At 40.3% G+C, this 115,968-nt stretch overlaps 11 protein-coding genes and 1 long non-coding RNA gene across 12 annotated transcripts; 5 read left to right on the forward strand and 7 right to left on the reverse strand.

The window, feature by feature from the left end:
• The first annotated feature begins 693 nt into the window (after window positions 1-693).
• On the forward strand, window positions 694-21,530 carry casq1b (calsequestrin 1b). Its single transcript, XM_069672189.1, has 11 exons — window positions 694-1,083; window positions 15,453-15,546; window positions 16,105-16,205; window positions 17,334-17,445; window positions 17,537-17,610; window positions 17,805-17,935; window positions 18,287-18,332; window positions 18,454-18,508; window positions 18,651-18,751; window positions 18,996-19,070; window positions 20,601-21,530. The coding sequence occupies exons 1-11, from the start codon at window positions 847-849 to the stop codon at window positions 20,928-20,930; spliced, it is 1,356 nt and encodes a 451-aa protein (XP_069528290.1). The 5' UTR covers window positions 694-846; the 3' UTR covers window positions 20,931-21,530.
• Window positions 21,531-23,927: 2,397 nt separating this feature from the next.
• On the forward strand, window positions 23,928-28,747 carry LOC138601199 (complement C1q-like protein 3). Its single transcript, XM_069672779.1, has 6 exons — window positions 23,928-24,086; window positions 24,783-24,845; window positions 26,047-26,161; window positions 26,246-26,374; window positions 27,968-28,034; window positions 28,537-28,747. The coding sequence occupies exons 3-6, from the start codon at window positions 26,065-26,067 to the stop codon at window positions 28,745-28,747; spliced, it is 504 nt and encodes a 167-aa protein (XP_069528880.1). The 5' UTR covers window positions 23,928-24,086; window positions 24,783-24,845; window positions 26,047-26,064.
• A 6,094-nt stretch (window positions 28,748-34,841) lies between these two features.
• Window positions 34,842-37,180, forward strand: LOC138601219 (complement C1q-like protein 3). Its single transcript, XM_069672798.1, has 3 exons — window positions 34,842-35,052; window positions 35,137-35,265; window positions 36,863-37,180. The coding sequence occupies exons 1-3, from the start codon at window positions 34,956-34,958 to the stop codon at window positions 37,138-37,140; spliced, it is 504 nt and encodes a 167-aa protein (XP_069528899.1). The 5' UTR covers window positions 34,842-34,955; the 3' UTR covers window positions 37,141-37,180.
• Window positions 37,181-38,486: 1,306 nt separating this feature from the next.
• On the forward strand, window positions 38,487-39,828 carry LOC138601200 (complement C1q-like protein 4). Its single transcript, XM_069672780.1, has 3 exons — window positions 38,487-38,592; window positions 38,738-38,866; window positions 39,548-39,828. The coding sequence occupies exons 1-3, from the start codon at window positions 38,487-38,489 to the stop codon at window positions 39,826-39,828; spliced, it is 516 nt and encodes a 171-aa protein (XP_069528881.1).
• Window positions 39,829-42,209: 2,381 nt separating this feature from the next.
• On the forward strand, window positions 42,210-44,724 carry LOC138601201 (complement C1q tumor necrosis factor-related protein 3-like). Its single transcript, XM_069672781.1, has 3 exons — window positions 42,210-42,432; window positions 42,540-42,671; window positions 44,429-44,724. Exons 1-3 carry the CDS (start codon window positions 42,210-42,212, stop codon window positions 44,722-44,724), a joined length of 651 nt encoding a protein of 216 aa, XP_069528882.1.
• Window positions 44,725-45,490: 766 nt separating this feature from the next.
• LOC138601093 (uncharacterized) lies at window positions 45,491-48,514 on the reverse strand. The gene is made up of 3 exons (XR_011308783.1): window positions 48,454-48,514; window positions 47,391-47,562; window positions 45,491-47,064 (listed from the first exon to the last, which is right to left on the reverse strand). It is a non-coding gene; the product is annotated as an uncharacterized lncRNA (long non-coding RNA).
• Window positions 48,515-51,757: 3,243 nt separating this feature from the next.
• On the reverse strand, window positions 51,758-61,619 carry LOC138600645 (E3 ubiquitin-protein ligase TRIM21-like). The gene is made up of 14 exons (XM_069672111.1): window positions 61,412-61,619; window positions 59,119-59,358; window positions 58,893-58,981; window positions 58,584-58,659; window positions 58,412-58,497; window positions 58,267-58,336; window positions 57,487-57,566; window positions 57,174-57,293; window positions 56,081-56,176; window positions 55,898-56,001; window positions 55,669-55,777; window positions 54,483-54,618; window positions 54,367-54,393; window positions 51,758-53,906 (listed from the first exon to the last, which is right to left on the reverse strand). Exons 2-14 carry the CDS (start codon window positions 59,339-59,341, stop codon window positions 53,362-53,364), a joined length of 1,761 nt encoding a protein of 586 aa, XP_069528212.1. The 5' UTR covers window positions 59,342-59,358; window positions 61,412-61,619; the 3' UTR covers window positions 51,758-53,361.
• A 406-nt stretch (window positions 61,620-62,025) lies between these two features.
• LOC138600648 (E3 ubiquitin-protein ligase TRIM39-like) lies at window positions 62,026-67,402 on the reverse strand. Its single transcript, XM_069672114.1, has 7 exons — window positions 67,289-67,402; window positions 65,115-65,695; window positions 64,904-64,999; window positions 64,271-64,504; window positions 63,633-63,780; window positions 63,526-63,552; window positions 62,026-63,430 (listed from the first exon to the last, which is right to left on the reverse strand). The coding sequence occupies exons 2-7, from the start codon at window positions 65,691-65,693 to the stop codon at window positions 62,865-62,867; spliced, it is 1,650 nt and encodes a 549-aa protein (XP_069528215.1). The 5' UTR covers window positions 65,694-65,695; window positions 67,289-67,402; the 3' UTR covers window positions 62,026-62,864.
• Window positions 67,403-69,160: 1,758 nt separating this feature from the next.
• On the reverse strand, window positions 69,161-74,066 carry LOC138600651 (E3 ubiquitin-protein ligase TRIM47-like). The gene is made up of 4 exons (XM_069672116.1): window positions 74,021-74,066; window positions 71,125-71,797; window positions 69,410-69,601; window positions 69,161-69,314 (listed from the first exon to the last, which is right to left on the reverse strand). Exons 2-4 carry the CDS (start codon window positions 71,707-71,709, stop codon window positions 69,288-69,290), a joined length of 804 nt encoding a protein of 267 aa, XP_069528217.1. The 5' UTR covers window positions 71,710-71,797; window positions 74,021-74,066; the 3' UTR covers window positions 69,161-69,287.
• A 2,000-nt stretch (window positions 74,067-76,066) lies between these two features.
• Window positions 76,067-79,142, reverse strand: LOC138600649 (E3 ubiquitin-protein ligase TRIM39-like). Its single transcript, XM_069672115.1, has 6 exons — window positions 78,564-79,142; window positions 78,377-78,472; window positions 78,054-78,287; window positions 76,833-76,980; window positions 76,723-76,749; window positions 76,067-76,647 (listed from the first exon to the last, which is right to left on the reverse strand). Exons 1-6 carry the CDS (start codon window positions 79,140-79,142, stop codon window positions 76,067-76,069), a joined length of 1,665 nt encoding a protein of 554 aa, XP_069528216.1.
• A 913-nt stretch (window positions 79,143-80,055) lies between these two features.
• On the reverse strand, window positions 80,056-84,981 carry LOC138600647 (E3 ubiquitin-protein ligase TRIM39-like). Its single transcript, XM_069672113.1, has 7 exons — window positions 84,742-84,981; window positions 84,031-84,447; window positions 82,869-82,964; window positions 82,562-82,792; window positions 82,139-82,286; window positions 81,980-82,006; window positions 80,056-81,088 (listed from the first exon to the last, which is right to left on the reverse strand). Exons 1-7 carry the CDS (start codon window positions 84,979-84,981, stop codon window positions 80,535-80,537), a joined length of 1,713 nt encoding a protein of 570 aa, XP_069528214.1. The 3' UTR covers window positions 80,056-80,534.
• A 2,081-nt stretch (window positions 84,982-87,062) lies between these two features.
• On the reverse strand, window positions 87,063-97,911 carry LOC138600646 (nuclear factor 7, brain-like). The gene is made up of 8 exons (XM_069672112.1): window positions 97,851-97,911; window positions 96,059-96,549; window positions 95,010-95,201; window positions 94,804-94,899; window positions 92,639-92,872; window positions 91,601-91,748; window positions 90,126-90,152; window positions 87,063-88,395 (listed from the first exon to the last, which is right to left on the reverse strand). The coding sequence occupies exons 1-8, from the start codon at window positions 97,855-97,857 to the stop codon at window positions 87,857-87,859; spliced, it is 1,734 nt and encodes a 577-aa protein (XP_069528213.1). The 5' UTR covers window positions 97,858-97,911; the 3' UTR covers window positions 87,063-87,856.
• Window positions 97,912-115,968: the final 18,057 nt, after the last annotated feature.

Below are 115,968 nucleotides of genomic sequence, written 5' to 3' on the forward strand. Positions count from 1 at the left end.
TCACACCATAATAAAAATGACCAACAGCATTTCCTATGATTATCAAAAGTCAAGCTAAGAGAAATTTTATGCACAAACAAGTGTGTATGACATCTCTTCCCATCCATCTGTGCCTACAGGGCACATCTACCCTCTAACCCTCTGTGCGGACGCCATCTTGTCCAGACCACTGTCCTGCCGAGGCCTTTATTTTTAGCGAGAGTCCGACTCCTCTGCAAAACTTAATATGGGAATGGCATCTTGGAGCTCTTCTTTCCTCAAGCTCTCATCGTACATCCATCCATACCCTCAGTCTTCAAGACACTGAGCTGGTATCTGTAGATCTCCAAACACCCAACACAACCGCTGTCCCTTTTCATAGCCATGGCTTCAAACAGGTGGCAGTATGACCTAAACTTGGCTCCTCCCGTGTTTCCACCCATTTGCTATTTTTCTCACCGCTGCTCAGCACCCCCAACCCCCCACCCTGCCTTCCCCTCAATGTCTGTCCTACTATTTTGGCAGCCCTTCTGACTTGTGCACAGTTCTTGGACAAGTGGGATCAGTTCCTCGCTTACTCGCGTACCAAATTGTCTCCCCAATAAGTGCCCCTCCCTGTTTCTGTGCCCAGTGGCGTCAGCAAAACCACGTGCATTGCTTTTTTAAAGGGAGGGTGCCACTGTCAGACCTGCTCTTCTCTAGCCGGTGGGGAAAGGAAGCAGACTTTGTTCCTAAGTCTTCCTGCTTGACACCAACTTGCGTTGGGAACAACATTAAACCTTTGTAGTGTATTTTTCTTCCTCTACCCACATCAACAGTTAAGGCTCTGAGAAGAGGCGTTCTCGCGACCACCAGGTGACGATAGCCATGAAGTGGGGCTGGGTGTTTTTGGGGGTCTTCCTCTCTTTGGGGACTCTGTCCTGGGGGGAGAAGGGCTTGGAGATCCCCGAGTACGATGGTAAAGACCGTGTCCATGACCTCGGCGCCAAGAACTACAAGTCCATCATGAAGAAGTACGACGTGATGGTGATCTACTATCACAAAAATGTGGATGGAAACCGTAGTGCCATGAAGCAGTTTCAGATTGAAGAGCTGGCTTTGGAGGTGGGTCTCCGCCAAAGCATGACAGTGGATAAACTGGGGTCGATGTAGGGAAAGGGTCATGGTGGGAAGAGGGGAAGGAAGGGAAGGGTTTCACATGGAGAGTTTGGCTCCGGTTTGGGATTCCTGTACGCAGTCGTGGCTTTTGCACTTAGCGTTTTGGGGAGTGGGTTTGTTGCCGTTGACAGGTGAGGAGGAAGGTAAACCGATCATGTGGAAATTATGGGGCGACGTCAAAGTGAGGGATTCATGGACTCTTCAAGTATGACTGGATAGGTGCTGACCTGAAGGAGGCAGGTTGGAGAATGTGGGGACATGAGGAACAGGATGAAGAGATACATATACTCCAGGAAGTATGCCAAGTGATGCGTGAACACATTCAATCATCTGCTGTCTGATTGTAAATTAAATTGTGATTGAGTCAGCTTGATGAACCCGTGGATCAAGAGAGCACAACCTTTCCAGAGTTTGAAAACATAAAAAATAATGGGATTATTAGTATTATTTATAATAATCTAAACATAGCTGGAAATTAATAGCTTCTGAAAACCCCTCCCCCTAAACCTTTCTGATATCAGGGTTTGGCAGTGGCTTTGTCTGACAATAATTGTACCTGGGCAGTGCTGGTTATTTGCCAAGCGCGTAGATTTGAGAAACCAGGCAGGAGTTGAACTTCCCTCTAAAGCTTGTTTTTTAATTTCTTTATTCTGCTACACTTTACCTCGTCCACTTTTCAAGTATAATAGATATTAAAACTCCAACGATGTTTTTACCATTTGAAAAAGCCATGAAAAGTTCTACCTTTAGATATAGAGACTTTGCACAACCGACTTTACTTGAAGCATTCCCCGCCCTTTGAGATATCAGGCTAGTAGGGTTAGCCCTATTTATATGGCTACTGTCTGCATGGTAAGGCCAACAATATGTTAGGCCACAAAGAACCTCCTACATCATTTCTACCATCATTAGACTCAAATGATGATATGTCTTTGCACACAGCTACATCAAACTTGCTTATCCATTTATGCCTGTGTGTTAGGTGTATCAGTTGTGCAAGTCTTCACCCATGGCCTTTAAGCAGTCTCTCTAAGTTGTCTAAAGTACCTTGCATGGATCTATTTTAGTTATTGGCAATTTGTTTTACACTAGTTCCATTTCTTTTCCTAGATGTTTTTATACAATTAAGTCAAGTACCCCCCTATCCATCGAGCTTGTGTACACTGTACAACCCCCCCCAGCAAAATAAAGTTGTCATGGACCAGAAACACTGTGTACGTCCATAATGTGTTGTTAGGTTGGCTGTAAAAGTGATGCATCACATTTGCCCAGATGCTTAATAGTAAAAGAGCAGTAAATCTGCAAGTCACTCTGGGGCAAGCGGATGATGTGGTGCCTTTGAGCCAGGCACTTATGTCTAAATTGCTTCTGTGATGCTGCTTATCAACTGGCAGTAGAAAAACAGAACACGTTCTGCACAATCTCATTAAATAAATCTAAGACTACCTGACCAGCCGGCCTAAAGTCGATGCACCTGGGCCTTACTGTCAGCCAGTGTATTCACCACAGCAATCCCCTGCTGTCAGAGCAGCAGTGTCTTCTTACAGACACACAGTGTACCTTACACGAGCCTCCATAAGTCACCTCTGCAAATAGCCCAGGACAGCCCTGCATGCTTAGCAAGAGGCTAAAACCCCTCCTGGGACGGGCAGAGAGTTTAGGGCCATATCTCACCTCAAATACTGCTTCCACTGCTCTGTCAGCTCTTCAAGCAACACTCTGTACTGTTTTGTATTACTACACACCCCTGTGGGTGCAGGCAGAAGTCCTAAACCATCATTTACACACCCAAGTCATTGGATCTGATCAATCTCCTCTTGTTGCTGCCAAGTTGTGCTTCTTGGCTTGAGAAAGAGGTGCTTACTGGAGCAGGTCCCTGTTGGACTGTTACTCTGTTACTGAGTTCCTGTCAGTTGGTTGTGACCATTCAGCCAGCCAATGAGGAAAGAGCACAAGAGGTGCTCAGAGGGGATGCTTAAAATAGCTGGTCATTACCACCTATGAATCAGGAAGTATGAATTATTGAAGTGCAGAGCTCAGGGGATCAAATCTAAACTGCCTTTGTTCAAAGCTTGGACCATACATGGATGACTGGACGTGTCATTCATGTATGCTTCTATTTTGAAACCCCATACTGTAATATTTATGTTGTGCATAGAGCATGATGTCAGAATTACATGTTACTTAATCTCACTTTCACCAAAACCGATGCGTGTTGTCAGTTTTTTTTCAAAAGTACTTCTTATGAGCTGATGATTTGAAGATATTGTCCCACTTATCACTTATATTTTCAGAAAGTAAATGATCTGTCTTTATCTGTCAAACCTCAGCTTTCTCTTTGATACCATAGAAACAGAATAGATTACAGTTTGCACATTAGTCTAGAGAACAATCCTGTTGGTGCTGTCACCAGTAGGCCATTGATGAGGATTGACAGTGCATGAAAGCCCTCAATGAAATGACGGATTGTTGCTATCATATGAAGATTTCTTTGTCCAGTATTTAACACTAGTTGCACATATTCAAACCACTTTGTCTTAAGCTTATTTTTTCGTACTTTCCAAGGAGTTTACTTTATGGCAATATGATGCAAGGAACAACATGGTATTATGGTAGCAATGGGTGAAATATGATCAGTGTCATCAGTGTAGACGATCATATTCCACAGCACAAATTCCACAGGACCACTCGGTAAGCCTTCTATCTCTAGATCAAAGCCACTTAAAGGAGCAGTTACCAGTAAAATGCAATATAGTTGTCTAACTACTAGTGACGTTTTATGTTTAAATACTCCATGCACATAATCAATTTTAAGACCTGACAGTTAGAACAAGTCACCTACAAACTCAGTATCTTCATCCGGTCACTCCTAAAATGTCCAACATGTCACCTTTAACCCCAGCTGGAATTTTTCTGAGTCTGTGAAAACTAATCCAGTGTATCCTCTCTGCCGTGAAAGGCTAGGGAGAGTTTAACTTTTGACTCGCATGTGTGGCGAGGGTGTTGGGAAAGCGTAATGAAAGGTCCTAAATGATGTCACCACACTGCATGCTGAGCAGAATAAATAGTAGTTAGAATGTTTTGCTTTGTGAGGAAATGTTTTGAACTAAAAATTGGAAAGTAGCGAGGACAGTCGGACCTTGAGTCAGAACAGATCTTGTCTGGGAGACCAAGTAATCAAAATTCAGTCAGTGACAGCAACGTCAAGGAACATACGCCTTGTCTGAAAAGGCTGAAAACAGGAACAAGGATTCTAATTCTACAGAAGAAAATATATAGTGCATAAGGTTGAGGCTGGGTTGGTTTACAGACAGCAGTAGCTAACAACTTTTGCATAAATGTATGATTAATTTAAAAAGCACTGTAACATTTGCAACATTAATACCATCAATTATGTGGAATTTAAGGTGAAAACATATTTTGAAAGCTGCTGATTACTTTTCTTTCTATCTCAAATTAATGAATCGACTACTCGTTGAAGCTATAAACCATGCAAAATCATGTGTACCAGTCACGTTTTCCAGGCCACTTGAATTCATCTTCTTCATCCTCAAAATGTGTTGATACAGAGATGGCAAAGTCATTCATGGAAGGCTACATTTTTGGCTTAGCAACAGGGTTTAACATAGCTCTCAGCATGCAATTTCTCAGTCCTATTTAATATCCAGCAGAGTGATCACAGGTGTCCAACATTCAATCAGTGCAAAGTGACAACAGCAATCTGTTAAATGAACTGGAGGCATATTCAGAAGGCACGAGATAGATTTGACAGCCCTGATGAGTCAGTCTCAAAATAAGCCACTACACCTGCAGCACTTAAGCCAAAAATATCTCTCATTATTGAAACTCAGGACGGATGTTGTTAGGCAGAACTCATCCCAAGAAATGATTAAAGACTCACAGACAGGGTGCAAAATTAGCAGCCATACGCCAGAGGCGAAGCTCCATTAATAGGTTCTACAATGTGTGCTGGTTCGAGTATTACATTTTAAAATTGAAAAATGTAGCCCCCCATCTAATGAATGCATTTAACTCTTTCTGGCTCGTCTGCCTGTTGCCTATTCACACATACACAATTATCTCTGTCAGTTTGAACTCTGACCTTTGGCACACTGCATACTGTAAATGCCCATACTCACCAATCCCTGTGCTCCACACAGCTCAGATTCCAGCCATCTTTTACTTGCTTACCAACACTCTACCCTCTTATAAACACACGTTGTTGTTCAGTTCAATTCCTTAATGTCATACTACTCTATCTACAGCACCCTTAGAGAAGACAAATACTATTTAGACAAAATGGTATAGGATTCTAACATTTACTATCAGGGACGAGGCATCGTATTTGATGCTAGCCAAGTAGTTATCTTTCATATGCAGTCCTCTTGCAAGTTGGTTAAACAGATAAAGTACAACTCTAGTTCAAACAACATGTTTAAAAGCAGGTGCGCGCTGCGGACGTATGTGAGGACAGCGGACGAGCAGCAGAGGAGCTGCCCCGCCTACTCCCGGAACAAAGTATCCAGAGCCGTATAGACAGAGAGTCGCGTCAGAGGTCCAATATGCTCCATGATCCGCCATTGCGATGCTGCAACTCTCTCTCTCTACGGCTCTGAAAGTACCGTCACTCACTCAGTTAGTCAGTCACATACAGACCCGTGTGTAGGAATAAGAAATAATGGCTGAAAACAACATTCATTCACAAAACAGACTCTGAGATTCTACCAGGGGTAAAACGTGTTAGCCAGGAAGTGGTTGAATGCTAACACAAGCTGTGTTTTAAGCTAACTAGTTTAAAATATGGTGTCCCACCAAATATAAATGCCTCCATGTTTTCACTACCAACTGTCTTCCAGTTGTTGATAAGTGTGGATATCGTGCAAAAATAACAAGACTACCTTTATTTATATGACTAACCTGGTACAACAAGGAAAATGGCCGCTGAATTGAAAACTCATCTCCAGGGTCTTTTGTAACCATGCCATGCTATGACCTGTGAACTTGACAGGCAGCCAGCTAAATATTATTGACTCTAATTTTAAGCAACAAACATTGACACCCCACCTGCAGAATGTATAAGTAGGACTGGATCTCGTTACCACAACTTATCTCAGCCAAGAGGCCGAGTCCCCACGGTACCTTTACCTCATGAACTTTGGTTCAGGCGCTTTAGCCAGAGAGCCACCTAATATCCTCCAGGATAAACTTTAATGCCATCCAATATCTTTATTCTCATTCAAGTAGCACAGCTGTCAATACTTAGCATTTCCCTCTATGAAGTGACACTGCTGTCAAGTTGTGTGAGAGCTACATCACATTTTAATAGATCTCGTCTTGCCTTCCTTGCACTACATCTCAACCCCCAATTAACAGTGTGAAAGAGAAACTAAATTAAGAACTCATTTGTCAGATGTGATGTCATTAAAAGTGACAGGAGTTATGTTTAGATCAAGTGTCCTTGATGTTTTTCTCAGCAGTGTGGTGTGTAGAGAGATTTGTTTGAATGGTGTTCAGCTTTTCCAATTTATTCTATGTCAAACGCCACTTGTTGTTTGTAGAGGGTTCTTAATAGAAGCTGCAGTCTATTGATTTTGAGGGCCACAGCTGTTAAAAAAAGATATATATTCTGCTGCCTGATGCACTCTCATTATTGAACACCTTAAAAGTTTTTTAACACAGACGGAAGTACAGTAGGTACAAATTCTCAAGTGGATTTTTCTACCAACACTACCAGGCATGAATCATCTCCTCATTATTTCTAAGGTGCATGAATTGATATATTTTGTATGATTTTGTAGAACGTCACAGTGGAAGCAGGCCCCCCTCTGCAGATGAAAAGGGTTGTGAATTGTCAAAAGCAGCCTCTACAGAACGCTTTGGCGCATCTGCAATCTCTTTCAGTAAAAACACTTATTATCATTTGTGCTCCAGCAAGCAGCTGCCGGATCGCACTGTGCCCCGTGGATCTGTATAGTGGCTGCAATAGAGAGGATCATATGAACTTACTCCCAAATGAGATTTTTCTCTTCAGTGCACCTTTTAGAAGTGTGTGCAGAAGAAAATCCATCCACCTTCTCTTTTATCTATATCAGGGAATCTTTCTATATCACTTATTTATGGGGAAAAAATGTCAAGAAAATCCTGCGTATTGAGATGCAACATGAAAAATGTATGTGAATTTTGTGTCGTTGAAAACCCGACTCACATCACATAAGGCCATTGACCCGAATAAAGATACAAGTACTTTACACCACTGTAAGTGAACACTGTAACTGTCGATTAACCATATTATTTTAAATAGAGTAGTCATTCAATCATCTTCTTACATTTATTCATGTATATCTTTCTCAATGAACAGCAACTTGAGAACAAAGCATAATGACTTCCATTCTTCATCGCTAAACATCTGTTGAGGTGTAGAAAGAGGCAGCGTTGTTTCAAAAACTCATATTGAGTTGAATTATTACACTTTAGTCCATTGGGGGGAAAGGAAGGTATCTACCAATTTTTTTGCCAATCCACAAAGTAGATGTCAAGATAGGTCAATCAAAACCAAAGCATGAACTCTGTTATATCAGTCAGCAGATCGCCAAGAGAATTGGGATTCATCCTCTGGGAGCCATGAATGTATAATGTAGGGGAGAAAATCATGATTAAATCTTATATTGATCTTTTGGACAATAGTACGATATCTGCTGATATCACTGTCTGCCACAATACAATTTTGGTTAGACTAAAATTTAGTTTCCCGAGATTGCTATGAGATGATATTGTTGGCACATGAAATACAGTCAGTCACATTTATATAAAGTCAGAAAATGATTATTTAAATACTGAACTCTTCCAGACATTAAAACAACCCTAAAACAATCAATTACAATATTTATAAAGGTTGGACAATATGTCGGTTGATGCATCTTAAAAGTGACAATATAAAGCAACATTTTTGCTTTGTATTGGTGATATAGCTGATATATTGATCCATGTATGTCTATGAATTGTTACAGCCCTGGTTTGAAGGCGTACTGTGCTATATGTAATGTCATTTTGGTCTTGATGAAAATGGTAAAAGTGGCACAGGGAAAAAGAGTCAACATGGGGTCTTTTGGGGTCATAAACATCCCACTTCTGATTGTTACCTTCAGAATCTCACTGTCTGACGCCTCCTATAAAATCTAAGTCACTTGTCCTCAGAAGAGTTCATAGCTAAAGCCTAAACACCTGCAGGCTATTATGTAACTCACAAAAACAAGCTCGACAAATGCAGGAGGGACTCTGAGTTTATTAGCAGGGGATTGTTTTGTGACATGTTTGTAATATGGCTTATTGCTGTCAAAGTGAGTAATTCACAGATGGTCCCAGACACTTCTGCCCTCACAGTTTGTTGTTGTGAATCAGCTTGTGTGCCTGTGAGATTTTTAAAAGCTTTCCATGCATTTCATCATGTCTCCCATGAAACCTTGTCGTGCCAGGAAAGAGAGGAGTAAACTACAAGTTAAATAATCAGAGGATGAGATTTGTTTAAAATCTGCCGTCACTAAAAACATCTTAAAGCCTTGTGTCTATGCATAATCCTGGACTGAATCGTGAAGTCACACTAGGTGGTGGGAAGTCAGGGTGTGTGTTTTATACAATATTGTATCTGAATCTTTCATGACCACCCCGGCGCAGTGTTATGTAACAGCCTGGTGTAGAACGTCCTGATGTGTTACAGCAGCCATTACTAATTCAAAATCTGGCTGTGGGGAAAAGCCGGCTGAACTTCTAATTTTGCACGGATCCCAGGACAGCTTCTTATACAGAAGGAAGGAATATATTGCTGCCTTAAAAACCTTTTAATCTTCCGTCTTTTATTTTTGGGGTTTCAGACTACATGTTATAGGAAATGTAAGATAGCTTATTTGTTGTGCTATTACCAACTTGTTTGTGCATGGCCTGTGAGCCAATACATTAAAGTATTGTAAAATATTTATCCCACCATTTTTCTTTTATATTGCAAAGCATAGGTTGTAATTATTTTCCTACAATGCAGCCATCCATTTGTAACATTTTAATTTCAGTGTGAAAAGTGAAAATTATTTTTTTCTGTATGTGTTTTGTTAAAATTACATTTTTTTTTTTTTTTAATAGATCTACACCTTATTTAATTTTTACTTTTTTTTAACATGCAACAATATCTTTGACAACCAAAAATACACATTGTAATTACTATATCAAACAGTTGCAGTCTCTGCATTTTTATACCCAATAAAAATGGATGATGTGGCCATGTAAACCAATGGCCTCCTGGGAGATGTAAAAAAACAAAAAAAAACAAAAATATGCATTTTTATAACAAAAATTAACATTATAAAATTTTTAGCTTAACTTATTATCTTGATTACTCAAAAAAGTTGAAAATGTGATATTAAAAAGGTCAATCAATTACAATATATAAACATTTCCAAAATAATGTTTTAACTGTAACATGCAATAAACAGTTCTTCTTGCAGAAGGATGTAACCATTTTGGTTGAAATTGGTTTAAAATTTAAACTTTATTTGTAATAAATGGTCTTAAACTTGTAATGTGCATTGGCCATTGGTTTACCATGCGCACTAGTAGGATCTGTACTTATGCAAACGTACTGTACATGCACTTTCCTTAACAGCTTTGAATATTTAGACCCCAGGCGTAAATATTAATGCAAGCAAAGCAAGTTTGTTTCTTCTTACTGAGGGACTTACATCATAAGGTGACGCACACATATGAATGTGTGACTCATCAGTTGCTCAGCTGTTCACTAAAGAAACACACAAGGACAACATGGGCACGACCAAACAACCCAGTCTCAGTCAGAAGTTCAGATTTTGACCCATGATAGAGAAGGGAACAGGCATGGCATGTTCTTTTGCATTGATGGTTTATTCAGCCCTTTAGGGGGTTACAGGGGTAAAGACGGACAGTGCTAGAAAGATGGATAAATAAATAAAGAAGCATCTCCAACAAGTTCTGCCACATGTAAAGGCATTTTTGCGCACACTAAAGCCATTAAAACCATAGACTGTGTAAATTTAGGATGTAGCCACCATAACAATATCCATCGGTTTGGAATTTTTTCTGGAGCAAGTGACAATATTTGAACAAGAGGGTGAAGTTGGACATTGGTGACGGGTTGGCAAGCAGCAAGTAACCAAAGCTTAACAGTCTGTGCCTGTGGCTCATTCCTTAGCTGGCAAATGAGCGAGTCAACCCTCGTGTTTGCCACAGAATGAGATTCTATTCGTGTCGGTAGCTGACCGCAGTTGTGTTTGTTATACTGCTAAAGAAGCTAAGAGAGCTTGTGGAATGTAGCAATCTCGCTGCTGGCTATATATACTAGGTAACTAAAAATAACCTTCTTCTCATTTGTAAAATGCTGACTCCGATGGACATGTGGCACAAATCAATCAATGTATGACAAACACTGAACAAGCTAAAAAGCCAGGTATGCGAGCGCAGACATGGATACCCGCTTATTTGTGCAAACATATCAATAAAATAAATGGAGGGTTGACTTCTTGTACGGACTGTTGGTATATTTAACAATGCAGACCATGTCATATTCAGGAAAAAATCAAGGCACAAACATGGCCAAAGGTTAGCCAGTGTAATGACTTAGCTTAAAGCCTTGATATAATCTAATCAGGCGCTGGAGAGAACTGTTTTTTTGTACCAGGCTGTAAACATGTTTTTTAATCTGCTGTAAAGTAGGCCCTTTTAACATGGAGCTCTATGGGGATTGACTCACTCTTGGAGCCAACCTCAAGTGGCCACTCTTGGAACTGCATTTTCTTACACTAGTGTTGGCTTTATTTCTCAGCCCTAGAAAGTTGCCTACTGATCGTCTCTTTCGAAATAGGCTATAAAGGAAGAAATATGTGAATGTTTGTTTTGTTTTTCTCTTGTTACTGTAGTTGTGTGGTTTACAATGAGATAATTAATTAGTATAGAAACCCAACAGATTCATAGGTGAAGAGGTGGTCTCAATTCTGTTAACACTGTTAACACCTATTTCCAAGCATGCTAAGCTCCAACTTGCTGAAAATGAAAAGAATCAAGCCGGTATCGAATCACACAGACAACAGTGGTAGCTGGTTGGAAAGCTGTTTAGTATGTATGGATGAATGACATGCAAATCACTGTAATTACAGCTCTGCTTTATCGTTTCTTTTCTTTCTTGTTGGAGAGGTTTTTTTTATATCTGATGTTGGGAATCCTGCTGATTTCCTGTGCCACTTTCTTCAGTATAGTTGAAAAAGCCAACTGTACACGAGGGAGGGGAAACTTTAGGGCCAAGAAGTTGACTCCTGATGTCCTGAAATCGTGTTGAAGGAATCATTGATCCAACCCAATCCAACACCTGCCTTTTAGATTAAGCTTAAACTTTTTACATTCGTGTCAGGATAATTTGCAGGACTGTTTCCTAAAATTAATCCCACATTTTGGTACATTGACACCAATGTTGTCCTTTGTGGTGTTGGAGTTTGTAACTTTTTGCACTTGTTCTAAGGGGCTTTTGAACTGGTCTTCTCAGTGGAACAACCACTGCCATTCATATCTTGTTACGCCAAAGGAACCAATATATTAGCCAACCCTGCGTTCAGCACCGTAGAGTAAGTATGTTGGCGGCCATATTACAAGACATTTGACCCCACCACTGCACTGAAAAGCAGGCACCCTCTCCTTGCTCATTTGGTGCCAAGTACAGGAGCGACCCAGGGAACGTTTTTGACAACTCACCGTGGCACTATGCCCTCATCTTGTGTCACCTGACAAGCTAACACTGACTGGGCATTGGGAGATGGAGCCAAGGGATTACACTGTTGACCTCTTACTTGGCTTTTTGCACTTAGACTTCTGGATGGGTTGGGTGAAAGCGAGGGGAACAGATGAGGAAGGGTGAAGGAGCGTCAGGAGTTATATGCAGTTGGACGCAAAAGACAGAAGATGATCCTGAGAAAAACACCAGAATGCAGAAACGCAAGATGTTTGGTTGAGGACTTGGGTTAAATGGCGTGTCAAGTGTCTTCATTCATCATCAGCCCTGCCTGCCTTCCCTCCTCCCCTTCCACACCCATTTCTATATGTAACAGATATTAGCCTTCTTTTCTGCTCTCAACATGCTTTCTTACACGGCCTTATATAGCTGCGGGACTCCCTGCTTTGCTTTCCACCCCACTGCAAGCACTGACAACCTCTTATAAATACCCCAGTGTTACTAATATGGCCATGCCCTGTGGTAACAGGGAGGGCAATACAGGGTGAGCTTTGGGGGATACGTTTTAGACAGACAAGTTCTGCTCTTGAAAAGACAACTTTTGTTTTGTTTTTGCCTTTCAGATACTTTCTTTAAAACCAATTCTGCTGTGGAACGACTGTTAATGTAAGAAAAGAAAAACCTTGACTCATGTGGGGGTTATTGCCTTTAGAAGAAAATGTAATAAAAACAAAGCTACATTGTGATTTAGTCCCAATTCAAAGCAGCATAATCAGAGGATGAAAAGCGCCATCTATTTAAGTCTGTTATTAAGTCGAATTTAATCCACACATTGCAGAATATGTTTTCAAAATGGTTGTGTTTCTCTGTAACTTAGCACTCTTCTGCTTCCTGGAAGTAATCAAGAAACATGTAATTATTCCATCCAGTGGTGCACAACACAAATACATAATATTCAATAATTGTTTTATATCTTGTATTAAACCCGATTCACGCTCAGAGAGCATTACCTTGGGCCCTAATGTGAACGTGAACGCTGTGTTAGCAATAACAACGTCTGCCTGATTAAAATTAACTGACCAAATCCCATTTTTTGGATAAAATGGAAATAAAATTTAAAATGTGTTTGACGTATTTTAGCAGACTAAATACTTCTAAATAAAATGGATAACTTTTTTGATTATCCAAGATAATCTGAAATTAAAAATGTGGGATACTTACAGCAGAAATGTCCACTTTGTGCCACGTTAAGTAAGACCGCTGCTCAGATAACATGTGGTCCTGAGGTAATGATCATATGGTAATACTTCACCTTAAGTCACATATCTAGCATTTATAGTCACTTTATAAACATTTGATAAAGGGTTAATAACCCATTATAATGTGGTTGTAATTAGGTGTGATATTTATGATCGTAATATTAAAGATAAGTTTTAATCACTGACAAATACTGTACAGCAATTAAACGCAGTGTATAACTATATTACAGTGTGTTATAGACCATTATTAAACCTTCTTATAGTGCTAATTAATGCTATATGGGGGTAAAAGTGAAGGGTTACAGATATTCCTGTGTGAATCGGGCTTTAATAATCAGAGTACAATTTCAGTGTTTAAGTTTGGACCTATTTTCTCTCCTGTGAAGGCCACTCCGATTTGTTGTAAACCTGGAGGCTGTGACTATTGTGCTTTGCCCTAAAGCGTTACCTCTTCTTGCAGCTGACAACAAGTCAAGCAGCACATATCTTTCAGGTATGTTAAGGTCTGCCTTTTGTGTCTGTAAAGCTCGGCTGCGAAACACAGATCCTCCTGCTGCTGCAGTATCTGCTGATTGTTCTCTTCCGATCCTTGACTGCAGTTTGGTTACAAAACAGATGAAATTACACGAAAGCAACGACCAGACAACACGGACCAATGGAGACTGAACTGCTTTCAAAGCGGCCTTGGCTTGGCCGGAGTCTATATTTTGATTGTACCTTTGTATGCCATGGCAAACAGATTTACTTGTGAAAGAAAGTGAATACTGTATGAAAAAGGCTGCCTTCTAACCTATTAATCAAGCTTTCACTTTGTACATCCATTCATCTTCCTGCCCTTTTAACCATGCAACCATCAATGATGCAAAAAGGTCACTTCGTAGTTACTTATGATGTCTGACCTTGCAGGTAGTTTTAAGTTTTATGCGCCAAAATTTGAGTACCCAAACTTTTTTCCATCCCTACCGTCCAACAGAAGTGAATTTAAATAAATTTATGACTAAAAAATACACTTTGAAGGCTGAAAACCAAAAAAAAACAAGTTTATTAGCAAGAACAAAAACGATTGGAAGCCAGCTCTGTGGAAATAGGCCGTTAGCTTAGTTTAGCTAACCGACTGAAAGCAGGGTGTGTTTGACGAGTATGTTATCGAACTGTAACTCCAAACATTGCCCGTTTTTTTGGTCCGTTTCTGTATTTAATTAGAAAAAAATTAAAAATCTCACTTTGGAAGTTCAAAATCAAGTAAACAGCTAATTTAAGTTAGCTTATCTTAGCATAGCTTTGCTGAAATTATTGCCTGCGCTTAACCTAGCATAGCTGTGTTTGCTTGGTCCATGTATTATTCAAATCTAAAACGATAGCTAAGCTAACTAGCTTCTAACATTAGCTTAAGTCAGACAATCTTCACTATATGAAATGTTTTCCCAAACACTGAACTAGCCTTTAAACCTTCAGCAGGTATCTGTAACTCGTTAGCTGTTACATGATGCTAATCAGTATTAAAACTGTCCCAACCCCGAGCTGATGTGTCTGCACTCTGTACACCAAAAGAATGGATGGCATTAAGAATTGCCTTTGAAGAGCAACGCAGCACACTACTATTAGTGCACAGATGCTTTGGAGCAGCTGGCTGCTTATGAATGTTATCATTTTTGCAATGCTGCTTCGCAAGCTGCTACATGATGCTGTTTACTCTCTTCATACAAACTGTAACATCGTATTTAAAGGGGCAGTCATACTTTTCACGCTCTGCAGGTGCTAAATTGATTAATAAAGCAGTAACAGTGGGAAACAGCTAGCATAAAAATGAAAAACAGTGGTGTACTTTTGTATTCAACTGGGGAGAAATTCAGTCGGTATTGTAAATATGTTTGCGCATGTATGCAGCGGCTTGTGAGCTCCTCGCCTTTCCACCACACCTGTTGCAGCGTCTCTTCCCCCTTGACATAGTTGGCTCAAGTTCTGCCCCTCTTGTTCTTCTGGAAACCCCGCTGTCCGTGCTCCTCTCAGGCCGGCTATGAGGGCTGTCAATTGTTGGCTTCAGTTTCACTCAGATTTAGAAAGTGCAAGGCAGCAATCCAAAGCTTTTGCTTTTAAGGCTTTGAAATTAATATGAAATGTCAAGGGGTTATGTGTGCAAATGAAACTGAAAGTATGTTTTCAATGGATTAGGACATTTCTATCATGGACGAGTGTGTTGCTTTGATCTGTCAGTGATGAAAGGATACTTAATACAACTTCCTCTGTATCTCCTTTACTCCAATTCTTTCCCCAACCCCCCCACCTCTCTCTCTCTTTCTCTGTGTCTATCCGTCCAGCTTGCAGCCCAAGTGCTGGCCGATCTTGATGACGAGGACATTGGATTTGGCCTGGTGGATGAAAAGAGGGACTCTGCTGTTGCCAAGAAGCTTGGTACGCATGCCAGTCACAGACAGGGACGTTGCTGGTGAAAACACAGCCTAACTGATACCAGCAGAGAGGAAAATCTTTGGCTTAGGTTGAATCATGTGTTTCAATCAAGTCTCACACTTTTCAATGTGTTTGCAATGGCTGTTGCTTAGTGCGGAGGACAAAATATTTGACGACAGTCTTAATTGAAACAGGGAAAAAATTAGCCTTTTAATTTGGCACCTGGTTATTGATTGGTCAGGTGTGAAAAAGGGTAAAAGCAAGTAATGCATGGACCAAAAACATAATGAGAAATGACACTTTCTAATCACGGGATCATTAGACATCAGGTTGATGTCTGAGGCCGACTGTAGTACAGAGAATAAATGTAACAACTCTGCCCCCAAGTGTTGACCAAAGATGTAACAGCAGCTCTGAACTGAAACACATAAAACCACAGACTTAAAGTGAAAACAGTCAGTAGTTAAAGGTATATTAAAAACAATCACTGCAATTTAACCTGATAAAATGAGTAATATAATGTTCCCAGTGTGCTAATGATGGAACCCATTTTATCACCAGGTCTGGATGAGGTGGAGAGCATCTACATCTTTGCCGACAATGAGATCATCGAGTACGATGGCGAGCTGGCCGCTGACACCCTGGTTGAGTTCCTCTATGATGTAAGTAATTTATAGGCAGTGAGGAGGGATGGGGCCATGAGTTGTGGGTTAAATTCAGACCACGGTTTGCTCCAGTGGAGGACTCTAAGGGTCAGGGGTTAGCAAAATAAAAAGGTGCAGAGAAAGTTAAGATGCAACAGTTCAAAATCTTGGTTCAGAAAAAACATATTCAGTGAATCAGATTGAAGGTGTAACGACTAAACCTCTTGGGGAAAAAACTATTACATTTCCACCCAAGAGGGCATACACTTTCACATATTCCAAAAGAGGAAAGAGGAACCCTAGAGCAGAGGAACCCTAGAGCAGGGTTTCCCAACCTTTTTGACTACACGGACCAGACAGTAGCAGTACCGATCCATCTGTATTTCTGCGCACAGTTAAAGTATAAACTTTGTGTTGACAGGCTGTCATAAGTTCATATATTTCACTGATAAACACATAGCTTTAGAGGGGCATCGGGCTTCTTGGGATGCAAAACCAGGGTTGCCAGGTCCGCGCTTTTTCCAGCTGAATTGGACGACTTTTGAAACGTCTTTAGAGGCGCGAGGCCCTGTGCGGTTGCACACTTCACACAGCCCATGCGACGGTTCTGACTCTGCGTATGTTTGGATTGTCACAGACACCTATTGGGTTTCGCGGCCCGGTACTAAACGACCCATGGCCCGGTACCGGTTCACAGACCGGGGTTTTGAACCCCTGCTCTAGAGGGCATACTTCTCCAGTGGACGGGCATCTTAAAGGAAACTTTATCCCATTTTGTCTACTGGGCAGGCATCCAAGAGGGCTCGTTTTCAGATTCTCTCCACTAGACAGGAAGCTTAGAGAACACATAATCACGACGTCTCCACTGGAAGGGCAACTTACAGGGCAGCAATCATGTTATCGTCAATGGTAGGGCACCTTGTAATGATTTCTACCTTCAAAGGACACTGTATAGGGCACTTTATCTCATGTAATCTCCAATGGATGGACCCGAGAAGGCACTGCGTCACATCTACTCCATTAAAAGGGCACCTTTATGGAGCATGTGGGTGGTCTACCTGATGTTTGTTCATATCTGCACATACGAGGTTTACTGTTTGTTCTTCAGTGGCAGTTTTGTCACACAGATATTCTGTCCCTTGTCAGGTGATTGAAGACCCTGTGGAGATCATCGACAACGAGCGCGAGTTGAAGGGTTTCCACAACATGGATGAGGTCATCAAGCTGGTCGGCTATTTCAAGAGCGAGAAATCTCCCCGTAGGTTCTGATCTGTAGACAGAGCAGATCATATTTATTTACAATAAGCTGTGTTAAGTTTTGATTACGTGTTTCACCTTATTTCCTCCAGACTATATTGAGTACGATGACGCTGCTGAGGAGTTCCACCCCTTCGTCAAGTTCTTCGCCACTTTCGACCCCAAGGTTTATATCGTTTATTTGAGCATTTGCATTGGTTTATTTTTCATACATGTACACAAAATGAATTGAAGCTAACAAGCTAGCAAATTATATATTTTGTAGCATGTTTTGACCCTGTGTTTGCTTCAATCGAAGAGTTAAAATGTTTTAAAACTCCGTATACCTGGTCTGATGAGGTTTTTGTCTTTTAATCCCAGATTGCCAAGAAGCTGAAGCTGAAGATAAATGAAGTTGATTTCTACGAGCCGTTCATGGAGGAACCCGTCAGCATTCCAGGAAAGCCCTACATCGAGTCTGAGCTGGTTGATTACATTGAACAGCACGACAGGTGAGACCCCGCGTGACACAAAAAATGCCGAGCAACAAATCCTTCTTTGGTCACCTGAAGACTTGAAGCATACGTCTTAGGTCCTTGTTAGTGTTTTTTTCAAATGGTCTTATGGGTTGTTTTGCAAGACAATTATTTATATCTTGACCACATAAACAAAGTCCAGTTGTGTTCCTGACCAGTCTTGTAATTAAATCCAGAGACCTCTTTGTCCGAGACCGAGACAAGGCCGAGTAAAACTATTGGACCGGAATTGAGACCATGAACAATCTCAAATTGTGGACAGTCAATGAAAGCTCTGAAGTCAAAGGAATATGACAGTGATTGATTTTTGGTGCTTTAATTTTCCAGGCCCACCCTGAGGAAGCTTGAGCCTCACAGCATGTACGAGATCTGGGTAAGACATTTGAAATGTCTCTTTATTTAAAGAAAAGAAACACTTACTGAACATAAAACCAACTCGTTTACCAATCTACAACTTAGAACAGCCTTGTCTCGTACCCTTTTTGTGTTCACAGGAGGATGATATTGACGGAGAGCACATTGTTGCCTTTGCTGAGGAAGATGACCCAGGTTAACTTCTACCTTAGTGCCTCTTTATTTACACTGCAGCATTATCTACATGTTGATTGGATTAGTTGGGAGATCAAATATCTAGCTAGGGCCGTAGGATACCTGGAACACTTCCGTGCCTGACATTTGAACTTGTCCTTAGACGGTTATGAATTCCTGGAAATCCTGAAGGAGGTGGCACGCGAGAACACCGACAACCCCAACCTCAGCATCATCTGGATCGACCCTGACAATTTCCCCCTGGTATGAAAACCACACAGTTAAACTGGGTGTCCGCTAACGGGCACATTTCATGTTATTGAATTCTTGTGTCAAGCCATATTGGCAGCAGGTTAGGTGAGGAACTGGCAATCTGAAATGAAAGAAGAAAACAGGAAAAAATGGCAAAATAATTCAACAGAACTTGGCATTGACCAAACCAGTTGCTCTGAACGTCATTAGAAATTGTATCATTAACCATGTCCTCTTCTTTGTCTGTCACTTCCAGCTGGTGCCCTACTGGGAGAAGACCTTCCATATCGACCTCGGTTCTCCTCAGATTGGTGTGGTTGATGTGGAGGACGTAAGCAACCTTTCCGATCCTTAGCAACAATCAACCTTGTTCTTAACCTAACCGAATAGTTTTGACTGTTATCACAAACAGAGGGTTAGGGTTAGGGTTTATTTTTGCTGACATGATAGCCAATGTTTGTTGAAGTTCTACCTGTTCCAACTGTTCCAAAGTGTTGATTGTGATAGATGTCTATGAACCTTCTGGTAAGTGCAGATGGCCCCTTCAAAGCCTTCTAATGTTAGTAGTAACAAGTGGCCATTTAATGGTTTCATGGTCCACCATTCACTATATTCTCACAGCGGCCATTTTCCTCTGACATCACGCTCAAGGGGAGGCTCAAATGCTGTTATAATGTCATACAGCTGTGTCCTAGGTTGCAAGTTATGTGTATTTTCGGTATGAGACAAATCATCAATATTTAACCACTTCCTGATTGATCAGCAACTGAAAATAGAATAAACATTGGAAAGCCGGAGGGAAATCCGTTAGCTACAGTCAGACAACAGCTAACGTTAGCTTTCATCACTTCCTAGCTTACATTCGGAAACGCAACACGTCCTAGCTAACATGTGTTAGTTAGCGTAATTAATTTACTTCCTAGCTGATTCTATGCTGTAATGCTGAATGCTAATATTAGCTTTACGCCACTTCCTAGCTTACATTAGCCAGGAAGTGTTACACAACAGAAAAAGAAAGCCACCTTTAACATTAACATATATTAAAGGGGCTATATGTAACCTTTAAAAAAATCCTCATTTCTAGTGACACAGTCGGTCGTTGAGAGAACTGCAGTCATCCTTCTTGTACGCGCTCGCACGTGTCTCAGTACTCACCGGCTCTGTTTACTTTTCACTGACGATTCGTGTTCATGTTGTCCAAAATCATCACTGTTTGTCATGTTAGCTGGCGAATTTGTCAAGCTAGACAACTTACATTCACACTCAGATGTGTAGTAGTCATAACGTTAGCTGCATGCTAAGGTTAGCCAACTTGAGCTAACAACAAGCTTACAACATGTAGCATGAAAGCCAGTTGTGGCTCTGTTTTGACCTCAAAAGCACTTTCACTTTATGCGTCCACTTTGTGTTGGTGTTGTTGCGGGTAGCATTATCTGCCTCCGTTTCACAGCTTGCGTTGTCTTGTGTTGAGCTCTTGGCAGAGGTACATCTACATGTACATCCTCTTCTCGAGTGCTTAACATAGAAGCTGTTAGAGGCAATGGAGGAAGTTGGGGAAGGTCTCAAATTTTCAGTTCCTGTACTATCCCTTTACACACTGGCAATAAAAAATTATATTTGATTGATGAATATATGTAAAATCTTACTTGTAGCCCCTTTGAATACTTTAGAAAACACAATAAGTCTCTTTGGCCTACTACACAAACACAGAAAAAAACGTTTGGAACAAAATTAAGATTTCCTTATTGTGCGTTTCGAAGAGTTTCTTCAGTCTTGATGAGTTTATAAGATGCCACAGACCTGGGCTTTGGAAATCTTTTAGTCCTCTTCTACATACTTGTGTACCTCCTGTCCTCTGCAGGCCGACAGCGTTTGGATGGAGATGGATGATGACGATGACATGCCCACAGCTGACGAGCTGGAGCAGTGGATCGAGGACGTTCTGTCGGGAAAGATCGACCCAGATGATGATGATGATGAGGATGACGACGACGACGACGACGATGATGATGATGATGATGATGATGATGATGACGATGATGATGACGATGATGATGATGATGACGACGACGATGATGATGATGACGACGAGGATGATGACGACGATGATGATGATGACGACGAGGATGATGATGATGATGACGATGACGACGACGATGATGACGACGACGATGACGATGATGACGAATAAATTCTAACAAACATCAGTTTTATTAAGCCAGAAATGGCAAAACCCAAAAGAAACACCATTTTTTATCATTTCTTACAGCAAACAACTTTGTGTCTGTTTGCTTTTCTGTACGGTTTCCTGTAAGGGACAAAAATAATGGACCTATGGGAACGTTTTCTGTCAGTCAGGGAAGAAGATTTTAATGAAGCAGAGCATGTGTTACTCTGTTGATGAACAGGGTTGCAGCTTTAAATGTCACTGCGTCATATGCCCTTTGTATTGTTATCAAAATATGCTGACTTCTCTCTTTTAAGTTTCACAATGAATGTGAGCCCAGAGGCTAACAGAGGCTAACTTCCCTGACTTTTTCTGCACAATGATTCAGACCGGGGCTCACCCCTCTCTCAGTTTCTCCAATTTACTGTAATCCTGTTTCAATGAAATGTTTTCTACTTGATGAAGAGAAGAAACAAACACTTTGTCGGACTATTTTTGAGGAAATTAACCTTAACTCACTGGACAGTCTTAAGATTATTACAATCTTGAAAACCTAAGTTACTGGATAAAAAATTACAACATAATTTGTTTCTGCTCTCATATTGAAAATAAAAGACAAAAATGTTTTAAAAACCAAAGCTGTGTGTTGTTATCACTGCTGTGAGTGTGAGTGTGTGTTGGTGTACAGTGTCAGAGTGACAAAGCTCATCTACTCATCCAACTCTCTGAGATTTGCTCATTATTTAAGCAAAGCTCTGAGTATCAGCTAAGACCAGTGAGAAGTTACGTTTTTCTACGTTGCAGTTTTAGTAATATAAGTGAATAACTTAAATGCTAAAAAACATTTTCTTAAATTGCAGTGTAACAGACAATATGATTTAGTTGTCCCATTTATTTAAAGTTTTATTTTTGGAATATTTAACAATTTCCGGAAATATTTGCTAAGAAATAAGAATGTTTAAAAACATGTTTTTAAGACTTGTTAGCTAGCATTTTTTTATGACTGAAAGTGTTATAGAATAAAGATATAAAGCAACACATTACACACTCACATCAAACACACACCTGTAGTATAAAGAACAAGTTTCCAATTTAGTTTGAAAGTGATTTCTAAAAAAAAAAACATTAAGATACCAATTTTCTCTTTGGTTACAAAGAAAACATTTAAACTGTGGAGTTTTCATACTGCCCCCTCCTGGTCATTTTAAGCACTAGCTTTGAGGAGTGAATTTCACTCAATACCATACCACATCAGTGTGGTCAAACTTTTTGGGGCCAGGGACCCCTTACAGGGGAGGACATTTTCCAAGGACCCCCTCATAATCGTAACACCAATTAAGCATATGCTTACTACCACTTGCTCTCTTAGATGCCACTGGAACTATTTGTATTGTAAAACTCTTAACCTCAATACTTCAGACCTGTTTCATAGTGATAAACAGAAAAATGTTTTAATTTGAATCATGCTAATACCACTTATATACTTTAAAACAGAGGCTCATTTTATTCAAATGTGGACTCAACTTAAAGTAAGCAGGTCCGTCGCTACCTGTGAGTGAGTTGAGTGATTCATGACAGATTGATTTGATGTGTCACAATCATATCACATTCTATTGGTCCAAAGCTAACGTGGGTGAGAGTAATGGACACAGTATGCTTGTTTCATATGTGCAAATGGTCCTCATCTGTAGACATGCAGTTTTTAATGATACAGAACAATTTTAGAATTTATTATTATTATTGTGTTTATTACAATACTGTTCCTATTTTGTTTCTTTAGTTTAAAAAATGTAAAGTGCCATTGAGTATCATGAAAAGCGCTATGTAATAAAGTATATTATTATTATTATAAATGTATGGTTATGGTTTGTGGGCCCCCACTTTGAGAACCACTGTGGTAGAGGACAGGCTGCTTCCGCTTCTCCTGCTGCATATTGAGCTCTACATTGTTGCCCATGAGTATTATGTTTTTGATTTCTTTGATGTAAATTAGATTTGATAACAGTTGAGTTAGTTATTGTGAAAGTAGTCATTTAGTAGGCAGAGCTGTAAGCTAGCAGTGTGACTCAACATTTTTATGAATATGTGTGGCCTTACATTGTGCCTTATTTGTAATCTTTTTTTATATTAATTAAGTATGCAATTTGTGTTTTGTTGCAGTTTTACAAAGTGTGAATTCTTCATTTAAATATAAAAAAAAAAGTCACGCCTTGTGCTTTAAAATGGCGGGGAAAAAAATATACTTCACTTTTTAGGAAGACTGGATAAGTTTGAAATATAATATGTATGTTATATATATATATATATATGTTTTTTCCCCCGCAAATGTTACCCAAACAGATATAAACAGTGATTTTGTTGACTTGGGTACCAAACCTAAGTACAATTGAGGATAAAATGTATTTCCATTCATGCAACTTCATTTCAATAGTTTAATTCTTCCAATTATCCAACATTTCACCACAAGAAGCCAATGTAAGATTGTAGCCACAAAAAAAAGACTAACCCCCCCCCAGTCTCCTCATGTGTGACTGAAACAAGTGTTCACTTCCTGTTTCGTTCCGTCAGCATTGGCTTCCCTCTGAGACCCACATCTGGACATGTCTGTTTTTGCATGTCTTTGTCTTTTGCCTCATTAAGTTGTCATTTTACAGTATCATCAAGTGACACACACCCCCAGAATCAGCACAACCTCAGCTAACTGTACATCACTCAATAGAGTTCATGTTAAGATTCGCCAGTTCCTTGCGTTTTCCCTGTGTTTTTTCCCTCCCTTGTGTGTGTTGTCTGTCTTGTCCGTGTTTTCAGGCTGGGCGTGGTTGACCTACTTTCACTCCACTCTCACACCTGCAGTTCATTCTCATCAAGCCATTCTCCACCTGCTGCAGTACTTAAGCCTGGTCAAGCTCTCTACTCTTCGCCAGTTCGTTCCGTCTTCTTCAAGTGGTAACTCGACACGGCCGATGCAGATTCGAAGTGAAACTACTGACTCTGTAAACCTGTTTTTGACCTTGTTTTTTTCCTCGCCGCAGATACCTGTCACACTATCCTCCGTCCTTCCGTGCCCAGCCTCACCTGTTCTCCGTCCTGAGCCCAAGGAGTTTTTGTTTTGTGCCCGAGTTATTCTGCTGCTTGTTACTTAAGTTCTTATTAAACTGGATTACCTGTATTCTACCTCCGGTGAGTGTGTCTGCTTTGGGATCCAGTTCTACTATTAAGCTTAACAGTTCACTACTCTATAATGACAGAAAAAAACAAACAAACCGGAACTTAATTTTTTGCATATTTTATTGAAGACCATATGATCGAGAGAAAAAAACACGACGCTGAAAATTGCTGACGTTTGTTAGGATTGTTCTAGAAGTGATTTGAAGCTTCTAGCTCCTACTGTTCATGAGTTAAGCCTTTTCTATTGGGCAGAGTCTTTGGGCGTTTTTCTTCCACATTTCTTCCGTCAAAACTCAAAGGCAAAGCCTCAGCTGTATTATACCTCTTGTTTGCCATTTCATATTTCTTTTTATATAAAAACTAAACTTCAGAAAACTTATCTCTTCTCTGTCTTCTCTCTTATCTCTCCCTGATATCTTGCTCTGCTCTGGTACTCCTCCGTTTTCGCTTCTGGATCATTGAAATAAAACACAGACTGATCGCACCCGCTGGAAAAAACAAGTCTCTCTGACAAACCATCGAAGAGTTATGACGCTCTAAAGATAGACACGGAATTTGGGCCAGTATACGGGCCGTGGGTCTAAGAGGGTTAAACTGTTACCATAACTTTTCTCTTACCTTAGGCCCATGGTTATTATTTTTATTATTCCCATAATGTTGAAAGTAAAATATCAAAAAATGCTTTTCCTTTTTTTTTACTTTCAGCAGCAGCAAAAAAATGAACACTCACAAAGCCAAGGCAACAGAAGAGCGGTTCAACACCAGAGAGAGGTGAAAGTCCCTGAGTAGGAAAGAGAGCAATAGTCATTGTAGTGGGAAGGTCAGCCTTCAATGAAACTTCACAATGTAATCCAACTCAGCTCAACATTTAAAAGGTGCTACATATGTAAAAACATGTATCTACATGGTAGATATAACCTTGCAGAATATTTTAAACTGTTGGAGTGTTATTGAGAAGTTTAACCTGCTATGGCATAGTTTTTTGCCGCTTTGGGTGCAGTGGAATAAATCCTGTATGCTGGCTTTTTCCACTTTTTAAGTTGCTTTGGAGAACTTGTCTTTTCAGCAGAGATAATTACTAGCTATAATGACAGAAACTATGTTTGAGAAAAATGTATTGGGCATGTATTTTGATTTTATAGTTTGACTCATGTCCCATCTGTTAACATGGAGGAGGCTGGCTTTATGGGCTATACTGCAGCCAGTCAGCAGGGGGCGATAGAGAGGGTTTGGCTTCACTTTTAGGGAGCTGTCACGTCATCATGCCATCTTTTTATAAAGTCTATGGTTAGACCCGATCTAAAAAGAAGTCGTCTATATTTTATTTTATTAAAGGAGAAACTGATAATGTTTTAATACCCTCTGAATGAAGGTCCTGCCACTTTCTTAATGGGTGCAAATGTAAATGTAAAAGTAGTTAACACTGCTACACATACAACCCCCCACAAAGGTACAAGGTAGTGTATCTGTTGGGCCCAGAAGAGGTCTCTTCAAGTCAAAAGAATCTTTTAAATTTCTTAAAAAACTGAATATAATTATGTAACTTATGAACTACCACTTAGAGGTCGGCATTTTGTGGACCAGAGGAAGTGAGCTAAAAGGTCATGTATGCTAGATGGGAACAGTAAACAGGAAATCCTTCGAACAGTGCAGGTTTCACTTCCTGTGAGAAAGTGAAAAAAAGGAATTCGCTGTTTATGGTTCCCTTCCTGCATTTAGTCAGGATAGATATAAGCACTTCTCTTTTTAGTTAAAACAAAAGCAGGCCTATAGATCGAGACAAAAGTGTCACAAGATGTGGAAAGTCAGAAGGTCATCATTCATCAAATCATATAAAAGTAGCCAGACGAACCCTGGGACATCGTGGGGAGGAGACTGAGCGCAGGTTCTGGTTGGTTTTGGTGCTCTGCTGTGTGACTTTGAGCACTCTGAACAAATACAACCTGTTATCTAAACTTCTCATCCATCACAGTCTCGCCACTATCCCAACATGTGTTGTGAGTTTGGTGAACTCAAAGCAAAGCTGGCAGCTCTAGAGAGCAGGCTGAACGAGAGTGAAAACCAGATCGTGGCACTGAGGAGCAAAGGTAGAGTCAATGTTCAATATGTAAAGCAAAATGTGATTTTTGATGTTATGTGGAAATGTGATGTGAAAGTGTTGCTTCACACAGAGAGACAGAAGGTGATATTCAGCGCGGAGGCAGGGCCGAGAGGAGCGATTGGACCTTTCGGCTCTGAGACGACTCTCGTCTACCAAAGGGTGATTACGAATGTTGGAAACGCTTACAGTGGATCCACAGGTGAGTGCATCGAGGAAGACAATCAATACTTAAATAAGATGCGATAATTCTTTATTGAAGAGGGGAAATTAAGGGGTGCTGGAGCAGCGCAAAGACAAATAACAAGTAAGTCAATGTAATCTAAAAATAAGAACAGATCAAATTAAATAAGAGGTTTTTACAGCTGTTATACAAGTAAGATTAAGTGACATGCACTGCAACGTTTTAGCAGTATGAGATAATACAGTATGAGGTATAAGATATAGTTTAATATAAGGTGCAATATAAAAGTGGCAATAAATACAGTATGGTATATGACAGTATAAGTATAAGTATTAGGGCTGTCAAAGACAGCTGTTTCTTTAGTACATTGCAATTTTTATATTAAATTTAAGTAATATATGAATGGTGAAGAAAAGGGAAAAAAAAGAATAAAGAAAGAAATATAGAACAACAAAAACGGGCAACACTATAAACAACAACAACAACAACAAAATACAAAAATACAAAAAATAAATTAATAAATTAATAAATAAATTTTTTTTTAAGAAGAAAAAAAATGTAAATAAATTAAATAAATAAAAAAAGGGGCTGTCAAAGTTAACGCAGTAAAAGCAAGATAACGCACATTCCCTTCAACGGCGTTCTATTATTTTGACCCTCTGCCCTTGAACTTGAAAAATATCTCTTTAAGGTACATTTACAACAGGTGAAAAATGTGCGGTCAGTTTGCGATTTTTGCGATTAAATCGCGATTCGATTGGCAGCCCTAATAAGTATATAATGTAGTCTGATATGGAACATTAAGTCAAAAGTAAAAATGTAATATAAAAGTACAATAGTATAATATACTGTACAGTGTGTGGTCACATTAATACTAATAATGTAATAATGTATAGTACAGCAGCAAAGACAGAATATCGGATGTAACATGGTGTTGTACGATACATTCTGTATACTGTAATATGAATATAAACATAGAGAATACAATAATATAATGTACTTTATAATATACTAATATAACAGTATTAGTAGTAATAAGAATAATATAATACAGTGCAGTATAATATGGAGGTAAGTAGTAAGTGCAGTATAAAGATATAACAGCACACACAGTGCAGTATGTGCTCTTCTGTAACCCAACACTTTAACACTTAGAACTATGAACAAAAGCTTCCCTGATCAAACAGTGGCCTCAGATAGTTCCTCACATGTTGCTGAACATATTAAAAATCCACAGGACTTCATTTTAAGTCAAGTACAGATACGTATGAAAAAAAAGAGTGAAGTGAAAGTGGAAAAGGCTCTAATAAAAGGCGCCCTCTGAAGGACATTTTTACCGGCTGTTACTGTGCAAAGCTAACTGAACCTCATGTCATATTGGGGGGGAGCTAGAAAGCCTTAATCATTGTGACCTAAAATCAAATAAAAAAACAATACTACAATACATCAACTTTGTAAAGATTACTCCCTAAAGTTTCAAAAAAAGGAATTGAACTGAGTTTTCTATCAATGTGTGTTAATGATCTAAAAGACATGCAGATTATTTTAACTACAGTCCTAAATGTGCGCCTGAGGCTTGGGTTGAAATATTTCACTGTCCTGTTCCCACAGGTGTCTTCACCGCACCTTTTGCTGGAGTTTATTACTTCACCATCTTCCACCACGCTGGAGGAACACCTGGGACAGAGACTTAGACTTAGACTTAGACTTAGACTCAACTTTATTGATCCCTTTGGGATGACTCCCTCTGGGAAATTCAGTCTCCAGCAGCTTATACAGTACAATACAATAGGAAAGAATCAGCACACAGAGGGTAAAAAATAAAGATCAAAATATATATATCTATCGATATATATATATATATATATATAAAAAAGTACAAAATTAGATAACAAAATATATAAAATATACACTCTTAGAAAATGTACAAGTAAACAGTGGGTAATAGTTCAATTAAACTAAATTAGGTTATTGCACTGTGGTATTAGGTTATTGCACTGTGGTGAGAGATTATTGCACATTGACAGATTTTTATTGCACATATGACCCTTTGAGAAATAAATAAATATTACTATTGAATAAAAGAAGTTAACTACTATTAACTTTGTGAGCTGAATTAGTGGCTACCGCTTGTGAGAGAGTCTGTCCCTGTTACCTCCTCCCCCTAAGTGAGGAGTTGTACAGCCAGAGCTGTTTCTCTACAGGAACAACGAGCGCGTGGTGCAGACGCAGGATCACCCTGCCGCCTATGAAACGGCTCACAACGGAGGGAACGCGGTGTTCCTGGAGCTGCAGCAAGGAGACCAGGTCTACGTGCGCATGGGTCCTGACTCGCATGTGTACGGCTCCAGCTACCACACAACCTTCAGTGGTTTCCTGGTCGAGGTGTGAGGTGTGAGAACAGATAGGAAGGCAGCTGCTCCTTTGATGCAGTCACAGAAGTTTTTAAAAGTCTACTGCTTTATGTCATGGTCATGTCTTTTTACAATTTTATGTCATTTGTTGAGTTTTGTTAAGAATAAATTTAAACTATACTAAAATTTGTAACTACATGAGCTGATAAAGTAGCCACACTGAAATGGAACAAGTACTGATTGATCAAATAAAGTGAGCAATATATGATGTACGTGTAATGTGTGTGTTGTGTGTCAAAGTTTAAACTATGGGGAGGTTTAAACTGGTTATGAAACAATCTCAATAAATACTGATGCCTCTAAAAGACCTACAAACGCAAACACAGCCATCAGCGAGATTTAATATTTATACTGTGTAATTTTGTGAGGCTAAACGCGGGCCCCATCGGTCACAATGCATCACAGTGTTCTGCCTGCTCGTCAGTTTGCGACGTGCCATTTAGTTTGAAATAATTTGAAAGAATGTCATAAACAAACATCATGAATGTTAGTGAGTTTTTCATATACGTGTTTCTGTGCGTTTACAACTTCAGCACCTCGGACAACCTCTACCGTTTTTTTTGTATAAATTGCCTTGTTTTCCTCATACATCACATCTTACGTCCTTTTATATCTTAATTGTGGGGAGGAGACTGAGCGCAGGTTCTGGTTGGTTTTGGTGCTCTGCTGTGTGACTTTGAGCACTCTGAACAAATACAACCTGTTATCTAAACTTCTCATCCATCACAGTCTCGCCACTATCCCAACATGTGTTGTGAGTTTGGTGAACTCAAAGCAAAGCTGGCAGCTCTAGAGAGCAGGCTGAACGAGAGTGAAAACCAGATCGTGGCACTGAGGAGCAAAGGTAGAGTCAAAGTTCAATATGTAAAGCAAAATGTGATTTTTGATGTTATGTGGAAATGTGATGTGAAAGTGTTGCTTCACACAGAGAGACAGAAGGTGATATTCAGCGCGGAGGCAGGGCCGAGAGGAGCGATTGGACCTTTCGGCTCTGAGACGACTCTCGTCTACCAAAGGGTGATTACGAATGTTGGAAACGCTTACAGTGGATCCACAGGTGAGTGCATCGAGGAAGACAATCAATACTTAAATAAGATGCGATAATTCTTTATTGAAGAGGGGAAATTAAGGGGTGCTGGAGCAGCGCAAAGACAAATAACAAGTAAGTCAATGTAATCTAAAAATAAGAACAGATCAAATTAAATAAGAGGTTTTTACAGCTGTTATACAAGTAAGATTAAGTGACATGCACTGCAACGTTTTAGCAGTATGAGATAATACAGTATGAGGTATAAGATATAGTTTAATATAAGGTGCAATATAAAAGTGGCAATAAATACAGTATGGTATATGACAGTATAAGTATAAGTATTAGGGCTGTCAAAGACAGCTGTTTCTTTAGTACATTGCAATTTTTATATTAAATTTAAGTAATATATGAATGGTGAAGAAAAGGGAAAAAAAAGAATAAAGAAAGAAATATAGAACAACAAAAACGGGCAACACTATAAACAACAACAACAACAACAAAATACAAAAATACAAAAAATAAATTAATAAATTAATAAATAAATTTTTTTTTAAGAAGAAAAAAAATGTAAATAAATTAAATAAATAAATAAATAAATAAAAAAAGGGGCTGTCAAAGTTAACGCAGTAAAAGCAAGATAACGCACATTCCCTTCAACGGCGTTCTATTATTTTGACCCTCTGCCCTTGAACTTGAAAAATATCTCTTTAAGGTACATTTACAACAGGTGAAAAATGTGCGGTCAGTTTGCGATTTTTGCGATTAAATCGCGATTCGATTGGCAGCCCTAATAAGTATATAATGTAGTCTGATATGGAACATTAAGTCAAAAGTAAAAATGTAATATAAAAGTACAATAGTATAATATACTGTACAGTGTGTGGTCACATTAATACTAATAATGTAATAATGTATAGTACAGCAGCAAAGACAGAATATCGGATGTAACATGGTGTTGTACGATACATTCTGTATACTGTAATATGAATATAAACATAGAGAATACAATAATATAATGTACTTTATAATATACTAATATAACAGTATTAGTAGTAATAAGAATAATATAATACAGTGCAGTATAATATGGAGGTAAGTAGTAAGTGCAGTATAAAGATATAACAGCACACACAGTGCAGTATGTGCTCTTCTGTAACCCAACACTTTAACACTTAGAACTATGAACAAAAGCTTCCCTGATCAAACAGTGGCCTCAGATAGTTCCTCACATGTTGCTGAACATATTAAAAATCCACAGGACTTCATTTTAAGTCAAGTACAGATACGTATGAAAAAAAAGAGTGAAGTGAAAGTGGAAAAGGCTCTAATAAAAGGCGCCCTCTGAAGGACATTTTTACCGGCTGTTACTGTGCAAAGCTAACTGAACCTCATGTCATATTGGGGGGGAGCTAGAAAGCCTTAATCATTGTGACCTAAAATCAAATAAAAAAACAATACTACAATACATCAACTTTGTAAAGATTACTCCCTAAAGTTTCAAAAAAAGGAATTGAACTGAGTTTTCTATCAATGTGTGTTAATGATCTAAAAGACATGCAGATTATTTTAACTACAGTCCTAAATGTGCGCCTGAGGCTTGGGTTGAAATATTTCACTGTCCTGTTCCCACAGGTGTCTTCACCGCACCTTTTGCTGGAGTTTATTACTTCACCATCTTCCACCACGCTGGAGGAACACCTGGGACAGAGACTTAGACTTAGACTTAGACTTAGACTCAACTTTATTGATCCCTTTGGGATGACTCCCTCTGGGAAATTCAGTCTCCAGCAGCTTATACAGTACAATACAATAGGAAAGAATCAGCACACAGAGGGTAAAAAATAAAGATCAAAATATATATATCTATCGATATATATATATATATATAAAAAAGTACAAAATTAGATAACAAAATATATAAAATATACACTCTTAGAAAATGTACAAGTAAACAGTGGGTAATAGTTCAATTAAACTAAATTAGGTTATTGCACTGTGGTATTAGGTTATTGCACTGTGGTGAGAGATTATGGCACATTGACAGATTTTTATTGCACATATGACCCTTTGAGAAATAAATAAATATTACTATTGAATAAAAGAAGTTAACTACTATTAACTTTGTGAGCTGAATTAGTGGCTACCGCTTGTGAGAGAGTCTGTCCCTGTTACCTCCTCCCCCTAAGTGAGGAGTTGTACAGCCAGAGCTGTTTCTCTACAGGAACAACAAGCGCGTGGTGCAGACGCAGGATCACCCTGCCGCCTATGAAACGGCTCACAACGGAGGGAACGCAGTGTTCCTGGAGCTGCAGCAAGGAGACCAGGTCTACGTGCGCATGGGTCCCGACTCGCACGTGTACGGCTCCAGCTACCACACAACCTTCAGTGGTTTCCTGGTCGAGATGTGAGGTGTGAGAACAGATAGGAAGGCAGTTGCTCCTTTGATAAAGTCACAGAAGTTTTTAAAAGTCTACTGCTTTATGTCATCGTCATGTTTTTTTACAATTTTATGTCATTTGTTGAGTTTTGTTAAGAATAAATTTAAACTATACTAAAATTTGAAACTACATGAGCTGATAAAGTAGCCACACTGAAATGGAACAAGTACTGATTGATCAAATAAAGTGAGCAATATTTGATGTAAGTGTAATGTGTTTGTTGTGTGTCAAAGTTTAAACTATGGGGAGGTTTAAACTGGTTATGAAACAATCTTAATAAATACTGATGCCTCTAAAAGACCTACAAACGCAAACACAGCCATCAGCGAGATTTACTATTTATACTGTTTAATTTTGTGAGGCTAAACGCGGGCCCCATCGGTCACAATGCATCACAGTGTTCTGCCTGCTCGTCAGTTTGCGACGTGCCATTTAGTTTGAAATAATTTGAAAGAATGTCATAAACACACATCATGAATGTTAGTGAGTTTTTCATATACGTGTTTCTGCGCGTTTACAACTTCAGCACCTCGGACAGCGCCTGAAAACGGTCCCGTCCTTAAGCTTTTTATTCATCAAGTAAATAAAGCAGGATTGATGCATAGATGAGCCATCAGTGGCCCTGTGCGCTGCTCACCAGCAGCTTGCTCAGTCTCATAGCATCACTGTCAGATGTAACATAACGTAATGTCAGCAACGAATGAAAGAAGTGTAAAAACGCAGCTTTAAAACAACATCCGATTCCTGGTCCTCCTCTGCTGTGGTCCCCTACACAGTTGCATTACCTGCATCAGTGGTAGCAGCGTTCCTGCACGTGCAGTAAGGAGACCAAATGTTTGATCCTTGTGTCTACAACCTCTACCGTTTTATTGTATCAATTGCCTTGTTTTTCTCATACATCTTATCTTACGTCCTTTTATATCTTAATTGTCACGGTGTTTAAAAGTGCTTTTATAACCTGACTTGCCTTGTGAGATCAATCTCTCAGCCCCAAAAGAACTATTGAACACGAGACGTGTTTTCCAGTGAATCTTTTATGATATCCTTATTGCTAACCCACTGACCTTCACTGAAAGAGTTTGATAACAGATTGCTTATAATAAGATAACAAATTCACGTGTATTCAAGTATTAAAAATTAACAGGTCGTCATTAAACAACATACACTGAACAAAAATATAAACACTTTTGTCTTTGCTCCCATTTTTAACACTTAAAAATGAATAGTCCACTCTGATCAAACAGTGGCCTCAGATAGTTCCTCACATGTTGCTGAACATATTAAAAATCCACAGGACTTCATTTTAAGTCAAGTACAGATACGTATGAAAAAAAAGAGTGAAGTGAAAGTGGAAAAGGCTCTAATAAAAGGCGCCCTCTGAAGGACATTTTTACCGGCTGTTACTGTGCAAAGCTAACTGAACCTCATGTCATATTGGGGGGGAGCTAGAAAGCCTTAATCATTGTGACCTAAAATCAAATAAAAAAACAATACTACAATACATCAACTTTGTAAAGATTACTCCCTAAAGTTTCAAAAAAAGGAATTGAACTGAGTTTTCTATCAATGTGTGTTAATGATCTAAAAGACATGCAGATTATTTTAACTACAGTCCTAAATGTGCGCCTGAGGCTTGGGTTAGAAATATTTCACTGTCCTGTTCCTACAGGTGTCTTCACCGCACCTTTTGCTGGAGTTTATTACTTCACCATCTTCCACCACGCTGGAGGAACACCTGGGACAGAGCTGTTTCTCTACAGGAACAACGAGCGCGTGGTGCAGACGCAGGATCACCCTGCCGCCTATGAAACGGCTCACAACGGAGGGAACGCGGTGTTCCTGGAGCTGCAGCAAGGAGACCAGGTCTACGTGCGCATGGGTCCTGACTCGCATGTGTACGGCTCCAGCTACCACACAACCTTCAGTGGTTTCCTGGTCGAGGTGTGAGGTGTGAGAACAGATAGGAAGGCAGTTGCTCCTTTGATGCAGTCACAGAAGTTTTTAAAAGTCTACTGCTTTATGTCATGGTCATGTCTTTTTACAATTTTATGTCATTTGTTGAGTTTTGTTAAGAATAAATTTAAACTATACTAAAATTTGAAACTACATGAGCTAATAAAGTAGCCACACTGAAATGGAACAAGTACTGATTGATCAAATAAAGTGAGCAATATATGATGTACGTGTAATGTGTGTGTTGTGTGTCAAAGTTTAAACTATGGGGAGGTTTAAACTGGTTATGAAACAATCTCAATAAATACTGATGCCTCTAAAAGACCTACAAACGCAAACACAGCCATCAGCGAGATTTAATATTTATACTGTGTAATTTTGTGAGGCTAAACGCGGGCCCCATCGGTCACAATGCATCACAGTGTTCTGCCTGCTCAGCAGTTTGCGACGTGCCATTTAGTTTGAAATAATTTGAAAGAATGTCATAAACAAACATCATGAATGTTAGCGAGTTTTTCATATACGTGTTTCTGTGCGTTTACAACTTCAGCACCTCGGACAACCTCTACCGTTTTTTTTGTATAAATTGCCTTGTTTTCCTCATACATCACATCTTACGTCCTTTTATATCTTAATTGTGGGGAGGAGACTGAGCGCAGGTTCTGGTTGGTTTTGGTGCTCTGCTGTGTGACTTTGAGCACTCTGAACAAATACAACCTGTTATCTAAACTTCTCATCCATCACAGTCTCGCCACTATCCCAACATGTGTTGTGAGTTTGGTGAACTCAAAGCAAAGCTGGCAGCTCTAGAGAGCAGGCTGAACGAGAGTGAAAACCAGATCGTGGCACTGAGGAGCAAAGGTAGAGTCAATGTTCAATATGTAAAGCAAAATGTGATTTTTGATTTTATGTGGAAATGTGATGTGAAAGTGTTGCTTCACACAGAGAGACAGAAGGTGATATTCAGCGCGGAGGCAGGGCCGAGAGGAGCGATCGGACCTTTCGGCTCTGAGACGACTCTCGTCTACCAAAGGGTGATTACGAATGTTGGAAACGCTTACAGTGGATCCACAGGTGAGTGCGTCGAGGAAGACAATCAATACTTAAATAAGATGCGATAATTCTTTATTGAGGAGGGGAAATTCAGGGGTGCTGGAGCAGCACAAAGACAAATAACAAGTAAGTCAATGTAACCTAAAAATAAGAACAGATCAAATTAAATAAGAGGTTTTTACAGCTGTTATACAAGTAAGATTAAGTGACATGCACTGCAAAATTTTAGCAGTATGAGATAATACAGTATGAGGTATAAGATATAGTTTAATATAAGGTGCGATATAAAAGTGGCAATAAATACAGTATGGTATATGACAGTATAAGTATAAGTATTAGGGCTGTCAAAGACAGCTGTTTCTTTAGTACATTGCAATTTTTATATTAAATTTAAGTAATATATGAATGGTGAAGAAAAGGGAAAAAAAAGAATAAAGAAAGAAATATAGAACAACAAAAACGGGCAACACTATAAACAACAACAACAACAACAAAATACAAAAATACAAAAAATAAATTAATAAATTAATAAATAATTTTTTTTTTAAGAAGAAAAAAAATGTAAATAAATTAAATAAATAAATAAAAAAATAAAAAAAGGGGCTGTCAAAGTTAACGCAGTAAAAGCAAGATAACGCACATTCCCTTCAACGGCGTTCTATTATTTTGACCCTCTGCCCTTGAACTTGGAAAATATCTCTTTAAGGTACATTTACAACAGGTGAAAAATGTGCGGTCAGTTTGCGATTTTTGCGATTAAATCGCAATTCGATTGGCAGCCCTAATAAGTATATAATGTAGTCTGATATGGAACATTAAGTCAAAAGTAAAAATGTAATATAAAAGTATAATAGTATAATATACTATACAGTGTGTGGTCACAATAATACTAATAATGTAATAAGCAGCAAAGACAGAATATTGGATGTAACATGGTGTTGTACGATACATTCTGTATACTGTAATATGAATATAAAGGTAGAGAATACAATAATATAATGTACTTTATAATATACTAATATAACAGTAGTAGTAGTAGTAATAATAATAATATGATACAGTGCAGTATAATATGGAGGTAAGTAGTAAGTGCAGTATAAAGATATAACAGCACACACAGTGCAGTATGTGCTCTTCTGTAACCCAACACTTTAACACTTAGAACTATGAACAAAAGCTTCTCTGATCAAACAGTGGCCTCAGATAGTTCCTCACATGTTGCTGAACATATTAAAAATCCACAGGACTTCATTTTAAGTCAAGTACAGATACGTATGAAAAAAAAGAGTGAAGTGAAAGTGGAAAAGGCTCTAATAAAAGGCGCCCTCTGAAGGACATTTTTACCGGCTGTTACTGTGCAAAGCTAACTGAACCTCATGTCATATTGGGGGGGAGCTAGAAAGCCTTAATCATTGTGACCTAAAATCAAATAAAAAAACAATACTACAATACATCAACTTTGTAAAGATTACTCCCTAAAGTTTCAAAAAAAGGAATTGAACTGAGTTTTCTATCAATGTGTGTTAATGATCTAAAAGACATGCAGATTATTTTAACTACAGTCCTAAATGTGCGCCTGAGGCTTGGGTTGAAATATTTCACTGTCCTGTTCCCACAGGTGTCTTCACCGCACCTTTTGCTGGAGTTTATTACTTCACCATCTTCCACCACGCTGGAGGAACACCTGGGACAGAGCTGTTTCTCTACAGGAACAACGAGCGCGTGGTGCAGACGCAGGATCACCCTGCCGTCTATGAAACGGCTCACAACGGAGGGAACGCGGTGTTCCTGGAGCTGCAGCAAGGAGACCAGGTCTACGTGCGCATGGGTCCCGACTCGCATGTGTACGGCTCCAGCTACCACACAACCTTCAGTGGTTTCCTGGTCGAGGTGTGAGGTGTGAGAACAGATAGGAAGGCAGTTGCTCCTTTGATAAAGTCACAGAAGTTTTTAAAAGTCTACTGCTTTATGTCATGGTCATGTCTTTTTACAATTTTATGTCATTTGTTGAGTTTTGTTAAGAATAAATTTAAACTATACTAAAATTTGTAACTACATGAGCTGATAAAGTAGCCACACTGAAATGGAACAAGTACTGATTGATCAAATAAAGTGAGCAATATATGATGTACGTGTAATGTGTTTGTTGTGTGTCAAAGTTTAAACTATGGGGAGGTTTAAACTGGTTATGAAACAATCTCAATAAATACTGATGCCTCTAAAAGACCTACAAACGCAAACACAGCCATCAGCGAGATTTACTATTTATACTGTGTAATTTTGTGAGGCTAAACGCGGCCCCTATCGGTCACAATGCATCACAGTGTTCTGCCTGCTCGTCAGTTTGCGACGTGCCATTTAGTTTGAAATAATTTGAAAGAATGTCATAAACACACATCATGAATTTTAGTGAGTTTTTCATATACGTGTTTCTGCGCGTTTACAACTTCAGCACCTCGGACAGCGCCTGAAAACGGTCCCGTCCTTAAGCTTTTTATTCATCAAGTAAATAAAGCAGGATTGATGCATAGATGAGCCATCAGTGGCCCTGTGCGCTGCTCACCAGCAGCTTGCTCAGTCTCATAGCATCACTGTCAGATGTAACATAACGTAATGTCAGCAACGAATGAAAGAAGTGTAAAAACGCAGCTTCATCCGATTCCTGGTCCTCGTCTGCTGTGGTCCCCTACACAGTTGCATTACCTGCATCAGTGGTAGCAGCGTTCCTGCACGTGCAGTAAGGAGACCAAATGTTTGATCCTTGTGTCTACAACCTCTACCGTTTTATTGTATCAATTGCCTTGTTTTTCTCATACATCTTATCTTACGTCCTTTTATATCTTAATTGTCACGGTGTTTAAAAGTGCTTTTATAACCTGACTTGCCTTGTGAGATCAATCTCTCAGCCCCACAAGAACTATTGAACACAAGACGTGTTTTCCAGTGAATCTTTTATGATATCCTTATTGCTAACCCACTGACCTTCACTGAAAGAGTTTGATAACAGATTCCTTATAAGATAACAAATTCACGTGTATTCACGTATTAAAAATTAACAGGTCGTCATTAAACAACATATAAAAAGAGAAGAAGAACCACATCAGTCAGAGTTGAGGTGACTGATTCTCGAATCAACGCTGAAGATGAATTTTCCAATTTTGGGGGTTTTGTTGCTGTTCTGTGGCGTGATTTCAGCCCAGAAGGAAGACAATGCTCCTGAAACAAAGTCATGCCTTCCTGACATGTGTGACCTTCTGAGAGAGTTCAGTGCCATGAGAGGAAAACTCAAAGCCATGGAAACCATGGTGAAGAACAGTGAAAACCAGATTCTGGAACTGAGGAACAAAGGTAAAGTATTTTGTGTATTGTGTTGGAAGACAGAGAAGTCGTAGCTCACATGGTTTCTTGAGTGCTTTATTTAGTATAACTTTTAATGTAAGGATTCTAGAAATACTTTAGTAGTAATACCATCATAATGTTTTGTTTGACACAGCGAGAACAAAGGTGATATTCAGTACAGTGGTAGGAGTGGATGGAACCATTGGACCTTTCAACACAGACATAACTTTAATCTTCAGAAGGGTGATAACAAACATCGGCAAAGCCTACAATAGAGCTACAGGTAATACTCACCATCACCTACGTGTTATCTGTTCGGCAGTATTATTTGGAATGTGTAAAAAGGGTCAATGAATTCAATGAACATTGTATGATGTTTGTATCATTACCACTTGACTTTACGCTGTGTGAAACTTGGGTATCTAGAGGAATCAAATACGCATTTAATGTTTACGTTTCACTGAGCACAAAAAAAACATCAAGAAAAACAGACTTTCAGACTGCTTGCCTTCATCTGAGCATCGAGTTTGTTTCTTTTTCTTTGGATTTTCACTTATTGTTGAAGTTGTATCTGTAGTCATCCATCTTTTCTTTGTTTGTTCAGCCATAGTAGATTACTGTTTACTCGCAACACTTGCAGAGAGCGGAAAAGCAGCCGCTTAGCTCCCCCTACCCTCTCTGGCAGACCAACCACTGCTGGCTGATGGGCGCCGCTTCGCGAATGTCACCACAGACACCCAGTCCATAATAATACTATTATATAATATATATAAGACTTTCATCAGTGGACCAAAGGCTCAATCACCATTGTATTACCTCATTCGGCGAAAGACAGGGACTTAACAGACATTTATTTACATAAAAATCTTCAAGATTATTACTTTATTGTCAACTAATCCAGATGTCCAACAGACTTCTGAAACTCCTGTTTACACCCTTTGAGAGCACCCTGTTGTTTCCACAGGTATCTTCACTGCACCTGTATCAGGTGTATATTACTTCACCATCTTCTTTCATGCTGGAGGAGAACATGAGGCAAAGCTGTTACTGTTCAAGAACTCCGAGCTGATGGTCATGACCCATGATCATAAATCAGACACTGAAACAGCTGATAATGGAGGAAACGCAGTGTTCATGGAGCTGCAGCGAGGAGACCATGTGTATGTGCGTCTGCCTGCAAATTCAATTATTTGGGGATATGACCACCATACAACTTTCAGTGGGTTTTTGGTCACTCAACTTTAAGAATCCATACATAGCTTTTTGTTTATCCTTGAAAATGACTGTATATAAAGACATCTATTAATGTTACATTTTATAATCTTAAGAAGAACAGGGCTGTTGTTTATATAATTAAATAGTTGCACGCACCTTCATCCTAAATGATAACATCTATAGTGATTGCTTGTGACCTTTCCTCTGGTCTTTAAGCCTGATTTCCACCGTCTAAGCAATTAGTATCTGAATATAATGGACTGATTAATATTAAATGTAAGCTCATTCATGCTCCTCAGGGGAGGAACCATTCCTTTTATGTTTATTTGACTCTTCTTCTACTTTTAATAAGAAACTGTTTCTCATAATCTAATTGACAGGTTTTTCCTCAGTGTGCCCTAAACGATCATGCTTCCAAGAGGTTACTCCCTGTTGATTTTTATGGTTTACAAAATCGTTCCTGTTTCATCACTTTTCAAATAAAGCTTTTTACTCACCACATTTTCTTCGCCCTTATTGTTGTATGATATAGTCACTTGTATTCTAGAGGTTTCCTACAAAAGCAGGCATCTACTTACAATGTGGTGACTTGACAAAAGCAGGTTATTTAAACAGTATAGGCAATACGAGTAACTTCTTGATTTTTTGTGCCATTGTTCACACTTTTTAATTGGAATCCCCCGCTAAACAAATTAATTCTGCAAACACACATGCACTATTGCAGAAATCTTAATCTGTTACAGGGTAGTGTACAGGTAATTTAAATGTGTCAATTAATCAACTTGTCACGAAACAGTATCAACACTTGTGTAAGCAGACAGTGGATCATTTTACAGTAAATCCTTAGAAGTGATCTGACAGCCACATATAGTTTGGTGTTCCACAAGGCTCCATCCCGGGGCCTCTTTTATTCCTTATATAAATCATTGATGTGCATATAATTTGATATGCCAACGATATTTTTATGACAGATAAAAATGAACACAGGTAGATAGCTTACAGGGTTTTAATATTAAAGGGGCCATATCGTTTTAATGGATATTGTCATATTTTTATGGGTTTCACATTTTTGGGTGTTTATTGTTCACAGTGAAAAAGTGAAAACTGCAAAATTCTGTGTTTTTCCAGAATCACACTTTTAAAAAGGTCGCCTCTGAAATGGGACGTTCAGAACAGCTGCAGGTTTCTACATAGGACCTTGCTTTAACTGAAATCGATCAATCGTCATACACCTCAGGCTGCCCTCTTGAACGAGCTTGTAGTCAAGTTGTTATCAAGATTTCAACTTACTATTCCGATACCTCCTGGCAATTCTGGCTTATACATATAAGGCCGAATAACCGATCCTAGAGCAGCCATTTCTTCAACTTTGGAGTGACAGTGCAGTGCGGCTGCTCCCCCTCGTGGGATCGCAGAAGTGGGGGAAGGGCCATACAGTCACTCCAGATACTGTCAGCCAATCGCGTGGCTAAGGTCTGACCTTTGAATGGCAAAAATCGTTTCAGGAGGAAGGAGAGTCTCCGAACAATAATTAAATGAAAATATGTGTACATTTTGTAAAACAAAACAAACTTTATCAACATGATTTAAAAACACATTAGAATAATAGAAAATTGATTGCATAGCTAAAATATGTCCCGTTTAATGTCAGCTGGGTTCATTTACAAGCCCCAAATTTCATTTGTAAATTTCTATTTTTTGTTTTATTTTAATGGTGTCTTTCTGCACAAATAAAGAAATAAGAAATAAATGACCTCATGCAAAATGACAGACATTAGCCACAGATTTTGATAGAAAAAGCAGATTTTTTATGAATTTGGTTTTATATCATTTTACTCCTTTAACTTAAGTTTATGTGTGGATCAAATTAACAGTGAAATTTCGTCTTTAAAATGTTTAAAGTATCTCAAAGTGAAGATGTAATCCCTGAAATGTTAATGTCCCTGACGTAATCCATATGAGAACTGAAGCCTACAATACGGGAATTCCATGGCAGAGCAGATTTGCAGTTTCATTAACAACCCCCCATTTTAAGCCCCCCTTAAGGCATGCATCACTCTCACAGAGGTCAGATTGTGAGAGATTCCTCTTCAAACCAGACTGTGAGAATAAACTAATGGTTTGTATTTACATGTTCTTTACATAAAAACTCTTGTTCTTAGATTTGCATAAAAAACCTTGAACATGAGTTTCTGTAAGATCAGTGAAATGCTGACAAATCTCCCGGTTAACATTTCTCTAGAATATCAAAGGTTACATGGTGACGAGTAAATGCTGATAATACTGTTTTCCTATTGCATAATTCACATTGATTCAAAGGGGGTGTTAAAAATTAACAGGCCATTTTTAAACAGTGTAACAGCAGCATTAGCAGGGATTAGAGTCGAGCAGTCCCCTGAGCTACACCAAACATGAACTTTTCTATTGTACTGCTTTTGTCGCTCCTCTGCGGCCTGATTTCGGCCCAGGACGAGGGCCATGCCGCTGATAAAGGACCAACCACTGAAACAGAGTCTTGCTTCCCGGGCATGTGTGACCTCCTGAAAGAGTTTGGTGCTTTGAGAGAAAAAATGGGAATCATGGAAACCAGGCTGAAGGAGAGCGAAAACCAGATTCTTGAGCTGAAGAGCAAAGGTCACACCAATCTTTTCTCTGATTGATTCAGTTCATTGTTTTGATGAAATACACAAAAGGGGAAATACGTTTACATGAATCGTGATTTCAGTGTTGTTTTATTGTAGAAAAGACAAGGGTCGCATTCAGCACAGCAACAGGAGGAGGTAACAATGCCATTGGACCGTTCAGGAAAGACACAACTTTGATCTTCAAAAAAGTGTTTACAAACATCGGCAATGCCTACAATACTTTAACAGGTAAGCCCATTTTCTGCATCTTCTTTCAAAACACTCGAAAGCTCTGTACAAAACTACCTGCCACACTGGCAGTGTGTGTTTCTTGAGCCAAAATGAAGCTTTTACTATATATGCAGTTTGCAACATGTAGAACGCCAAAAATTCCAGTCTACTAAGCCAGCAGTTTCCCACAATGCCAAGTGTTGACACAATTGACCATGCAAGTTTGGCCGATCTCCACAACGTTTCTACATCTCAACAGTCACCCTATTTTGTCACGTACGTCACCAAATGCTCTTTTTATCTTCAAAATATTGATCTGATGTCGTGTAAACATCCGAGGTATGGTTACTTTGTTATCTCCGGAACACTGCGCGCTAGATAAAGACACCATTTTTTGCTGTGTAGCAGACAGCTGCGCCGTTGTAGGGAGCGTGATCGTCTCTTTCACAAGCTACCTGATCTGGCTTAATTTGCAGTGTGCTTAAGGAGACAGTGAATCCATTATAATGAATCTAATACCCAATGTCTTAGATTGGGCTAACCGCCTACTTAGCCACTTCCTAATGCCTTGCGTTGAGTCTATTGACCCGTCTGAGGCCGAGTTTCAAACTTTGCACCAAGCAGAGGCTCTGTTACAAGTGTGAGTCCGCTCTGATCTCAAATAATCATTATACAGTGAGATAGTAATCCCCCTGTCTCTTATCAGTTGTTTTATAACTGCGCAGCACTCAAAATAAAGAGAAGAATAGAGTAGCAAAAATCTAATATACAATGTATATTATTCTTTGGACGTTTGGATAACATCGAAATCAGTATTTCATGGCAATTTACTTCAGTGTCGTGTCATTTTTACACATTTTATTTGGCGTCTTGACACAAAAATGTACCAGAAACAATGTCAGAAGACAGACCGCTTGCTCCATGTGGCTTTAATTGGAGCATTTGTGCCATTTGCTCACAGCTAATGTGTAATGTGTAGCGCAAAAAAAAGACTTAAAAACCTGTAACTTGCATTGGAACTTATTTAAAAAGCTGGGTTGAAATCCTAGAGGGACTGGTTCACGGTCATTTTGGTCTCGGCCTGGTCTAATTCTATTAGTCTGGATTGAGAACCAAATAAAACAGACATTAAAGCTCCTGTGAGGACTTTTTCTCTGGTTATGAAACAAGCTGAAATTCATTCTGATGACTCTATATGAGCTACAAAAGCAAACCAGACCATCAGCGACCAGATCGATTATTTCTATATAGTTATTTTCAATGCTTGAAACTGCTGGCAGGTGGGTAGGTGTCAGACGAAGCGATTAACTGCACGCTGCCTTTGTTTACATGTTTCAAGGCAAAAGGATAAGTATAAGGATTTTTTGTTAAAAAACACCACTTAAGCATGTACAGGACAAAATCAGTGAAGAGATTAGAGGTACGGCTTTGCCCACAGGAGGCGCCAAAATCAACACAAACCAAAGGTTCCTCACAGGAGCTTTAACTTAACATGATTTGTGACATTATGAACATTTTTGGCAGTAAAACTGCACTTGAGAATCAAGTTTAATAACCAGATTTGTCTGCTTTTTGGGGTTCTTTTTTGGCCGACATGTTCCAGTTCTTGGAAAACCGTTTGGATTTATATCTTTTTAAAAATTAATTTGTCAAATCAGATCTCAAAAAATGTCCTGATTTCTTTAAGTTTCGGGTTCGGGACATTTCGGACTGGTCGAGACCTCTATTCAGAATACAGACAGACTCTTAATGGTATAAAAATCTTGTTTCCGCAGGTATCTTCGCTGCACCTGTTGCAGGCACTTACTACTTCACCCTTTTTCATCATGCTGGAGGATCACACATAGCAAGTCTTTCCCTCATCAAGAACAACGATGTCATTGTGATGACCTTTGACCACGCGTCAGCGCAAGACTCAGCTGACAATGGAGGCAACGCTGTGCTGTTGGAGCTGCAGCAAGGGGACCAGGTGTACGTGCGTTTGGATGCAAACGCACATGTTTGGGGAAACGATGTTATCACCACCTTCAGTGGTTTTCTGCTCAGCCAAAGTTTAGAGAGTGCACCTTAATAAGACTCATTTTGAAGCATCTTAATTTTTAGGGACATCAATCTGGCTCAAAGTGTTGCAGCTTGTCGGTGAATAAGAAAAAGCCTTTTCACATTCAACTTGCTGTAAGAATTAATTTCTATTATCACAGCTGTTCTAGAGGCTGCTGCAGCTGAAAAGTGCACTTAATCACACTTTATCAAAACACTTTTTTCATATTATGTTCATGAGACTGGAAAGTAAGATCAGGATTAATATTAAATAGTTTGTCTTGTTTTTTTCCTCAACACCATTTCAAATTTTGTCTCATAATAAATTGATGTTCACTGAAAAACTCTTTGTGTTATGTTACGTTTACCTAACTAAATATTGATTACTGCAGGGATTAAGGCATTTATTTCACAATAAAACAAAGCGAAACAAACAGTTTTACAAAAAGAATATTGATAAAAGTGTGTTGATAGATAGGACTATACAGAGTGACCAAAGACTCATCCAAAGGATAGTAGTCATCAACCTCATCTCCAGGCTAGGTGACTATTAAGGATGAGGAAACATATTGAGTTTGTGTACAGTCTTAAGGGTGCAGGGTTAGGGTTAGCAGCTAATTCTGTGAATAAGGTGCCACTCTGAGAGCAGCGGCTGTATGTGTGAAACTTTAGGGCTTTGTCACTGTGGGTAACACTTAAAACTTACACCAGAAACACCAGCAAAGCTTTCCTGGAAGATCATACACAAACACTTCATTGTTATTGTTTTTAATTACGAGCATTGACAGATGCAGGTTTAAAGCATTTATTTGACAGAACGCAAAGCAAGATTACAAAACAGTTTCTATGCATGGCAGATGATGAAAAACAAACACAGATTTGTGTCATTTTTAATCGAGGTTGCAAATTTGTTTCAGCTTCAAATGTAAAATTCAGTGTGAGCAGAAGTTATGCTGGATATAGGGAAAGAGAATTAGGGTGAACTAAGTGTCACTTAAGGTGACAGTTGCCTTATTGTTACAGTGCTGTGAATTGGCACCAGTTTTAATGAGTTGTTAAACTCATCGGAAGCTTCACCAAAAGTAAATGGACTGTACTTAAATAGCGCTTTTCAAGTCTTTGTGACCATTCACACACTGATGGCAGAGGCTGCTACGTAAAGTGGCCAACTGTCAATCAGTCATCACATTCATACCCGTTGGCTTTGCCACCGGGAGAAATTTGGCGTTCGGTTTCTTGCCCACTTCAACATGTAGACTGAGGGAGCTGGGGATCAAACCGCCGACCTTCCGATTGAAAGACGACCGACTCTACCACTGACTCTAGCACTTTTTAAACACTTGGTTACAAAGAGTTTCACAAACACAGGATTAAAACAAATAAACAAAATCAAAAGCCATAATAAAAAATCACGATGTTGAGCAAACCAAAAAAAAAAACCCAAAACACACGTCTAAAGATTCGGCAGATCTGATTCCAGAGGGTGGGGGATAAAACAGGAAATGTGGGATCACCTATTTTTTGGGCAATTTGAGAGTGGGATGGATTGACGGCTGAGATTTGATCATCCGAGTTCAAAAGAGGGAATATGGAACGATGAGGTCGGAAACTGGGGGCGGGGCCAAGCAGTGCCTGGTATGACATTAACAGGATATTGTAGTTTATTCTGAACTTTACGGGGAGCCAATCGAGGGACGCAAGAATGGAAGATACGGTACGGACGGCTGTTCGAGTTCTAGTTCAAGTAATAACCTGGCATTGATCTGATTTTTGCAATATTTCGTAGCTGCAGGAAGCAGGACTGGAAAAGCTCAGTAACATGATGGTCAACGACATAGACTGGGCAAAGATGATACCCAGATTCTAAGAGGTACATGTGATATTTAATTGAAACAGGCCAACAAACTGATCAGCTGCAATGGTCCAATTGGAAGTATTTCAGTTTTGTCGGGATTCAGGTGGAGGAATGTTCTGGAATCAGGCTCAAAAAACTGAAGATGTCAGGAAATTTTTAGCCTGACAGTTGGAACACTAACCCTACACAGATCTGGGTTTGGTGCAGTGTTGTTTGTCTGGCGTTTGGTTTCTGAAAGCCTCAAAGTGGATCGGGCGGCAGCCCCTTCTGACCCTAGCACATCTAACAATCACATTGTGTTGAACGCGTCTTGCATTTTGAACATTACAACGCGTGTCAGACTTAACTTCATACAACACCATGTTGGATGGACTCATGCAGAAGTCTCTTTGACTCTGAGGGGCGTCTTGCACGAGTCGGCCAGAGTAGGAACAGATACGCTTGACATCCGCCGCTCTCCCGTCAATGAAGGACTGCGTGGGAGTTCTGCCGCAGAGGCTGTTGTTACGAAGGTAACTGTGAGATGAAATCAATGTGTTACTGTTATACTTACATTGTTTAGGTGTAATTTTTACCTGTTACATTGTTACATGTTTCTGCTGCTTTAAACCAGAGACTGTAAAAAAGACGTGGATGTCCAAATATCTAAAAAGGTCTTTGATTTTAATCAGCCCTCGATTCAAAACTTGTGTTCAAGTTGTACTCAAATGACAACAAATGACTTCTGTTACACCAACACTGATATACTGTAAGGAAACAAGGAAACTATCTGGATTTAATTTCAATAAGACAACAGTTACTCTCTTTGAAAGGGAATTAATTGATTGAAGTTTTACGCTCACCTCGCCCATTCTTCCAGAGAATTCATGTCAAATGTATTTGATATGATGTGTCGTCTGGCAAATGTGTCGTATGCTGACCTGTTGGCCAGAGAGGTGCAGGGCTGTCCTTGCCCCGCGTGAACGAGAGCTACGGTGAAGATGACGGAAATCAGGAATACGGCCTTCATTTTGTCTAGAAGAGAAAGAATGAAAAACTTTTTGAGCAGATAAATGGATTCAAAGCAACAAGAATTAAGTTGTTTGTAGTTTACATGCTTTGTCTAAAATGTGCATTGACAAAGTAAAAAAAAGTAGTGTTAAATAAAATGGAATTACCTTTTTTTTGGGGTTTTTTTACATTTTATTTTGATAGTCATGCACACCCTGCAAAACTCTTTGTGTTATGTTATGTTTACCTAACTAAATATTGATTACTGCAGGGTTTAAGGCATTTATTTCACAATAAAACAAAGCAAAACAAACAGTTTTACAAAAAGAATATTGATAAAAGTGTGTTGATAGATAGGACTATACAGAGTGACCAAAGACTCATCCAAAGGATAGTAGTCATCAACCTCATCTCCAGGCTAGGTGACTATTAAGGATGAGGAAACATATTGAGTTTGTGTACAGTCTTAAGAAGTTGTTATAATTAAAGCATCTAATCTGGTGATGCTTATTAAATATTGCTAGCTTAATTGAAAGACTAACTTGATGTTTTTATTGCTTACTTGACTGCGGAGCCTTGCATGTTGTACCTAGATAATCATATTTTGAAGCTTTGGGCCAAAGACAAAGCCGCTGTGTTCGACCACATAAAAACATGTTGGAAGACTTCAGCCTTTAGTGTGAATAGATGAAACCAACCCAAGACCCACCTGTGTAGACTTGAATGTGTTTTCAACTGTGTTTTAAGCATTGCTTTTGTCTTGTGTCTATATTTTGTGTCTTGTTTTTGTCTTTCGGTAAAGGTTGTACAAGATGCTTCACTTCTTATCTGATCTAGAAAGGTGCATTATATACTAGAACCATCCCTGATGTCATTTACAATTGTTTTTTGTTAGCAATAAGAAGGTGTTCTTACCTGCTTTAAATGGCCTCTGTTCCGTAATCTGCTGCGTTAGTCTGGAGGGGATCGATACCATCCGGCGTTTAAGTCTCTGCTTAAAGTCCTAAAATAATTCTCCCCTTTTAAACCTCCTCGTCTTGTGAACAATTGATCACAACCAATCGTTTTAACCCAGAGGAAAGAGTGCCAGCCAATCAGAGTGTTGGCCTAGCATTTTACTATATATGTCTGTGATAATTATCAAGAAGAGAGATGTGTATGTTTTTGCTGAGACAAAACAACAGCTAATTCTGTGAATAAGGAAGTGCCACTCTGAGAGCAGCGGCTGTATGTGTGAAACTTTATGGCTTTGTCACTGTGGGTAACACTTAAAACTTACACCAGAAACACCAGCAAAGCTTTCCTGGAAGATCATACACAAACACTTCATTGTTATTGTTTTTAATTACGAGCATTGACAGATGCAGGTTTAAAGCATTTATTTGACAGAACGCAAAGCAAGATTACAAAACAGTTTCTATGCATGGCAGATGATGAAAAACAAACACAGATTTGTGTCATTTTTAATCGAGGTTGCAAATTTGTTTCAGCTTCAAATGTAAAATTCAGTGTGAGCAGAAGTTATGCTGGATATAGGGAAAGAGAATTAGGGTGAACTAAGTGTCACTTAAGGTGACAGTTGCCTTATTGTTACAGTGCTGTGAATTGGCACCAGTTTTAATGAGTTGTTAAACTCATCGGAAGCTTCACCAAAAGTAAATGGACTGTACTTAAATAGCGCTTTTCAAGTCTTTGTGACCATTCACACACTGATGGCAGAGGCTGCTACGTAAAGTGGCCAACTGTCAATCAGTCATCACATTCATACCCGTTGGCTTTGCCACCGGGAGAAATTTGGCGTTCGGTTTCTTGCCCACTTCAACATGTAGACTGAGGGAGCTGGGGATCAAACCGCCGACCTTCCGATTGAAAGACGACCGACTCTACCACTGACTCTAGCACTTTTTAAACACTTGGTTACAAAGAGTTTCACAAACACAGGATTAAAACAAATAAACAAAATCAAAAGCCATAATAAAAAATCACGATGTTGAGCAAACCAAAAAAAAAAACCCAAAACACACGTCTAAAGATTCGGCAGATCTGATTCCAGAGGGTGGGGGATAAAACAGGAAATGTGGGATCACCTATTTTTTGGGCAATTTGAGAGTGGGATGGATTGACGGCTGAGATTTGATCATCCGAGTTCAAAAGAGGGAATATGGAACGATGAGGTCGGAAACTGGGGGCGGGGCCAAGCAGTGCCTGGTATGACATTAACAGGATATTGTAGTTTATTCTGAATTTTACGGGGAGCCAATCGAGGGACGCAAGAATGGAAGATACGGTACGGACGGCTGTTCGAGTTCTAGTTCAAGTAATAACCTGGCATTGATCTGATTTTTGCAATATTTCGTAGCTGCAGGAAGCAGGACTGGAAAAGCTCAGTAACATGATGGTCAACGACATAGACTGGGCAAAGATGATACCCAGATTCTAAGAGGTACATGTGATATTTAATTGAAATGGGCCAACAAACGTATCAGCTTCAATGATCCAATTGGAAGTATTTCAGTTTTGTCGGGATTCAGGTGGAGGATTGTTCTGGAATCAGGCTCAAAAAGCTGAAATGTCAGGAAATTCTTAGCCTGACAGTTGGAACACTAACCCTACACAGATCAGGTTTGGGTGCAGTGTTGTCGGTCTGGCATTTGGTTTCTGAAAGCCTCAAAGTGGATCGGGAGGCAGTCGCTTCCGACCCTAGCACATCTAACAATCACATTGTGTTGAACGCGTCTTGCATTTTGAACATTACAACGCGTGTCAGACTTAACTTCATACAACACCATGTTGGATGGACTCATGCAGAAGTCACCTTTACTCTGAGGGGCGTGTTTCACGAGTCGGCCAGAGTAGGAACAGATACGCTTGACATCCGCCGCTCTCCCGTCAATGAAGGACTGCGTGGGAGTTCTGCCGCAGAGGTCGTTGTAACGAAGGTATCTGTGAGATGAAATCAATGTGTTACTGTTAATTTCAATAAGACAACAGTTACTCTCTTTGAAAGGGAATTAATTGATTGAAGTTTTACGCTCACCTCGCCCATTCTGCCAGAGAATTCCTGTCAAATTGACTTGATATGATGTGTCGTCTGGCAAATGTTCTGTATGCTGCGATGCTGCCCGGAAAGGTGCAGGGCTGTCCTTGCCCCTCGTGAACGAGAGCTACGGTGAAGATGACGGAAATCAGGAATACGGCCTTCATTTTGTCTAGAAGAGAAAAACCTTTTTGAGCAGATAAATGGAATCAAAGCAACAAGAATTAAGTTGTTTGTAGTTTACATGCTTTCTCTAAAATGTGCATTTACAAAGTAAAAAAAAGTAGTGTTAAATAAAATGGAATTACCTTTTTGGGGTTTTTTTACATTTTATTTTGATAGAAATGCACACCCTTATTTAATGACTACAAAAGTTAAAAAACGTAATCTTCCTCTGTGATGAACGCCCTTTTTTCATAATTGAAAAAAAGAAAATTGAAAAGTGAATTTCTTTCTACGTACAAAAAGAAACATTCATTCACAACAACCTTTTTTCATCTGCTTTCATGTGCTATTTTTAAACACTGATATTTAGTTTGTATCTGTACTTTTATGTTTCATGTGTGGTTTTCATACATTTTTCAGTTATTTTTGTATTTTTGTTTGAATCATTATTAAGTTAAACAAAACGTAGTTTTTGATTGTAACTGAACATGCTCTTGGTTGTTAGTTGATTATTGTGTATATTTTAATGACAGGTCAGTTCACTTAATCATCTTGACCTCCTGACTTGTTGCAGTATTTCAAATAATATATTTTTAAGTTAAAAATGTAATAAGCCAAAAAAAATAAAAAAGACACAGACGTGTCTTACCTTTGTCCGTTGCTGTGTGAGTCTGGAGGGATCAACATCAACTGATGTTTAAGTCTCTGATAGATAATTCTCCTATTTTATAACCTCCTCTTGTCATGCAAACATTTGACAACAACCAATCATGCAAGTCCACAAAGATTACCAGGAAATTAAAATTCCGCAATCTTGCCGATCTTTCTGGTGAATGAGGAAATGCGTGTCATGATGGTGTGACCCAACAATTTTGATTCTGATGTCCCAGATAAGTTTTGTTGTGCAAAACACCAAAAAACAGAAGTTGGATAAGTGTGTGGTGATAGTAAATCACAGATAACTCATTCTGGTAGGTTACAAAATAATGGGGGCCAATGTGAGTGCATTGAGGCTTTTATTTACTTAAAAATATGATGCCAAACATTTCTTTTATTTTTTACCAAAACCATAAAAAATAAAGAAAAATCAATATAGAAAATGTATAGTATTCCCACAAATGCCAGTTCCATACAGAATATCAGAATACCTATGAATTTGCATATTTAGAGCGACCCCTTCTGATCACAGGAGGCGCCGCCTAATTGTAAGTAAGTTACAACAGAGAACACAGAAACATGCTGACATACGATGAACATGTGTTAAAAAGGTAAGTGAAAAGAGTTAAATGTTGATATTATATTTCACAATTACAATAAAGAGAAAAACAAAAATATAGAGACAATATTCAAACGATAAATATACTTGTAGAATAATTTGATTAAACACTGCATTACAGTTCTCACCAGGATACATTTTATTAATCTTAAATGGAAAACATAATGCTCATAAAACTCAAAACTTAGAAAGAAAAACTAATTTAAAATAAATGGCAAACCAAGCTATAAAACTTCAATAAAACCCTTTCGTGATGTGATGAAATATAATGCAACAGTAAAATCCTATGCTACCCCCAAAATTAAACATTTCTACGGAAGCCGCGAATGGCCCTGCTTGAGATTCGAGTTCATTCATTTGTTATTTCAAGGCTTGTTGGACTTGTGATTACTGTCATGAGTTTCTAGTTTAGTTCTGGTTTTGTCTTGTATTTCGGTGTTCAGTTATTATTGTTTTACATTGTCACTTTGTCTATTGTCATGAGTTCTCATCGTTTAGTTTTGTTTTCAGTTTATTCTGTGTTCTTGTCAGTATTTAGTCTTGTTTAGTTTAGTATTTCACTTGTCTTTTTGATTAGATCATTTCCTGTTTTACTTTGTCACCTTGTCTCTCGTGTTGGTCCACTTCCTGCCTTTGTGTTTCCTGCTTGTTTGATTATGTGCCCTGCCCTGATTGTTTTCACCTGCCCCTTGATTGTCTCACCTGTGTCTGATTAGCCTCACCTCCACCAAGTTTATTTAGTCTCTGTGCTCCCCTGTCTCTGTGCTGGTTCATTGTCTTTGTCTGTGAAAACCCTAGGTACGTCTTCCTGTGTTTGCCTACGTATCGTTTTGGAATTTGTGTTTTCGCCTGTTTTTGTTGGATCTTCAGTTGGATTTTTGTTTTCTTAAATCGTTTAAGTCTGCATCTGGGTCCTCACCTTTTTGTGATCAACAAACCGTGACAATTACTTGTAAATTATATAATTGTTACCAGACAACAACAGACTAATTTCTAAAGATAATAAGAATTTATAACAAGACATTTTTTGTTTTCTTTATCTCATGGATAATAATTTAGACATTGAATGTATGCGTTTGGTTCATTAGATCACGCAAAAAAAATGAATCGTCCTTGATTTGACACCTTTAGCTTAAATCACAAATTGTCAAAAGGCCGCCTCTGTACGCTATCAAGATCTTTGACAAACATTACAATATGGCGGTTGATTATCTCGAGATGACAAAACTTGCTTTTTGAAAACATAATCTTGTGGTCTCGATATTGGGGCATTAAGAAAGAAACACAGCCACTCAGGGCTTCCATAAATTTCACAATAATTCGGGAACACATCCACTCAAAACTACTACTGCTTTGTCACAGCTGAGATAATCAGAGGATCAGAGTTGTTCCCATTTTGTAAGAGATGCGGACTGAAATACGGGACAATCTCACCATTGAACGAGCACCCAGTAAACGAGTAGATGTGAGACTGAGCTGTAACATCGTAAAAGGACACGAGACCTTCCTGGTAATCCACGAACACTCCCACCTTCTCAGGTTTGTCTGTCAGGGAGAGGCTGACAGGCGGAGCCGTCATGGCTGCGTATTTTTTACCATCATAATGTACAGTAACCCAGTACCCGTTATCTGGGGTCAGTGAGACTTTCCCCTTGCGGTTTGCGTCGCTTCTTGTCACACCAAGATCCCATCCGGTCTTGTTCCGGACCTCCACCTCCCAGTAGGACTTCCCAGAGGTCAATCCATTGAGCCCCAGGACGCTGCCAAGCAGGTCAAACCTCTCGGAAAAATGGGGAACCTCCTGTTTATTTCCTCCGTCTTTCACTTTCTTCCCATCCGCAGAAAGATCAAGGCATGGATGTGCAGTTGTCGCGTCCAGCTTGACATTCACTGAACAGAAAACAGAAATAACGCTGTTATGTACAACATAGATAGATGTTTAACTACTTTGACGAAGTCGACGTCGTCGTACTTCACACATGCTTTATGGAAGAACAACGTGCTAATTAATGCACTGTGAAAGTATTTCAATCGCAATGATTTCTGATTTTGAGTGTTGTAATCTCTTCCACAGTATTTGGTATTGTGTAAAATTCTAACTTATCTTCTCTTTTACAAAGAAACTGCCAACTTCCCCTTCTTTGTAACATTTTGAGTTTTGCAAGCTTTTGGGAAACTTTTGCGTTTGACACGCCCAAAAAAATACACTGTTTATTTGAAAGGGTGTTGAGTTTCAACATGATTACCTTAGATTTGCTCCCTTTTTGAGGCCTTTACGCGCAAACAATAAACACTGATATTTGGAATCAAAATTGCAATTTTAATTAAAAAAAAGTTTTGAGTCACAGACCTGCAAATTTAGGAGTCCTTTTGAGTTCTGTAAAAAGAGAAATGATATTAATAAAAGTGATTGAAATACAAATTATGGTTTAGTTTAAAAACACAAAGAAGCATTGAAAACCTCACCAACAGAAGAGAGTGTCTCCAGTTTCTGGTCAATCTTCTTCATCATGTTTGATGTCATGGTTCTCAGTGTCCCGAAGGAGAAGGAAGTGTCTACAGTTACATTCTTCCAAGCTTGAGATTTATCCGGAGGAGAAACCTGAGGAAAAATTGACCATTTTTGAAAGAAGCTTAAATTAATCTGAAATATGCAACAAGTGGAAAAGTACACAGAATTGTTGGTCTTTTCTCTAACTTGTATTCAGCCGCTCGCTGTAATTAGCAGTGAATATAAGATGTGAGAGTAATATCGGTTAAATATATGTTAAAGTAATTTCTTGCAAGATAGACACTACTGCTAAAACTGTTGACGCAGCCAACCCCAGCTAACGTCAGTTCATTTGTCTGTACATTGTTTGATTTTTAAAGACCCTCATCTTATTAGCAGGCTATTTAACTTGTTTAATAGTTATGTCAGGATGATGGGGAGTGGGACACCAGGGGTGAAAATGATCCCAGAGCAATAACCATAAAAAATGTAAGTAATTGGATAGGAGAGAATATTGGCGAGCTAAAAAACAAGCACCCTTTAATAGATTTTGCTTACATAAGGGGATCTAAACCACTGCTGTCAGGCTGCTGACTAGCAAAACACACCCTTTGGAGACCAAGGAGACACAACAAACCAAAACACAATGGTCATCATGTCTTACAAGAGAAAGGCTTGGTTCGAGAAAAGACCTGCACAGCACCAACAAACTACAGACTCACACACTCCTACACAGCAAGCTAAAACCTGTCCACCTGGTCTTAATCAGGGACACACACCTGACCCTGCTCTGAGATGATTAGCTCAAAAAGTTCTTAATGAGTTTTACGATCAAACATATTTCACATCTGTAAATTGGATCTTCAGTGTAGACCTCATCCTGGGGTAAATTTCTGTCTCTCCTTCTATCCTACTTTCTCGGCCAAGATAGCTGTCCGCCAATGAGTCTGGTTCTGCTGAAGTTCTTCCTTGCCACTGTTGCCAAATGCTAACTCACTGGTTTTATTATATTGGGTTTTTCTGAATAACATTACAGGCACAATCTAGACTTGTTTATATACTGAGTATCATGAAAAAAGTTGTGATTTGGTGCTAAATAAATGTAGTAATGCTGAATTCTAAAAAGGACAGAAGCACAGATGTCAGATTCTCCGGGCTCACCTGTAACTCTTGGTTTTGCTCCAACTCATCAATGATGTTTTTGAGTTTGTCAATTTCCTTTTGCAGTTTCTGGACCAGGTTTCTTTCTTCTGCCTTCACTCTCTGCCTCCTGAACGCAACATTTGGTACATTAGTTAGTCTCAATAAAATGGAAAGTACGATGAATGCTTATGCTAAATTCTTTTCATTGATGGCCTCTTATGTGTTGTATCAGTGCTTTTTAACCGACCTCTCCTCCAGAGGTTGAAGGGCTTTCTTGCGAACCTTCTCCACAACTTTGATCACGTCAGAGAACACGTTGTTGATCTCCAGCCATTCAGAATCCAGGCTCCCCTGAAAAGAGCAGCAGAACGTGAGAATATTTCGGGAATATGAACCAGAACCAAAATCAAAAAGTTAAGAATGGGCTTACTTTGCAGGCTTTTGCAGATGATGTGACTTCCTCCATCTTTTGTTCTCTCATCTGAATTTTTTGCTGTAAATCAGCTTTTATCCTGCCTTGCCTTGCCTTCAATGCAGAAAAAGAACATATTTAGTTTGCACACATTTTAATGACTTGATGAATGAAAGAATAATGAAAGAAACATGGGCTGATAAACATTCATGGGCTAAATTAGAGATGTTTAAACGATTATAAATTACCAGAGAGAGTATCACAAGACTAATAGTCAAGCTAGCACCTTTTTGAAGCTCCGACTGGCACTGTGGTGTGAGTTTAGAGCTAATGTCAGCATGCTAACATGCTGACAATGACAAAGCTTACATGCTGATTTGTAGCAAGTATAATGACATGGTCAACACTTGTTTAGCGTGTAAGCATTCTAGCATTTGATAATTATCACTGAGCACAAAGTACAGCTGAGGCTGATGGGGAAAATGTTTTTTTTTTTGGTAGGCATTATCTAAAGTAGTGAAATTAAATTTAGACCTGATGATGGGGCTACATCATAAGTCAGTTTTGCACCAAGCATTAGACACGGAAACATCTTTCTGGATGAGTTTCAACTGTGACCCTATGGTGGGTATGGATACCAAGTCAGAGGATCCCCAAAGTCGGTTGGACTCATCCTCTGGGGACCAGGAATGGCTCTACCAATTTTTGTGTTAATAAATCCAAGTTAACGGTGCTACAAATGCAACTAAATTTCACCATGTTGGCTTCTAGTGCCAAATATATTCATTATAAATAGATGATTAAAGTTAAAAGTTTGATATTTTTCAGTTTGATATTGGCAGCTATTTTAGGAATTATCCTTGTCATTAGAACGGTTATTTTATGGGAACCAGATCATTTATTTTACTGTATTGAAAGGCTTAATATGTAGCCTCTTCTTCATCATAAGTTACACAAATTAAGTAAAAAAACAATAACAAAGTTACATTTAGTTTCAGAAATTCACATTCAATCCCCCCTTTTACTCGGATCAAGAAAATCCACTTCTTTTGAATGGACATGAATGGAGCATCCATGGAGCTACACCCCTGGTTTTGTCTTAGTTTAGTACCTTTAGTAGTTTTTGTTTCTCCCTCTCTTTCTCCCTCTCTTCCTCCCTCTCTTTCTCCTTTTGTCGGACTACTGTTTCCTGAGCTGTGGTTGTAGAAATATTCCAATCCGGCTGCTCCACCTAAAGGATCAAACACTTTAGCTGGCAAAATGGTAAGATATTGGTAAAAGAATATCCAAAAGAAATGCCTTTAGCATTTTATCCAACAGTTTACAAGAAGTCATACATCTATATAGTCATAGAAGTGATGCAAAGGATGAAACTGGCTTAACTCCCCAGCAGGACATGTATGCTAATGGAGAATCTGCTGTACCTGCTGTGCACCAGAGGAGAAACTGAGCACTCGACGAGCTTTGGTGGCGTTATCCAAAACCCGCGGTGGAGTTTCAAACACTGCAGAGAAAGAAGATTATCACTTTCAAACTAAGCTGCTTTGTATCTATCGTATATTTTACTCCTGCTCTGTTCCTGTTACAAATCATGAACCCTAACTCCCCCCACCCCAACCCTATCCCTAACCCGAAACCCACTGTAACCCTTCACTAACCCCAGCCAAAACCCTATGCTTACAAAACCCTCTAACTCTAACCCCTACCCTAACCCCGCTAGCCCTACCCTAACCCTTCAACCCAAACCCCCCTTCCCCAAATATCCCTAACTTAAATCCAGTCTATCAGCCCTTACCCTAACCCAACCCTAGCCCCCCAAACCCTCTAACTCTACCCCAACCGAACCCCCCCTACCCTAACCCTAACCCAACCTTTGGGGTGGTGGGGTTCGACATTTGGCACACCCCAAGGCCAGTGGACCTAACCCCAAGCTTGGAACAAGTAAGCCTGAGTCCATCCCCAAACCTAACCCGCTCTAACCCTACACTAACCCTAGCCCAAACTAAAACCCTAAGACCCCAGACCCTCTAATTAGACATCAACCCTAACCCCCCCTCCCCTAACCCCTCAATCTACCCCCTCCCCCATCCCTAACCTGGACCTACTCTAACCCACTCTTACCGTAACCCTAACTCCCCAAACCCTCAAACTCTACCCCAACGTTATCCCCCCACCCAAACCCCCCATAAAGATTTGGACCATACATGATTGGTTTGTCGCCTCCACGTTGACCTCTGCGGCAGCAGGACTTGCTTGGTAGCCGATCAGGAAAGGCTGTCAGAAAAGTGGAAGACAATGTTTTACAAAAATGAAAGGCAGCAGGATGTTTTCACCGTCAGAAATCTCTACCTGTGCGTCACCGCTGAAATCAAGCACTCGACGAGTTCTGTCCGAGTTTGAGGCCGTTTGCAGAGAGGCCTGTTGATTTCCTAGAACTGTAGGGAAAGAGGATGAGTCACGGTTAAACACAGCTGGTTATTGTTATTTCCTGTCAATAATAAACCATACTTAAACCGCATACTTGATTTGATCATCTGCAGTACATCAACTTCTCTGGCTGCAGGAATCGTTGGGGACGGGAGGCTTGGAAACACATTCTGTCAGAGAGAGGGGGAAGACATTCAAAGGGTTTCACCTTTAACTTAATATCAATCCTAATTCGTGAAAGAAAACCTCAACATTCACAATAAGCTTCATCTGTCTTTCAGACCTTTTTGTGTCAAATCATCTTTTACCTTTGTTATCAATAATGATTTCCATTTAACACAAAAGAAGGCTCCGTCCTGAGCGGTTTACGTTTATGCTGAGGTTTAATTTTACAGGAATATACCTCTTTCTTGACTGGAGTGGTGTTCATTGGTCCACTGTTCCTTTGATGACGCTCTTCCCATACTTTCATCTGCCTGTTGTGTTCACCCTCTGAAAAAAAAAAATCTTTTTTTCTCAGTGAAATGCTTTCTTTAAAATCAATTAGTTATTAATTTTACTGTGAATTAAATGGAGTTAACGCTGCTATATGGGTAAAACAATAACTCAATTCCCTGTGTAGCACTCACCATACTGTGTAGACGGGGTGAAAATGTCCACAAAAGGTTCTGCTATGTTGATCGTAGGTCCCACGTAGGTATATTTGGGAATGTAACTGTTTAATCTGAATTGATCGCTCTGCGGGATGTTCATTCCCTTCGGGGTGCATCCATTCTTCCCCTGGTGAATCCTCAGGCCTTGGTAGCTCGTGATTTTGGACCAGCCGCAATGGCTGCAGACCTGGAGGCTCATGTCTAACGATTGATTATCTGTGGAAGTCAAATGCACAGTTTATTTTAATTTTGTAGGAGCAGAAATAATAATAATAAAAAAAGCTAAATGCTTGTGATATGTTCCCTATTTCTCTTTGTTATTTAAATCTAAAGTCTACTTGGATTTCTTTAAATTCAGTGAGGATATTTGATGGCTGACTGAGCTGCAACATGTACGTGTAGGACTGACAGTGATTAGTCGCCCTCTAGTGGTACTGACTATGTTATACAGTACTGACAGTTGCAAATCATTTCATATTACATACAGTCAGAGACACATAGAAAGAAAAAATGCAAACTAATATACTGCAGAAAGTTAGGTCCCATTACAGTTAAGAAAACCTTGATGTGTTAAAATGTAATTACTAAAGTAAGCCTTTAGATAAGATAATGAATCTTATAATATCTGAAGGCTTTTGATCCAAAGAAGGAAATTCACATTACAGTAGCACAGGACAAATACAAGATAGTTAGAAAGTTAGAAAGCCGTCTGTAATTTATGTAAACCAATAGTGCAGTTTTTTCTGGTTAAACAGATCAAAGTGGTGTAGATAACTTTTTATAATCCTTTAGTGTATGTACAGTATGTATGCACAATGTATGTAATAAAGGATAATGTGAAAAATGAATACATTCAAAATGACAAGGAATACGTATAAATGTGCCGAGTATAAAAAAAGGTACAGCAGCTTATATATGACATGGTGTAGAAGGATAGTATTTTACATTATTGTACAGATGGTGCAGTGTTCGTGTAAGTCCGTTTTTTAATATTATTTCATTTGTAATCTCTATTTATATATTCTACATAGTAGAATAGTCTACATAGTAGAATCTGTAGGCAGGGACGTGGATTTCCGGGAAGGCAAGTGTTCTGTTTTCCGTTTGAACTACGCCTGTAGTCCAAGTAATATTGACCAATCACGTATCAGCAGGCTGCGGCGAGCAAGAAAAACAGTCCATGTGGAGAGCAAAAGCAGGCGCAACGAAATCCTCTGTAATGGTATCCCGGCTCTCACCAGCTCCCACCTTGATTTCGCTTCTTATTAATCTCTATAAACAGACATCTGCATGCTAACAGCTAACAATCTGTTCTAGATCTACAATTTAACTTGAGATGAAGCTGTGTCATGAAAGACGTTCAGCGTTCTGATTTCCCGACTTCCTCGAATGCATCAGATCGATCGGACTTTTAAAACAAGCATTTTAAAAGTTTTCAGGACAGACCTTTCGGTAACAATGCAGCACATAGAACAGGAAGTCTTGACGGGAAGTCGTTTATCGCTTACCGCCAGGCACGTTCATCGGCGTCCCCAGGTTATATTGTTTCAGACTAGAGCTGATGGGATCCGAGATTGTTTCATTTGTATTATTAAAAAAAGTATGACATTCAGTGTAAAATACGTTTGCCCAAGTGTATCAGTGCATAACTTAGCATTAAACCAATCACTATAACATAATGAATTTCATTTATCTAACTGGATTTTACAGTAGAATTAGTTGACCGATGTGCTGGAGTATGCAGTTAAACGAGATCATGAAACAACAAACTTATAGGAAGCTCTGTTGTTGTTTCACTCTGACGGCACTCAAAGAATTATTTAAACTATTCGACTGCTAATTATACGTTAAATAAACTCCCCACTATATTTTGTGTGTTTGAACTCGCCCTGAAACCTGTGGCTCAGTATATTTGCATTACTGCCCTGCCCGTCAGACATTTCAGTGTAATTTGTTTGCACTGTCAATCATTCAGCTGGCTGTGTTATACAACCTTCACTCTTGTTACATGGGTCCACTGTGGTGAAATATTTAATTTTGACAAAAATCTATTCTCTTAAATGAAATAAGCTTTAATAACATTTGAACATATCTTAAATGCAAAACTATTTCTCTTAAAGGCATACACTGTTTTTAACATTATATCCTTCTTCTACAACACAGAAACATGACAGTGAAAATATAAATATGTTGGCATGCATTTTAATTCTTGAATTAACTTTACAAAATTCTTTAAAGTAAAAAAACAACAAAAGTCAAACGATCTTACCTTGCTGCCTGTTACCTCGTCCGTCACACTCCTCTGTGTGATCTTTCTTTTCCTGTATCTGCCGCCTCCTGAACTCTTTCAGTTTCAATTCAGCCGAAACAATCCTAAAGCATTCCCTTTAATTGACCCGAGCATAACTTGCATCATAGCTTATGGGTAAGTGTTATTATATAACACTTATCTTTTTTAATAAATAACCTCCACTACTTTTAATAGGAATTAAAACAATTAACCAAGAACTCTTTGTGAGCTACATTTGAAACAAGTAACCCTGAAGCCATCACCCTGCACAAACTCAGTTAATCAGCATTAGTAAGACCAAAAGATAAGAAAATGTAGACGTCTGTTGCTGCGATTAGGGTACCATTTTCTGTTTTCAGTTTCATTTCTTTAGAAAAAAAGGCCACAAACCGCACTGTTCGCTCTGCCAAGCCGTAACCACACTGTTGCATAATAAAGAGACTACTAAACGACTAAGAAGAGGTATATTTTAGGAGTGGTAACAGATATTTTCAAAAGAAAAAGGAAACTTGATTTATTTGAAAATGTCTGTTTTTTATTTAGAATTTAATTACAACATACGTTTTACACATTTATATTGTACAGAAAAAAATTCTCAGCCCTTCTTTTTTTCTATAAAAAAAAAATTAAAGCTTCATTGTTGACAGCACAAACACGCTGACATTTCATGCGTAGTTGAATCATGATCAGTACCCAAAAGAAGCTGTAAAATATATTTGTCCACATAAAGGTCAATTGTATACAATGCAAATCCTTGTCTGTCACTGATTAAGTTTAAAACGTCTTGGAAATGAAGATATCTGGCACCACCAAAGTTCAACATGGTTTAACAGCATTTTTAATATGACCACAGAATATAGACAGTGGTGGTCAGAAACATTATACAGTACCTTGAGATTTACTTCGAAAGAAACCTTTCTGTGTGACACAACTACACATAAATGACATAATGTAATGTAACAATGCACTCACTTTTTTGTGTTGTACGCCATCAAAACATTGAGGAAAAAAGTACTAACAATCTGCTGTAAGAAAATGTGGTTTAAGGAGATGGCGCCCACTGTGGCAGACATGTTTGCTCGTTCCCTTCAACATCATGTTTTCTGTATAGTTCTTTCCTTTCTATTTTATCTATTAAGTTTTAGTTTTAAAAAAAGCGGCATTGAGGGTGAAAGAGCAAGAGTAAGAATTCCATTATACAGTGGAACTTTTATCTGTATATATGACAATAAAACGATTGAATTGAATTGAATAGTAGCGTCCAATTACATATAGCATTTTTACTCCCGAAAGGCTTGTTGATCTTATATCCCAGATGCATACTCACAATTTTTTATTATTTATTTTTTTAAAAACCCACCAAGCATCAAAGGCAGAAATCACCACAAAGTTCCCACTCACATTCTAAATTTGATACCCTAACAAATTAACTCTATGACATATCCATGTCCTGCTCACAATTTTTCACCGAAGAAATGATCAAAGGATCAGGGTTTTTCTCATCTTGTTTTACATGCGGACTGAAATATGGGAAGATCTTGTCATGGAATGAACACTCAGTAAACGAGTAGATGTGAGATTTGGAAGTCACATCGTAGAAGGACACAAGACCTTCATCGTAATCCACGAACACTCCCACCTTCACAGGTTTCTCTTTCAGAAAAAGACGAACTGGTGGAACTGTCATAGCTGCGTACTTTTCATCTTGATAATGTACAGCAACCCAGTACCCATTATCTGGGGACAGTGATAGTTTCCCTTTGCGGTTTGCATCGCCTCTTGTCACTCCCAGATCCCACCCGGTCTTGTTCCTGACCTCCACCTCCCAGTAGGACTTCCCAGAAGTCAACCCGTTGAGCCCCAGGACGCTGCCAAACATGTCAAACCTCTCCGGAGAATCAGGAACCTCCTGGTCTTCTCCTCCATCTTTCACTTCCTTACCATCATCAGAGAGAACAAGGCATGGATGCGCAGTGGTTGGATCCAGCCTTACATCCTCTGTTAATTACAAGTTGACAATAATTGTAACATCTGTACTTATAAGTGGATATTTTGAAAGTAATTGTCAGGAAGAAACAGACTATATCACATACCTGTAAACGTCGGAATTCTCTGAAGTTCTACAAAGTGAAGAAAGAATTTCAGATCAATTAAGTCAACTTGCAGCTTTCAACATTTACCACTAAGATTAAACTTTTACCAGTGGGGGTCAGCTTCTCTAGTTCCTGTTGAATTGATTCAAACATGGTGGCTGTGGTTGTTCTCATGGTACCAAATGACAATGAGGTGTCCAGTTCTACCTCTGGACAGTCCTTGATGTTCTCCAGGTCTTGAAGGGATGGGTAAGTCTGAGACAGGGAAAGTCAGAAAGAAATCCAGGTTAAACCAACAGGCATCCAAATTCTCCCATCTAACGCTAGCACCTGGCCCTACTGTTCAGCTTTGTGCGCTACTGCCTACAGTCGGTTGTCCAGTTTCTTTTGTTGGTTGAAAAATGGACCCTTCAAATATAAAAATATTCAGATGAAGTCTCCAAATGATGTGGTAGGAGAATGCTTTGCATACTGGGGCAGAATAACATGGAAAAAAAACACAATACAATTTGGGTCCCATTTACTAGGCACACACTTCAACCCCTACCAATTTAAGCTCCATTCTGAAGGGCCACTACCAAGTCGAGGGCATCCAAAATAGGAGAGAGATCAAGGGGTGGAATTGGGATTTGGCCCAGTCCCAGTGATCTAGGTAATTGGTTAAGAAAAGACCTGTAAAAGAAGCTGGACTGTTGCTCATTCTGGAACTGGACTGTGGGTCCATTCCTGAAAAGTTTCTTCTCACCTGCAGGAAAAGGATGTGGTCCTCAAGTGCAGATATATCATCCAACTCAGAGATGGTTTTCTCAAGTTGGAGGATCTCTGCTTCCAACTTCTCTTCGATGTCTTTGGCCTCCTTTTCCACAACCTGCCTCCTGTCTTTGAGTGGTTGAAGAGCTTTCGCATAGGCTTCCTCCACAAGGGCAATAACTGCTGTGAACACAGCCTCAATATCCCCCCACTCATTGTTCAGCTGGTCCTGAAAATGGAAGCAAATGAAGCATTGTCCATTCACTTGCATTTCATTTGCACAAATGCTACATATACCACAATATATTCCCTCTGATCATTAAGGGATGATCTTATCTGTGCTTGAAGGTCAAAAGTCCAGGTAAAAAAACCCCACTTATTTAGCCTGACAAACAACAAGTGCAAGTATTTCTTGGACAGGTTGTTCAGAAACAACACCTCTCGGCCTGTAAAGAAAGGTCAGCTTTTCCATTCTTACTACAGACTTTTGGCCCAAGAAGCAGCATTAAGTAGTGTTTGGGTATATGTAAATATTTTACAGTTGTTCCATTTTACAGCCGTGTCGGTTTGTAACTTGCTCAACCAGTTTTGAGCTTTATCAGTAATGTGTGTCTTCCTTGTAGCTTACCTCGCAGCTCTTTAGGGATGCATTTAACTCATCCTTACATGTTTTTCTGTTCTTTATTTTGTCTTGTAACTCTTTCTTGGTGTTATCAAGCTTAGCCTGTAGAAAACAAGAAAAGCAAGTCAGTAATCCACTTCAAACATTACATCTATGAGCCGTGATACATCATTAACTTTAATGAAGAAATTATAAGGCCCTCCCTGTGGTAGTTCACCTTCTTCCTGTTCCATTCGTCTTCAGTAGGAACAACCTCCTCCTGATCTTCTTTCATACAGAGTACACAAATGCATCTCTCCTTGTTCCTGCTGTACAGCTCCAAGGGGCGTCCATGCTGCAGACAGGCCCTCTCATCCAAGTTTTCCACAGGTTGCACCAACTTGTGGCCCTTCAACCTTTTAGTTGAAGAATGCTTCCCTAGATGGTTCGAACAATACGAGGCAAGACACACAAGGCAGGACTTCTTAGCCTTCAGCGTTCGCTCTGTGCAGATGTCACAGGCCACTTCTCCGGGTGCCCCAGTGTACTCATCATCTTCTTTCTCTGGGGCCTTTTTTTTCATCTGCTCCACAATGCTTCTCAGGACAATGTTCACATCTGGAGTTCTGTTCAGATGATGCTTGCATAGTGGGCACACCATGTCATTGTACCTAAAGTTGCAGCACAGGCATTTCTTGCAAAAGGAGTGACCACAAGATGTAGTGACAGGATCCACAAATGGATCCATGCAGATGGTGCATATGAGGTGCTTCTCCAGTGAGGTGGTCTCGCAGGGTGATTCCTGAGCGGAGGCCATATCTGCTTAAAGAGAGCACCATGAGGTTATTCAATCAGAAATGTAATATGTCTCAGAGACTTCTCTGCTTAGCATGTTGCCCTGTACTCAGATAAACGTTTAAGTATTCTGGAAGTTCTTATACCCGGCTGTCAAGCTCTAACCCTTTGTCACACATCATTGGTATCTTGTACAGATGCACAGGGTAGCATCTGTTTTCTTCCTTTCTAAGGTGTTTACCTTCCAACAGCCCATCTTGTTAGCTTCAGGCCTGTAAGCTTACTTTATTACTGTAAATCATTGGATTGCACCAGTCCGCCTACATCTATCTGCATTTGGGTCCTTCCCATGCTGCCTGCTGTCCCTTCCCGTGACAGTAAGTACTTTCAATAGACTATCAATCTACCAACATTGATTATTAAGGCCTACAGTGTGCAACCTTCCAGTTTTCTTACAATAAAGATGCAGTGGTCTGGAAAGATTGTCTTTTAATCCAACTATAAAGGGAGGAATCTAATTGTATGTTATGTCTGTCCTTCGCATATCTTTGAGTGCAAAGTCAACCAGACAAGAGATTCTCAAGAACACTTCAAGTACCCATATTTCAGTTCTCAACAATGCTGCAATTAGCTCATCCAGGAGTCTAGCTCAGATATACCACCAACCAACACTGGCCAGCTTTGAACAGGCATGCATTCTTGAATGGCAACAGGGTTTCCCCAGAACCTACACAGCAATTTCGAAAGCCAAGCAATGGGCTTGTTAAAAACGGCACACACTCTGAATGGTCACGCGCCGGGCACTGCACTAGTTTGATTCATTTAATCATTTCCTGGCACCAGTTTAGCTCAGCATGAACAGAGGCTAAAGTCCTGGGTTTGACTCCCCGGTTCCAACACTATCCACTGTCCTCTCGATCAATAAAGGTATAAAAAACAATCCAATCATTTCCTCACCGATTGCTTTCAGTTTTAGATTTCCTTTCCCACCCAAGTTTTTGGTCTACACGTGAGTGAAAAAAACACAAAAGTTCAACAACGACGACTTTATCTGCAGTTTCAAAAATTAAAAGCAAAGATCTGTGAATTAACATCAGCACCCCTGCGTCTATGAGCAGTTTAACCCTGCTCTCTATCAATAGAGACTGAACAGCAGGGCTAAGAAGAGTAAGAGGATTCTGTTAAATTAATCATTTAGTTTTTTACAGGACAGTTTTCAAAGGTCAAGATGACAAAGTACTTTTCTTTCTGCACAACAAGGAAACATCAGTACTGATGCAGCTCTTAGGTATTACGGGTGTCACACCCACTGAATAATTTAGCCTTAAGACTATGTGTGATAAATCCCATCAGCAGAAAGTTACGGAAGCGTAGCGGCATAAGGGACAAACCATTAGTAAAGTTAACAAACCCCATCTAAAACACTACAGATGGTCACAGTGCAGTTAATTAATATTTTAGAAGTAAGTGAATCAAAGAGAAATGATTGGTATTAAGCAGCAGTCAACAGGGGTTAAAAGATTTAAACAGAACTTAAAGCAAAAAATGTATTTTTCCGAATTTAAAAAATAATATACTGATATTCAGAATGATGTAATATGAGGAGCGTAATGTTACCTTTAAGAATAACTTAGAAGCTCCTTAATCCACAGCCTTCTGTCTCTTTCTCTCTCGACTTCTAAAGAATACACGTGTGTGTGTGTGCGTGTGTGTGTCTATCCTCTCGGCCTTCCTCTTTCTGTTAAGTTTCATTTCTGTTCAAACCAATGCATGTCTATTCCTGAATTAAAGTATGTCAGCATGCAAACCGGGAATCAAATCATCTGTCGCAGGGTGTGTCGCTTGTTGAGCAGGTTCTCACACAGATCAAATATTAATGTTACCAAAGGGTTTCGTGAAGACACTCGCTGCGGTTTCAGGTTTACTCTGTGTGTTACAAAGGTATTAGTCCAACAAAACAAAAGAGTATCGCTTTATGTTATTTTAAATCAAAATGCCTTTTACTCTTTTGTATGAATACATCGGTAAGGGTTCAGCTTTTTATTTATTTTTTCAAAATCAAAGACAAAAACAAAACATCTAAACAATGAAATACTGCTCTGCTTTAAAAATCACATTATTCTTGAGATAACTCACATCATCCAGCCAGACATAAATTACATTCATACAATATATTCTCAATGAGCCATCACCCACACTCTGTTTTACAGTGTTAAAAATACAGACCGTATAAAAAGATGTACGACATGACAGCTCCCTACAAGTGACGCCAAACCCTCTCTATCGCCCCCTGCTGACTGGCTGCAGTATAGCTCATAAAGCCCCCCTCCTCCATGTTAACAGATGGGACATGAGTCAAACTATAAAATCAAAATACATGACAAATACACTTTTCTCAAACATGGTTTCTGTCGTTATAGTTAGAGAGTAGAGGATGAACGGCGAGAGGAGACGTATCACTACAATCATTGAAGTTTCCATATCTGTGAACGTCTGCGTCAGACCAACACATTGACCAACACACTGATGTTAAGTGCGTGTTTTGGTTAGCGGAAGTGGTTATGGCGGCTCCACCCACTGATCTCTACTGCGCAGCTCTGGCTCCAAATGACGTCACCATCGCAAGATGGCAGCGCCTATCACGGGGGCTGTTTTGGCTTCAGTTTCAATCAATGAGAGCAGATGGAGACACATTATCCATCTATGTATACAGTCATTGGTTAAAATCTGTACAAATCTTATATTAGCTTAAATGGTACAGTGCATCATGGGTAATACATTAAAATAAGTTTTTTTTGGAAAATACACATAAGATTGACACCACTGACTGTTACATATAAGACCAGCAGCCAGCTAACATAGCTCAGCATAATGACTGGAAACCAAGAGATACAGCTAGCAAGGCTTTGTCTAAGGTTAAAAAAAATACCTATCAATACCTGTAAAGCCCACTTATTACATGTTTCGCCTTGTTTGTTAAATTTGTAAAAAAAAAAAAAAACCCAAAAAACCAACCTAATGTGACAATTTGCCTTTTTACAAACAAACTATTTATTGGCAAGTGATGTACTATGAAGAGCAGGAGTCCCAGTAGGGAGAAGTCTATTTTCAAGGGGGGTACTATGCTAATTTCAAGCTTCATATTTCACTCTGTGATACCTGTGGAGTAGCTTGGCATAATTTACAGTTAAAAAACTCTGTGCAGGCCCTCATACAGCCTCTGCCTGAAACGACTCAGTCAGCTCAATCCCTTTAAGAAACCCTGCCCCTTTCTTCTGATTGGCCAGCTCTCAGAAGCCTGCTGAAGCTGCACTTTGTGACGTCACAAAGCCAACTGCTTGTTGGAGATAGTCCAACACCAACTGAGAAATTGACCTTTTAACACCTTTTATTTATACAGATCCAACAAACAACGTTTTAGAGGTTCAAGTCGGTCCATTTCTTTCAGAAAGTGAATAAGCACACTTTTCAAAAGGTTGAGCCGTTGTTTGTAGAGCAAACAAACCATCCAACAGGGCGTGTTGCTGTGAATAATTAAACCAATTCAAAAAAGAAAAATAAACTAAATTTGTTCTAGTGCTCTTTCAGATCTATCTTCAACATGTTGGTCCACTGATTACGTTGAAGTTGTGTGTTGGAGTCTCTGCAGGAAAAAGAGAGAGGAGTTTAATGTCACAAGTATCGACATGATTTCATTGAATGATTAGCTATCTATTGATTTTCAACCATGAAATTAACCTGTAGGAAGTGGAGGTTGTCTTCAGTCTGTGTGAGCTGCTCCAGTTCGCCGTGTCTCTGCTGCAGCTCCGAGACTTCTTCCTCCAGTTGTGCGAGCAGCTCTTTATTTTGTGCCCACGCCTCCTCGGTGAGGTCTGCAGAGAGCTTCATTTCCTCAGCTTTGCTCAGTCTTTCTTGAATCGCCTGCTGAAGCTGCAACTTTCTCCACTTGAGTTTAACCTGTGCGACAAAATATTACGTCAGCAACTCATTTTTGTGATTGTGTTAGAAGACGATTGTGGAGTGTCATTGTTGCATTGTCCTTTCAGCAATAAAACCCTGAAGCATGTTGCAGTCCCGCCATACGCCCATCACCGATGTCACTGTGGTGTTACATTTCTTTTTACAGCTGATGTGAAACAGACTGCTTTTACGTCTTTGAGATTTTGAGATGTTAAATTGCGTTTTGCTGTTTTCTTTCAATTAAGACCAGATGTTCCCTAAAAGTTGTAGCTAACTGTCGTTCAAATTATGTTTAAATTTACAGTCAAAAATAGAAAAGGGGCTGAAATGTAATGAGGTGTGTCTTATTTGTCCAGTTGAGTATTGACATCTGACATTATTTTGAGGACACTGGGTCACATGACATGGAAGCTATTGAAAAAAATCAAACATTAATTTTGCATTCAATAATAAAAATAAGATATAAAGAGGTGTGTCCTATTTGTCCAATTTATTATTACTTATTTTGAGTCATTAGGTCACATGACCTCGTAGCTATTGGCTAAAAAAAAACCCTTATCCTTTATAAAAACATGTATAGAAAATAAAACACTTAAGCATTAAAAGAGCAGCTCCAGTCATGTTTTAAGACGTATAAAATGCTCTGCTTGACATAATAAATCTCCTCCTTCTCCCTCATTAAAAATTCATGAATCTGCAAAGTCCCCGCCCACTATGCAAATTTCCAACCGCCAAACAAAACACGTCTCTGCCATCATTAAGTGGCGACTTCTTGAAACTTAGCTAGCTTAAAATTTAGTAATTAGTAGTAACGTTAACGTTAGTAGTCAGTAGCAAGTTCGCAAAAATGCCGATGGCGGTTACAGCTGGCTCGCACATCACCCAAGTGGTTGCCATAGGTTACACATAATGATATGCATAGAATCACCCCGTCCATTAACGGGATTGGCTCCTTAGGTTTGTGACGTCTCAAACCTGCCAATCTGAAAACGTGTTGTTCAGCCTGTCCTTGGTACACTGCAGTTTAAAAGCAGACAGGCCCAGCCATGGAGATGACTGCTGATATGTCTTGTAGCACATGAAGAACACCACATGGAGATGTTTACAAGGTTGGATTTTCACTAGAGGGGGTCTTTAAAGTTAGTGGGCAACATGAACCTAATTAAGTTGTATTTTTTAATCCTAATTTTTATATGGGCAAGTCATGGACGTATTATCACCGTCCTCCCTCTACCAACTCTGAGAGAAGCCGAGTGAGAAGCACTGCTGGCTCCCGAGAGAGTGTCTGTCGAATATCCAACTTAAAACTAACTTCTATAACTTCTATAGAGAAATTTTGGAATGATGTTCCTGACCATGTTAAGGTTTAGCAGCAAAACCACTGGAATTCAATCGTTATTTTGTTTGAAAATTCAACATTGTCTTTCTCAAAAGCGACATGATTTCTGATAAATCTGATTATGTTCTTTCCCCTGCAACATTAAGTGTCCAACGTTGATGCTGCTCTTTTTAGTCTTTACCTTCTTCTTTGTCGCTTCCTTGTTGATGGAAATAGTGTGATGGCCCCGGTGTTCTGTTTGTACACACATGGCACAAATGCATGTTCGATCACTCCTACAGAACCGGTTCAACTGCTTTCCATGCAGCCTGCAAACAGAGTCCTCCAGGTTCTTCGCCACATTAATCAGAAGATGGCGCCCAAGGTCTTCGTCCTGGTAATGCGGCTCCAGATGAGTGGCACAATATGAGGCCATGCACTCCAGGCAGGATTTGACTGCTCTGTGTTTAGCCGGGCAGAAATCACAGGGAACCTCTCCAGCTTTTAAAGGCGCAGTTGCTCCCTGGGTCGGGGCGCTTGCATGTAGAGTTTGGTCTGTTTTAAGCTGCGGCCTGCTGCTGAAGACGGCCTTGCAGAGGGGGCACTGACAGGCCCCATGGATCCTCCAGAATTCGCCGATGCAGCCCAGGCAGAAGCGGTGTCCACAGGGGAGGGAAGCAGGGCTGGTGAACTCATCCAGACAGATACAGCAAGGAGGAGGCTCTGACATGAGGGCCAAGCTTAGTGTCTGCTTTTGCATGCGTGTGCACACACCTGTGCTCGGATTTGGTGTGGTATCCGCATGCACAGATGGTGGTTTATTCCAGTGGGCGATGATTACAGTATGTCTGCACAGAAAACAAAGACAGAATCCGTATCAGGTCTGTTAATGTATAAAAAATGCTTTTCAAATAAGCCCCTTAAAATAATGCAGTGGACAAAACTATTTAAGGAGAAGCAACGCATAAAGAATGGAGCAACCTTTATTGACACAGCAGTGTTGAACTTTGACCTTTACCAGGGCCATCATGTAACTGTGTCATTAAAATAAGCTAGGAAAACAAAGCAACTCAGTTCAACGCGGTCACACTTAGATCACAATGTTTGTGGCGGTGAATGAGCGCCTTATATGGTGTGTGTGTGTGTCAAACTGCTGACTGAGCCACCATGTTTGGTTCCACAGTCAGGAGAGGGAATGCGTGTGTGATTGAATGGCTTTCTAGAACATATAGACTCTGTAGCAGATCTCACACTACACTAAACATAATCGACTGAACCGCTGAAGAAGTGGGAATCCTTGAAAATGGAAACAAGTTCCGTATCCGAGCAAGAGAAACCAGAGATAGTTCAAGAGAAGGACTCTGAGGTCACCCACAGAGCCTGCTGTGCCCTCCAGTTGTGAGTCTGCAGCCGAGTCAGAAAACACGGACCAGCTCCGGTTGTTTGTCGCCCTGCTGTGACTGTGAGAGTGTTGACAAAGTGTAACGCTCTCCAGAACCGCAGCCAGGAGGACTGGGTCGCCCATACACAGAGACTGGTTCACCAGACGATGGAGGGACTCACTGTCACTGAAGGCTTCTGTCCGGATGTGAAGAGCACCAAGAAAGTGTGCAAGGCTGTGCTGAAAGACCTGACATAGCAGTTCTGCGGGAAGCGCATGCTGGAGTCTGTAATATTATCAGAGTAGTAGATGCAGCCATCGTGAAGGCTTTGCAGGCTCACGTCAAAGAGCTGTCTGGTCAAGCTGCCTCCAGCAAGTGGTGGACAGCCTTCCTGCAGGTGGTGGCTATCGCTGCAGGATTTCTCGCAGCTCAGTGATTAGCAAGGCCGGGGTCACGGCTACCTCGAGTCTTGTTACTACACAGAGTGTCAGCATGAGTTTTCTGATTGATCATTTCTGATGTCCAGACAGAACTTTTTCTTGAACCAGACAGCTGACCTCAGAAAACCCAACATGCAAACTAAATAAGGCTTCGTACGTTTACAGACGTAGAAAACTGCTGTTAAATTTGAACTTTACTTAATGTATTTGTTCCTGTATTTCCTAAGACAGCACAGGCAGGTAAACACTTTCATTGAAGACTCTTTGTTAGAACTAAACATGTAGATAAACATAATTGTCTTTAACAAGTTGAAGCCGTAACATAGTAGTGTTTTAAATGTATTACCTTCAAGCTTTCTGTGCAAATCATGGACTGAAATCAGTTTTAAAAAGTGCAGACAGAGCCATGAGGTCATTACAAAATATTGCACAAGCCCTGGCCAATCGGAGTCAAGTGTTTCCTGTGATATTGATCAAATATTACACTGTAAAAAGAAGCTAGTTGTTCAAACTAAACAAACTTCCAGGCCTTAAAATTCGAAGTTGACTGAATTTGGGGAGATAAGTTCAGATAAATGTGTATTGATTCAAAACAAATAAGCTCACCCAGTCAAATTAACTTAACTTATAATTTAGTTGTTTTGTCAACACAGTCTTTTAGTTTCATTCCTGGCGAACTGGGATGCGAATCAGGGATCTTCTATCTGTAAAGTGACAGCACTAACCACTGCACTGTGTGGCCATATATATTTAAACTGGGGTCAGCTTTGTTCAGATAAGATCATACTTTATTGATCCCGAGGGGGGAAATTCGGTATTACAAGGTAAATCCTTTTGACTGACATTCTTAGTCATTTTTGTAAGTTGGAAAACTTTACATTCGACAAGATCACAAAAATTTGCATTATTACATTTACACTAACTTGAATTATAATTAAGTTACCGTGACATAATTGTTTTTACAGCTTAAGTAAATATGGCCTGTTCACAGCTACATTTCTCATTCAGTAAAAGTTACATTTCACAAACACATTTCAGGTCGTTTATTTATGTTCTGACATGTCAGACAAAACACCCCCAGCTGTAAAACAGTTAAACTGACTCACTCACAACTAACATGAACTGTAAACAATCAAGCTGTAATTCAGTGCAAGCAGCTCGTCAATTCTGTTTACTCACAAAAACAACTTAAATTATTGCAAACTTTTGAAGTTCGAAACATCAAAGTTAAAATATAAAACTCACATACCTCTCTTGTGCAACTATTGCACCAGCTTGTTCTTCCTCAGGCTCTAACAGTGTGAAGTTACGCTCTTAACGGTTGGTTCCTCCTCCTCCACAGGTAAAGACACACCTATGACTGCTGGGAAAGAGGGCGGGCCCATTGGATGCTGTCATTTCCTGGATGCTCGCAAACCCACATACACCTTATAAAGCAGGTGTCGGAGTTCGCTCAGAATATTTCAGCCACACCCCCAAAATAGAATGACAAAACCACTGTTAAATGTTTATTTTACTAATAATGCAAACACACACATTTATACCCAGTACCACCTTTATTCTAATCAAGTCAATATATGTTCATGGAATGACATTCAAGTGAAAGAAACACAACTTGTAATGACAGCATTGCACATCATTTAATTATGTTTTTTTTTTTTAAATGTTTTTCTTTTTTCTATTATTATTATTTTTTTTGTAAAATATATTTGTGCTTCTATTAGTTTTTTTGGTTGGGAGAAATTGTGAAATACTGACCGAAATAAAGTACTACTACTATTTACATGTATTAAGGCCTTTAACATATAAGGAATCCTTTACATTCATATTATTATAAACTGTGTGGAAGCTAAACGCTCCTCCGACTACAATCAGAGTATGTTTGAATCTTTTTTTTTAGCTTTTACAAACCCAACAACATAAAACCTACAAGGTACATAATGGCTTAATTATGTTTCGTAGGCTGCAATCGTTAGCATGCCCGGCTAACTAGCTTACTACTTACAAAACAATAGTAATTGAGCATTACTTAAAAGCCTGTGATGCACATCATTTACAAACTACATTTGTTTGTGTAGTTACAGGTTAGTTTCAAAGAATGTATGAATTGTATGTAAAATTAAGGGTTGAAAACAAAAATCATTGCCTTGAATCGTTTTGTTCCACATCAAAGATACATATTCACTGACTATTCAATGCACGTCCGTTTGCAAGTGAATGCATCACAATTCAAGGGAGCATTACAATGTACAACAGTAAGTGAATGCATCGCAGTTCAAAGAGACTTTAGTTTGTATGACGGTAAGGGAATGCATCGCAGTTCAAAGGGACTGTAGTTTGTACGACGGTAAGTGAATGCATCGCATTTCAAAGGGACTTTAGTTTGTACGACAGTAAGTGAATGCATCACAGTTCAATGGGACTTTTGTTTGTAAGACGGTAAGTGAATGCATCGCAGTTCAAAGGGACTTTAATTTGTAAGACGATAAGTGAATGCATCGCAGTTCACAGGGACTGTAGTTTGTACGACGGTAAGTGAATGCATCGCAGTTCAAAGGGACTTTAGTTTGTACGACGGTAAGTGAATCCATCGCAGTTCAAAGGGACTTTTGTTTGTACGACGGTAAGTGAATGCATCACAGTTCAAAGGGACTTTAATTTTTTAAGTGAATGCATCGGTGCCTTAGTAGTTTCATCATTTTTCACACTTCCAGCGCTGATTCCATTTTTCTTTAATATTTTATGAACATGAAGTAAAAAATGAAATCAAGCTAAAATGAAGTCACTCAAACAAGCTTTATTTATTGTTGTCTAAAGCTGCTATCATAACTTCAACTTGCATCTAACTTGCATCTAAATTTATGCCGAACTTCAAATACTTCTATAAGTGTAGGCAGTTACATTGATTTTAAAACTTCAGTATAGTAGAGAGAAAATAAATCATACACACTCATTCTTATAAGCGCTTCTGAACTCTGTATTCTATATTTCGAGAAAAAAATGAAACTTACTTCTCGTAAAAATAAAAACAATTTACAACAAATAGAGAAGGAGGTTCCCTGCACAAACAACGGTGACTTATGATTGGTTGTAAGAAACATTTGCTTTAAGGCACATTTTTTTATCTTGAAGGTCATCAAATTCAAACTTCATGCAAAAGTTATAAAATGTTTAATTCTATATTGTTTTTATTTTTTTTTAATGTTCTGTGGAAGTTCTCTGAGACGACTCAACAATGCATCTTTAAGAATGTGTGATGGGTTCGAAGGATTCGACCTTACTGAACTTCATATGGTTATTTTTTAGCCTCTTTGAGGGAACGAATGAGAGAAAGGAAAGATGATCCATCTTCCATCGAGGAAATAACCAAAGGCTCAGACTTCTTGGCCCTGCTGTGCAGGTAGAAGTACGGGAACAGTTTCTCAGTGAACAACTCTCGCGTGAAAGAGTGAATGTGCAGCTTCCTGTCCACGTCATAGAAAGAGACTCTGCCTTCATTGTAGTCCACATACACGCCAACTTCTCGGGGTCTGGGACACAGGTTGAGGACCGTGTAGGGTACGCAATGAACTTGATAATCAAAACCCCTCTTTCCTATGGCGAAGAAGCCATTTTCTTTTTTCAGACTGACCTTCCCTTTTCTGCTCACTGTTTCTGTTGCAACACCGACGTCCCAGTTGTTTCTCAGTCCCACTCTGACTTCCCAGTAGTGACGCCCAGAGGTGAAGCCCTTTTTCCCTAACACCATGGAACAGTCAAACCTCTCGTCGTCATCAAACAATGGGGAACTTGCATTTATTGAGTGCTTCAAGCGTTTTCCAAATTCAGACACCACAAGGCCTGAACCAGCAGTGGCAGGGTCAAAGGTCACTGACTCTGAGAAAATACAGACGTCTTTAGTTATAAGTTAAATCAGTAAGAGAAGTAACTTCAATGTATTTATGATCTTACCTTTATATTGTCTCATCCTGGTCAGTTCTGTAAGACGTTAAAACACATCACAGTTATGGAAAACTAAGGAATATACATTTTTATTGATGAGGAAAATTACAGATACTCACCTGTGTGTGTTAGAGTAGTCAGTTCTGCTTGAAAAGTGTCGACAAGATGAGTCATGGCTCTCCTCACTGTCTGCACGCACAGGTCTGAGTAAACACTGATCTGAGACCAGTTCTTGGTGCCTGATATGTTGCTCAGGGTCTGCAGAGTCTGAAATGATTCACAGACACATGATCATGAGCGGCACAGGGCTGTGTTTTATCTATTTTTAAAGCTGACTGTCTGCACCCAAACAGACATTTTCATGTAGTCATGTGTCTTGACAATCTGTCTCTTAAATCTGTCTTTTTGGGAATTAAGCTAAGTCACTGTCACTGCACCCCGCCAAGAAATAGTCCCTGCAAATGACCAATGCCCCTCACCCACTGAAATTGGCGCGTTGACGCAGGTTTTTCAGACCCAGGAAGACCTGCTTATAAATGTCGATTGTCTCTTTTCCCATTGCCAGTGGAGTATACTCCTGTCGGTCTCTTTTCCGCTGTGTCACCGTCTGACGTCACAAAGGTGCCGGAAACAGGGTTAGTAAACAGTGAAGCAGTTACGGTGGTTAGGTCTTTATTGTATCTATTACTCATTCAGTCTGTGTATCAAACTCGGCACCGACAAATTTGGAATGATGTTCGAGTGCTGCTCGGACGGAGAATTTGTAGCTGAGATGACAAGGAGTCGCAGAAGTTACCGACGGAACATAGCATCGTGTCGACACATGTTTTGTGTTCCCATCAATGCCGATCGGAGGCGAGGTGATACTTACCCGGGTCTACTGCAGAGTCATTTGACCTGGGTCTGAATGCTGATTGTACCCTTTCCCACTAAGCAAGAAAGCCGGGTGTTAGCAGATGTTAGCGTTTTTTTTGACCAGTGGGAAAGCGGCTCAAGATATAACATGAGCTTTAGAAATAGGGCTAGGCTAATTTGGCTAGCATTGGACAAAGCATGGATGGCCCTCTACTTCAGCCTTATGCTAAGCTAGGCTAATCAGCTGCTCTTGGTAGCTTTATATTTACCAAACAGATATGAGTGTGGTATCAATCTTTACGTATTACTCTGGGCAAGAAAGTAAAATATATGTCCTAGAGTATAAATCCTATATCTGGCTTTTTGGTCAACTTACAAATGTGTAAGACGCGTCTCCATCCACCTGTTTTTTTAAAAACATATTTTCAACTAAATTAAAAAAAACGTGGATGGAAATTAAACTAGAAATGTAAGGGTATTCCGACCTGCAGAAGGTGGAGGTGGTCGTAACTTTGTGAAAGCTCCTCCAGCTCGGAGTGCTTCCTCTGCAGTTGGGTGATTTCCTCCCGCAGCTCTACGATCATGGCGTTGTCTTTCTCTTGCGATTTTCGGAGCTTCTCCTGGATGTTCAGTTTCAGTGTAGTTTGTGACTTGTGTACACGATTCATCAGAGCGTTGAAGAGCTTATCGCTGTCATCGATCTCTTTATTTGCTTTTTCCTAATAGAAATGAATACAATCATGTCATCAGCATAGAGTGATCTTAAAGTGTGATATAGTACAAGTGCTAAATTGACCCAAATACTTACCCTGCTGATTTCAGACGAGTCTGAAAATTCTTTTATCTTTCCCACTCTGTCCTCGATCATGAGTTTGATCTGTGCTTTCTTGGACTCAATACTTTCCTGAAATAAAGAATTACAAGACATAAAGGTGACTCGGTCGGCCAGCCTTCATTTAAGGTTCAGTTTCATTTAACAAACTAGAGTCTCTCACTTTCTGCTGAGCGCCTTCTTCCTCGACAGGCACCGTCTCGTGGTCTTTGTGGTCCGCCTCGCTGCACAGCAGACAGATGCACACCTTTTCATCCCTGCAGAAAAGCTCCAGGACTCTCTCATGCTTCTTACACATCCTCTCCTCCAGGTTCTCCACCGGGTCAATCAGCTTGTGTCTCATCAGTGAGGGGACTCTTTGGTGAGGCTCTAGGTGTGCTTCGCAGTACGACGTCCAGCAAACAAGACACGACTTGAGAGCCTTGTACTTTGTTTCTGTGCACACATCACACTTCACCTGCCACGGTGCATCGGCACTCTCAGGCGTCTCAACTTTCCGCTTCTTTATTTGGACTGAAATCTCCTCGATGACCGAGTTTGTGGAGATCTCAGGCCTTATGTAGAATCTTTTATTACACATCGGGCAGTGGCATATTTCGCTCTTGTCCCAGTGCTCGCTGAGGCAGGCCTTGCAGAAGTTGTGACCACAAGGGGTGGTGACAGGCTCGCTGAAGACGTTCAGACAGATCGGACACTGGAAATGATCTTCGGGCAATGAAGCAAGGAGGCTGGAGGATGACATTATAAAATCTGTGGGAGAAAAGTGATTTAAAAACTTTTCTTTCAGGCTTTTTCATTTGTAGCATGATTTAACGCCATGATGTAACAAAAAAATTGGGAAAAGGGAGGTTAAAAGTCAGAGAAGTCTTTGGAATCAAGTCTTTTTTTAGGCTGTTTAGCTGTGAGACAAATACTAACCCGCCCTATGACTCATATTCACATGAATCAGCATGCACAACATTCGTACACGTTTGTATTTTAGAGCAAAACAATGAAACAGCAAAAGCATTTGGAGGAATGACTCACTTGACTTTCACAGTTCTCCTGTAGACTTCAGAGTACTTAATTGTTTCTCTCATGCAGGACCAAACGCAGCGACTGTTGCTCCATTCAATTCAACACTCATCATCTCAAGACGAGTCCTAAAAAACTGAGGCAGGCCTTCTGACTTTGGGGGGTGTGGTCAAGTGACATCATTTCAGTGAAATGAAACTTAAGTATATTTCATGAATAAAGACATAATGACAGTTTAGACAAATTTTATTTTCATAAATCATGAAAAAACCTGCAAAACTCTTCAGCAAACAACCTTTGCAGCATCAATCACACATCATTAAAAATAAACATGCAAGTTATCCAGTTATTTTACGTGTCATGCAGTGGAAGGAAGTCTTTATCACTCTGGCTGAGAGATCAACACTCCATTTGTCTCTACACCGAATATAGCAAAAGCTGGTTAGCTTAGCAGCTAGCCTGCTTTGTCTTGTGGCAAGTTAAATCATGTTTGTCAAATCTTTACAAAAAACAGGGAAATAATCTTGAAGATGGCTAGCTGTGTACCCTCTGCTTCCATTTTTTATGCTACGCTAACTAGCTTCTGGCTGTTTTTTTATATGGTCCAGACAAAATTGTGGTATTTATCTTCTTACCTAATCTTTGTCAAGAAATTTAAGTGTAACTTTGCAAAAGTAAAAATCGCCTGAAAGGTGCTGGTAGATAGCCTTTTATGACCATTCGACAAAGCCAGGCTAGCTGTTTACCCTCTGCTTCCAATCTTTATGCTAAGCTAACTGGATGTTGGCTCTTTATAATATCGTACAGACAAAAAAAAAATTGAAGTGTAACTTGACAAAGCCAGGCTAGCTGTGTTGCCCCTGCTACCTTATTCTAAGCTAGGCTAACTCCCTGCTAGCTACAGCTTTTTTCGTCAACTGTACATTAAAAAAACTGTGGATTCATTTTTTAAAAATTGTCCAAACATTCTTACAAGGTTGGAACTTACAATCATTAAAATTTAGAGCTAGACCAGACGGGTTATAAATATAAACAGGATTTCATCAACACAGTAACTGCTACAATAAAATAGTCTCTTTTTTTGCTTTCATAGGGCTTCTCATTGAAGTCTAAACTCTCATTAGCTTTGCTTGATCAGACTTTTCTCAGTCACGGGACAGATCACAATGGTATCAGAAGCTTTGTCGCAGCAGTACAGGTAGAAAAAGGGACGAATCTTCTCCCTGAACGTATCTTTGAATGTGTAAATATGAGTCCGAGCCTTCACGTCATAAAAGGACAACTGCCCCTCCTCGTAGTCCACGTACACTCCCACTCGCTTAGGCTTGGGATCTAGTGGGAGCGGGATAGGCGGGGACGTTGACACTCGGTACCCCTGGCCTTTCTTCATGGCCAGAGCCCAGTAGCCCTGCGTGGTGCTTACAGAGATCCTGCCCTTCCTGTTGACAGACGACCTGGCCACGCCCAGGTACCAGTCGTCCTTGTCTCCCACCTGGACCTCCCAGTAATGCCTCCCCGAGGTGAAGCCTTCCCGGCCCAGGACGATGACCACGGTGTCAAAGCGATCAGGGTTGTCAGGGAGGTCCTGCCATGCGCCAAGGTGTCTCACCTGATGTCTGTCCTGAGAAAGCTGCAACCACGGGTTGGCTGAGTCGGGGTCCAGAGTGATGTCCACTGCAGAAACACGACACATTATGAATTATCTTTATTGGAGAGTTTTCAGTAGGGATGCACGTTATTGGATTTTTTGCCAATATCTGACATGCCGATATTTTAACTCTTTTTGCCGAATGCAGATTTCGATACCGATATATGAGGCACATGTTTTCTTCCACCTAATTGCAGTGAGCATCAAGTCTCCCCTGTAGTGGAATTGATTTCATGCCTACTCTTATTGTAGTGGCCAAAAACTGCCATATAACAGACATCTTGCATACTTCTTCACGCTTGACCGAGGGGGCGTTGTACAAAAGGTCACGTGTCTGATCACTCACATTTCCGAGCGCACCTGAATGCAGCATCCCCCTGAAACACGGCAGTGAGGGAGACATGCCCGGACTTGTTTACTGCACCTACTACGGAGACGTCAGTGATCGCCGACGGACTCTTTTTATCGTGTGTGCGTCCATGAATATGTAAGTTAGTTTTGCACTGATGTTTATGTTACACTGTTAGCGTCGGCTGTGGCCGCAAGTGTATTTTTGGCGTGTTTGATGTTGTTAAGTCCGGTAAAATGACGAGAATGTGAGCTAACAGTTAGCTAGTTAAGAGTTGTGAAAGTTGTTTAACTTCTTTTCATTGGCTTGAGTTTCTGAAACTTTTTTGTCTTTATTTGTATATTATAATGTCGTAGCATTGCGTCAAGCTTTTATAGGGAATCATCGAGCATTTAGGCAGAATTAAAGCATTGTTTATCAGCGTAAAATATAGGCAGACAAATTACATATCTGCCAATGTGTCATTTTTAAGACATAATCTGCAAATACCGATAACATGCCGATAATATCGTGCATCCCTAGTTTGCAGAGGATGAAAAGATCAAACCAAATGGAAAAAAAAGTTTACCTGTGTATTTGAGAATCTTTTTGATCTCTGCAGAAAACAAAAGACAAAATTCAGCTTAAATACTGCGTCCAGATTTTTCTGGTGATGCTTTTATTTTGAAATTTAAATGAACCAAAACATCAAATATCTGTTGATATATACTGTAAAATGATGTCCTACCACTTTCAGACAGTTTGTCGATGATTTCTGTTAACGTCGCCTCCAGTTTGGACACAGATCTCCTGATCATGCCGACACATGTGTCAGTGGGAACACTGGTTCCAGACCAGTCTTTGACAGAGGGAAGCGTGCTTAAAGCTGGGAAGTTCTACCGAGAGAGAGAGCACAAGAAATGACACAAACAGCAAGTTTTAGATGTTTATATGCTTTACAAAAAAGGGGCAATGTAAGATTGTGGTGCAGTACACTCCAGAACAGGAAGAGGGCAGTGTTGTTACAGCAGAAACAATGTGAAAGAAATTTTCCTCCAAAAGCAGGAGGAGGAAGAAAAGCCAGTGGCAAAGTATGAAAACAGGAGAGGGAAAACTAAACTAAACACAGCCTACTGTCCTGTTTACAAATGTGTGCACGTGTCTCTCTCACCTTTAAGAAGTGAATGTGGTCGGTCCGAGCCACATTTTCCAGCTCTGTATTCCTCTTCTTCAGCTCAGCGATTTCCTGCTCCAGCTCGCTGATGAAGCCTTCCGCCCACCTCTCCGCCTGCCTCTGCTTCTCCTCTATGGACAACACCAGCTCGGCCTGAGTCTTCTGGATGGAGCGCACCAGCTCGGAGAAGACCTGCATGCTCTCCTGGATCTCCCTCTGAGCGCTGGCCTGAAAATACGGACACGTTTTAAAGTGTCAGGAAGCTCTATGGCACCAGTCTGCGTTAAATCTCAGGAGGACTCACTTTGTTAAGTTCCACAGAGTGTTTGATGTCCTCCACCTTTGTCACTCTCTCCTGGATCATCTGCTGGACGTCTATTTCTGTCCTCTTCAGCTGCGCCTGCACAACATGATGTCCCACAAACATGGCTGATGACTACTTTTACAGATGTATTTGTATTCTTGATTATAGAGACAAAAACACTTGGCCTGGCCCATGGTGTGTGCTGATATAAATACATGCGCCCCATCAGAAGATGATTTTCATGATGACAGGTAAGTCTAATTATGTACACACACCATTGAGGGTGTTTTCTGGAAGCATAAATCATGTAGCTCGGATTTAAAGCTAAAACAAGTTGTGGGGAGCCATTGAACTAAGGGAACATGGAGTTCAGCGTACTTTAAAGGGTTAGAAAGGGCAAGCTCAATTGTGGTAGTGGTACCAGGACTTGCCAGGGGAACTGCCAGTAGCTAGTGACCTGCCACAACCTGCCAGAGCTGTAGTGGTCTGAGCTGTAGCAGGTCTTGGTAGCTCCCTGGAGCTGCCCCGAACAAAGCTGCCGAAGCGCAAACAGCTAATAACATAACTAATAATAGTCAGGTAATCACCATAACTGACCCGGCAGGTCCTGGCACTTCATGTTAGCAACTGGCAGTTCCCCTGGAAGGTCCTGGCAGCCTTCAGAACGGCCTTTACAACTCTGGCAGGTTGTGGTAGCTACCGGATGCTTGCCCTCGCTGGTTTAAAGGTTCAATCTTGCTAAAACAGGATAGCATCTCTGCTAAGATAGTCTTCCCACTGAACCCAAAGGCAAGGAACCGACATTAGCCCTCCATCCCAGTGAGACAGACAGCTAACACTTCCAGTTGCAACTGTTGTGTAGTTGCTTAATTTCTCTCACTATTTGCCTTTTTTACGGATTAAATATGGCTGATAATGTTAGCTAGGGATTGGTTGAATGCTAACGTTAGCCTTGATCTGTTTTTTGGTGTGAAATGACAGAATTCATCATTATCCAGATTTATGGGATTAGAATCGCAAACCTACAACACAACTAGGATACTGTAACAGCATTTTACCTTCCCAACATGAGTGTGACGTTGGAGGAAAATGGCCGCCATATGAACATGGTTCTTGGAACTTCAGCTCCACTAATGAGGTCTGTACCTTGAGGCTGCCTCACCTTTTTCTCAGTCCATTCCCTCTCCACAGGGACGGTGTAGTGCGCCCTGTGGTCCGTCTCAGTACAGAGCACGCACACACACGTCTGATCCTTCTTACAGAACAGCTCCAGGAGCCTCTCGTGCTTCGGACACATCCTGTCCTCCATGTTGGCCACCGGCTCCATCAGCTTGTGCTTGGTGAACCTGGCTGAGTGAGATTTCAGGTGCTCCTCGCAGTAGGAAGTCAGACACACCAGGCAGGATTTGACCGCTTTCGGCCTGCCCTCCCCCAGGCAAACATCGCAGAGGACCTCCTCCCAGGAAGGGGTTGGGAGTGAAGCTGAGGGAGGTGAAGGTGGTGTTCGAAGAGCTGGAGGAGCGGGGATTTGAGGTGAGGGTGGGGGTGAGGTTTGGGGAAGCGGAGGTGGTGGCGGCCCCTGAGCTGCAGCTTGAGGTGACCGCGGGGGAGAGCTTCTGGGTGGTGCCACAGGGGGGATCAGCGGTGGTAACTCCTCTTGTGGTTTCTCTTTCTTCCTCCTCTCCTCCTCTTGCGGTTTCTCTTTCTTCCTCCTCTCCTCCTCTTGCTTCTCCTTCAGCTCTTCCAGAAGCTGCTGCTTCTGATCTTTCTCCAAAAGCCTCTCCTCATCCTCCTTTTTCTTTCTTTCCATCACCCACAACTTTTCTTCCTCCTCTTCCTCCTCCTCGGTCACCGTCCCTTCCACACTCCTAACCCTGATCTCCTTGAACTGCTCTGCGATTTCCCTCAGGACCGTGTTGATGCTAATATCGGGCCTTTTGTAAAAGGACTTTTTACACATAGGACACTGGTACAAAGGGCTGGTTTTCCAGTATCCCAGGATGCAGATCTGGCAGAAGTTGTGTCCGCAGGGGATGGATACGGGGTTGGTGAAGACGTCCAGACAGATGGAGCAGTGTACCTGCTCTTCAGAAAGGTTCCCAGTGGTGGCCATTCCTACACGGCGGAGAGGCAGGGTCATTTTCAGCGCAAGCAACCAGGCTCTGAACGGGGCATCAAACCTGCTGTGATATCGAGGTCGCTAGGGTTAGATGGCGGGACTTCATGTGAGGTCATTTTCATGCAAATCTACTGAGCAAAGCAAGACAGGACTCATTTATTGGTACAGATTTGAGCCAAAGATTTTGAAATATTGGATCTGTCAATTCAAAATGGCAAACTGTAATAAATGAGCCTGTGTGAGTCTTTTGGGGGAGTGATGTCTTTCTTTTTGAAGTTCTTTTTTAGGTAAGGTAAATTAAGACCAGGATATATACTGGGTGGATGTAATGGCTGCATTGTTTTAAAGTTACTACAACTGTTACATATGTTGAGCCTGTTTTGTATAGAGAAAAGCATACACAATATACTACTAAAAATGCTTTGTGTTGGTTCACACCTTACATTTTTAACTCCAGACATTTGCTTGAAATTAGATCTAAATATATCATGCTAGTTTGTATTAGCACGCTAGGATTAGCTTGTAACTTTAAACACAAGACCTTACTGCTTGAGGCCTAGGTATTAACAGCACCATCTCTGAAACATTATTGGTGAACCAAGTGACCTGTCTTACATTATGTATCCTGCATAAGACAATCATTTTGAAATATAAATACAATTCCCCCAACTATATTCAATTCTTGTTGAAAATGTTGTGCTAAACTGACTGCACAAAAAGTCCTAAGCCCAGGTCACAGCTCCTAAGAAGCCAAACAGTCAGTCAAATATCCAAAGTGCAATCAACACTCCCCCAAAAGACCCAAAGAGTGCACAAAGAAGCAGATGTGACACCACAGAAATGAACATGAATGAGGAGCGACTAAAAAACAGAGATATGGGGGGACTTACCAGAGAGCAGCTGCCTGAAGGCTCTGCAGTACACTGACACATGAGACAGGCTGTAAGCACTGCCACCTCCAACTCCCCCCACACACCTCAAACCCAAAATACACCCCCCCTCCCTCCCTCTCTTTTTACCCCAGATACAAATTTATACTCCCTGGTCGTGGCCCTAAGAGCTCCAGGACGAATGGCTTTAACCCTTCAGAGATTACCAGCTTGGGTCAAATACACAAAGGTAAAAGCAAAAAATGCTAGCCCTACAATGCTAGAGGAAACGCCACTTTGGCAAAGCTTGTTATGCCACAGATGAGACACAAATTAATGGAATAAATTAAACGTTTAGAAAACATTTTACTGACGTGTCTAAGTTGGACATTTAAGTATCAAATAGACTGATTTGTTGATTCATTTAGTTGGTGTTTGACTGACCCAAAAGTTAGCCAACCACATTGACAAAAAAGAGTGGATTATCTTATTGTTGGTTAGCGTAGCTTAGTATAAAGGAAATTTTCTTTTCTATACATTTTGTAGGCCTATTCATTAAACAAAAAAACCTTACATTTTAATTAGCAAGCTTTTGGCAGATTTAAGCTAGTTGTTTTCTCCCTACTTACAGATGTTTTGCTAGGCTAAGCTAACTGGTTGCTAGCTTTAGCTTGATAATAGTAATGCAGACATGAGTGGTATCAATCTAGCCAAGAGAGTGACTCAGGTCATTTACTAAAATGAACTTTTATTAATCTTTAAATTGACAGGGATGTTAGCAAACCCTGATTATTTAAATATCCTGCATACATGAAGTAGTATTATTTTAAGTTGTGGTAAATGTAACGTATTTTTTCTCCTCCAACACCTGAGGGAAATTTCAGTCTCTTGGCTTCAAAATACTCCATTGTGCCTACAAGCTAGCTCACCTGTTTCCTGCCGATTGATGCCAGGCAGCTAGCTCGCTAACATTTGGCGCAAAACAACTTCCTGCTTTAGCTTGAAACAAGATTGATGAGATGAGCCCAAAAGTGTGTTTTGTTTTGTCACTTTCACATACACAGTCCTTTGATCCGTTGTCAGTATAGAAAATATGATAACACCTCCCCAGAACCTGCTCAGGTAGCAAGTCCCTTCAAAGAGGAACCAGCTGGAAGAAAAAAATAAAGCAACAATTCTTCATTTCTTTATGATTTATTGTCTTTATTGTCATTTATCAGAAAAAAGGTACAAAAGCAAACTTTTCTATGTAAAAATACAGGGTATAGTTAAATGGTTCACAAATAATTCTGCACCCATATTAAAATAAAGCCCATTGCAAACAATGTCATAGTCTTACAGTATGTACAAAAATGTCTCATTTGGTCCCACAGGCAAGCCTAAAGCTCTAGACTGTAAATGTACATCTCTTCGATTGCATTGTGTTAACCTGTAAAGTATCCAAAGCCTCATTAAAACTAAGACCTTCACTATGGAAAGTGCCGGAAGTACAACATGACTTAAACTTTCTCATTAACATGATAAACTTAACCACAGGTAAAATTTGGCCTTCTTTGATATATTTTATCTTGTCTATTTTATTTACATAAATACATTTAGATACATGTACAAAATATATATAAAGTAAAAATGGCTACTGTTAAATTTGTGTATTTATTTCTCTGCAAAATGTGGTCAGTCAAAACTAAGTACCTTCAATGTTAGATTTTGGTTTCCATACATTTATTGATTTAAAAGTCACTTCATATATCTGTATTGGACCTAATACAACTTGAGAAAACAATCTGCTCACATCCTGAGAAATTTTGTAATGGGTAAATTTCTTTAAATTGAGTTGTGTTAAAGTGCTTTGCAAACATTTAAACTGTTTATAAGTTGGCTGACTGTGATCAAAATTTAAAAAAAAGTATCTGCACTTTGCGCCAAACTTTTATTGTCATAAAAATGTTATAAAAGTTTAACCTACACTGACTGACTCACTGTCACACTCATTGTCACACTCAGGTGTGTTTAACGGGGGTTATAGCGAGAGGAGAATTGTTCTTCCCATCCTGGACGAGGCATGGGCTGAAGATGGGATACAGACCCTCGTTAAAGGTGTGGGTGAAGGTGTAGAGATGCAGACGTGCCTTCGCATCATAGAACGAAATCTGGCCTCCTTCATAATCCAGGAAGATTCCCACTTTCCCGGGTTGGGACGGCAGCTGTAGCGGCAGGCGGGACGATTCCAAAGCCTTCACCTCCCCGTTCTTCAGCCACAGGCACCAGTAACCCCCCTCAGGATTTAGCTTGATCTCGCCTTTACGGCGGGCTGAACCACTGGCCACGCCGAGCGTCCAGGCCGTCTTGCGCGCCACGTCCACCTCCCAGTAGTGTCGCCCAGAGCCGAGACCTTCTCTTCCCAGGACGAAGAGGGCTGGGCTGAAGCGCTTTGGACCCTCGGAGTGGGAGGTCTTACGCTCTTCATACCTCACCTGGCGACCATCATCGGACACAGCCAGGTTCCTCTGGGCCGTGGCAGGGTCCAGAATCACCTCACCTGGACAGAAAGGAACAGAATATGAGGCTTGATTGTCTATTAATTCACATCTGCTTGAAAAAGTTGGCATCAACAAAGGAGCTTTGAGTAACCTTTGATGAGGATGAGGACCTAATCAGGGTGACAAATATTGGCAATGCAAAAAGTACTTAATACTTAAATTTAGGAGTCCCAAAAGTCCACAAGGAGGTTATTTTCTTAATCAAGTCTTTATCTAAGCATTTATTATGTTATCTCTATCCTGGTATGATGGGTAGTTCAAAGACCCTTGAATTATGAGCCTGATAACAACCTTTACAGGACAGTTTGGGTGTACCAACTTGATTGACACCTATTCTGTTGAAGTGTTTGGTGACCCCCGCTTCATCCTAGCATAGCTTAGCTTGCAAATCTCCAACTTGACAGTCACAATAACTTACACACCGATCAGCCATAACATTATGACCACCTGCCTAATACTGTGTAGGTCCTGACCCAGCCCTGACCCGTTGAGGCATGGACTCCACTCGACCTCTGAAGGTGTGCTGAGGTATCTGGCACCAAGACGGTAGCAGCAGATCCTTTAAGTCCTGTAAGTTGCGAGGTAGGGCCTCTATGGTTGGACTTGCTTGTTCAGCACATCCCACAGATGCTCGATTGGATTGAGATCTGGGGAATTTGTAGGTCAAGTCAACACCTTGAACTCATCGTGTTCCTCAAACCATTCCTGAACCATGTTTGCAGTGTGGCAGGGCGCTTTATCCTGCTGGAAGAGGCCACCGTCAATAGGGAATACCGTATTTTAAACTTACTCCAAAAGGCAACTGGACTTGGTTGAAGTTCTTGAAGAACTCAGTTCTTCTTCAAGAGTTCTTCAAGAACTTCAACCAAGTCCAGTTGCCTTCTGGATTAAGCTTAGAATTACCATGACCTGGTTGACTGAGAACCTTCACAGGCATGAAGGGGTGTGCGTGGTCTGCAACAATGTTTAGGTTGGTGGTACATGTCAAAGACAACATCCACATGTTGGCTTGGACCACACGGGCCAGCCTTCGCTCCCCACGCGCATCAGTGAGCCTTGGTCGCCCATGACCCCGTCGCTTGTTCAGCAGTTTTCCCTCCTTGGTCGGCTTTTGGTAGGAACTGAACACTGCAGACCGGGAACACCCCACAAGAGCTGCAGTTTTGGAGATGCTCTGACCCAGTAGTCATAACAATAAGGCCCTTGTCAAAGTCGCTCATATCCTTGCGCTTGGCCATTTTTCCTGCTTCCTACTCAAGGATTTCGAGGAAAAAATGACCCACTGACAGGTGTCATTGTAACAAGATAATCCATGTTATTTACCTGTCAGTGGTCATCATGTTATGGCTGATTGGTGTATGTGGCTGTGCAGGGCATTGTATCAACAATCATTTGTTATATTTTATAGATTCGTCACATATTTTTGGCGTGAAATCAATGAAAAATTAATTTCTTTGGAGAAGGACAAAGTAGCATACATTGAAAACACTTAAGAAGCAAATAAAAGTTTAGCGCTTCATTGTGACAGTGAACTTTACACTCTTCAACTGGCTGCATTCCCATTGATGTAGTCTGTTTCTGCTGTGGAGAAGTGGTGCCATCTTCTGGACAATTTATAGCTGAACTTCATATTGAGTTTCTGTTTCGCTTCCTGCTTTCTTGTTATATCTCTTGAAACAGGAGTCATGACCTCCTGCTGCAAACAAAAACAACAAAGAGTCGTACTCACTTGAATAGTTCTGTACCTTCCGGAGCTCTGTGAAAGAGAGAAAAGAGCAAAAGACAGAGAGAAAGAGAGGGAGAGAGAGAGAAGTCAGCGAGTCATTCAGCTGAACAGTCAAAGTCAAAGCAGATGGCACGTGTGGGCGGTAAACAAGACGATCTCCAGACATGTGCTGCTGTCACTCCATCGATTCTGAGTGCACGGACTGCGGCATCAACACCTTCTCCATCTGTCCCACCATCTTGTATGTGTGAACGTGTGAGAGTGGTGCAATGATGAGTCACTTTTCTATTTCAAAGTGCTCGTACAGTGACCTACATATCACTGTTTGGGGAAGCGTGGTTGGTAAAAGACAAGGGAGGATTGATTTTACTGTAACTTGACACAGAAACATTGATTGTAAACCAAAAGCTGTTCAGATAAAGGCCGTGTCCAAAGTCATTTACTGACTGTATTTGGAGTTCTGTGCAGGGGACTATATAGAGAACTCAACTGCAACAGTTTCTAACACTTCTTGTTTCTTTCTTCTTGCTTCAATTTTTAGGTAATTGCTCTGTTTTTTTTTCTCCCATTTAAATAAGGGGGAATGTACAGGGAGCAGGTTGTTATATCCACAATAACAACCTACTCACTGTACATTATCCTGCTTATTACATGTATATTTACTTAAAACATCAATAATCAATTTGGCGCAAAATATACATTTGGAAATTATTTTATTCATTTAAAAATGATTATATTTCCGTTTAAAAATAGTCCGTTACACTCACAGTGAGAGTTGCGTCCATAGCAACGGTTAACTCTGTAGCCTTCTTAAAATGAGCTAAGCTAGCTGTTATTACTCACATTAAATGGAAACATTTCCACTGATGGTGAAGTAAGGCACCCGATTGAGGTTTTCTGTCTCCTCACTGTCAGAGTCTGTTCACTTTTTGTGTTCCATTCACCATCTTTAAACAACGCCGTATCCCGTACTGTGTTCTGTTTAATGTTTACTTCATGTGCCATCTTCGGTTTTGTAGATCTCTCTGTCGTAGCTTCAGTTTTTGCATCATTTAAACTTTAAGGCTTTGCCTCCGCTTTGTCTCTTTTTTCTTTTTTCCCCTGTAAACAGACTGACGTCAAATTTACCGGACTTCTTTCGGCGGATTGATATGATTACAGTTAGTCCTCCGGATTGTGTGATTAGAGCCACATCCCTAGCAACGGTTTGTTCTTCATAGCAACAGTCTGTTATCGAGAAATAACAGTACACGGAATGCCATGATTAACCAATCAGAATCAAGTATTCAACACAGCCGTGTAATAAAACTACATAGCACAATGTTTCTGACAGAGAACTCTCTATGCAGTCGACTTTATTATGAATAAAGAGTGATTTAAGACATGGTTTAGTTAACCTCTTTTTTTGTTTGTTTTTTTTCCAGTCTAAATGTTTTATTATACCAGAGTTAGAAATTTGCTTCGCTAGCCGCCCTCACCTTTCCCATACAGCCTCTTGAGCTCGTCGTGAAACTTGTCGATGAGGCTGCTGACAGAGGTGCGGATGGTTCCCAGGTAGAGGTCGGTGTTGATGCTGACGGCCGACCAATCAGCGGGCTCGGGCGAGGGTGACAGTGCTGTTATGTTCTACAGAAAATTGAAGAGGGAGGTTATGCGAGGTAAGATGAAATAGAAATATAATGACGCCTCAGGGGATAGTGTGTGTTTGGAGTCCTGTCTTTTTGCCAGTTATGTCAATGCATGTCAGCTATATGCAAATACACATTCAATGAAAGACATTGTCCAGAAAAGCACATTTCCAGCAGAAGAGTGAACACATTTGTCTGCTTACTCTCACTGTGTTTGCATGCATGTGCCCTCAGTTCCCCTCAGACTATGTGGAAAAACTTCAAAGACCTCTTTCATGAGAGCAAATCAACATTTTATCTACATAAACAGTCCAGGATGAATACACGAGGGGGGAACTTCGGTAACAGCTGGCTCTGTTCATGAACGCTTTGATGTCACAAATCTAGCAACTATATCTGGAGTAACCGAGGACGTCCGTGGACTTATTATGAATCATTATCCTGACAGAAAAGAAAGATATTTTCAAAATTACATGTGCTCCAAGCCTGGTAGGTAACACTATTAATAACATACTTTTAAGGTAGATATTTCTATGTAACAGCAGCTTACACTGCGATAGCTAATTAGCTCTCTTGCTGTGTCCTAAATGCATATCAAGTGTGTCTTGTGTTTGTAGGCTACACGCTGTAAATATGGCTAATTAAGTACCACTTCAAATGCCAGCATGCATTTTTAAAATCCAGTTTGTGTGTGCTCTTATTTTGAAATATAGCATTGGTTGTAATGCAAAAAATGGGATGGGTCATGGAAAAATGAAGTAAAAAGAGAAATTTTTGAAGCATCATGTCATTTCCTGTTGTTACAAAATCATTTCTGACAAAAACAAGCAAACCAGGGGCTTGATTTCCAACATGGCTGCCACAGAGCACATTATCTCACTCTCCTACCTGCAGGAAGATGACTTTGTCCTTGGTCTGTGCGAAGGCCTCAAGCTCGTTGCTCCTCCTCCTCAGCTGGCTGAGCTCGTTCTCCAGACCTCGGGCTAACTCCTGAGCGTGGCGCTCGGCCTCCCGTTGCCTTGTGGCGATCAGCTCCACCAGCTCCGCCTGACTCTGCTCCACCAGGCGCTGCAGCTCCGCGTACACCTGCCAGCTCTCCTCCAACTCCTTCTGAGCACTGGCCTGCAAAAGGATGAAGTCACAGTGACGTCATCAGCGTTTTGTGAACTATGTTGACGACACGCGCAGGCTGAGAAGCTCAAACTTCAAGCTGTTTAGCAAGTTTAGTTTTGCTAATCGTATAAACAGGAATTATGACAAACTGATGTCATTTCACCGCTTCTTGGTCAATGAGAAATGAAAATCAACGTATATTGAAAACAGAGCCACATATATTGAAGGTTAAACAACATATTTGGTCCCTTGTTAGTTAACAACATCAAAGTCACGACAGCTAACTCTGAGCATTCAACCAGTGTCTAGCTAGCACTACCATTAGCTAGCTAATTTTGCAATTAGCTTTGAATTTATGCTTTTCCTATTGTTACATGTAACAATTTCAAACAGTAATGTTAGCTAGAAGGAGTTGAATGCTAATGTTAGCTGTTGTCTGACAGTACACCTAGCTAATGACTGTTTTATCCTGAAAATGTCCCCATGTCCCCGCGCCTTTTCTCTTTCTTGTTGCCATGAAATGATTGAAGTCTGATTCACATTGTTTATGTTATCTGCAAACTTGGAACCAGGAATAAGACATACCTACTTGAGAGTGACGTCAGAGGAAAATGTTGGTTGGTGCATTGTGGGAAATGTAGGCTGTATTGTTTTGAGTAATCTCTGGTCTGAAAACAAAGATGTTTAAGCCTTGACTGCTTCATTTTTTACCCTTTCTAACGAATCAAGATCCCAGGACATTTATGTTTTACACTTTTAAATCTGATTGAAGAAGAATTTTAAAATTTTTAACCTGGGGTGAAAACTGTTTAATTATTTTTTAGTCTGTTTTAATTTTATATTATCTACTATATTATTTTACTCTTCCTGAATCCCATTGTTGCCTAATATTTAAACTCTTGTTTCTCATTATGAAGCATTTATATGTCATGCATGTAGATTACTTTGATTCCCTTATTATTTCTTTAATTAAGTGCTGTCTACGGTGTTCTCTCTAAACTGCCGGTTACTTAAAGGGTAAGGCCTAAAATAAGAAAGTGCAACAAATTTAACCCATGAAATGCTGCTGTCTCAGTAATCACAGCTTTTTTATCTTTTGTTTCCTGCGTGGTTAAAGAGTCTGCCTGCTGCTTGTGCAACAGGACTAACAGGTTCAGTTTTACCCCAGACAGATGAGGTTTTTACTCTGTTAGTGTCATTAATATGAGGTTTGTTTTGTTCAGTCTTGTCTGTGATATCTCCAAAAGTCAACGTCTTTTTCTGCAGTCTTGTGTTTGTACAGTACACACACACGGACATCCTGATATTCAATCCTCTGGAAACCGAATCCTTGTTGTATTTAGAAAAGCAGATAAAAATGTCACCCGGCAGGAAGCAAAGAGCGTCACTGAACCTGGCTAATGTGAAAGAGACATCTCAAGTTTCCTAAGGATGAGGATGGATTATTCAACCATTCAAAACCTCATTTACATTTCAGTCATTTTTACAAACCTATCATTAATGTGTTCAAGCCTTCATGTTTTCATCTTATCCTTGGGTTTATTTTACAGTGACGAGGCCGTGTGTAACAACAGGGTGTGTGAAACTTAAGGTAAATATTTGAACACTGGTCGCACCGGTCGGACGGCCTCAGACGTGCTTTTGTGTCTGGATATGTAAGAGAAGAGCGCACCACATTAGCATGCCGCCTTCTCAGATGCAGAGGTGTGAGAAAGTCGTCGAGCAAATGTGTTGCAGGTTTTCAAGCAAAGAAAACTAGTGTATGTAATCCCATCTGCAGCTGTCAAAGCGCCGTTGAGCATACAGGCTCAAAATCTATACTTTTATCAACCACATGGGGATTTGGATTTGCAGCTGAAAACAGACACCAAGTCTTTCAAACATAACGTGTTTTGGCCCCCGCCTTCTTTTGACGCTCCACACACCTGCAGCAGACTCACCTTGATCACCTTTATGGACTGTTTGATCTCCTCCAGTTTCTTCGCTCTCTCCTTGATCAAGTGTTTGACCTCTGACCTCTTCTTTCCCAGATTAGTCTGCAAGAAGAAAAGCATTTTGGCTCCGTATTAATGCTACATCAAAACCCATTCACAAACAGTATAAACCAGCCAAATGTCAATTGCACGTCTTCAGGTTGCACTCTCACCATCTTCTTCTTCCACTCGTGGTCGGTGGGGACGATGTCGTGGGACTTGTGCGAGGCCTCGGCGCAGGCCGTGCAGATGCAGGTGTGGTCGGTGCGGCAGTACACCTCCAGGAGACGCTCGTGTTTCCTGCAGATCTTGTCCTCCAGGTGGAACGTGGGTTCGATCAGACGGTGCGAGATCAGAGACTTCGCCTGGGAATTAGAGGGTGAGTTTAGGGATAATAAACTCAGGAATACGGTTCTGCAAGTGTATTCAGTGAATCTGCACACTGATGCATTGGAGCTGGCTGTGTTAACCGCAGAGCTCTGAGGCTTTTAGCTGCAGAAGTGTTGCATATTCAGAACATCTTTCACAGACAGATGAAGGAGAAAAATCTATATAAGAGTCAGAGATGATCAGAGTATCCTAAAGAAACAAATCCTGATATTTGAACCATAAAAAGCTGATGCCCACAAAAGCATTTCAATCCCAATCAGTTGAGTTTTTTAATGTTATGAGTCAAGATTTTTAAAAGTAGCTTTAGAGGGAAATATCTGTGACATCAAAGACTTTACATTTAGGGTAATTGTGCACCCCTAATACGCATCTTTGATTTCAGTATTTCAAGTATGTTAAAGTGATAATCTCTTAGATTTTCATTTAAACAAATGTCTGTTAAGTCTCTATCTATCGCTGAATGAGGTAACACAATGGTGATTGAGCTTATGGCCCACTGATGAAAGCCTTTGCAGACTGGGTGTCTGTAGCGACTTTCACAGACAAAAACACAAGCGGCGCCCAGTTAGTGACGCGTTTTCCATCACCCAGCAGTGGTTGGTCTGCCAGAGAGGGTAGGCGGAGCTAAGCGGCTGCTTTTCCGCTCTCTGCAAGTGTTGCGAGTAAACAGTAATCTACTATGGCTGAACAAACAAAGAAAAGATCGATGACTACAGATACAACTTCAAAAATAGGTGAAAATCCAAAGAAAAAGAAACAAATTGGACGTTCAGATGAAGCAAACAGTCTGAAAAGGAAAGCGACCGTCAGCAGGAAAATGAAGTAGCCTGACCTTTTTGTGATGTCGGAGGTGAGCCTCGCAGAAGGACCCCGGACAGTTCACGCAGGACTTCAGCGCCTTTAACTTCCTCCCGATGCAGGCGTCACAGGGGACCTCCCCCGCCTGCGCAAACTCCCCTGTGTTGATCCCCGTGGAGCCTCCGGAGCCTGAATTAGAGCTCAGATTCAGTGTGGATCCCCGTGAGGCAGCCACCGCTCCCACGGCTCCCCCTGCTCCCTCTGCTCCTCCAGCAGTCATCAGCCCCTGGAACTGGGAGGAGATTTCCGCCAGGACCCTGTTGACGCTCATCTCGGGCTTCTTGGTGTAGCTCTTCTTGCACATGGGGCACAGGAACTTCTTGCTGTGGTTCCAGTAGCCCTGCAGGCAGGCCTTGCAGAAGCTGTGGCCACAGGGGGTGGAGATGGGCTCCACGAACACCTCCAGGCAGATGGAGCAACTGAACTGCTCCTCGGAGAGGACGCGGCCTCCTGGAGAGCTGATGCCTGGAAGAAAGAGACCAGCGTAGCTAGAGACGTACATTTTTATAGGTACCTCTTTTATAGTTTTATCTAGAAGACTGCTGGACTTGCTCTGCCTCTGACACCCATCAAAGAGGGTCGTTCACAACCGAAAGTCATCAGTTAGTTTCTAATAAAAGGTGTGAATTACTTTGAAACTACCTGAGAAGAGATTTCAGTACACATTCGTTGCAGGTTTAGAAGAACATGACGTGTTTACGTATGTTTTCTGCGCACAACCTGACAGCGAGTCGGACTGTTTGTGTTGATTTTGGAAGGAAAACATTTGAGCCGAACCAAAACGGTGTCATGGTGTCACTGAAAAATCCACACGCCCTTTGACACACCCGTATCAGACACTTAAATGACACATATTTGATACTTCAAAGTGCGCTTAGTGGCGACAGCGTTGTACAAGAAAGACTGACACACAATAAGTGGCGTCTCTGCTACCCTCAGTTTTGACTGCAGGGTCAAAGGTCAGAGTGTGCACAGCTATAATCTGAGGCACTAAATCGGGTCATAAAAAGTAACAGAGGAGATACAAGCTTTGACTTGAGTCTAAAATCTACTTGTGCTTTGATTCAGTTCAAAATAAAAGATTGTCTTAAATTAGGCCAAAAATGAAAAACACATGAAGGAGTGATTTCAACGTTACAAAGAGATTTGTTAAATAAGAGAAGCTACAACTTTTTAACTCTTAAATTGTTGTCATATGCAGCACAAGAGAATAAAAAGATCTTTCCACACAAACAGGAAGTGTGTTAAAGAGCATGTGAGGAATGTAGTAACTCTGGACCTGCTGCCTCAGAGCACCTGCTTCAGGTTTAAAAGAAAACACAGCGCACACTGTCCTGAATGCAACTGTTGGTATTTGGTAATTAAAGGCTTCAGTCGCTTGTTATTGGTTTGACACAAATAGACTAGATCTTATTAAACCATTAGTTGACCAACGAAGCATTGGGCTCATTAGTTATTCGTACATGTAACAGGCACTGAAACTAAATAAGAAGACGTTAAAACATATATGTCAGAGGTGCTTCACTTCAGGACAACAAATCAGCAAAAATAACGAGTACTTTTCCAAATTTTGAAAAAATATTTTTTTGCTGTCTTAACAAACGTGTTTTAAATAATACAAGAGGTTTTCACACATTAAAAACTAAAATTTTAAAGCTTCTATTTTCCTTATTTTTAGCCGTACGTCACAGAGACTGTACTTAATAGATTCACACAACTTAAAATGTGTTAAAACCAAAGAAGACTGTTCGAAAAGTAGAACTTACTCTGCATGTTTTCCTCTGAAGTGGAGCTGTGCGGTGCAGTCCTTCACTTTGTGTACTTTGCTTTGAATCACGCACTAACAGGTGCTGTAGCCGACTACTTCCTGAAACTTGAAGTGGCCCCGCCCACTCTCTGTGCGACACACCCAGACCTCTGCACAGGCCCTGCTTTTGTTTCCCCGCTCTGATTTCTCTGCAGTGCTGAAGACCAGCTGTGTTTACTCTGATGTCAGTGGGACACGTAAACTATTAACTGAATGCTGGAGAGATAAAACAACAGTAAAAGGTGACCTAAAAACTTTTACAGTTGTTCTCCATATTTTATGACAGGTGTTATGGGAACTTGAACTCTCACTTTCTTCTCACTCTGACAAGTGTCACACTTACATCATACTTTAAATTTTAAAGTTCACTAGTGACACTGGTGAGTGGCACCTTGACAATACTAACTAGTAAGGCTTAAAATGTTTACAAGTACACCAGTAAGCAGAGATGTGGACTTGAAACTTGGTGACTTTGAATTGAGTCAACTTGAGTCACTGTTTGGATGACTTGTGAGTTGACTTGTCAAAAAATAAATGACTTGAGACTCGACTTGACTTGAGGCATGATGACTCGGATGACTTGTGTGTTCATAAGTTTGAATATTAGCTGTTAAATATAAAATGATAAAATTCAATGTTGTCAAGTTTCTGTCTAACTATCAAGTATGTATGCAGCGCTAACTGGGAATCATGATTGGACGACTGGCTGTCATTAAAAACTCCTCGCTATGGCAACACGTAACATCAAAGCCCCCAAAGAGAAGCCTCATCAGTCGTACTCGTTACTCCTCAATACAGTCTCAGAGCAGACCATCATCATGGCTGCGTCTGTGCCAAGATAATACAGATACAATTCACTGTCAGACTTTTTGAACAGGTTATTTAAATTGGCCAATAATATCATCATTAGACGAGCTAATAACACCTTGTCTTTTCTCTTTATAAAGACCGGATACTACAGGTAAGAGTGCTGATCTTGGGTGGAAAAAAAGACTTGACTTGGGACTTGACTTGCCTTAACTAAGGACTTGAGTTGACTTGAAATAACCTGTGACTTGACTTGATTTCCCAAGAAAAATGACTCGAGACTTGTAGTCACAACACTGCTATTAAGAGCCAAAATGTCCACTAGTAACACTAGTTAGGGCCCGTTTGACCTTACTAGTAATCTAATGAGGTTCAAAATGAGTCACTAGTTAAGTAGTAGGGGTAAAAATGTCCAGTAGATACACTAGTGAGGGTATTTTTGACCTTACAAGCTAACTAATGAGGCTTAAAATGTGTACTGGTTAACAAGTAAGAACAAAAATGTCCACTAGTAACACTAGTTAGGGTCTGTTTGACTAAAACTAGTGAGGTTCGAAATGAGTCACTAGTCAACTAGTAAGAGCCAAAATATCCATTAGTTACACTAGTGAGGGCGTTTTTGACCGTTTTAGTTATCTAGTCATGCTGAAAATATTTACTAGTTAACTAGTAATGGCCAAATGTCCACTAGTAATACTAGTTAGGGTATGTTTGAGTCACTAGTGGATATTTTTTACCTCATAAGGTAACAAGTAAGACTAAAAATATCCACTAACAATGGTGAGGGCGTTTTTGACCCTTGTTATCTAGTCATGCTGAAAATATTTACTAGTTAACTAGCTATGGCCAAAATGCCAACTGGTCATACTGGTTGGGGTCTTTTTGACCTTACTAGTTAACACTAGGGTCCAAGAGGAAGTTGATTCTGAAGATAAAATAAATAAAAACATCCAATTTAACATGAAATATGAGAAAACTACAAACACTTTCATGAGGGAAGACAGACTATAGTTACCACTGTGTTAATTCATGACTTTACTGTGGCGATAAAATTACAATTAAATGAATAAAAATAGCTCAACTTCATCAGACAAAAGCAGAAAAAGGAAGTTTGTACATCACACACAATCCTTGTCACATCTGGGCAAACAATGAAATTATTTTCATGAATTTAAGTCTGCACAAACTCACTCTATAAAGTTCTATTTCCCTTCTAATTGTACTTTTTCCGACTGTTAATACTGGAGAAAGCAGCAATGAATGTGCTGCAATGCTTCACTTCCACCACCAGTGGGCGGCGTTAGGCTGGACCTGAAGCAGGAGCAGCTTCTGCCAACAGGCTCTTTACATTCATGTTGCCGTATACCGTTGCTGACGGTGTCTTCTATAGAAACGTATGAACGCAGCAACGATACAGAGTGAAAATAATCTATTTCTGCTCTACAACTCTGAATAATGACTCTGAAAGTTGAAACCAAACACGCTCTTAAAGGATTGATCCCTTTGCACTGCAGCATATTGACAGCACTGGTCTGTTCCGACTACATGTGCAGGTCTCTGAGACGTTATTGATCCTTTTCACTTCCTGCAAATGTCACTCCATCCCCGTGTATTAGTTGCATACTATTGATTATCTCATGTCTTCATTCCCCCTTTGTTTCGATTGAGCAGCTGTCATGTTAGTCTCATTTCTCCAGCTTCAGTTTCCCTTCTTTTAAATGACTATAAACTTGCTTTAACTTATTACTGTGACAAGAATTGCTGTTAATGAATGCACTTTTTTGGGCTTGATTGCAGTTGTATGCTCGCCCCACAGCCAACCCACTGCAGAGATTGTGTCGCATGATGTTATGGAGCTACAATTTCTTGGAGTGGGGGATTCTGCTTTCTCTCCCTGTCGCAGTGTCAGTCAAGGTAAATGTATTCCTCCTCCCCCCTTTCCTCCCCCCTCTCTCTTCCTCTCCATCTCTGGCAGCTTCGGCAATCCCTGCGCTTCCTTCTGCTCGTCTTCTTCTTTCTCTTTTTTGTCCATAACTAAATCCAAAGATTCTCTTTCAGGTTTATAAATAGAAAATATTCTCCTCCTTTGCCGTCTCTCTTTTTTCTGTTATTGCTTACTGGTTTTTCCTCTCCCTCCCTGCAACACGAGCCTCTGCTGGAAGCTACGCTGCGCTCTGTTTTCCCTTTCTCTTCCACACACCTCTTGCTCCTAACACTCATCTCTTGTACACGTTTAATTAAAAGAACTATGAGAGAAGCCTGACTGAAAATGTAGCTTTAGGTTACCCACTCCGCTTTTCCCTCTCTTGCATCTTTCCCCTCTCACTCGGGAAAATACAGTTCTCTCCTCACATCTCAGCGTGTTGCCTCCTACAGCTCACCCTCCTCTGTGTCATCTTCCGCCTTCCTCCTGATGCTCTTTGGTTTCTCAGAGAGGGTATCAGTGCTCTCACCTCCTTCAGCGGATACGGTAACGCTAGTGAGTCAGTGCGGATAGTGTCACAATCTCTGTGTTACTGATAACCTGACTGTGCCCCCGCAACCTGAACACAAACACCGCAGCAGAAATGATGCCTCCTGGATCTGGTCATTCCTCAATGGGATAATCATGCTGCAGCAGGAGAGTTGCAGATAATGTGTGGGAATGCTGAAAGCTGAAATGAAATTGCAAAACACAGCTGAAAAAAAAGTATAGTGATATGAAATAAAGTGCTTGAAAACTGTTGAAATGTGCCTGCTGAACAACCAGGAAGCTGAAATGCTACTAGCTACAAACATGCATGTTGTAAAGAGTTTAATAAGTACAGAAGGTAGATGTGCATAAAAGGTTAAAAGATTTTACAACAGGGGCGTGTCCAGACGTGTTCCTGGGGTGGCCCAACTGTAGCACTGACGTATGCCAAGGTGGCATGAACTCCACTCTCTTTAGTATGCTGAAGAAACGCGTTCATCCGTGACCCACATTAAAGTCAGTTTTACTTGATCCTGTGAGGGCCGGAGCTTTTTGTTTTTATGAACTCCACATGTTTCGCCAGATGTTTGACTCAAACCGGGGTCTGCATGCAATCCTTTGAGCTAACTCCCACAGGGTTCATTCAGAGTTTTGAAATTGTTATGGTTTTGTTGTCAGATTACTTGGAAAACTGTAACCACATCACATGGAAAACTGTAACCAGATTATGTGGAAAACTGTAACCAGATTACTTTAAAAACTGTAACCAGATTACTTTAAAAACTGTAACCAGATTCCTTGGAAAACTGTAACCACATCACATGGAAAACTGTAACCACATCACGTGGAAAACTGACCAGATTACTTGGAAAACTGTAACTACATCACATGGAAAACTGACCAGATTACTTGGAAAAACTGTAACCACATCACGTGGAAAACTGTAACCACATCACGTGGAAAACTGACCAGATTACTTGGAAAACTGTAACCACATCACGTGGAAAACTGGAACCAGATTACTTGGAAAATCATAACCAAATTCCACACTAAGGCAGACTACCAATTTACAACTCACAGATGCACAGGGGGAACAAAGTACACAAACAAAGGCCCCAGCCAGTTTCAAACCCTGAACCTTCTGTCAACCAGGTAACCGTGCTAACCACTACACCACCCTGCTCCTCCACAGCTTTTACATGTTTTAGTTTTTCTGTCCTCCATGACATAAAGAGAGCCCAACCCAACCGGGGAAATGTAACCAGGACCGGGGCACAAAGTCCCTGTTTACACCTGGTCTTAACATGTGTTCTGCGTGACCACAACTGGACAGCTCCGTACGGTTTGAGGACATATTGAAATCTGGTCGCTCAGACGACATTCACACAGACAGTCTCTACACAAATCATGTTTCATCATTGAGAAATCTAAAAGAGTGTACTAGACAAACATATTATACACATGGTTAGCATTGTGAAAGTCTTGTTAGGTTTAAAAAAGGTCTTCGGTTGGGTTATGATAAGTGTTATTTAAGTAAGAAGAGGGGCACTGCGATTCCCACAGCCACACAATAAAAAGTTGAAAGCTTACACACTCCAACTGCACATGCTCAGTTTGTTTGGTTAAAATGTGTTTATTAGCAACATTAATGAACCACTGTTTTCTTTATTAACTACATACAACAAGTTGACATAATGTTTGTTGGTTTAATAAAGTTTCTCATTGTTTCAGAGTTACCTGGCTGCTGGGCTCTGCTTCCTGGTTTGGCAAAAGATGGTGGTGAGGGCGGAGCCTGGCTTTATTGAGAAGGCCGGGCACAGGACTTTACCAAGTGCTCTGACAATATGGGGGGGTTTAAGGTTTCTTTGTGTTCGTCTTTGCTTCTTGGTTTGCCCAGCAGTATAAATATCCCCCTCACTTTGCCTTCTGTAAGGTCTGCTAGTTCAGATGCTGCTTGGTCCACGACAGGTGCGCAAATTAACTCAGGTACGTTAAAATAAGTATACCCTGACTTTTGGCTTACACACAGGACACAAACCCCGGTCTCCTGGATTATTCGACTTCTTCTTCTTAACCTGTCTTAGTTACCACAACCATAAGAGGGCGCCGTACTAAACTTCTTGAACATGTGAGTGGGGTCAGGCCTGTTCTTTGATGCTCTTTATCTGCTGTTTATGATGTCAGCAAAACAACATGTAAACACAACGAAATAGCACATCGTTGCCTCTTTACACATCCAACCAATATAAAGGAAAGTTAGCATTTATTGGGAGTTGTGTCTCTGAATGTTAGTGCAGTATTCACTTACATTTAGCTGCATTTCTCTGTCGACAAACTCCTAAGGTTATCTCTCCTGTTGCTGCTAACTAGCTGCTAACTTGTTCGCTAGCTAGTTGCTAACTTTGTCTGGCCCTGGGCAGGTAGCGTACAATATGTTTATTGGAACTTTTTTTTTGCATTGTCTTATTAACTGTCAAGATATTGGGTTGTAGGGCCCTAATGTACATCCTAGTTAGTAGCTATCATCTAGGTGATGTGGAAAAATCCTTGTACTTACAGTTAGGTAGCAACACTGAGTGGCTGATGTAATCATATGGGGAGCAAAGACTAATGTCGAGTTTTGGCGTCATTCCAACGTCGGGGTTTTGGAGTCTAATCAACGTGACTTTTTGATGTCTAACAAATGTCAGGTTATGACATCTAACCAACGACGGGTTTTGACGTCTAACCAACATCAGGAATGGCGTCTGTTCGACGTCACGTTTTGACGTCTAACCAACGTCAGGTTTTGACGTCTAACCAAACAGCAAGGAAGAAAATATGTCGAGGTAAATGGGTGTTTGTGTAGTCGTGCTCTGTCACACGTTGCTGTAACTGGCGGGTTCAAGTCACACCTGGACTCTGCTTTGTGTGTCATGTGGTGACGAAGGCCTGTTTGTCTTTTATGCCCGTCGGAATATGAACAGAAAATGTACAAATGTACAACAAGCAGCACACTACAGAAGGACAGCTTATTTTAGCACAGATGCTAGCTAGCATGTCTAGAGAATGCTCAACATTTTAGCACTTAGAAAGTAAATCAACCCACTCATAACTCATCATATTTCTATAAGTCATAGTGCACATGAGATCATACTGTATTAATGCAGACATTAGTACAACATATATCTATGGCGTGTATTACTCCTGAAAGAGAGGGGGCACTTCAGCCAAAAAATCCTCTGTAGCCATCAAAAACTGCTGTAGTCCATACTGTGGTTTTCAAATGTGTTTTCTTCTTCTCTTTTCTTTTCTTTTAGGCGACAGTGTCAACTGAGGGCTGATGTTAAATGTACCGGACTACTTTCTGCAGATGGATATGATGAGGCGGGGTCATGAAATCAGATTGGATCAAAGCTGCGTCCCTATAATCAGGTCAGCATTTCTAATAACACTGTGAGGCTACATATTCATCCCACTCGGGATATTCTCTTTGGACTTTTTGGGGAGTGAGATCAAGGGCTCAGGGGTCGATACTGTGCGTCTTGCTCAAGGGCACTAAAGCAGAAGCGGTGCTCGTGCCTTTAACTTGAACCGTGTTATAACTTCACTGACCCTGCAGCAGCCGGATGCTTATGTAAGAGTATTGATTTTTCTGTTGTGGCACATCTGATTTGTTACTCAGTGACATAATATGTACATTACAGCTGCACCAATACTATTACACTGATACAAGTGCGGCATTAACACAGCCTGTATGAGTTAATTAATAGGTTCAATAGGTACAATTGGCTGACAAACATTTCAAACCTGAAATTAGATGTTTTTTTTGTATCCAAAATTGTGTGTGAAAATTTTTTTTAAATGCAAGTTAAAGTTGTAATGATAACCAGGTACCTTCCAAACTTGGCTAATGATATTACCATTAGGCTCTCTTCTACAGTTTAGCGCTAGTTAGCACCCTACACAACACGCAAATCATCACTGTGAGCATGTTAGCATTTAGCTCAATGTCCATTGGATAGCCTCAGACAGCTGCACGCATGGCATTAGACTATTAAAAGTTTCACTTAATTAAGTATAAAAGTAATTGAATGTTATATGTTTGTGTTTGATGTCGACCCATCGTCATTTTTAAGAGAGATTGGGAATGGCAGATCGGAGGAGTCTAAGCGATATAATGCGAACAAACAACAGTGAGTCATTTGCAAGCATCTTAAATTTCTCACCTTTTTTTTTTAAATTCTCAACACTGCCTCTTTAAATGTTGAAATGCATCATCCCTTGTGCATGAGAGGATTTTCCCTGCAATGAAAGACATCCATACAGTACACAGCAGCAGCAGCAGCAGAGTCTGCCTTGTAAGGGCTGTTGCGTCAGGCAGGATGGAGGAATGCATGCAGCTGTGTGAAAGGGAAACAAAAACCACAATTTCTACACTGCTTCGGAAAGCTTTTTATATTTAGCCATAGAATCACCGAAAATCTGTCTTTCTTCCCCCTCATTCAAAAAAAGAAGAAGTGTGACCATGTGTTCTCTGTATCTTAACCTCACAGGCCAGTGCAGCTGAGGAAAAGCTACTGTGCTTCAGCGCTTCATTCAAATGCGACACACAATTTGTGCACTGCTCTGTTCTCTCAGCTCCTGCCTGTTGCTGTATGTTGTGTGTGTGTGCAATCCCTGAATGTACTAAGTGAATCTCCTCCATCCTCCATTGAATTCTTTCACTGTAATGTCTGTATCACACCCGTATCAGGTAATACCTTTAATGCATCACAAGGTTTTTGCAGTCAGGCCAGCGGAGGATTTTCTTAAAACCATATTCTGCTTACACAGCCGAGCGCAGCGCTGCCGTTGACAGCCACTTGTATTTCCTCTCCCTTTAGAAGTGATGTGATCTAATCTGATACCATCCCATCTGATGTCGTTGCTCCTCATCTCGAGCGGTTTGAAATATCGTCGGCATACGTCTTAATAAAGACGCTGAAAGACGGAGAAGACAAAAGGCACACAATGTGGTCTTATCGTGTGATCACAAGAGACATTTTGGGGCTAAAGATCATGTGGTTCAGTAAACATATGAAATCCAGTCTCTAAATTATGGACTCCAAAAACAAGACCTTTAAACAATGATTCATTTCAGCTGCAGGATTTTCCTCATGAATACAAGATCAAACTGTTTCTATTAATCTCTCTCTGAGTAACAGATCCAAACATAAATGAATGACTTTGAAACGTGGCTTTTGTGGCCCCTTAAACAAAGCATGATGACCTTTGACCTCCTACAGTATTTCGCTAACTATATGTATTGATCAAAAGTGCTCAGTGCTAACGTCTTTCACCATAGTCGAGTTTCTCTTTGCTTTGTGATCGATATTATCAACCCCTGGGTTTAGAACGTCGCTTCCCTTTATTGATCTTCTAACTGGGAAATTGACAAAAAGGGAAATTGATCCTCAGGAATGAAAATTGAGCCCCCCCCCCAAAAAAAGTCCCAACAAGAGAGGGAACATTTCAATGAATAATTGATGTGACACCACCACAGAGAAAATGACCCAACTTTGAATATTGAAGATCCCTGCTCAATAAATACAATCAATAGATAAAATTGCATTGATTGTAACATCTACATGTTTTCACATTAGCACCTGACAACATGTTGGTTAAGTTAAAACAGCCACAAAGGTGTGGAGTCATGCAAAAGGTTAAAATCCCAAACTACTAAGTATAATATGTTTTAATGTCAGGACAGTGTGAAGGGAGTGGCTTTGTTGCAAGATGCTTTTATTTTCTACAAGTAAAATACACAACATTTTAAAACCAGTAGACCTATGTTCTATTTTTTTGAGTTGTTACTGAGATGTAAGGTTTTGACGTCAACCCAACGTCCAACTAACGTCAGGTTCCAACTATCGTCAGGTTTTGCTGTCCAACTAACATCAGGTTTTGACGTCACCCCGACGTCAGGTCTTGGCGCCTAACCAACGTCAGGTTGTAACGTCCAACTAACGTCATGTTTTGACGTCCAACCAACGTCAGATTATGACTTCAACCCAACATCAGGTTTTGACATCTAACCAACGTCAGGCTTTGACGTCAACCCAACGGCAGGTTTTGACGTCCAACTAATGTAAGGTCTGGGCACCTAACCAATGTCAGGTTTTGATGTCAACCCAACATCAGGTTTTGACGTCAACCCAAAGTCAGGTTTTGACGTACAACTTATCCCAGGTCTTGGTGCCTAACCAACGTCAGGTTTTGACGTCAACCCAACGTCCAACATCAGGTTCCAACCAACACCAGGCTTTGATGTCAACCCAATGTCAGGTTTTAACGTCCAACTAACGTCATGTTTTGACGTCCAACCAACGTCAGGTTATGACTTCAACCAAACGTCAGGTTTTTACATCTAATCAACGTCAGGTTATGACGTCAACCCAATGTCAGGTTTTTACCTCAACTCAATATCCAACCAACTTAGGTTCCAGCCAACGTCAGGCTTTGAGGTCAACACAACTTCAGATTTCAAAGTAAACCCAATGTCAGGTTTTGACGTCTAACCAACTTCACTATATAACTCTACAAACTGCTTTTGGTCATTTTTTATGACCATTACAGATTTTTTTCATTTATTTTATTTAACTTTGAAAATGTAATATTCATCTTGTATAATTTGTAAATGCACATTCATTCATGCGTGTCAAGGGGATATGCAAAGCGTCCTATTTACCCTGTGTATAATTGAGTGCTCTAAATTCCTCAATTCCGGCGCAGTAATGAAGAAGTCATGCTCTGTAGAGTCATCCACCAGCCTGTTTGAACTGGAACAGCACCCAGAGGGAAGCAGAATGAAACCAGCTCCTGCGGGGGGCCTCACAGCAATACTAGCATCCCCTGAAGGGTCCGGGTCAGGAGGATGTTCTTCAAGCTAGTGAAATTGATTTGAGAGCTGTGCATACATTGATTTATAACACAGAAGAGGAACATGTGTCATTATGTTGGTCTGAATGGGGAATAAAAAGAAGAAGAGTCCATTATAGCTCTGTTTTTTGATGTTTAATGCATGTAACTGACAAAACTGACGAAAGCAACGTGTATAGAGTTCAAAGCAATATGCAGCAAATTTTATTTAGTGCAGAAAAACACAGTACAGGGAGTGTTCTTGTGCATTCTCACCTAAGCCACCATTTCTGAAAGTCCAACAACACGTCATAAATTGAAATGTCAAAATACACAGAGGGAATTTATAGCCTAAAACATACAAATATGGATTTCACATGCCTTCACAACAAAACAAGTCACAAAAACGCAGGTTTACACATAAATAATAGAAACATAATTTCATAAAAACAGCAATAAATTAAGCTTCAGTCGTCATGGTAGAAGAAGAAATGGGGCAAAAAGAGGATTGGTGGGTTGTGGGATGGGGCCCTGTAGAGCTTCCTGATTGGCAGATGCCTCCCTGAATGGACTGTGGTCAGTGATTGGCCACGCTGTGAAGGGGAAGCTCACACCTTAACGCCACATTGTGAACGTACAATCATCTCCAAAACTAAAATCCAACTTTACAGGCTTCTGTTTTTTTTTAATTTTTTTTATAGCATGTTCAGTACAGCAGGATGATTTCTTCTCCTTCTGGGTTTTCTTGACTGTTGCTTTACGGCACAACGTAACAGAAGGGATGCACAAGGAAAGATTATCTAAATATACATGTTTTTCTTCTCTAAAGTATGGCTTTGATGTCATTTCTAGGCTGTAAAGCTGCGCCCAAATATCCGCTGTTGGCATACCGCACCAATTACTTTTCGCTATCAAGTACATTATATTCTTGTCAAGCATAATAAGAAGTGGATGTAGATAAACATATACAGGCAGGGGGGTATTAAGTAAGCAAGCGTGGATTTAGGGAGACATTGTACAGACGCTGAAGTGTATAAATGGTATGTACAAAAAAACCCTGGCCGCTCTGTTCAGCTGTGACGTCAAGAGGATTTTAAGGAGGATGTTGGGACTTTGCTGAAGCAATCTTGGACAAACTATATACGCGGCTTTGCTCCATTCATGATCACAGCAGTGAGACAAGCTTTTTTTATTCCACTCGTCTTTTTCCTCTCATACACAGCGACCATGCTGCGCTCGACGAAAACCCTCATTTGGTCGCCTTCGGGGGAAAGTGAAAGGAGGTCAGGCTCACAAAGCAAAGCGAAAACAGCATGGAAGAGAAAGAAAGAAACATAAAGAAAAACTACTGTCCTTATATGCTATAATGTGGTACAGTATATAACTGGGGGGAGCTAAATGTCTAAAATTAGATTGGAAAAAATACAAGTAATGATGTTACGTGGTTCCTTCACGAATTAAACCTGAACATCTTTCACATCTTGAACAACATGCTGAAGTAGCAGCATCTGTCATGAGCTAACGACGGTGGCTGTATTAGCAAAGTGCATCCACACAAATGGCTTATTAACAGTTAATTAGCTGCTTAAGAGAAGCGTCGGTAAACGTTTTAGCTGTTGCGATAGCGCAAAGAAAAAGTGAAATCCCTGCGTAATAGAAGTAAAAACGTATATGGAGATTCAGACTGTGTTCAAGAATTGACTACATGCAAATTGACCTTTGACCTTTCTGCTCCAGGCTGAATTTGTATCAAACTCCTTCCTCCCCTTTAACTGATGTAATAAAAAGGGGCATCAAGAAAGTAATGTTGATGTCATGAGAAACACGACTGCAGACTGTCAAAGCAAAACCTTTAAGTCGCAGGGTCACCTTTATCTAACCGCCCTGAAATCCACAAGGCTTATCACAAGTTGCATTTCACATTGAAATGACCGGCCCGCTGTTTCTTTCTTTGACTTGTGTCTGTTTCCAGGCAACATTAACCTTCTTTAGACTCTGACAGGTAGCTATTTACAGCCTCCAGACACAAGACTCTTTTCAATTACATGCATCTGGCTCCTGAACAGGTCCTATGATGGTAATTCTAAATATTCCCTGTTTATGCAGTACATACAGTTTATTTTCATAGATGCCGTTGTTAGTTCTTTTTCAAAAACCCATATGTTTCACAGTTTTAAATATTGTTATCATTACCGATTGACCTAATCTTTCTTTGATCCTGTAATCCATGGCCAATCAGATTTCAGTAGTATAACTCTGAGGACATCTGGTGACCAAACGCTAGCAAACCTGCTTTGTTTGTCTGGTCTGATTAGATTTGATTAATGATGACCAATAAAAACACCAGTTGTCATCAGATTCTGGTTGAAATATTGCTAAAGCCTGCTTGGATCAACTTACTTAGTCCCACCTACTTCAAACCAGCTTGAAACATCCAAACAAGGAATTTTTGGGACGCTGAATTGGCTGCTAGCTAGCAATACCAGTAGCTAGCTAACCTGCTAGCATGTTTACTACTGGTTGAACACTACTAGCTTGGGTTTAATTATGTAGATTAGTGACTTTTTATTTTACAAACTAGACAATTGATACATTTAAGAGATAGAGGAAGTCTTTGGTTGGAAAATAAACCCAAACTCGCCGAAATTTGAGGGTAAAACTCTGTGACTGCTTGTTTTTTATTCGAAATTGTGGTTGAATAGCAATACGTGAAAGCTCTAATAAACTACATGGGGTTATTCAAAAAGCTTAACTGCGTTTTCACGTTTGCTCAACAGAGTTTTCTCCATTTTAGAAGGACATTTTTGTTGTGGGCTTCTTTTTCAGTTAGCTTGGTATAGAGGTACGCAAGCTAGCATGTAGCACGCTATGGAGAGTAGTCTTCTGACACCTTTGGTTGTTTCTTTCAACCGTTAAATCCCCACAAAATCTTTGCTTTAACTTAAAGTATTCAAACATTGGTTGATAATATATTTAGTAAGAAGCGAGTTTGAAAAATATGTTATCAGGGCCTTGAAAACTCTTGATGTTCAAACACTACTCACAGTGTGAGTGATGTTGAACAGCTGGCTATTAGGGGGGTATTAAATGCAGGTAAATAAAGTAGGTTGAATCCCAGCAGTGTCCAGTAAGCTTATCCGAGCTGTTTTCCAACTTGTTAATCCCATCAGCTGCAGCACAAACGTATCTACACTGGATACACCCACAGAGATTAAGATTTTTAAAGAACTACATACAAGCCCTGCTTTTAGTGTCTATTAAAAATGGCTGCCAAGTCAAATCCACTTAAATCCGCATTACTATGTGTACGTCTGGTAATTATTTGAAAACCATGTCAAATCCAGTTAGAGGAAAGAAAGGGTTTGATATCAAACTCAGGTGATGTCATCAACAAATCACCTCTACACTGTGAAGGAAGGAGGAAACAGTCGGACAAAGACAGAGAAGAGCGAGCGGGCGGGCGGGCGGCGATGGCGGCTGGCTTGTGCTGGTTGCGCTTTTTTGCAGCCGCTTCCTGTCCTCGAAATAGAAAAGAGGTTACATTCCAATAATAATTCTAGTAATTAGTGAGAGTATTATTAAAGCGATGGAGAGTAAGTCTGGCTTTATAGAAGCAGTTCAGTGTGCTACATACATCGAGTGGGAAAGGGGGAGGGGGAATGGATGAAGCAGGAGTGTGTGTGTGCCTTTGTGTGTGTGTGTAAACTGTCCCAAAATATATATCATATTGTAAGCATTCATTTGTTCAGTGTGCTTCTGTTTTACTGCAGCAAATTGGTTGTCTTTCCTTTCTTTCATTCAGTGTCTTTCTTTCCGTCTCCATCCAACAGCTGCAGTGCCTCTCTGTCTTTCTGTCCGTCTGATCTAAAGGTGACAGGGCTCCGGTTCACGGCTGGCATCTGCTCAGAATCATTATCAAGTGTTTATTTAAGGCTGCGGAGGTTCAAGTTACCTACTGGGGGCACTGCGCAACCCGACACCAAGCATGGTTGAGAGCTCTCGGCCATAGACAGACACCGTGTAAATGTCGTAAATGCGACTTAAGGCGGAGAGGCAATATGATGCCAGCTGTATTGACAAGCAGACGTCTTTGTCTATAAGTGGCTTCAGGTCGCTTTCTGGTCTGCCGGAGTTCAAAACTATTCCTGGTTGTGTAAAGATAGTAGAAAGGTGCCGAGGCCACAAGCTGTGGCATGATGACAATGTGCACTGTGTTCAGTTCCTACTTTGTTTTAAATTCTATTCTTTTGTGTCGTTTTTTGCTAGCCTACGCCTTATTTTTTAATAGTTTGACAGAAAAATCATAACTCAAGGTCCCCTTATAAGCTTTTTCCACAGCTTTAAACCACATCTTAGCCTTTCTCGGTGGATTGAGTTGCTCTGTTGTCATGGAGACAGCCCAATCCTAATTTAAAGTAATCACTATTATGATGAGTGAGCGAACTCCTTTAGCGGAGGAAGAGCTGGAGATGTGGTTGATCGTCAGAAGTCAGTAATAAACTCAACTTAATCAAACTTAATTTACTTTAACTTAAAAACAAAAGACGAATGAAATTATTCATGTGAAATTCTTTAAAGTACAATGACGTAGCATTAGCTTACTGGCTGAAAATATCTACATAAAAGGCTAAAGTGGGTAATGTTAGCACAAAATACATGTCACCTAATCATACTTTTAACAGCAGGGCTTAAGATCATGTATGTAGCCATTGAGTGTACTTTTATAGGTTTTTCATCAGCTGAAAATAATAAGTCAGCTCTTAAGCTAGCTAGGTTATTTAGCTAGCTAGCTAGCAATGGCTACTAAAAACAGCCGTATTTAGCTGTAATTTCACAAGTAATACTGGGTCACTAGCTAGAAATAAGAAGCCTGCTTAAGTCTAACTCTAGCTGACACCAATGACCCTTTGTTTCAAAGGTATTAAAAGAATTTCAAGGGTAGCAGGTGAAGCAACAGGGTTCGGTTCTAGGTTAACTAGGGACACGAGACGACTCTCACAAGTCTCGCAAGGTTCAGCTGGCACACACAAGGGTTCATTTACAACCAAGACGTGTGAAAGACGCTATCTTACTGAGCCAGGCCTTCTACCTCCTGTTAGTTTAATCAAATTAAAAGAAACAGTGAGAATTATTTATCATTGGGTCTTGTTGTTGGACTATCAGTGACAGAGGCTGCGTGTTTCTTTAAACGAGCGCGTACATATGAATGTTTGAATGTTTTTCCACCAGGTCGTCCAGCCCTCATTGATATTAAACAGCATCAGGTATCACTGAGGGACCGCTAAAAGATGCAGACGCTGTAGACGCATAAACACCTGATGATCACTAATGTGTCAATCACTGGCTGTAATGTGTGCGAGAGGTGTTAAGGACTCATGCGAGGATGCCGTGTGTCTACTTTCCATCACATATTGATCTCGCCTGCAGCGAATTGCCTCTGACTGTGCGAGTTAGCAGCCGGTTTCCATGACCACAACCTCCGTCACCTGTGGGATCAGGCTGGCAGAGGCGATCCAATATCTGGCCTACACGGGAGGCAATACGGAGGTGATTTTACACCTGAGACAGTCACTCGGTGTTATATTCAACCTTGCAGAGAGAGAGACAGAGAATGATGAAAGAAAGCTTGTGATGGCGAAGGAGGCGGAAAGAAAAGAACGTGGAAACTAGAGAGTGTGCTTCTCTGCTTTTTGTGCGTTCCTGTTTCATCACCGTTAAAGGACGTGTGCTTGTTCTGTCAGTCAGCAGAGAGAAGCCGTCTTTAAGTACAACTTCTGTCTGCTTGTGTGCTCGGCTTGTGTTGCGTCTGCAGGAGTAGCAAGGACACGGGGAAGAGGTTGCATGTTCTGGGGGGAATCGAGGGACATACGGGTGATATGTAGGGATATTTGCGAAGGTTAATTTGGTAACGGGAGGTTACAGTATTTCGTCATGCTAGATTATAAATTCCAAATCTTCACCTTTTTTTCTCATGTTTCTTGCCCCTTCCAACTTCCTCATCCTTTGATATCAGTCGATCTCTCATGCAAAAAGGCGTTTCATGACACTTTGCATAATATGACCTGAACAATTTAAATCCCCCCAAACCACTCATCTTAATCATTTACTGTATTTCTGTACATCTGCAGATTTTTTTCTTCTTTTTTTTTGTGGTTTTTTCTCATTTGATTTTCTTTTATGGTCACAGTCCCTCTACTTCTTTTTCTTCTGGAAACGTCTGAACTGGTTCTGGATGGCGAGCGCTGCCTTCTCCGTCTCCGGCGCCTCCAGGTCGATGTCGATCTCCTCCTCCTGTTCCTGAGGCTTCACTGCCGCTTTCTCTGGAGGGGGGGGCGGAGGGTAAAGGGTGGAGGTTAATACATAGCAGAGCCGAAAGGAAGTGAATCAATCAAACCTTGGATTGATCCAATTAGTTGAGGGAAAAAAATGCAATATAGGGCGTTTCAAGGAGTGATTTCTGACTAAGACTCAAGTCTTCCCACAACATCCAATCTTCAATTTGAGAAGAAAAGTGACCACAAAGACAAAGAAAATAGAGGTTATAAAGCTAGACTATAAATGTACCCAACCGACAGTAACAAGTCAGTGCTTGATGGTGCTTTAAAAACCACACTGCATGTCGGTTTAGTCTCTAGTGACTCCTGCAAAGGGTTGTGTGGATGAACAAACAGCACTTCCTGTAAATGAGCGCAGTCGTGCAGAAGGACCTCTTAAAATCTTGTGTTTATTATTGACAAAAGAACGTTTGTGGCTGTTCTAAAACTGAACATGTCACTTTAATTTTTCAGACATGAGGAACAGCTCCGTAAAAATGACAATATGAATGTTCAGTCAACTAAAAATATCTTTGTTGACCCTCTTGGTCAGAGTAAGACGAACATTTTATATGTATATTCAATTAATAACGCTTAAAATTAATTTAACCTATCATCACAATCAAATCTAAAAATGAAAAACAATAGCTACATTTAACTTTTCAAAAAACTGCCTAAAAAGTGGCTAAAACTTCGTCACCCATTGGTTTGGGAACTACAGTTTTCAAGCCTTCATTTCGTAAGTTTGGCCATCACCATCTTGGTTTTTTGGAGCCATAAGTGACCATATTTGGACAAGTTGGTAGGAACACATTTCAAAGCCTCTGTCCTGTTTGTGTGGTAGCAACTTGCCAATCACAGGTAGCCACGCCCTAAAGCATGACCCAAGTGATGGTCTGTTTGACTCAAAATGGGACCAGAATTTAAAAAATGTCTGTACTGTACTGGAAAAGACTAGTGATTGAGATTTTATGTCATGGGAAAATGTTTACTGTGGTCATACAGTAAGTGAGAAGTAGCGTCATTTTCAGAATGACTTCAGTATAATCAGACTTCTTTTCCAACCAGTGCAGTCGCCCCCTGCTGGTCATTGACACCAGGACCATCGGACCAGGTTTCAACAAAACAGTTCTAAAGATACCTTAGCTTCTTGTACCTGTATATGAGAATGAATCAAAGCCATAGACTGTATAATAGAAGTGGACATGACGGTACTGTGCCTTGAACGTGCTTTCGTTCTGATGGCCACCAGGGGGCGAGTGTACAAATTAGGAGTCTATGAGAGAAAGAACCAACTTGCTACTTGATTTATTACCTGAGTAAACATATTCTCAATGAGTTTTTGGTTTCAGTCACTAGTTTCAAGTCTTCTTTGGTAAGACGCGGTGTTCTTTTGGTAAACCATTGATGGTTCCATTAAGAGTAAAATAGACAATAAAGCAGCATACTGTAGGACATGGTTACCTTGTTAAGGAAAGGTTGCTACAACTGTGCCCTCTCAATCAGGATAGGTCCTTCAGTCCAAATATGAATACTATGGTCTCCATAAAACCAAGATGGCAACTGCCAAACTGTTAAACTAGAGTCTTCTAAATGGTAGTCCACAAAGAAATGGCCGACTTCAT

This window comes from Semicossyphus pulcher, unplaced genomic scaffold (assembly GCF_022749685.1).
Source record: "Semicossyphus pulcher isolate SPU_LCO1_2020_fin unplaced genomic scaffold, fSemPul1.0.p SCAF_21, whole genome shotgun sequence".
In the NCBI taxonomy this organism is placed as follows: domain Eukaryota; kingdom Metazoa; phylum Chordata; class Actinopteri; order Labriformes; family Labridae; genus Semicossyphus; species Semicossyphus pulcher.

Excerpts from the sequence above, each read along its gene's own strand:
- casq1b (XM_069672189.1), top strand. The coding sequence starts at position 847 with ATGAAGTGGGGCTGGGTGTTTTTGGGGGTCTTCCTCTCTTTGGGGACT. Across the intron at positions 17,611-17,804 it reads TCGCCACTTTCGACCCCAAG|ATTGCCAAGAAGCTGAAGCT; the intron begins GTTTATATCGTT and ends TTTTAATCCCAG. Across the intron at positions 18,509-18,650 it reads TGCTGAGGAAGATGACCCAG|ACGGTTATGAATTCCTGGAA; the intron begins GTTAACTTCTAC and ends ACTTGTCCTTAG.
- LOC138601199 (XM_069672779.1), top strand. The coding sequence starts at position 26,065 with ATGTGTTGTGAGTTTGGTGAACTCAAAGCAAAGCTGGCAGCTCTAGAG. Across the intron at positions 26,162-26,245 it reads CGTGGCACTGAGGAGCAAAG|AGAGACAGAAGGTGATATTC; the intron begins GTAGAGTCAATG and ends TGCTTCACACAG. Across the intron at positions 26,375-27,967 it reads CGCTTACAGTGGATCCACAG|GTGTCTTCACCGCACCTTTT; the intron begins GTGAGTGCATCG and ends CTGTTCCCACAG.
- LOC138601219 (XM_069672798.1), top strand. The coding sequence starts at position 34,956 with ATGTGTTGTGAGTTTGGTGAACTCAAAGCAAAGCTGGCAGCTCTAGAG. Across the intron at positions 35,053-35,136 it reads CGTGGCACTGAGGAGCAAAG|AGAGACAGAAGGTGATATTC; the intron begins GTAGAGTCAATG and ends TGCTTCACACAG. Across the intron at positions 35,266-36,862 it reads CGCTTACAGTGGATCCACAG|GTGTCTTCACCGCACCTTTT; the intron begins GTGAGTGCGTCG and ends CTGTTCCCACAG.
- LOC138601200 (XM_069672780.1), top strand. The coding sequence starts at position 38,487 with ATGTGTGACCTTCTGAGAGAGTTCAGTGCCATGAGAGGAAAACTCAAA. Across the intron at positions 38,593-38,737 it reads TCTGGAACTGAGGAACAAAG|CGAGAACAAAGGTGATATTC; the intron begins GTAAAGTATTTT and ends TGTTTGACACAG. Across the intron at positions 38,867-39,547 it reads AGCCTACAATAGAGCTACAG|GTATCTTCACTGCACCTGTA; the intron begins GTAATACTCACC and ends TTGTTTCCACAG.
- LOC138601201 (XM_069672781.1), top strand. The coding sequence starts at position 42,210 with ATGAACTTTTCTATTGTACTGCTTTTGTCGCTCCTCTGCGGCCTGATT. Across the intron at positions 42,433-42,539 it reads TCTTGAGCTGAAGAGCAAAG|AAAAGACAAGGGTCGCATTC; the intron begins GTCACACCAATC and ends GTTTTATTGTAG. Across the intron at positions 42,672-44,428 it reads TGCCTACAATACTTTAACAG|GTATCTTCGCTGCACCTGTT; the intron begins GTAAGCCCATTT and ends TTGTTTCCGCAG.
- LOC138600645 (XM_069672111.1), bottom strand. The coding sequence starts at position 59,341 with ATGAGCCTCCAGGTCTGCAGCCATTGCGGCTGGTCCAAAATCACGAGC. Across the intron at positions 57,294-57,486 it reads TCTCCTCTGGTGCACAGCAG|GTGGAGCAGCCGGATTGGAA; the intron begins GTACAGCAGATT and ends TTGATCCTTTAG. Across the intron at positions 53,907-54,366 it reads AAGGACTCCTAAATTTGCAG|TGAATGTCAAGCTGGACGCG; the intron begins GTCTGTGACTCA and ends TTTTCTGTTCAG.
- LOC138600648 (XM_069672114.1), bottom strand. The coding sequence starts at position 65,693 with ATGGCCTCCGCTCAGGAATCACCCTGCGAGACCACCTCACTGGAGAAG. Across the intron at positions 65,000-65,114 it reads ACGAATGGAACAGGAAGAAG|GCTAAGCTTGATAACACCAA; the intron begins GTGAACTACCAC and ends TGTTTTCTACAG. Across the intron at positions 63,781-64,270 it reads ACCACATCCTTTTCCTGCAG|ACTTACCCATCCCTTCAAGA; the intron begins GTGAGAAGAAAC and ends TCCCTGTCTCAG.
- LOC138600651 (XM_069672116.1), bottom strand. The coding sequence starts at position 71,709 with ATGCAAAAGCAGACACTAAGCTTGGCCCTCATGTCAGAGCCTCCTCCT. Across the intron at positions 69,602-71,124 it reads CTAAAAAGAGCAGCATCAAC|CTTCAGCAGGCGATTCAAGA; the intron begins GTTGGACACTTA and ends AGAAAGTTGCAG. Across the intron at positions 69,315-69,409 it reads ACAACCTCCACTTCCTACAG|AGACTCCAACACACAACTTC; the intron begins GTTAATTTCATG and ends TTTTTCCTGCAG.
- LOC138600649 (XM_069672115.1), bottom strand. The coding sequence starts at position 79,142 with ATGTCATCCTCCAGCCTCCTTGCTTCATTGCCCGAAGATCATTTCCAG. Across the intron at positions 76,981-78,053 it reads ACCACCTCCACCTTCTGCAG|ACTCTGCAGACCCTGAGCAA; the intron begins GTCGGAATACCC and ends GAATCATTTCAG. Across the intron at positions 76,750-76,832 it reads GACTACTCTAACACACACAG|AACTGACCAGGATGAGACAA; the intron begins GTGAGTATCTGT and ends AACGTCTTACAG.
- LOC138600647 (XM_069672113.1), bottom strand. The coding sequence starts at position 84,981 with ATGGCCACCACTGGGAACCTTTCTGAAGAGCAGGTACACTGCTCCATC. Across the intron at positions 84,448-84,741 it reads AGCAGTTCAAGGAGATCAGG|GGGCCGCCACCACCTCCGCT; the intron begins GTTAGGAGTGTG and ends GCTGCAGCTCAG. Across the intron at positions 82,287-82,561 it reads ACCACATTCACTTCTTAAAG|AACTTCCCAGCTTTAAGCAC; the intron begins GTGAGAGAGACA and ends CTCTCTCGGTAG.
- LOC138600646 (XM_069672112.1), bottom strand. Across the intron at positions 91,749-92,638 it reads ACAAAGTCATCTTCCTGCAG|AACATAACAGCACTGTCACC; the intron begins GTAGGAGAGTGA and ends AATTTTCTGTAG. Across the intron at positions 90,153-91,600 it reads CAAGAGGCTGTATGGGAAAG|AGCTCCGGAAGGTACAGAAC; the intron begins GTGAGGGCGGCT and ends TCTCTTTCACAG.